General features: G+C 48.9%; 1 protein-coding gene and 1 long non-coding RNA gene across 4 annotated transcripts in view; both read right to left on the reverse strand.

The window, feature by feature from the left end:
- Positions 1–8,657: 8,657 nt before the first annotated feature.
- EPHB3 (EPH receptor B3) lies at positions 8,658–94,907 on the reverse strand. 3 transcript variants are annotated; one of them, XM_081007823.1, is made up of 16 exons: positions 93,962–94,907; positions 58,722–58,786; positions 53,441–54,113; positions 24,304–24,459; positions 23,099–23,434; positions 20,690–20,814; positions 19,186–19,354; positions 18,962–19,067; positions 17,405–17,457; positions 16,593–16,715; positions 16,228–16,475; positions 14,636–14,851; positions 14,028–14,192; positions 13,739–13,932; positions 13,255–13,410; positions 8,658–9,993 (listed from the first exon to the last, which is right to left on the reverse strand). In XM_081007823.1, the coding sequence occupies exons 1-16, from the start codon at positions 94,047–94,049 to the stop codon at positions 9,885–9,887; spliced, it is 2,982 nt and encodes a 993-aa protein (XP_080863949.1). In that variant the 5' UTR covers positions 94,050–94,907; the 3' UTR covers positions 8,658–9,884. The 3 variants fall into 3 exon arrangements, with proteins under 3 accessions (XP_080863949.1, XP_080863948.1, XP_080863950.1); XM_081007822.1 differs by having other exon boundaries at positions 14,028–14,177; positions 93,962–94,896; XM_081007824.1 differs by lacking the exon at positions 93,962–94,907 and adding an exon at positions 93,044–93,074.
- A 42,900-nt stretch (positions 94,908–137,807) lies between these two features.
- The window catches only part of LOC308478553, a 9,121-nt gene continuing 3,302 nt past the window's right edge, over positions 137,808–143,626 (reverse strand). The window contains exon 3 of the long non-coding RNA XR_013987146.1: positions 137,808–138,109. This is a non-coding gene — a long non-coding RNA (uncharacterized lncRNA). The remainder of the gene's footprint in view (positions 138,110–143,626) is intronic.

Raw genomic sequence — 143,626 nt, forward strand, 5'->3', positions numbered from 1 at the left:
ATTTCAAGGGCTGTCACATGGAAGAGGGAGCAAGATTGTTTTCTCCTGCTCTGGAGGGTAGGACTCAAGAAAGGAGATTCGTTGGGAAGAACTTTGTGACAGTCAGAGATGTTTGACAGTAGAAAGGACTGCAGGGGGTTAGACTAGATGACCCTCAGGGTCCCTTCCATCTCTATAATTCTACGATTCTATGTGCAAAGTGAATTTCCTTAGCCACCAAGCACCCATGCTCCAATCAGCCAACTGCCAGGACAACTGACATTTTGACAGGTCAGAGGCACAAACCTCCAGGATGCAGTTCACCCCAAGTTTCCCTGGAGAAATCTTTCCCCTGTACATCTATCAGATTCAAGTCCTCTCCCGCCCCTCCGTTTCAATAAACACACACTTGCTCCAGAGCTCCACAAATTTCTTAAATAATTTAATTGAAAAAAGCATTTCTTTAAAAAATATTTCTACAAATGCAACTGCACCTTTTCTTTTGTTTCCCCCCCCTTCTTCAACATTAAATACATCTCAATATATATACTTAGATATATATATGTGTATATGTACCTATATATAAAAGTTGCAGATACAGTACACGAGAACCAGCAAGGGTGCGACAGCTCTGCACAGACAACTTCCAATAGTCACTGAAGCCAAACTCGGTGCAAGCCAAGCTATTGCAGCTGGTGGGGGCAGCGGGAGGGCAGAACCATCTTGGGATGGGGAGAGGGGAGGTGGGGAGGGCAGTGAGCAGGTGGCCTGCAAAAAGCGTGTGAGAGCCCTCATAATGCAACAGGAGCAGGGTACGAGTAGACGGCACAGGCCAGCTCACCTGCTGACCTCCATCCCTGTCCACTGCACCTTGGAGGGCTGCAGGTAAGCCTCTGATAGTCTCAGTCAGGGATCCACGGGTACTACAAGTATCCTGGTTGGATGCCTATCCTGAGAAGTAACAGGAAGCGGAAATAGGTGCTGGCAAGACAAATGGAAGGATCAGGTATTAACAAGGCACACCCCTTGCCCGCTGTAATAAAAACCTGATTTTAGCACCAATCTGCAAAATGGATGGAGACCTTGTGTTGCATTGCCTCTATGTTTTTTTTACTATTAAGAAATAACGTACACGAGAGCGAAAGGAAAAATTTGGCCTTGGAGAATTACCAAAGATGGAAATGAGGCACGATAAAATGATAGTGGCAAAACGTTGCGGGAGGTGCATGGAACTGCTGGAAAGTTGTGACTCCCGGCCGCTAAGTATTAAAGTAGCTCCTTTTGCTCCCATCCCTCCCCCCAAGTTTCCAAGACTCTTAGCAAAAAATTAAAAATGAAGCCCTTGCATGTCTCTGCAGTCCAGGAGGGTCTGACACTTGCTTTCCTTTTCTTTTTAAAGCAAAGCAACCAAACCACTTTCCGTGACTCACAGCGTTGTTGCTTGATTGTCACAATGTGGAGTTTCCCCATCTTTTTTCCATGTCTCAGGTTACCAAAAACGAAAGCCAGGCTGCCCCCAGAGACCCATGCCACATAGATTCCTGCCTTGGATGTTCTCAGAAGCCCTTACAGAGAGAACTACTTAAGGGAGAACCAGCACAAGAGTAGCTGCCTGTGGAAGAGGCGTCTGAAAGACAGGCAAGAGGAGATTGAGGAGGGAAAGCCGACAGGCAACTTGGGATGCCTCAGAGGCAGCGGAAGAAGGGACACCAGAACATATATACTGAGTCACGACTGGTCCATCAAACTCATTATTGTCAACACTGGCTGGCAGCAGCTTTCTCCAGGATTTCAGGAAGGGCTTCTCTCCCAGTCCGATCCAGAGGTATTGCCAGCGCTTGAACCCTGGACATTCTGCATGCAGGGCAGCTGCTCTAGCTCTGAGCTAAGGCCCTTTCCCAAGGCCAAAGGGGAAACTCAGTTTACTCTGCCATGTAGCAGTTGCCAGACAGGATGAGGTTCCGAGGTTTATTATCGCTTTTATATATTATTTATACCCCACCTTTTCCCCGACAGGGACTCAAGGCGGCTTACAGATAAAATAAGAACAGCTAAGCAGGTTTGGGACTGAAGATCTGGGATCTAGCCTGTGCCACAGTCAATGTGGAAGGATGCACCGGCAGGCTCACGCGAGCAGCCCTTTGACTCAGGAGCAATTGATGGGCAGGCTTAGACAGCAGTGCTTCCTTAAGGGAGGAAATGAGGTTATCGGTGCTCTATCTCACCCTGAAACCAAACCAAGGCTGTGCTCCAGCACTGGAGTGGGAAACCCATTTTTTGTCAGGGTGGGGTGGGTGGCCTACAGCAGAATCAGAACAGGCGGGAACTGTCCCCCCTGCTCCTTTGTTTCCTGCCAGCTTCTCTCTCTCTGCCACCCGCTTCTCTGCCTTCCTTGCTGCTCGCATGAAATTAGACTGAGGGCTGACCATCCCTGCTCCAGAAGCTGAGGCACACCACAAACTGAGATGCCCAGCGGCTTGGCAAAGCACCAAATAAAGGCACCATGTGGAGGAAAGAGGTGGGGACAGGAAGCCCAGAAGAACCTGCAGAGGTTCAGGTGTTTAATATCCATGGGGAAAACTCCCACTGGCCTTAGCCAGGACCTTTAAAGCCCTATGATTGAAATCAGCTTAGCACATGGATGGAGACCCTGTAGTCCTCCAGACTTAACCAAATGACAACCCCCAGCATCCCTGACCATTGGCTCTTCTGGCTGGCATGGATGCCAACCAGAGTCCAACAACATCTTAAGGACTACGAGTTCCTATCCCTGGCCTAGAGCTTGCTGAACTCCCACTCTGGGGCCTGCAAGTTATATTTGGTTTATGCAACCAGAGTACCCATGTGAAGCCCTCAACTTCCTGCGTTGAGACAAAGCCACATTCTCAGGGGGCTTCAGTGTTTCCCCATCACACTCACTTCTTCTCTGCCCTTTCTCAAACTTTCCTTTGCAAGCACAAGGACTAGGGGGTTATTATTCCTGAGCTGTGGTTTGTTCGAGGGACACGCAAAGGAACATGACGCATGCAAGCTTCTGTATTAATGGAAGATGCTGTTGATGGGTCGTTGCAAGATGGGCAAGCATGAGGGAGAACGGAAGGGGTAAAATGTGTTTTGCACGCCTGCCTCTTCTATCTCAGGTAGAGCTGAAAGTTGTCTGCTTCAGGTAGTCAAGTTTGCAAATTCCTGACCTCAGAAACGGGGGTGGAGGGCTGGCTCAGGAAGTGTTGATGCCTGAGGTGGAATGGTGGAATTGCTGGTGCACACGAATCTCTTTGTTGTGACAGAGTTCAAGCCAAAGGTTCAGGTTGCAATCCCCATACATCATCTTAACACACAAGAAACCAGCATTATAACCTAAAATCGGCACACTTTATGGAACAGAGAGTGAAGGCACAGCTACAAGACCATTTCAAGAACTTTGTGCTTCAGTGTTAAGATGGGCTCCACCTTTTTCATGCAAGCAGAAGACAGGGTCCAATATTCCGGGAAGAGGAAATCATTAGTTGTTTAAAAAGTTCATATTCTACATCTAGGTAACCCACATTCCTGCACCCTTCTGTGACCTGATGCACACATTTGCTTTCATTCTACAGCACAGATAATGCTTCTCCTAATCATTCGTAGACAAGGACCTGCACTAAAAAAACTGACGAGTAGAAGCCCTTGCCCAACTTCTGAGGATTTTGAATGGCACAAACCTTCTGCTAGCAAGTCCACCTCCACAGCCTTGAGGATTAGAAACTAAACAACAACAAATGCAAAACAAAACAAACAGAAATCCAGGCTGTTGAATTCAACACGATTCCAAATTACAATGTTTGTGCAACGGCAGAAAATAAGAGTCTGGTCTATAGCTCCCTCTCCCTCTCTCTCCCTGGGAGCAAGAGAAAGAAGGTATCTTTAATAAAGAAAACATGTTCACTAAACCATACAATGAAAAACAGGTACGCAAGTTGTGTGCGAGTTTCACTCTTCTTGGTAACTATTTATGCCTGCATGCCAAGAGTGGAGACCTCCAGATGTTGTTGGACTCCAACTTCCATCAGCCCGTCCTGCACAGCACATGGTCAGGGATGATGGGAGTTGTAGTCCAACACCAATTGGAGGACCACAGGTTTCTCCATCCCGGCTGTATGCGGATGTCTTAGTTTCATTTTAAGGTCCCTGCCCTATATAGCAAACCATACTGTTAAGAATAGGGTAGAGAACATCTTTGTGATTCTTGTACCTTTCCTTGAAAGGGGACTCATTGTTGTGGCAGCAGGTCTTTGTCCAGTGGGCCATTTTGCAAGATGGAGGGACTGATGGGGAAACCATGTCACAGACCTAGGCAATGGCAGGACTTGCCGGGCAGTTCCCACTGGCTTGTCCAGACTTCTCCTTGTCGTGCTTGCCACCCGCGACCCTTCTGAATATGGCTGCATTTACACATGAAAAATCCTATGCACATGTGCCAAAAGGGAGCAGCCGCTTCTCAGATAAGCTCTGAGAACCGATCACACATTTCTGAACTATGTACATAGGACGAACTTCCTGCATGTAAGTATAATGTACAGTAATTTGGACAGGCTGTTCCCACACAGAGGCATGAAGAAGCATGATAGACCAGATTGGCATTGTCTACGCTGACCCTTGAAGGCAGAGGCCGATGTCTTGCGGTTGCATAGCAACAGCAAAGTGCTTCCTTCTAGGCCTTATGACTCACCAAGCTGAACAGGGCCTACCTACTATATATAGTTGCCAGGAATTTGATAACTCTTGCCTTCCATCTTTTTGCCTTATCAAGGGTCTAGTAGGTTGGTTGCAATATATGGCTGCTCAGCATTTATTTGGGGTGTGTGTCTCAAACTAATAGGGGCCTGCTTCCTTCTGTCCCTAGCAAAGTAAGAGGCTGAGCCTGAGGTGGGGACAAAGGAGTCCACGCTGGCAAGGTGGCAAAGATATTGTAGGAGAAAACCAAGACAAGCTTTTCCCAAACAAACCTCAAGGAAGTTTTGCCTCCATGTTGGATTTAAGGAAATGAGGAACTAGGCCCAAAGTGGAAGAAAGTGGGCAAGGAAGACCTGTTGCTAAGTAACCCTGAGCTCCCTAAGGGTGGGCCATGATGTTCCTCAAGCTATCTTCAAGCCACTTAACCATCCTTCTTCAGGCGAGTTTCCCAAACTTAAGTCACCAGCTGTTTGGGACTACATCTCCCATCATCCCTAGCTAGCAGGACCAGTGGTCAGGGATGAGAGTCCAAAAACAGCTGGAGATCCGTTTGGGAAAGCCTGTTCTTCAGGGAGGCCATACCCAGAAAGGAGGTTGTAAAGGGTGGGGGGGGGGGAGATATTGTTTCAAAGCTGGGCTGGGTCCCGGAAAACTGTGTGGTGATGGAAGGAATCCTAGAGACTCCAGCGAGGAGACAAGATTATGAGCAGGCTTAATTGGCTAATTAGTGGAAAATTAAAAACAGGGCTGCATCTGGAAACCACACAAAGCATACTCAAGCTCCACTGAAGCATGGTTAGGTCGGCAAGTATGCGCACTCGTGGTGCCAGAGGCACCTCAGCTTTCATTTTTCAAAAGGGCCACTAGTCCTCGTGGCTGCAGAAAAGTGTTTGCAAATGGGGCATCGTCTGCTGATGAAGGCTCAGATGCCAGCAGGAAGCCTTTCAGAGACCAGGAGGTGGCACTTTGATGATCTGTAGCTGGACCCCATGAATCTGCCTCCTAATCACCTAAGTGCTTCTTCTATGTGGTGCCCTGCAGGATTATGCATCGTTATATCAGAGCACAGCAAAGGGTATTTGCATATGAAGGGCGGGGAAATGCAAACCTGAAACTTCTGCCTTCTGATTTTGGTGGGGTCCTGGCCAGCTTTAAAGTGGAGGTTGTCTTCCTTCCCCACAGGGGGAAAAAAAATGGGTGGGGAGGGGTTGAGTGGAAAGTTCAGCAGCCCCTACAGGACCGTCTCTTTCTGCCTAATGGGTAGCCTCAGGCAGGTCGATCAGAACAAACCGAAACACAGCCAAGTAATGTGAACTAAACGCAGATTATTAGGGTAATGTTAGGGTTGCCATACGTCTGGAATTTCCCGGATATAGCCTGAAAACTGCAGTTGGAGGCAGTATCTGGGTGAAAATCACTAAAATAGCCAGGAAAATCTGGATGTATGGCAAGCCGTGTTGGCAGTGCTGTTTTGGGTGATTTTCCTTAAAAATAGCTCAATAACTTCTGGGTGTTGTTGTTGTTGTTGTTGTTGTTTTGCAACCCTAGGTAATGTGTGCAGTAAAAATGCATCTTGGTGGATATAGCAGACAAAAATACATATTAGGGAAAGCTGGTTGGCAAAAATGTGCCTGTTAAGGCAACATTGCACGGGGTGGGGGGGGATGTGCTTATTGGGAGAAATTTGCACTGAAATCCTGCTGATGAATTCTCATGAGGATTTTCATTTTTAAGAGAATGCAAAACCAATGCAAACCAATGAAGAAATGTGAAGATCTGTGAAACTGAAATGACCATCCCTTCTGCAGAGGCTGTGGATTGTTCTGGATGTGCTCTAGCTGTAAACTTCAGCCCTCTCTCACTGACACGCTCAAGTAGTGAGCTCCCTAGTCACACTGGCTGCCTTTTCCAGGAAAGAGAATAGCCACTCAGAGAACAGCTCTGGGCAACTGATGAGCCTGCTCTCTTTCCAGAAGGCCTGACGAAAAGGTTTTATCGTCTGCTCTGAGTTACTTGGGAGACAAACCTAAGGTTCCATCCTTGTTCCGAGTTACTTGGGGGGGGGGGAGGAAGGGGCAGAGCAAATTTCCCTGCTATAAATTTGCAATTTTGCCTGTTTCCCAAAGAAAAGAGAGTGGGAATTAAGCTTCCTTGTCCAAAGCAAAATGGTGCATTGATGGCCAAACTTGGCCCTCTAGCTGTTTTGGGACTACAATTCCCATCATCCTTGATCACTGGTCCTGTTAGCTAGGGATGATGGGAGTTGTAGTCCCAAAACAGCTGGAGGGCCAAGTTTGGCCATCACTGGGTTACAGCTTTGGAGAAGTATCCTGAAGATAGAGAGAGAGTGGAGTGGGGGAAAAGGAATTAGACTCATCACCTTTGAAAAACAAACAAGCTCTGGAAGCACACTTTGGGTGAGCTCTGGTGAATCTCTGCTTCCTACAGGATTAGGTGGGCAAACCGAAAGGAGTCACTCTCTTCATGTAGTTGGAACGGATTCTGGGGGACATCTGGTCAGTGGCGGAGCTTCACGCTCCAGCACCAGGGGGCGAAAAGCAGGCGGGGGCATGGCGCGCCACCCACAGGTGCATGGTGCACGTCTTGGGAGCGGGGCGCCCAGCGTGGGCGGTGGAGGCAGCCACGATGGCACCCTGGGGATCGCGCTGCCGGGGGCGGTGCACTCCCCCCGCACTCCTCCTCCTCCACCAGTGCATCTGGCCCAATGCCCTGCAATGCAGGAAGGGGAGAAGGAAAAGCCATTGGCAAGCCACCTGCCACTGGTCTCCTCTCAAGGCTACGTTTTGGTGGGAGAATGTTCAGAAACTGCAAGAGTGAAGTGTGTGCCTCTGCGTATGGGCGTGAGTGCGCATTTACCTGACAATGCATCTATGGGATGGCCTCCTCCAACTCATAGGGGTATGGGAATCGGGAGCACAGGCTTGTATCTGAAGGCTTCCAAGGGCAACCTCCCTCGCTCCTCAACTGTCGGGCCCCCTTCTCCACAGGAAGCCATAGGGGGGAATTGCAAAGGGACCCTCCCATCAGTTTTCCCCCCTAAGCCAAGAGGGCTGTTGCTGCATTGGAGGCCTCTGATGGAGGTGGGATATTAGATTCTGCTAAGCTGTGCTGTCAACCATCAGGCTCAAGGTCCTTTCTGTATCTTAAGGTTTTGCAGCAAACAGCCAGGAAATGAAGCAGCGAAGAAGCATTTTCGGCAGGGATTGGGGGGGGACACACACACACCCTATGAGAGCTCATGAGGATGCTGTGCTATGACTCCCATCATCCCTCGCCACTGGTAGGGCCAATTGTGGTATTCCAAAAACACGTGGAGGGCCACTCCAACGAGTTCAGGTCTGTGTTTAGCTTTCACAGTTTCTACCCAAGGTTATCCTTGTACAAGGGCCGAAAAAAGGAGAATGGGGCAGAGACAAGAGAGATTTGGGCCTCGCCTTGCGGCCACAACTGCTCCCATTCCTACCCAGAGCGCCCTCCTCTGTGTTTGCTCCTTGCAGTCCAGAGCAGATGAGGTTCATCCCTTTCCTCTGCCTGCCCTCTGCCCTCGCTACCTCCAGGTCCAAAACCAGGGACCACTGTGGCTGGGCAAAGCTGCGCAGGAAGAAGAGAGGCATTGTGGGTAAGGGAGACAGTGGTTAGCTGGACACACACACACAAAGCAACTCTGTGATACAAGCAGGGCAGGAGGAGGTGGGGCCGCATTCTGCAGTTGCCTCTGCCACCCCAATCGCAAGGTCCTCCCAACGTCTCGTTGCTTGTAGCCTGCGGCTGGAAGGAAAGCGTTGCCCGCTTCCTTCTGGAGGCAAAGGGAGGAAGAAAAACTCTGTAATAGAGGAAGGTAGGAAGGGCAGGTGCCTGGCATTTTGTGTGTGTTGCGGGTTCTGTACAGCGGAGAAAGGGAGAGGGGAGAGAGGGAGGGATCAATCGATCGAAGGAAACTCAAGTAAAATTGTTATTGCCTTTATTCGGCCCATGCCTTCTTGCACGGTCCAGACGGCCAGTACACGCACTCGTACACATGCAAGCTCGCCACCTCCGCGAGGGAGCCTCCTGCCCCCTCGGCTCAGGGCTGCAGAGGCTTTCGGAAGAAAGCAAAATGAAACGGGGGGTGGTGGGTGGGTGGGAAATAGAGGGAAGTGTTCCAGTCTTTTTGGCAGCGATCATAGCGTGTGCCAAGAAAAGGATCCGCAGAGATGGGCGTGCGGCTGACAGGGCCTGTTCCTTCCTGCATAAAACATGAGGTGGGGAGGAAGTCGTGGCGGGGGGGGGGGTCTGAGATTGCAAGGCTCCTCTGCTCAGCCTCCCTTTTCTCTCGAATCCTGCTGCCTATCAACGTCCGCCTGTCCGTGTGATGTCTGTGCAAACTCGAGCTGACGGGTCTCCGGAAACACCCAAGGCTGCGATTGCAAGACGCGGAGCCGGGTCGCCCAACTCCTTTGCGTAGAAAACTCGCCGGCGCCGCCACCGGCTTTGTAGTTCCAGCCTTCAGGGTCCCAAATGGACCGGCCGCCATCTCTCCCTGCAGACGCCCCCTGCCGGCTCCGGGGAGCAGAGCTGGCCCTGGCGCAATCGTCTCTGGGCGTGCGGGGAAAACGCCCGGCTGGATGCCCCTTTCCTGGGGAGGAGAGCGGCTCTGGCAGGTGCCTTTTCCATTTGCTTGTTGGCTGGGGGTTCCTGTTCCTCTTGGGCAGCGTGGAGTTGGAGGAATCTGCCGCAGCAAGGGCTGAGATGCCCAAAGGTCAACGATGGCACCATTGGAGGGCAGTGGGGGAGAGCCTCAGTGAGAGGGGAGAGCTGGTGCCTCCATCCCCGCCCCATCCATAATGCGCCTTCAATATGAAGACTCCGCGTTGCTGGCACGCCATTGCGAGCACGCAACAGCGAAATAAAAAAAAGGGGGAAAGGGGGGAAAGAAGAAAAAGGCAGGGTTTCCTTCAGGCCTCCTCCCCCCGCATGCCGTTAATCTAGCTAGGACCACCCTAGTCCGTCCTGCCAGAGGTCTGTTGACAAGCCAATAGGCTCCACGCAAAAAGATGGGGGTGGAGGGTTGTGGGGTGGAGAGAGAACGACCCCTCTCCCCGCCCCACACTCAGGAAGCTGGGCAGCACCACAAACTAGAATCCCAGGGAGGTTCCCCCGTCGGGTCCATTCCAAGCCAGAGTCCTCAGCCGTCAAACCTGAACTGGCAACGTCTGGTTCATTTGTAACCTCATGTCCTGTATGCTGCTCAGAATCTTCTTCTGGTGTCCTGCTAGCGTCACTCCTATCCTGAGCAAGTCCCTGGAAAGACACAGGGAGCAAAGGAGTTAGCAACGCGCGGAAAGGGGAACTCAGCTTTTGGGGGGTGTCGGTAAGCGCAGGAAAGGGAGTAAGTGCAGCTGACCCATGGAACTCCCTGCCACCAGATGCATCAATGGGAGGGCTGGTGGAGAGCAGTGTGTTTTTGCTCAGAGGCATGAGTTGCATTCAGATCTCTCCCTGGCCATGAACTCATTAGGTGCCCTCAAAAAAGCTGCAACATGAGGGGTAATAATAATGACCTATATTAAAACACTGTGGTCAGAATCACTAATGCACAAGGCAATCAGTGTTCTCAAGTGCAATACAATTTTTAAGGCAAAAGTTCCACTGTGTGTAAATCTTAGCACAACTAACTTAGCATTGTGCTGGATGGACACGACTCTATTTTTGGTGGTGTGAACTGACTTCCATTTTATGAATTGACTTTTTCAGCCACAGTCCTGCCCACCCCCTTCAGATGACCTTCCTCCTCTCCACTTGACACTTGGGTAGGACTGTGGTTAGTGTCCCTGGACCTTAAGAATACAGAGTCCGTGTTTAAGCAGCTGGGTATCTTTTAATTAATTTTACTGCTGGGCGGGGAGGCTCTGTGAACAGTCCACACATGGAGGACACCTCCCTGCCCCGGACAGGACCATTCTTGAGCATGGTGCCATCAGAGAAGGCCTCTGGGGCAGGCGTCCGGAGGCCCCCACCTAGCAGAACAGAAAGGAGAGCCCTCAGTGCAGCAGGGCTGGCTTGGCACATTCCGGAGAGAGTGACTCAATGTACATGGCCCTCTGCAGAACCCACCCCCACCCCTGCAATAAGACATTTAAATCCAGAGCACCACTGTTCTCAAGCGAAGGCACGGGGGGGTTCTGAGTCCCTGGCCTAACAAAGGGCCAATTCAAAGTCTTTCTTTGCTTTTTTTGGGCAGTGCTGAAGTCAGTACAAGAGGATTGACTTGATGGAATGCATGTCCCATGAAGGTCTCAGCAAATACTCAAGTGCCGGCTTGCCACATTTGGCAGCAGCAAGGATCTTTCGACTAGTGTCTGGCACCAGGAGATGGCGAGTTGTGACTCCAGACGATGAATCGTCTACAAAAGACTGTCATCTCCCCACCCACCCCTGCCCGGTAGGCTGGTGAGAATTTCATTCCACAGTCCAAATGCAAGGAATGAAGAGAAGCTCTCTGGACACAGAAGACAGCATGATGGAGATCAGGTGTGGATGATCAAAACCCAAAAATGTTGAAGGGAAATGTAGGGTTAGGCAAAAGCTCCACCTGGGGCAACACTCACATTTAAAGCAGTTGTGGCTTCCCCGAAAGAATCCTGGGAACTGTAGTTTGTTAAGGTCATTGAGGGTTGCTAGGAGGCCCCTGTTCCTCTCACAGGGTTACAATTCCCAGAGTTCCCTGCGCAGAAGGATTACCTGTTAAACCACTCTGGGAATTATGGTTCTGGGAGGTGAACGGGGTTTTTCTAACAGTTTCCCTTTAAAAACTCCTGGAATTCTTTTAGGGGAAGCCCTGGCTGTTTAAAGGGGTCTCACGGTGCTTTAAATTTATGGTGTGAATGTGGCCATAGTCCAGTGTCTGACAGTGGCCAGGCAGTTAAAGGTAAAAGGACCCCTGACCATTAGGTCCAGTCGTGGCCGACTCTGGGGTTGCGGTGCTCATCTCACTTTACTGGCTGAGGAAGCCGGCGTACAGCTTCTGGGTCATGTGGCCAGCATGACTAAGCTACTTCTGGCGAACCAGAGCAGCACATGGAAACGCTGTTTACCTTCCCGCCCGAGCGGTACCTATTTATCTACTTGCACTTTGAAGTGCTTCCGAACTGCTAGGTTGGCAGGAGCAGGAACCGAACAACGGGAGCTCACCCTGTTGCAGGGATTAGAACCGCCGACCTTCTGATCGGCAAGTCCTAGGCTCTGTGGTTTAACCCACAGCGCCACCCGCGTCCCTATGGCCAGGCAGTTACTGATGCTTAAAAGCTGCAAACACAGGGTACAAAATAAATTGGACAATTCCAGGAGTCTAATGTCAAAAGGGGATGGCGGAAGCCAGATTTTCACAGCACAAGGGAGTGGGCTTCGGTGCCCCCACACTGTCTCCGCCCTTCCATAGGATTGGAAGAGCAATGTGTAATAAACAGACATACAGTGGTGCCTCGCAAGACGAAATTAATTCGTTCTGCGAGCTTTTTCGTCTTGTGAATTTTTCGTCTTGCGAAGCATGGTTTCCCAAAGTCTTCAAAATCACCGAAGTCTTCAAAAACCTCAAAAAAGGCTACCACACCGCGTGCTATGAGTTGCTCCTCGAAGTCACCCTGGGTATTAATGGTTTTAAGAAAAAGGAAACAAACTTGCAAGACGTTTTCGTTTTTCGTCTTGCAAAGCAAGCCCATACGGAAATTCGTCTTGCGAAGCAACTCAAAAAACGAAAAACTCTTTCATCTTGCGAGTTTTTCGTCTTGCGAGGCATTCTTCTTGCGAGGTACCACTGTATTAAAATGGGCATGATTTCAAGAGGTCACAGAATCAAGGAGCTGGGAGGCCCTGGGTAGGCACTCTCTTGCTTAAAAGCATCAAGAAGTCTCGAAGAAATTCAAAGATTATCTACAGAAATATTGTAAAATTAATGAATGTTAGAATGATGTTGGATAGTAATTAAGTGGTTTCCAGCTGTAATGCTTTAAGGGAATATGAAAAAAGGGTTATAAATAGGTAAAAATTTAATATTATCATTTTTAAAGGATTTGCTGAACCAACAGATTGAAGTGGAATACAAAAAAGGGAGGTATGAGGAGGTCCGGGAAATAAGTCAAAGGAAAATAAGTAATGGAAAATCTGTGTGTTTTTAACTATTTTTATTTTGTATTTTTGTCATTTTTTTTTCATTTTTATTGTAATATTTTAAAAAATCTTAATAAATATCTTATAAAAAAAAGAAGAAGTCTCAACTGTATGCCATGTCCAGCACACTCTGAATGCATCCTAGCCAAAAGCAGGCATTAGGTTGCCCACCACAAATAGACCAGGGAACTACAAGCCCATCTCTGTTCCCCTGTGGCTTGTAGCATCCCTGGTGAGGATGCTCCAGTCATCACCTGGCCCTTGAGATCATACCCAGGTGACGTAAAGTGCCAATCTCGGCCTTCCCCTGCAATGTAGTCTGGCTTAACCGGAAACGGCCCGGTCTCCTGGGGCCGCTGCGTGCTTTGCCCCGCCGCCCCACCCCTTCATACTTACTCGGCTGTCATTTGGGCGACCAGGTCGAAGGAGGCGAATCCGGCGTTGACGAAGTTCTCCTTGTACCGCCCCATTTTGATGGCGTCGAGCCAGTCGCCCACAGTGGTGAAGGTGGTGTAATCCGGAACGGTGCGGTCCAGGAGGGGCTGGGAAACGCTGCGAAGGATGAGAGAGCCCAGAGGTCAGGCAAGGCTCAGGAGGGGGAGAGCGGGCTGCGTGTGGGGCTGAGCCGCAGGGGGGCAGTCCTGGCAGTCCTTTGGCGCGCGAGGAGGCTAAAGGCGGCTGTGCGCTTCCCTGTCCACCCTCTTTGCTCGTCGCTCCAGCCCCGGTTGCTGCCCGACTCCAGCCCCCAAGGCCATAGAGAGATATATCCGAGGTTTGCTTATTTATCTTTCCTCCATGAGAGCTAGAAACTTGGCACAGTTAGTCCAGACACAGCAGGTTGCCTGTGCTTGGAGAGGGTGAGGGGGCGAACGGCACTGACCCAGATTGCACGCTGGCGATGACCTTCAGGCTGGCCGCGTTGCGGATCAGCTTGTCAAGCGTGTTCACGATCTGCGAGAACTTGGGCCGGAGGTTGCGGTCGCGCACCCAGCAGTCCAGCATGAGCTGGTGCAGCGCCGTGGGGCAGTCCATGGGCGGTGGAAGGCGGTAGTCTTGCTCCACAGCGTTGATCACCTAAGGAGACCCGTGAGAAACAGGCAAGGGGTCACAGAGGGGCGCTTTTGCTCCTGCACCTCTCCTTCTCCTACACAGGAGGAGGCCGTACTTACATCCTGGTTGGACATATCCCAGTAAGGTCTTTCGCCGTAGGACATCACCTCCCACATGACGATCCCGTAGCTCCACACGTCGCTGGCAGACGTGAACTTGCGGTAGGCGATGGCTTCTGGGGCCGTCCACCGGATCGGGATCTTGCCGCCCTGTGGGAAGAGACACTTGATACCGTTAATTAGCGCCAACCCCTTCAGGAGGGAGATGGGGTCAGCCTGATTATGCTGGGCTAATGAGAGTTGCATTCCAATTTATTTATTTTTAAACTGTAATGGATCAGGCTCTCCCAAGTTTTCAGACAAAGGGTCTCTACCTGGAGACACCATTGGGATTGAACCTGGAAGCCAAGCAGTGGCTCTAACCACTAGGCTATGGTCTCTTCCCAAAGATGTGGACCTTCCACTAGTTCTTCCCTCAGCATATTTTTTCGTGCTCTTCTTAATTCTAGTTCTGGCCTCATCAGGGTAACTCTTCTTTCCCCGCAGGGTTTCCTTGTAGCAAGTGGCCCTAGATATCTCTGTGCGGAGAGACCAGTACTTATACAGGGCTTCTCTGCCAGGCCTCTGAGAGGGGAGGGACAGGGCATGGCGGCGAGGGTGTCACATACCAGCGAGCTGGTGTAGGTGGGGTCCGCGGGGTCATCCTCCAAGAAGCGCGAGAGCCCGAAGTCAGACACTTTGCACACCAGGTTGCTGTTGACCAAGATGTTGCGGGCCGCCAGGTCCCGGTGCACGTAGTTCATCTCGGACAGGTACTTCATGCCAGCGGCGATGCCGCGAAGCATGCCAACCAGCTGGATCACCGTGAACTGCCCGTCATTCAGCTGTTGGTGGAACAAGAAGAGGGGTCAGAAAGAATTGCTCAGGTTTGAAAAGATCAGCTCTCCATGTGCTGCTTCCCTGCCTATCCTTGCTGTGATGGCCTGGGACTCAGGCTCGGACTCAGAACCAGAGGAGACTCAGTCTGCACTGGATCCTTTGCCTCAGGCATCACCTGAACCAAGTCTGGGGCCTGATCCTGAAGAGTCCCAGTCTGCACAGGTTCCCCTGCAACAAGCACCAGCTGGGCCGAGTCAGGGGCCTGAGCCTTCCCTGGCTCCAGATGTGGGGATTACCTCTTTGCCTTCAGCTGGGCCATCACTTACAGCTGCTCCACTACTGGTTTGGTCAGGGGAGGCTGAGGCGGCCCCTGGGTCTAGTAACCCACCAACGTCTCCCAAGTTGCAGAGACTGAGGTCTGAGAGAAGGAGAGACCTGAGTACTCGCAGGAGGAGAGCTCGCCTTCAGGCAAAACAGGGAGGTGAGTTGCTGGGGGATCAGGACTGGCTGCTACCCCGACAAAGATAAAAGGCTGTCAGACCCCGCCCCAAGTTGCGGGAGCAACATTGCTGTGTGCTAGATCCTGTACCTGTCCTTGTCTGGTTTCCTGCCTCGTGTCCTGCCTTGGCCCTGTCGGACTGACTTCTAGCAGAACCTTTGGATTCTGGTCCGGTCCTGGACCGCGTTTCACGGGTTACCCCCGGGCCCAGCACACTTGCCATGGTGCGTGCATGTACACACACACAGGCACACACAGCTCGTGCAATATGTAAGCTGACAAGCAACCCCTGTCAAACACTGGAGCAACCCATCCACATTTGATGGGTTGAATATGGCTCAGATCATAGAATTGGAAGAGACCACAAGGATGAGTATATTTATAAAGCTCGAAGCGTTTCTGTTAGGGATGATCCCCTCCTCCCCCCCCCCAAAAAAAAAATGTTAAAGTTGTCTATGTATGTACCAACAGCAGCTTGGATTCTATATGTGCAGAAATGGAAGGAAGAAGAAGCTCCAACCAAAGAAGAATGGATAAGAAAGATAATGGAGTATGCTGCTGGCAGTTCCCACACTGCAAGAAGCCAAGTTACAGGGAACCAGGCAGAGGGCCTTCTCGGTAGTGGCGCCCGTCCTGTGGAACGCTAGTGACACCCTTCAGATGTCAAAGAGATAAACAACTACCAAACTTTAAGAAGACATCTGAAGGCAGCCCTGTTTAGGGAAGCTTTTAATGTTTGATGCATTACTGTATTTTAATATTTTGTTGAAAGCCGCCCAGAGTGGCTGGAGAAGGGGTATAAATAAATTGTTGTTGTTGTTGTTGTTATCTGCTTGAAAAGAGCCCAGGAAGCTCTTCGCAAGACCAGGGAGTCCTGCTCACCCGCAGGAAGGAGTCGAGGGCGCAGTTCTCCATGAACTCCGTGACGATCATGACGGGTCGGCTCTTGGTGACCACCCCCTCCAGGTGAATGATGTTGGGGTGGTCAAACTGCCCCATGATGCTGGCTTCGCTCAGGAAGTCTCGCCTCTGCCGGTCCGTGTAGCCCACTTTCAGTGTTTTGATGGCCACAAAGATCTCCCTCCTGCCTGGAAGCTTGAGGCGACCCCGGCAGACTTCTCCGAATTCACCTGCGGGAGGGCAAGACGGTCACATGACAGGAGTGGCCACACCCACTGAGAGCACAGCCAAACCCCGCCCCCTCCTCTTCCCTCGGTGGAAGGCTGGGCTGCCATCAGGTGACTTGCCTGCTCCAATCACCTCCTCGATTTTCACGCACGAAATGTCGATTTCCTTGGCAAACTCCCGGACGGCTTCGTTGGGGTCCTCGTAAGTGAAAGGGTCGATATAAACCTTCATCCCTGGAGTGACTGTAAGGACAGAGAGGCGATGGATAAGGACACATGCTTTTATCACAATAGACAGACATATCTGGGGCTCATTTAAGTTTGACTCGCCTAGGTTCTTCTTGATTATCCCCAAGATTAGAATAATATAATTCTAGAATTGTGGAGTTGGACGGGACCGTGAGGGTCATCGTCCAACCCCCTGCAATGCGGGATTCTTTTTACCCAATGTAGGTCTGGTGGCAAATGATGCAATTATTTTTCTTTTTAAACTAAAAAGGCGGTTTTTACATGCCTTCAATTCACTGACACCCGTAAAGGAAAATCCAGCTCTGAATACTATGGACAGTTTTTCCTTATTACAATGAGGGCTAGAAACTTGTAATCTCTTTTGTCAAAACGGAATGCAAAGGTTCTTGGGGTTGGAAGAATGCCGCCAGGAATTGCCATAAGGAAGCACAGTTGTGAGGATACATGATCCTCACCGCTATGTACCACCTTTCCATGGGAGAAAGAGCACGAAGAGGTTTACATGCAGCCTTTTGCAGCAGCTACAACAAGGGTGACTGCCTCCTTTGGGGCTGCTGAGCACACACAGGCATGCAGGCATCTCTGGGAAATAAATGCAGGCTTGAGAAAGCAGAACCCACAAAAACAACGTTCACATGCCTGTGTGACCCAGGTGCTCATGCCACCCCTGGCTTGATACTCACTGTATTGCTGCAGCTTCTCTGTATACTCCGAGTCTGTGTTGTTTTGTTGCTTCCTGCCCAAAGAGAAAAGAAGGCATCAAAGAGCCTGCAACGTTACGCGCCTCCTGGTCATCTTTCCACCAAAACCTGAGCACTGGAACACTGAACACCATTGCACACAGAGAGCCGAAATATACTCCACCCATCCTCTTGGTCTGTTATCTATGCAGTTATTATAATCCATGCACAAATAATAGCTGGAGAGTATTCAATTAGCCCTGGGGATACCATGAAGGCAGGGTGCTATAAACGGCTTCTGTGCTTAAGCTGCATTCATTGCACCTCTAACTGAAGGGCCACAGTCTGCACTTTCTGCATTCTGTTTCCCTCTGACCTCGTGGCTTAGAATTCCTTTCGCCTCCATGGATATACAGATATCTATACAGACATGGACAACTGAGAATTGCACACCATGCATCTGATGAAGTGGAATCAAGTCCACGAAAGTTGGTGAGATGGGGGAACCTGCGGTCCTTCTAGAAGCGGTCAAACTGCAACGACTATTGACCCTAACCAGCATGAGTTAGAAACTCATATACAGTGGAACCTCGACTTACATACGCCTCGTCTTGTGGACGTTCCAAGTTGCATTTGCAGCAAACCCGGAAGTAAACACTGGGTTTGCCACGATTCGCGCATACGGCTTCTGCCATCTGCGCGTGTGCAGAAGTGGCTGCCGCTGTCTGCGCATGCACAGAAACGCACTACCACCAAACGTGCACATGCACAAGACGCCTCTTCTAGCGTCCCATTTCGACCAGTGGATGGACCTCGGAATGGATGATGTCCGTAAGTAGAGGTTCCACTGTATATATATAAGCTGATCACCAAATGGCACCTTAAGCCACAGTTGAGGTCGCCACAATGGAATGTCTAGGCACCTCCCCTCACCCCCGATGAGATCTTTCTTGTTGTTGGTTTCATTTCTATACCACTTTATATTTTAAAGAACAAATCTCAAAGCGGCTTACAATACATCAAAGCATCAAATAAAACAATCCAGAATAAAGCAAATGCAAGCTTTGAGAAAAATACTTCAAATCCTTCTCTAAGTGACGTTTTGCTTTCCCCAGTTGCCAACCTGGTATTCAGAGATCTCCATGCGGTTGCAATGGGACTCACACCAGTTGCAAAATGCGCCTTGTGACTGGCTAATTTCCAGCACTGGCTCAGGGATGATGAGAATTGGGAGTCCAACAACTTCTAGAAAGGCGAAGTCTCCCCGTCCCTGACTTAAGTCATAATCAATCAGTCTTGGAGGTGCCGCAAGACTTTTGCTTGCTCATGCAAGCCGGGGATAGCCAACGTGGTGCCCTCCGGACCCTGTGGATTACCACCCCTGACCACTGGCCATGCTGGGAGTTGAGAGTCTAGCAACATCTGGAGGGATGGGAGCCGTAGTCCAAAACATCTGTCCAAAACATTGTCTATCGCTAATATAGGCAGATCCAATCCTTGACAGAATGAATAGTCATGCCCCTCCCTGGAGCTCAGGCTCTCCCTCGTCCCCGCCAGTACCTGAAGCAGACAATGGCTATCACCACGACCGCGATCACGAAGACGAGGCCTGCGGTAGCCGAGCCCACGATAAGAGGCAGTTCCTGGAAGCTCTTGCTACTGGAGCCTGTTAGGAGAGGAAGAAGAGGGAGGAAGAGTGTTGGAAGGTGGGAGTGGAGAAGGAAGGGAGATGCTTGGACGGCAGAAGCCTGTGGGGAAGGGAGGGGAAGGTGCAGAGCTCATACCATCCTCCACTGGTGTCCGAAACTCCATGGGGAGGCTGTACATCCCATAGCCAGCCACCGTGCGAGCCCGGACCTGCACCATGTAGGCAGAGTTGGACTTCAGCCCTTCCAAGCGCACGTTGTTCTTCTGGCTGGTGACGGTGTTGGCGATGCCGTCGCTCTGCTCCTGCTGCAGGGAAAGAGAAAAGGGGCATCACAGGGTCACATCCAGCCCTTCCCCGACTTGGATGGTTTTAAAAGAGAAGTAGACTAATTCATGGAGGAACAGCAGTCAAAGGCCACTAGCCCTGATGGCTGTCTTCTGCTTCCACAGTTGGAGGCAGTAATGCTTATGAAGACCAGTTGTTGGAAACCGCAGGAAGGTAGAGTTGCTCTTGTGCTCAAATCCTGCTTGCTGGTTTCCCACAGGCATCTGGTTGGCCACTGTGAGAACAGGATGCTGGACTAAATGGGCCATTGGCCTGATCCAACAAGTTCTTCTTATGTTCCTAACACCTAGAGGGCCAAAGGTTCCCCACACCTGCTTTAGGTGTCTCTACAAGAAGGGACGCAGGTGGCGCTGTGGGTTAAACCACAGAGCCTAGGACTTGCCGATCAGAAGGTCAGCGGTTCGAATCCCCGTGACGGGGTGAGCTCCCGTTGCTCGGTCCCTGCTCCTGCCAACCTAGCAGTTCAAAAGCACTTCAAAGTGCAAGTAGATAAATAGGTACCGCTTTGGCGGGAAGGTAAACGGCGTTTCCATGCACTGCTCTGGTTCACCAGAAGCGGCTTAGTCATGCTGGCCACATGACCCGGAAGCTGTACCTCAGCCAGTAAAGCGAGATGAGTGCTGCAACCCCAGAGTGGGTCATGACTGGACCTAATGGTCAGGGGTCCCTTTACCTTTTAAAGAAAGGGACATGCAGAGCAAAGGCATTCAAGGTCACCCCAGAATTCTCCTTTGCACAATTTTCCAGTGGTTTTCTCTAGAGTAAAGAAAGGCACCCTGGGAAGGGCGTGCATTGATAAGATACTTCCCCCCGTTAAATAACCTGCATTCTTTCCTCCTTATCACCGCTAACCGTCATTATTTGTTGCTGCTGTTATTAACCGTTGCTCTGTACTGCACCTCTCGTTGCGAAAGTGTTTCGTTAGATATGGAATATAATCTAGCACCCTCCAGATGATGATGTTCCCCAACTCCCACCGTCCATAGTGGCTGGGGCTGGTGGGACTTGAGAGTCCCACAACGCCTGAAAGATTCCCCCATCTCTGCAGCAATCACCACAACCACCCCTGTAAAGTATGCCAGCATCACGGCCCGCCCCCCACCTTGCAGAGAGGGCAGCAGCACAAGTGGCAAGATTTGAACGGAGGTCTTCCTGTTTGGCTGGCTCACCTGCTTGGCTACCGCAGTAGAATTCAGCACACTACCTAATTCCCCTCTCAGTGGGAAAAGAAGCGCGCAGAGTGTTTGTCAAGCTGAAGTGTGCCCGCCACGTCCCTGCCAGAGGATTAGCTTTACCTTCTCAAAGTACTTTATCTCGTAGTCCAGGATGATCCCATTGGGCTGTTTCGGAGGCTCCCAGGAAAGAGTCATGCTGCTTCCCGTGCTGCCGTGCAGGTGCATTGTGGGAACTGCTGAAGGAGCTGTGGAAAGGGGGCGGAGAAGAAGCGTCAGCCTCCCTCCTTATCAGCAGAAATAACACTGATTCGGCTCCCTTGACAGACAACTCGAGGGATGAACATGTGAGTCGCTGAGGTCCTCAATGCAACACGCAAAGACACCTTGGTGCCTCTGCCCCTACCCCATATTTCACCATCAGGGCTCCCCATCACTCCTGATTTTCAAAATGCTTTTCACAAAGATTGTTATTGTCTCTCTCTCTCTCTCTTTAAGAAGCCAGCAGCAGCTGGGCTGGCAGGAAAGAGAAGTCCAGTCTTCCAGCTTCCTTTCCTTTCTCTAGGACAGCGGTTCTCAACCTGTGGGTCCCCAGATGTTGTTGGACTACAACTCCCATCATCCCTGAGCTCTGGCCTTGCTAGCTCGGGGTGATGGGAGTTGTAGTCCAACAACATCTGGGCACCCACAGGTTGAGAAAGGCTGCTCTAGGATCTTCTGGGCCTGATTTGGGTGCTCAAAGGAAGGAAAGCAGCCTGGCCTTCCAGCTCCCATCCAAAACATTCAAGTAAGGGGGGGGGGAAGGCAAACCTGCAGGTGCTTTGTAAGTTTGAGGAATAGCCATTTCCTTGGATGCATTATTGTTTCTGAAGATGGGGGCCACCCTGGTGCTTTTGGGGTGCTTTTGGGGTGCCCTGGTGTATTTTGGGCAGTTGGGTTTTTTTGTAAGCCAGGGGTTCACCTGTAATTTTCTTGTTAGGTTATGTGTGTTTGCGCTGCCTGTTTTGGGGGTGAATGTTGCTTGTCTATTTCACCTGTGTTTTGCTTGTTTTGTGGGGTTACATGTCGGTGTTTTGCAAGTCTGAGAATCACCAGTATTTCTTATGTTAATAGTTTTCTCCAGCATGAATGTTAGATTTTCCAAATGTGTTACTTAGCCAGATTTCTACTGCCATTTTCTAAGATTTCCAGGACTCAAATAAAGCTAGAGGCACAACGAAACATTCGCAAGACCACTAAAAATGGCTCAAATCCACTGGAGAGCCAACTGGCGTTCCATTCACTGTGTCAAACAGGTCACTGTGAAAAGCATGATAGGCGCCAATGTGTCTGCTAAGCCACTGGAATGCAGGGCCTGAGCTGGAAGATCCAGTCCATCATCCGGAACGGAAACCCTTTTCGCTTCCTCTATTGCATATCCCAACAGTAGCAGCCTTCTGGAAAGGTCGGTAGCCCTTCACCAAGCTCCACCAGCAATTTCCTACTGGTCACATGGGAACAGCTGTCTTTGGGGCAACATGGAATGATCTCCAGTATCAGGGCCAGCTCAAGACATTTTGACACCTGAGGCAAACCACAAAATGGCGCCCCCTTGCCAGGGAAGAAGATGGGAGTGAATATCTACGCCATGAGCGGGGGGTGGTGGTGGTGAACATTGGTAACAGAGGGTGGGAGGAGACCAGCAGTGCCTCCTATTGACCGAGAGGCCGCTGTGGAGGCAGCATTTGGGGAGAGGGTTGCTGAGGAGACAGCAGGTCTGGCAGAAGCAGTGAGCAATGTGTTCTTGGATGCCATCCCCGGGGATCTTGCTGCCTGTGGCACTTGCTTCACCTTGTCTCATGGGCGAGCTGGCCCTGGCCATCCTGACTCCACAACAGGAGCCCCCAATCTTTGGAGGTCAGTGGACCCACATTTGTATTTCTGAATGAGTGTTGGAGCCACTCATCTAGTCGCTTCCCTTCCTCGTATCACTCTCCCCCCGTCCCAAGAGACAGGAGAGAAAGAGTGTGTGCACATGCTTTGCTCTCCCATGAGATCTGGGTAAAAGCCAGCTGCAGGAGAATCGATCTGAGCCTGGAAAAGGGCATAGAGATGGAAGAAGAAGTCGGAAAGAGCATCCCTCTTCCAAACTTCCTCCTTCAGCTCTAGAAAGGGGGATCAAAGGTCTGGGAAGTCTGGAAGGCCATCACACTGGCTCATTTCACCGAAGGAGGGGAAATGCGTACAAACTCATTAAAAACAAACAAACCTCGGGCAAGATTTTAGAAATAAAGGACGTAGTTACCATAAGGCTCCCTCCTGATTCTTTAAGCAAGAACCACCAACACCATTTACGTTCTCTAGAACAGCAACCTTAAATCCTTGGCTAGATGCACAATCAGACGCCCAACACACTTACAGGAATTCCAGTTCAAGGCCTGTTTGGCATGAAAGGGCCTCAATCCCAGAGGTTCCTGCTTCACCGCTGGCTCGGCAGCTGCTTGCTGGAGGGGTGGCTTACTGAGCTGCCCTCCTTTCCCATGAAGCACTCACCTGCCTGGTTGGTGGTGATGTTGACAGAGGCAAACTGGGGGTTCTGGAGGCTCTTGCTGGAGACCCCGTTGACGGCCTGGATCTCAAAGGTGTACTGCGTGTGAGCCATGAGGTTGCTGATGTAAATGTGCCTCTCGGTCAGGCCGAGTTGGCGGGGGACAAACTCCACGTTGTCGTCGCAGCGCATGCACAGCCGGCGCTCCACGCTGCACTTCTTGCAGATGACGTTGTAGAGCAGGTCGTCCCGGCCCCCGGAGTCGCGGGGCTCGCTCCACTCCAGCACCAGGGATGTCTCGTTCACATTGGATATGACGTTGCGCGGGGCCGATGGGACACCTGCCACGGGATCAAAAGAGGCTCAAGGCCCCGAAAGAACCCCCAAAACCTTACCCTCAAAGCTGGGCTTTCCCCACCCCAGAGCCTTTTGCCACCCCCTCTCCAAAAATAAAATAAAATGATGCTCGGCATTTACACAAAGGCATGTGAGTCTTTGACGAGTTTTGCATACAAGTTTCTCTAGTCATCTTTACAACCACCTTGTATTGGAGGAAGCAGAGGTAACGCTTTTAGGCGTGGCGGTTTGAGTGGGTACAATGCAAATGTACCCTTTTCTCTCCCGAACCAAGCTCTGAAAAAAGAAGACTGGTTCTGCAAGTCTGCAGCATGGTTTAGTCCGCACCAGGGAAAAGCTGGCTGCAGAGGGCACCGATTGGCTAGTACCTATGACCTCTGAAACCGCTGGCTGGGTAGAGCGGAGGTTCCTGGCAGGAAGGTTGCTATTGCTTACTGGGAGGGAGATGGGGAAGGAAATTGGTGTGGGGCATAAACACTGGCAGAAGCACAGGATTGGTTCTGCCGGTGCGTTTACACCATGCCAGCCTCCCGGCTACCTTTCCTTCCAGTAAACAACAGCATCCCAAAGCTAGCGTAGAGGCTCCACCCCACCCCAAAAGCCATTTCTGTCTGGCGTCACCAGCATACCTCTTCTCCCATCTTCCCAATTCCCGAAGCAGCTTTGCAAATCTTTTGTAAATTGTTAGTTTCGTCAACAAAGCAATGGGCGGAAGTATAAATGCATTCATGTGCTACCTTAGAGAATCATCTCACTGGCCTTGGTACCCTCAAGCTAGAGTGGAATAATAAGCCCAAAATAAACACATTTTGAAGTGAAACCGAAACGCCAAGCAGCAGAAGGGCAGACTTACTAGTGCAGGCACTGTCGGGTGGATCGGTGTCTGACCGGAAATAGTTGTTCTGGCACATGCAGAGAGTAGCTGCCCCGGAGCTTGTCCGACTGTTGGGAGGGCAAGGGGTGCACCGACTTTCCCCCTGCTTTGACTTGAAGGTGCCCGGTCCACAGGCTAGAGGGGGGGGGGGAGGAGAGAGAGGAGGTCTCAGTTACTGGCACACAACAAGAGATCCAATTTAGCCCCATTACACGCAAACGCAGAGCTGGTACACATATGCAAAAAACCAAATTGCTTCATATTTCAGCCTACTTTTTTGTTGCAAGACCTCACCCAAACGAATGCCCTCGCCAGGCCGGGCAATAACAAGCAAATCCTAAAATTAACAATCACTGTGGCATGTTGGCCACAGCATGGAGCGATGGCTTGCATATTATTAATCCTTATTATTGTCATCCCAGGACAGGCTGCAACAACATGAAAACACAAGGCTGGGATCAGTTAAAGCAATTTATATGCAGAAGAATATGGTGTTGTGAGACACAGACAAGCACACCCTGATCTTTATCTAGATAAATGAACCATCACAGAGCAAACACTGGTGGCGCAAATTCTGGGTTGCCTGCAGCACCTGAAGTCAGGTTCCTAATGGTGGCTGGAAAAGGGCCTTGGTGGTGAACATGAAGACCTTGCCCTCGTTCTGAACTAGCTTAGCTACGTGGCGTCATAATAAAGCCCAATCAGAGTGAGGGTTGTGCTTTCTGTCCACAGCATCACCCCAGCTAGGAGGACCAATGGTGAACAATATTGGGAGCTGCGGTCCAACAACATCTAGAGAGCCACAGTTTCCCCATCCCTGATTTAGGCTCTCCAGCCTGACATTCAAGGCTGCTCCATTCCTCTCACCCACAGATCTCCCAGAGTCCCCTTCCTTCTTCCTTTTATTTCCAATCACTTCCAATGTCCATGAATGCAGGAGGACGGCATTGACGTGGATGTGGATGAAGATGCCAGATCCGAGAGAGGTTCAATGAGGGGGGGCTGTGGCCCTGGGCAAAGTTTGCTTCTCTCTCTCTTTCTCTCACATCCAAGTCTTCTGCCCCTTAAATGGGAGCTAGGATACAGCCTACCTCACAGGCATGTGTGAACCCAAAACGAGGGGAAATTGCAAAGCACTTTCCAAATTTAAATCGTCAGCAGGCCAACCTAACCAAGCTCTTTCTCTTCCACAATGATTTGAACAGTACAGTGGTACCTCAGGTTAAGTACTTAATTCGTTCCGGAGGTCTGTTCTTAACCTGAAACGGTTCTTAACTTGAAGCACCAATTTAGCTAATGGGGCCTCCCGCTGCCGCTGCGCTGCCGGAGCACGATATCTGTTCTCATCCTGAAGCAAAGTTCTTAACCTGAAGCATTATTTCTGGATTAGCGGAGTCTGTAACCTGAAGCGTATGTAACCTGAGGTACCACTGTATTGCATTTTTTTTTATAAACCACCAACTTGGAGGGAGAAATCCATGACAGTGTACAATAAAAACATTAAAATGTCACAAAATAATAATTTAAAAGCCCATAAATTTACACCCCTCCGTCCAGCCATGGTCAGCTTCGACTTGGTGGGCGGCTTATGGTGGAATCTGCGCCCTGAGGGCTTTGGAACTCCCCCCAGGCCGTGTGGGAACATTTCCCCCCCCCATCTTTTCTTCCCAGAGACCCAGAGGCGGTGCTGCCAGGAGGCTCCTGCCTGCTGAGTCCCGTCCCCCCCCCCCCCACGTCTTCTCAAACTACCGCAGGAATCCCGGGAGAAGAGCGAGAAGCATCTCGCTCTGGGATTCCTGCTGACCTCAGAGCTGCCTCCATGGACCAGACTGACAGTTGCTGAGCAGTCGGGCTGCGAGAGCCAAGACATTTTTTCCTTTCCACCCTCCAATCCCCGGGGGCCTGGAACAACCGACCATGTCCCAGGCCGCGTTCGCCTGGAGGGCTGACTGAGCCGTTTTCCACACAGCTCCATTCTTTCCTCTCTCCTGCTCCTGGATTTGGTATTTATTATTGATTATGGTTATTATTACTACTTCAAATAAATACAGGGAAGAAAGAAAAATATGCACGAGTGGGAGAGAACAGGAAAAAAAGGAGAGGGACAGGCCGAAAACACGAACCTTTTGATCTAATAACTTCATGGCTGCCAGCTTAGATTGATTCCCAACCATACACACCAGCTTCTAGCAACTGAAGCAGTTTCAGCCCCCCCCCCATTTTTTAATATATATATACATATTTTTAGGGAGCCAGGCCCCCTCAATGTTCAGACGGTGTTCAGTTCTGTCCCCTGGCTTCTCACGTCACAGGTGACATCAGGAAGTCACACCGGGGCCCCTCAATCAACTTGATTGGGGAAACCCACTCAGATGGGCGGGGTACAAATAAATTATTATTATTATATCATAGAACTGTAGAGTTGGGAGGGACCCTGGGCACTATCTAGTCCAACCCCCTGCAATGCAGGAATACGCAGCTGCCCCATGCAGGAATCGAACCTGCGACCTTGGTGTTATCAGCATTGCGCTCTACCCAACCAAGCTATCCACATGGCTCCTCTGTTCTCAACAAAAAACGCTGAACGCAGGTTAAAAAATTGGTCCCAACGAATCAACAGGACTGAGACTGGAGAAAAAATGGTCATTGCAGAAAGAGGATCCCCGTGATATATGTACACACACACACACAGAGAGAGAGAGACCCCCAGATTTGAAATGCACAGAGCTGATCAGAAAACGAGTTGCCAGAATCCTGGACTGCACATCCAAGGGGAGAGGAGAGGGCTGGAGTCTTTATTTGACGCCACATCTAAAACAATTCCATTGATGGAGTGAACTAGCACACCTGGCTAGATCTGAGATAAAAACAGCCGAGATTGGGATTTTGGAAATGTTCCTGAGTGCATGAGAGTGAATTCACTGCCTTGTTTTACCTTTGGTAGCGAAGGCTGGTGGACACAGGAGTCTGCCTTGAACTGAACCAGACCACCAGTCCAACACACTCAGTATTGCCTTTTTAATATTAGTATTAGTATTAGCATTAGTATTAGTAGTATACCGCCCTTTACCCATAGATCTCAGGGCAGCTCACAACATAAAATTTCAATATAAAAAACACAAAATACGTAACAAAAATATGCCTTCCCTAACGGGCACCAGCTCCTAGTTTGGTTCACATCAAAATGGGAAATACATGGGTACTTTATTAAATACTGGGGACAGGGAAAGGAAAGTTATTGTTGACGGAAAGAGATGGCTGTGCAGGGTGGGAAGATAAGAGCTGCAAGGACTAAGCCTTCCCTCTCCCCAAGATGGGCTCATTCTCCCCTTGAGTCTATTTGTAGGCGCTCCCTCTCTGCCGCCCTGAGGACGAGATGCTTTCCCCTTGTTTTCCTAAACGTTTAAGCTTCTGCAAAGATGCAGCAGTTCCTGCGCTGCAAGTTCCGATTTCAAAACCTGTCGTGCTTTTAAGTGCAGGCTTCCCAGACTCCCATCCTGTGGCCAAAGCAAAAAATCCAACCCACCCAGGGCGGGACATGAGTACACAGCAGTAAACAGGAGGGGCGGAGGAATCCTCCCCACGCGTGGTCAGGCTCAGGGGCCCAGCCCTAGTGCGCCGACCCTGGCAATGACTGCCGAGGCAAAGCCCTCTTCATCCTGCCTAACCACAGAGAAGTGCCACAGGAATTTGGAGTGCGACAGGAAACTGCCAGGACTGCACCGAAACCGGAGTGGGTGGAATCCAGAGGCAGCAAACGCCATCCTTGCCCTCTTGCCAAGCACAAATCAGATGAATAATTTCCATATCCCCCTACTCTGCCAGATTTCTGGCAAATATTTAACAGAGCCTTTTGACTTTTCCATGTTCCCTTTCCAGTTGTTTGGTGAGGAAGGAAGGAAAGTGATTAGACACGCAATCCATCATCTCTTCCCAAGCTCCCCTAGACCTCAGCCCTGCTCTAGCTTCGAGGTGCATGAATCCTGTTTCATGAATAACATTGTAAGACCCCAGGCTCTATGTGCAACCTCCTCGCTTCAGAAATTTATGCCTGCAGCATCTCACCATCCTGTAGTGGCCTGTGCTGCTATCATGTATCTTGCCTTTTCATGCCTGGATAGCTCAGTTGGTTAGAGCGTGGCACTGATAATGCCAAGGTTGCAGGTTCAATCCCCGAATGGGACACCTGCATATTCCTGCATCGTGGGGGGTTGGACTAGATGTTCCTCAGGGTCCCTTCCAACTTTACAATTCTGTAATTTCATGATTCTGTAGATATGAGATCTACAAACAACGACAACAACCACCATCTTGGCTAGTCTGTGCTAGAGAGGTATCCCTTTCTAGAGTTGCACCTTATTTACCCTGGGCTGTGCCCAAATCCCGGAAACGTCTTAATGTGTCAACTTGTGTTTGTTTATTTCTTCTTGCTTCCTGGGCACGTGATGTCTGCTGAATGTGAGGAAAAGGATTCATGGCATTGACTCACCCTGGATGTGCAAATCGTGGCTTTTCGCCGCATGGTTATTACCCCATTGCAGCTACAACATCTCCCAAAGTGGGTTAGCCAATTACGGCACAGTAAATGTGGGACAACTTTCAATCCGGAGGAAACAGGGAATTCTGTGTCACAATGGCGTGGCTGTCAAGGTGCCTTCCTTCCAGATCTGGGCTCCACTGCCCCGAGAAGCCGTGGGCTGAGAGGGTCCCCAGAATATATGATGGCCTCATGGCATCCAGGGACTTCCAAACACCCCTTCCTGGAAGCCCATTGGTTTCTCTTGACCTTGAAAAAGGGCTGGCCCAGACCTTCTGGATCAGGTCTGGGATCTGCTTGGGCAACAACCAAAGCTGACCTTGTCTCCTCTGACCGTCTGCCTGACTTCCCTCAGGCTCTGTTCCCAGCCATTTGCGTTTCCTTCTTCCCACCTTGCTGGCATTCCAGACTATTTACAGCTCAGGCTGTCAGCAATAATTAACTTCTGGAATCCATTGCCACAAGATGCAGTCAAGGCCCTGATGGCTCAGCCAGCTTTTTTTTTTTTTAATTTAAAGGATTAGGCAAATTGATGGAGGGCCGTTATGAGTCACAACAATGGAAGAGCCAGCTGCGAGCCAATGGCCAACTGGAGTGGCCAACCAGAGGCTTGTGGGAAACCTGTAGGCAGGCTCGGAGCACAAGAGAGCTTTCCCGCCTGTGGTTTCCACCAACTGGTATTCCGTTGCTGTTTCCAACCATGGAGGCAGGACATAGTAATCATGGCTTGTAACCATCCATAGCCTTGCCCTTCGTGTTATCTTCTTTTGAAGTCATCCAAGAGGATGACAATCCCTGCCTCCTGTAGGATAAGGTTACCAGACATCCCCGTTTCCTGGGGACAGTCCACGGATTTACAAATCAATTCCCTGACAAAATCCATCTATTTAGTAGGAAGTTGAAAAGTGTCCCCAGATTCATTGAAAAAAATCTGGTAACTTTACTGTAGGAGCGAGATCCATGGTTTAAACTATGCGCTGAGTGAAGAAGGACTTTCTAGCTGGGAATGGAACTTCGATGCTCAAAGGCCTTTTGATCACCAGACCAGAAGCCAGAGGATGGGGAAGGCGCTCTCTCTCCACCATGTCCCAACTGGCCACTACTGGAGACTTTGTGCACTGGGAGACAACGGGTCTTTGACATGAAGCAGGAAGGCAATGCTTATGTTTTTAATGCCAGGGTGATTCAGCATTAAAAGACTAACTGAATTGGGCTTAAGAGTGCTGCCAATGTGTTCCTGAGGACAATATATAATAGAATAATAGAAGTTGGGAGGGTCATCTAGCCCAATCCCTTGCAATGCAGGAATATCAACTAAGGCATCTATGACAGATGGCCATCTAACCTCTGCTTAAAAAAACTCCAATGAAGGAGACTCCACAGCTCTTACTGTCAGACAGTACTTCCTGATGCTTCGTCAGAATCTCCTTTATTGTAACTTGAAGCAATTGGTTTGGGTCCTACCCTCTGGATCAGGAAGAAACCCCCAAGCTTGTTCCATCTTCCATGTGACAGCTCTTGAGATATCTGAAGATCGTATCATACCTCCTCTCGGTCTCCTCTTTTCCAGGCTAAACATACCCAGCTCCTTCAACCATTCATCATAAGGCTTGGTTTCCAGACCCTTGATCATCTTGGTTGCCTTCCGCTGCACACCTTCCAGCTTGTCAACATCCTTCTTTAACTCATGCTGCCCAGAACTGGACACAGTATTCCAGATGTGGTCTGACCAAGGCAGAATAGAGTGGTACTTCCCTTGATCTGGACACTAGACTTCTGTTGATGCAGCCTAGAATAGCATTGGCTTTCTTTGCTGCTGCTGCGTCACATTGTGGACTCATGTTCAGCTTTTGGTCCACTAGGACCCCTAGATCTTTTTCACATGTGCTACTGGTAAGCCAGGTGTCCCCCATCTTATATCTGTGTAGTTTTTCCCTACTGAAATTCATTTTGTTAATTTGGGCCCAGTTTTCAAATCTGTTGAAGTCATTCTGCATCCAGATTCCGCCTTCTGCAGCATTAGCCACCCCTTCCAGTTTGGTGTCACCTGAAAATTGGATGGACACCCCCTCAATTCCTCCTCCCAAGTCATTTATAAAGACATTGAACAACAATGGGCCCAGGACAGAACCCCACAGCACCCCACTTGTCACTTTTCCCCATAAGACTTGGCAAACCAAGTAAATCCTTGCCAGAGCCTTCATACCCAACACAATGTTCTCCAGATGTTGTATGAATCCAACTCCCTTTGGCTCCAGCCAGGGATTATGGGAGTTGTAGTACAACAACATCTGCAGGGCACCACACTGGCCACCCTGGAGCTAAAGGGCAATGAAAATAACTTGATGACAGCACATAAACTAACAAACCACACCCTTTCCTCATTTTCAGTTCATCTGCTTAATGGCTTTGGCCCGGTTTCATCTAAACACTTGCTCACGGGTAAAATGGATCCATCCTGGGGACCCAGAAGGTCCATGGATAATTATATTCTGCCCTCTCAGTTCCCAAATCATCACCAAGTACTTAACATTTTGGTACAGTTTGCATATTTTCTAATGAACCTGCAAGGGTTCGGTCCGGAATTCAGAATATTTTGATAAGCAGTGCTGGGTTTACTGGGAATTCAAAAGAAGAAGATGTGCCACAGGAGTCATCTATGAGGAGCTGACGTTGCTCCACGAAACCAATGGCTGCTGTAAACAGAGCAGGGGCGCAATCAGTCATGGGACGGTGGTGGTAGATGAGACCCTTTCGCTTCCACAATAAAACCAAGAGAAGGAAATGATATTACATTCCTGGGAGCAGCAGCGTTCCCACAGATTTTGTATGACAGGCTCAACACATGAATCTGTGTTTTCCCATTTTTGCATGTTAGAAATTTCAATAAATACGTTTTGACAGAAACCAGCTTCACTATCACCAGCCAAGGCTACAGGTGTCCTGCCTGATTCGTTTTGCTGAGCTGTTGCTTTTTGCTACAAATCTCTCCCTCTCTTTTGGGGTGTGTGTGTGTGTGTGTGTGTGTGTGTGTGTTCCTCAGTACCTTCTCTAAGCAAAACAATTTGCACATGCATTTTATTAAACTGCTTGCAGTTTTGGCAGAAACTGCCTCTGTGTTCTCTTCATATAAGGAGCTGCCTTGATCTTGAGCCAGACCCACCTAGCAAACCTGCAGCCTCCTCCAAGTGGCTACGACTCACCCCAGGTGGGGTCTTGGCTCCCCCAAATCCTAGCAAACTGGAAATGCTGAGAAATGGAACATCACGCCTGCATAGCTCAGTTGGTGGAGCATGAGAACTTTAATCTCAGGGTTGTGGGTTCGAATCCCACGTTGAGGAAAAAGCTTCACTGCACGGCGGGGGGTTGGACTAGATGACGCTCGTGGTCCCATCCAACTCTTCAGTTCTGTAATTCTGTCACTCACAAGTGTGCTCTTCCAGCTGCTGAGCTACGGCTTCTCCCCTGCACTCAGTTCACTTTTCGCATTTATGCAAGGCAAGAGAGGCATTTCACACGCAGTCTCAGTTATCCGTACAACACTCCTGCAAGGTAAGCTAGCATTTCCACTCCCTTACGAGAGACCAATGGCTTACTAGCAGCCCCCTGCCTTCGCCTCCCATTCCCCGGGAGACTAGGCACCCCCCCCCCCAGCCATCCCTCCTTGCTTCGCTCACCGGCAGATGACACCATACGCCCCTTCTGACTGCAGCCTGTCAGCCCTGTGGGCGAAACCCAGCACAAGCCCCCCCCCGCCGTGCGGGCAGCCCCCTAGCCCCCAACCCCTCAAAGCCGCTGCCTGCTCGGTTGGTTGGAACAAGGCGTCTTGTGTGACCCTCTTTTCTGGGGGGTTGATAAATGCCAGGAGGCCACAGCTGTGAGTAGCTCGATCCAAACCCTCAAACAGACTTCCATTCACATCATAATCAACCCCTTTGTTGCAGGCATGGCTGCAAGGATGGGGAGGGAGGGAAGGCTCTATATCTCCCCCCCCCCCAAAAAAAAAGATTCAAAGTAGATGAATTAAGCACAGGCTTTGGGGGCATAGGGCTGGTTCCATCACTTTTTTTTTTGTAAAAAGGATTCACAACAGCCGTTCCAAGCTGAGGTGGAATTGTTTTTCAGGCTCAATCGGTACAGAACGAGACTCTTGATACCAGGGTTGTGGGTTCGAGCACCATGTTGGTCAAAAGATTCCTGTATTGCAGCGGGTTGGACTAGATGACCCTCAGGGTCCCTTCCAACTCTACAAGTCTGTGATTCTAGGTGTGATATTATCTTGCAGCCCTGCTCACAGGGAAGAGGTCAGGAACAAGGGAGCGCTTTGGCTCCCCAGGTAAGCCTTACAGCAGTGATGCAGTTAACGACAGCTAGTGATAACCAGAGTTGCCCTGGGATCATTTCCAAGCCATGCTTAGAGCAGGAACGGGGGATCTTATACAGTTCAGGGGCCACATGGAAACGGTGGGTGGGGCAAGAGGAAAAAGCAGGCAGAGCAATGAGGCGGTTGGAGGACGGATGGTGGCTAATGGATTGAGGTTGAATCCTGACAAAACAGAAGTACTGTTCTCGGGGGACAGGGGGTGGGTAGAGGTGGGGGACTCCCTGGTCCTGAATGGGGTAACTGTGCCCCTGAAGGACCAGGTACGCAGCCTGGGAGTCATTTTGGACTCACAGCTGTCCATGGAGGCGCAGGTTAATTCTGTATCCAGGGCAGCTGTCTACCAGCTCCACCTGGTACACAGGATGAGACCCTACCTGCTCGCGGATTGTCTCGCCAGAGTGGTGCATGCTCTGATTATCTCCCACTTGGACTACTGCAATGTGCTCTATGTGGGGCTACCTTTGAAGGTGACCCAGAAACTACAACTAATCCAGAATGCAGCAGCTAGACTGGGGACTGGGGGCAGCCGCCAAGACCACATAACACTGATCCTGGAAGACCTACATTGGCTCCCAGTATATTTCCGAGCACAATTCGAAGTGTTGGTGTTGACTTTTAACGCCCTAAATGCCTCGGCCCAGTATACCTGAAAGAGTGTCTCCACCTCCATCATTCTGCCAGGACGCTGAGGTCCAGCACCGAGGGCCTTCTGGCGGTTCCTTCACTGCGAGAAGCCAAATTACAGGGAACCAGGCAGAGGGCCTTCTCGGTAGTGGCGCCCGCCCTGTGGAACGCCCACCAAATGTCAAAGAGATAAATAACTACCTGACATTCAAAAGACATCTGAAGGCAGCCCTGTTCAGGGAAGTTTTTAATGTGTGACATTTTAGTGTATTTTTGGTCTTTGTTGGAAGGCGCCTAGAGTGGCTGGGGAAACCCAGCCAGATGGGCAGGGTACAAATAAATTATTATTATTATTATTATTATTATTATTATTATTATTATTTGAGTTTCATCTCTGTGCAGTATGCTAGCTTCTATGTCTCCCTCTCTCCCCTGGGTATTTTTCAGCCAAGCAAGCAAGAGGCATTATCAGAGTTCAAGGAGCCAGACAAAAAACATTCAAGGAGGATACAAAGCAGGGCTGGTAGTTTATTATTATTATTAGTAGTAGTAGTAGTTGATTTTATTTATATTTTGATTTTTCTAAAAAGCTTATTTTAAATTCTACTTTTGTTATCTATCTATCTAATCTATCATCTATCTGTCTATCAAGTTGTAAACCGCTTAGAGCTTTTACTTACAATTAAGCAGTATACAACAACTTCTCTTAACAGAAATTAAAATTAACGAGGCAAAAGGGAAGAGTCCCAGGGGTGGGGGGCAAAAAAGAGAGGTCTGGAGGGGCTGCCTTTGCTACCTGGATGGAAGGTTCCCCAACCCTCCTGAAGGAAGGCTGGCCAGCCATAATTGAAGTTCGCCACTCAGGCATAAGCTCACCTTGGGCCAGTCACCATCCCTTAGCCTAACCTACCTCACAGGTTTGTTGCAAGGATGAAATGGGGAGGAGGAGAACCATAAACACCACCTTGAGCTCCCGGGAAGATAAAGCTGGTGTATAAATGTAATAAATAATAATAAGGGTCTGTAACCGGCAGAGAGAGTCAGCTATATTAACAAGCATGGCCAACCTTGCATCTGCACCATCCCTGGAGAGCGCCGTCCAAAGGAAGCCAAACCAAACCAAGCACATTACAGTGCCTTAGACATCCACATAGTGCACAGACAGGGAACTGTGGTCCTGCAGATGTTCCTGGGACGCCGGCTCCCAACAGCTCCAGCCAGCACATCTGGGAGGGCCACCATCCCTGATACAGCAGACACGGAGACAATATTCCGCGCACGGAGCGGCCGCGCCAGGAAAGAGGGAGCCAATCCATTAGGATGCTTTGCTAATGCTGCAATTCTCTGGAAAAATCCCACCGGATGACCTAAGCATTTTATTAGCAAATGTTCCTCGCTGATACGAACCCCTTTCCGCCCATCTCCCAAGTCCCCTGCTGAGTAAGAAATCTGGAACATGAAGCATCCAAACAGCAATGTGCGCTCAGCCGCGAACCGAAGGGACCTGGCCTCTGCAAAGGAAGAGGTCCATCTAAGCAGCGCATGAACCAAGCGCTGGGAGATGAAACCCACAGCTCAGGATATTTCACTCATTGCTGCAATTCTCTTAGGGCTGTCTCAGCACAGAGGCAGCTCTCTTAAGGCTGCCTTGCCCAACCAGTTACCCTGAGAAAGCCACTCCCTGGATTGCTTCAGCCTTCAGCTCGTTTTGATCAAAGAGCGATGGGATGAGCTGGCCTGATCTCAAGGCAGGGCCCTCGGAGGTTGGCTTCTGAGGCCCAGGCCTGGTTCTCTCTTAGGTGGAAAGTCTCCCTGCAGCTTCAGGCAGCCCATAGATGCTAAAAGGATGGAGAACTCATCCGCATGCAACACACACACAAATCCCAGAACGGAGAAAATGAATGTGCTGGGGACTCCCATTCCTCCTTGCTTCTTAAGGCACTTGGGTAAGAAGCAACGATCAACTTAGAGCTGAGGATGAAGAACCTGAGGACTACAGTTGGCCATGCTGCTAGATGGGAACTGAAGTCCCAACAACACCTCACTAGTAGGGCTGGGCGATAGCAGCTTTTCAACCTCATGATGTATCACCAGCTGAACATCATGATATAGTAAGGTAAAGGTAAAGGGACCCCTGACCATTAGGTCCAGTCGTGGCCGACTCTGGGGTTGCGGCGCTCATCTCGCTTTATTGGCCGAGGGAGCCGGCGTACAGCTTTCGGGTCATGTGACCAGCATGACTAAGCCGCTTCTGGCGAACCAGAGCAGCGCACGGAAACGCTGTTTACCTTCCCACCGGAGTGGTACCTATTTATCTACTTGCACTTTGACATGCTTTCAAACTGCTAGGTTGGCAGGAGCAGGGACAGAGCAACGGGAGCTCACCCCGTCGCAGGGATTTGAACCGCCGACTATACTATGATATAGTAGGGTTGCCTTATTTGAACAACTTTTGGGCCAAGATTGTTGAGCTATTTTTATGGAAATTTGACATCCAAGGATTTGCCAAAAAAAACTTCTGACGTGGGTTGCCATAAACCTGGGAGGAACCGGTTGCATCAGCCTAGGCCCCGTGAGACGCCACAGGACTCTAGCCCTCAAACCAGTCCAGGGTGACATATTGGTAAATCAGCCAGGCCTACTGACAAGCTACAGGTTCCCACATCCCTTGTTCACAGCATCAATGTGTATATATTGCCTGAGATGTGGCACTGCAATCCACAGTGGTAGTAACTGCTAATGGAGTGTTCTCAGTTGACTCTTCCCATGAGTCCATGCTGAGCTTTTGTTGATAAATCTGTTTGTTTACCAGAGGCCCAAAGATGGCGTTTGCCTTCCTGGGGTAATAAATTAACCCTTGTCCAGCTGTCAAGTACATTCATGGAAGTGCAGGTTCTCGTTGGCCTAGTTTTGACAAAGAGTGGTAAATCTGTATGTGGGCTCTAGTCCGCAGGTTCAGGGTCACCTGGTTGAATGCTCCCCCTCCCCCCTCCCAAAAAAAAAGATGTCAAGGAGATGACTGCCAGCTTTGCCTTTTCCCTCTTCTCCCTGACTGATTGGTTTTCTGCATGCGGGGGATTTGTGCGCACAGAGGAGCAGTCAACTGTATGTAATCTCTATCTGCCCTACTGCTGGCTGCTCAGCTGAACAGGGAGAATATTACTATGCATCAAAGCCCCCCCCCCCCCAGTAGAGTTGAGCTTGGACATGACTGCTGTTTGGGAAAAGCAAGTTCTGCATGTAACTGTAAGTGCAGGGTTGCAAACACCCACCTAGTCACCTGTGTTAAGACTTTCTCCAGGCAATGAGGGGTGCTTTGATAAAAGCTGGGTTCCTTCCCTTTATCCCAAAACAGATTAATAATAATAATAATAACAATAACAATAACAACAACAATAACAATAATTTGTACCCCGCGCATCTGGCTGGGTTTCCCCAGCCACTCTGGGCAGCTTCCATCAAAATGTCACACATTAAAAACTTCCCTGAACCGGCAGATATATAGGCAGGCAGGGAATGTTTGCTGCAGATTTGCTTGAAGGCTTTGGTTCCTATGTGCCTTGCAGCAGGGACAACCCTACTAGGATCCACGGAGAGCTGGCCACCTTAGGAGGGGTGTTGATGGGTGGAGATAAGGGGCATCAGAGTTGGAGATAGAGAGGTCCTATCTAAGGCACACACTCCAGCGGGAAGTTCTGATGCGCAAACTTCATTGAAACGAACGAGTGCTGCACTTTCTCCCTCGTACAGCTTCTGTTATTTCCCCAATGAGGTAGGAACAGGAGAATTTACTAGTGGGTTGTGCAGTGTATTTATCCACAGGGAAGTACCATTTGGGTCGAGTGCCAAAGTGTTTGGGGCTAGCTCTGCCTTGCAGAGGAGGGGGGGCGGGTGTAGAATCAAAGCCTCAACCCAGAGAGAAAAGATTGCTATCTTCCAGGGAGCTGGAAGCTGATGTGAAACAGCCTTATTTTCTTGGGCAGCCTCCCCGCCCCTGAAGCAGAGGCCAGGAAAACAAGATAAGTCTCACGCAGCTGAGTGCGGCTTGGGCTTCCCAAACGGCACTAACCAAGGATCTACTGGGGGAAAGGAATGTCTCCAGCTTCAGCACGTATTTTCCCAAACAGTTGTGTCAACGCTCTCCACCCAGAGAGGCGGGCTGGAGAGCATGGCCCGTCCATCTGGTGGCTAGAATGGGCTCCAAAACTTTTTGGCAGTCAAGACTTCCCTGCTGGGGTATGACACCTGCCCTGCGTCGCTTTGAACCGAAATAGACTGACCTTTGGGGCCTTCCCTCGAAACCCGCAAAACAGCCTTATACATATTTATGGGCTGAGCCCCGTCCAAGAAGCAGACACCCTTTCGCCACGAATGTTCCAAGCTGCACAGCCTGGTTTGTTTTCAGGCTGGAGAAGCACACACGCCAAAGTTTCGCCCGTGAACTGAACAGCAAAGTGTGAAGGTGACTAGATCTCTGCTAGATCACCGGGTTGAAGGTGACTAGATCTCTGCTGTGAGTGATTTATTTAAAATTTACTTATAATCGGTGTTTGAGACCTTGTACTTGGCTATTCATCTCCTGGGCACTTTCTCAAGTGAACAATGCAGGTGTGATTTTCCTGATTCTGCTAACCACCCATTGTAGATTTCCATGTTTCTGGGATCAATCAACTATTAAGAAGCTGCAGCAGAGCTAGGGAAGGCCTAGTTAGGAACAAGGAGAGCTGTTCTCATCCTGGGGGGAAACTGGGCAATTAGATGGATCAAGGACAGGTGGGTGGGGATGTGCCCCTGCAGATGTTTATATTTATTGCACAATATTTATAGACTGTTCCTCATATGAAATCCCAGGGCGGTGCACAACAGAGATAAAATGCCACTAAAAATACTATGGAATGATCATAAGATGAGCCTGTTGGCCAATTGCCCATCTAGTCTAGCTTCCTGTTCTCACAGTGGCTAACCATATGCTGGTAGAAAACAGGTCCTTAAAATGACTGGCTCATTTTAAAAGCTGAAACCGTGGAAGGGGCCTGTCGACACAAAGTGGAATTCCCCATCAGCCCCAACCAATGTGGCCAGTGGTGAGGGATGATGGGAGATGTAGTCCAGTAACATGTGGAGGGCCACAGGTTCCACCATTCCTGATTTACAGAATCTTTAGCTCAGCTGGTAGATCTCAGGGCCGTGGGTTCAAGCCCCATGGTGGGCAAAAGATCTTGTCATGGTCCGTTCCAACTCTACAATTATCTATGATTCTATGTTAAGTGCCTGTCACCAGCTGTTATAATGACTCTGGGCTCTAACAGCAGAGGAAGAGACCTCCTTGCCAACACCAACACATTGCCAGCCAGCTTGCCTGTGATTCCGCTAACTCGGCTGCGTTTGTTTTATTGTGACAGAATGTGTGGGTGAGCCAGGGCTGTCCCAGTTTGTGCTCAGCAGCGCCCAATTCCATCTGGATGACCTGCCCACGCAGTGATGCAACGTTGCCAGGCAGGCCTATTGGCAAGAGTGGACCTGGGCTGTGCGCAGCTGACGGAGGCCCCGCAACATCTGGCAGCATGGCCTGCCCCGAGGTGCAGGTGTTCAAAAGTAAAAATACAGCAACTTAATGTCGTACCTGCAGGCCGACAGCTACCTGTCTGCGTTTGGCTTTTCTCAGGATGTTTCCATGAAGATGTGATTGACAATGTACGACCCTAGAAGGCTGCCTTAGATGTTGCCTAACTTTGACATGAGAACACAAGAGAATCCTGCTGGATCAGGCCTGTGACCTATCTTGTCCGGCCTCCTGGTCTCGCAGGTGCCAACTCGATGCCCGTGGAAAACCTGCAATCAGGATTTGAGCAGAAAAACACACTCCTCTCCTGTGACTTCCAGAAACGGGTCTTCAGAAGGTCTACTGTCTCCAGCTATGGAGGCAGACCATAGCTCTGATGGCTAGTACCCATCGACAGTCCTCTCCTAGCTCAGCATTGCCCACACTGAGTGGCAGCAGCTCTCCACGAGTCTCTCTCAGCTCTGCTTGGACTGAAGCTGGGGCATTCAGAATGCAGAGCAGCTGTTCTACCACTGAGCTACAGCCCTTGAGACACCCATCCTCTGCCATCGTAATTGTACTGGGATCCAGTATGCTGAGATTTCAAAGAAAGTGGAAGGAGAATGGAACACCTTGAGAAAAAAGCACTTCCTCCATCTCTAGTTGTCTGCAAATTGCAGGTCCCTTGATTAAAGGCAAATATTTGTTCTCTGACCTTTTTGCATTGTGCAAGAGTTCTGTAACATACCATGTGCAAGGGGATAAAGAACTACACAACTTTTAAAAGACATTTGAAGGCTGTATCAGGAAGTTTATAATGCTTGATATTTTACTATGTTTTTATATTTTGCTGGAAACCGTCCAGAGTTGTTCTTGTTGTTGCTGCTATTTTTTATTATTAATTATCATCATGATTATTATTAACCAGAAATGAAAAAAACAGCTGTGTACAACTGCAAGAACTTCAGGAACAAGGCTCCTATTGAGTCCAGAACACCCACCGGCAGATGCAATTGCCACAGCTCCTCTGTACAACCCATTGCAGAATATATTAGCCTTCCTTGCTCTGAACACCGTCCCATGTAGAAAGCAGCAATCAGCTCGTACTCTTGCACATGTTCTAGAAGTCGGCTGGAAGTGTGAAGCGGGTCCCTCAACTATCAGAAAGCAACACAGGTTTGGTTTTTTATTTATTGGATTTCTATCTTGCCCTCGCTCCCAAAGGAGCCCTTGAGTCCAGATCATTCCAGTCTATTTAACGAGGTCGCAGCAGGCCAAGAGATAGCTGCTTTAACACCTCTGAATCAGAGCACCTACCGCGTGAAAGCCCACGGAAATGGTTATTCTTTGAGTGTCATCTCAGAAAGGGAGCACTGAAAACAGAAGAAATTGCCACATCTTGCGGTGAACTGAGCTCTCCTTGATCCCCACGTTGCATGCCTAGTGCTGACCCAACCCAACTTGCTCAGGCAACCTGACGGGACCCACAGCGCACGGTGGTCTGGCTTGGGGAAGAAGCCTCTCTTGCAAAATCTAGACCTCGCCCATGTGACTAAGGGCCAAGGGTGGGAGCTTGGCTTCTTTAAAAACACACACACACACAACCACCCTGAAATCGCACACAAAAGTGACTCACATATGGCTCGTCGTTACCGCACAGAACACTTGGCAGGGAGAGGCAGGAGTTATCCAAAGCCCTGAGCAATCCCTGAAGTGCAAGCTCGGCCAAAATGTTGGGGTCCCCTCCTTCCAGCTGGGAGGAGCATCCCTCAAGAGTTCAGGCTGTTTCATCTGCCACATCATTAGCAAAGCTCTTTGCCCCAGCCAGCCCAAACTTCTCTCCTGCACCCCCATCCAGAAGAAGAAGAAGAAGAAGAAGAAGAAGAAGACACCCACCCCCGTTTTAAATTTTTTTGGTTCCAGTTACCAATAAGACAAGAATAATATCTGGGATGCCATCCCGTTTTATGGGCCTGGCCAGCTTTCCAGCCTAAGCACCATCGTTTTGTATGCCTCAGCAGTGCCTTTTCCAAATCCTCCAGGACTTCTCTCCCAGCACGGAGGGGAGAGAGAGAGCGAGTCCTGGAGATAAATTGAAGCCATCACATCCCTTTGTCCAGAAACCATGCAATTTCGTTAAAGGCAGCAATCAGGTTCGACTGGCAAAAAGCTGTGCTTTATGAACCCTCCAATCCTTCTCCCCTTAAGTGCTTGCAGATGGTGTGGAGATGTGTGGCTGAGGTGGCACCTCTCATTCTAAGCTGCTGTTCTGGGTTTCCCCCCCTCTTCCAAGGTGCTTTTGATTTGTGGAGGCATTATCCTGTAGGTTGAAGAGTCTAATTCAGTTCCATAGTGGATTCCCCCTCCCCCTTTTTTTCCCCTCGAGAGAGCGAGAGAGATAGGAAGGACTTGAGGAGCGGAGCTGAGTGTTTGGAGGAACTGGAGAACTGAATTGAGGTCGAGAAGGCAGTCAATTGACACCGTCGTTTTGCCAGAACCAAATCCAAAGGAACCCCTCTCAAAAAATTCACTTAAAAGACAAGCCAGGCCCAATTTGCCCTCATTTTAAGCCCCACACGGGGTTTTCACTGCTGATGGTTATTTGCCTCTCGCTGCCTCAGAAACCCAAATACATTGCAAAGGGCTTAATTAGAAACGGGCTTTCGGCAGGGCCCAGCCCCAGAGCCTGGGTTCAACGCCAGGAGGCTCAGCCCAGGCTGAGGCAGAACTGACAACAGCACATCTTCTGAGCATGTAATTTCCAAACCTTGTGAAATCCCAGGAGGCCCTTGCTGGTGTTTTGTTTAGGGTAGGGCTGTTCCTACAAGATCCACAGATCTCCAAGAGCACAGCCCTGAATGCCAAAGACCCATGGGTGTGTAATAAACACGAGAAAGCCACACATAATAAATAATTATCTGGAGCAAGGATGAGGAGAATAACGTGAAACGGGGGTATATGGGGGTGGGTAGGGAGGGAGCTGAGTCACCGGAGATCAAACCCCTTCATCCTGGCAGAGGTCAGCTTAAAAGGTTTTGCACAGTTTCCGAAAAAGTCAACAAAGCAGGATTCAGATGGATGAGTGTAGATAAGGCAGTCCAAAAGACCATCAATCTTTCTCTCACACATGCATGCAAGGAATACAATTGGTTACGGGGTCTTTGCGCCTTGACCTGCGTCCAGTCAATATGGCCTTTGTTTTCTGAAATAACATTTTTACTCCAACGTTCCTCCAAGGAGCTGGGAGGGGGGCAATTGGCCTATTCCTCCCCCACCTTTTATCCTCCTGAAAAGACTGTGAGGTAGGTTAGGTGGGGGAAGAGAGAGAGAGAGAGAGAGAGAGAGAGAGAGAGAGAGAGAGAGAAGAGAGAGAGACCCCAATTCGAATCCATGGGGCTTCAGCCAAGCCCCACCACTTGTGGGTGTTAAGCTGGTGTTGTACCTCTTTACCACTGCCTTTAGCAGCTAATTTGATCTGAGTTGCACCACTCCCCTAGTTTTCACCCAATTTTGATTATTTTGCATTATGCCGGATTTGGGTTGGTCCTCTTGGCTTTCAGTAAATGTTTTGAGGCTTTTTTGGGTGGGTGTGATTAAACCATTCGTGTAGTCCGCCCTACCCACTGCCCCCATCATGCCCTCTTGGCTGCCCACTTTCTCCCCCCCTCTGCCACTTCGCCGGGCCCAGCTACCCCCATTAACAAACTGCCCCACTTTCCCCCACCAGCACTTCTTTCCCAGGCTTAGTAGAGAACACCAGAGTCTGGGCCAGGCACCAGTACCATACCACCAGGGAGCTCAGCCTGCTGTATGTGGAGAGCTCCCCTATGTTGCTCTCACAAGAACTCTCATAGAGGTCAGGTCCAAAATACAGAGACTGGCACACAGTCAGCCACTGAGCTGCCAATAATTACGATTATTAAAAGGCTGCACATGGGAACCTTCGGATTACAGCCAGAGCAAAATCTCACCAAAATTCCTCCTCTCGGTTACAGACAGCTGCAGTGCCAAGTTTTGCTTGCCCCGGGATTTTTTCCCTAGCTGGAAACATTGATACCTGCTGCTCTTTTTCTCCACCCACATCTCATCTCTTTCTCGGGGCGCAACAGAGGCTGCAACGCAGAACCTTGGCGAATGTTGGGAGTGAGGCTCCACCTGCCTCTGACTCTTCCTCCACCTTGCTCCAGGTGTCCCACATCATTCCTCCCAACCCAGGCCAGCATCCCAGGCTGACAGCCGAAGTCTCAAATGGCTAGTTTTGATTACAGATTCTTTTGCAGCTCTGCCATCTTTGCTTGTACCCCCCCCCCCCGGTTTTATTTTTATTTTATTTTTATTTTTATTTTTAATAGCATCTTGAAATATATGTTCTCGGTCCTGCTCTCACCAGTTAATTTTTGCATGCATCCTTGAACACGGATTAGTATTTTCCTTCTATCCTAATCCCTTCTGGCTCCCTCATCTTTTCTAGTTCTTAAGGACAAAACAAAAACCATCAAAACTTTTAAATCCTCCACTCTGAGTTCTGTAGTTTTGCATTCATTAAACTTAGGTTTTTAGATGGCAGGCCGGCAAGTGGGGAGCAGCCATTGTCTCCTGCCCATTGTACAACTCCTACACCTTTAAGGCGCACTGTCAGAGGGCTGCAACCTGCCGTTTGTTCTGATCACCTGTGGTGAGCCAGAATTATCTCCCAAGCGAACAAGTTCTTTTAAATTAACCAAATTGTATATAACCAATTTCTGTCTGCTAAGACAAACAGTAATCTCAGACCTATTTGGAAAAACTGGTGTGTTTGGGAAAGCATGGTAGTAAACCAAAATTTTCAGCGCTAGCGAGTTCTGAATGCTTACTTGCAAGGTTGCATTATTTTAGGCGCTGCTCCCCCACCACACCTAATATCAAGCACATGCCTCATTAGGCGTATTTTACTTTTGCATTCCAAAGTCATATTTGCATGAATTAGTCACGTTTGATACGCAGCATGCAATGCGCGTCAACCCGTCAACTAAATAAAACTTTGAGAGCACTTAGCTTAGTAATTTCCAAGCTGTGAGCCAAGCCACACCAACAGGCCACAAGGGAGAACTGCTTGCAGTCGGTGACAATTTTTCTAAAAAAATAAATGCTCCAGTGAGCGCAAGCACGCTCACCCAGCCAGCCAGCCGCAAAGAAGTAGGAGCCTAATGTGTCACTGCATGGGTCAATTCTTCAGCTTTAGTTCCTTCTCAATTACCCACCAGGAGGAGGGTAATTCTGGCCCATCTCTGCTTCTGGTGTGTTTGGTGTATCTGATCTATCCAGTAGGTAATTTTGCCCCATTTCTGCACCTGGTGAGTTTGGAGCAAACACAGAATTACCTGCTCAAGGAAAAGGCTACTTGTGGTCTTTCTGCACGCTGCAGGCCTGCTTCTTTTCAACCAGGCAAAAAGACTCATACAGAAACACAGAACGATTAATTCCTCCAAGGAACACATTTCAGTGGACTTTAGAAGCAAATCCTTTCACTTGCAGGAGTAAATGGTAATGCAACGAGCAGACGTTTTGGAATCTGGCTACTGCAGGTACACTTGCCTTGCTACCTGACAATCCCGCTTCCCCAATCGCCCCATAGTTGCCCACACCAGTAAAAAAAAAGGGGGGGGGGGAGAATTATACATCTTCAGACATCATCTGTCATGATACTGTGTTTGCCCGGTGATTAAAAAGGTTTGCACAAATGAACCCAGTGGAGAGAGCCTTACGTGGAGGCGAAGGGGAGCCTGGAAAAACCACTTCTGCTGCTTTTTACCTCGATAAAAGCCCCATTGACGGCCATGGGCAGGAAGCACAAACATAAACCGTGCACATTCGGTGCATTATCTTCCTTGGCACTGGTATGATTTATTTAACATTTATATGGCATCAAGGCATGCACACAACAGAGGCCCACACACTATGGAAACATCAACACTGAAGCCTTATCGCGGCGGTAATGAGACGGCAATGATTTCGGAAGGCACAGTGGCCAGGAAAGCTCTCTGGAAGTGCACATCCAGTTTAAACAGCTCTGTCATGTACCACGCTCACGCGGAACAAAGGCAAACGAGGGTTGGGGAAGGGTGGAAAACATCTGTAAACGCACACACAGGCCATTTAGCGATTAGCTTATATACCTGAGTTCCTAACATGGGTTGGGGGTGAGGGGAGTTGTATAATCTAACAGATATCCGAGAGGGCGCCAGGTTTTATGGATTGATGGATTCAAGCAACGCTAGGGAACTTCAGCTGAGAGACTGAGTGTGGCCCTCCAAGCCTTTAATTGGCCCTGGGGAGCCTGCACCCAGGCCAGGAGGGTAGAGAGGACCATGGAAGAGTGCACAGAAACTAGCCTACGTAAAATTCATGTCGCTGCACCCATTTATGCCTCAGATTCCACACATTTCTGGCATGTGGCCTCCTGAAACCTGTCCAGGACGGAATGCGGCCCCTGGTCTCAAAAGCGGTCCCCAACCCTGCAGGACATGTCAGACCACAGTTATCTGCAGGTGCTGACAGCCGCCTCCATCTCCCCTCTGAGGGTCTGTCTCTCTGGTTCCCCCACCTGAAGAACCAAGCCGGGTCCCAGAGGGAAAGCCGTGTGCTAATTAAATAAATGCAAACGAGGCTTGAATGGTGTCAGCACCAGCTCTCCATGCCCAGGTGGCTCCATTGGGCACCAGAGAGCAAAATCCTCTGTCCTCTTGGGAGTGGGATTTCCAGTTACATATTGTTAACAGCTCAGAATGCAGGATCAGGGAAGATGAAAGAGATGCGGGAGATCTTCAAAAGACCAGGAAGTTTAGAAAGGAGTGGAGAAGACCTTGCTGTAAATCCATCTGAGCTGCAATTCAGTTTTATTGTTATTTACTGTGAGGAAAGAGCAACCCCTCTCAGAACTGCCGGCTGAGAGAGAGGAGGGGAGAAGGGAGAATGGCCAAAACCATAAACCTCCCCTCAAGGATTGGGAACAAAGCCTGGGCCAGTCCATAGCCTTCATAATCCCTGCAAATCACAGGGGTCTAGGATGAAAATGCCATCTTCTTCAGCATCTTCCACAGCACACCTGGCTAGGCTGCAGCCTCAGCCTAAAGTTACTGGTCCAAGCATAAAAGTCCCTGATACAGCCGATTGGTTGCTGTTCGCTGTGGAGCGTGCACTTGGTGGCAAACCTGGGTTCTTGAGTGTCTGTGTAACGTGTAAAGTAATAACAGGCAATTCATTTCAACGCAGAAACGGAAGTTTGAAACTAGTATGTGTATGAGGCATGGGGAACCTCTGGCCGTCCAGATTTGCTGAATTGCAACTCCTCTCTGCCCTGGCCACGTTTGCTGGGCATGATGCAAGTTGCGCGTCAGCAACATTTGGAAAGCCATGGGTTTCCCAAGTCTCACACCTTGGAAGCTGCAGCAGATCAAACCCTCACAACCAGCTTAACTGCCACAGTTTAACAATAAGCGAAGTAAAAGTTGTCAGAATTCTCTATGGGAAGCAGCCAGGGTCGTGCCTCTCCAATGCAGAACATTGTGGGGCACAGAGTATCAGAGGTGGCTCCTTTCTTGCAAAGATAGCCTTCTGAACAAGGCCAGAGAGGCGTTCCATGGGTGGGGAGGAAAGGGGGTTGGACTAGATGGCGCTCGTGATCCCTTCCAACTCTACAATCTATGATTTTAACTGGTACTCATAAGCATTCTGCCTCCAACAGTGGTGGCAGAATACAGACACTATGGATCGTAGCCACCGATCGCCTGATCTGTCCCATGAGAATTTGTCTGATCCTCTTTCGAAGCCACCCAAAAGGGTTTGAACCCAGGACTCGACAGTTCCGGGTGCTATGCACACACATTACTCCCCCAGAGACTCCCCAGAAAGCTCAGCAGTCCTGGGACTCAGGATCAGCAACTGTCTGAAGAACCGGAAGCAGAGAATGGGAACAAATGGGCAGGACACTCCAAATCCCATTTCACCCACTTTCTGCTTCCCGAGCCTCTCCGTCTCCCAGGCTCAGCACCCAGTTTTAAAGACAGCCTGCCATTCTCCCTTCAGCCCCTCTGCTTCTGGGTGCCTTGCCCCTCAGGCCCCCTCTCCCTTCCAATGTGCTTCCCTGCCCACCCCGCTTTCTGCTAACAGATCAACAACCCCTCTTTTCCGAGAACCAGTCGGAAGGCTTTCCAAGCCAAGCTGGCGTTTTAACTTACTTGACAGAAGCTGCAGTGTTTATTAACGTTCTATCGCTGATAGCTTTTCTGTGGGCAGAAAAAAACCAAAGCTGCTGACTCCAGGAAGCATGCTATGCACACACCGTTTGCTCAGATGTGGCAACTGAAACCTGCGACTCCACAGTATCATAGCCTGGGGTATTTCATTCTTAACCACACAACGCTTCTGCATCTTCTCCTGTCCCCTGACTTCAGTGCTATTTAAGGAGAGGCTTGTCAGCGGCCAACTACCTGGCTGCATCTGGCTAGAGAGAACTGCCTCCCGATTGCCAGGCAAGACAGATTTTGTGCACAGGAATACAGTCATACCTCGGGTTACAGCGGCTTCAGGTTGCATTTTTTTTGGGTTATGGACTGCCGAAACCTGGAAGTACCAGAACGGGTTACTTCCGGGTTTCGGCGGTCGCGCATGGGCAGAAGCGCTAAATCACACTTTGCACATGCGCAGAAGCGCCGAATCACAACCCCCGCGTGCGCAATTGCAAACGTGTGAACGATGCGGGTTGCAAAAGTGCATCCCACACGGATCACGTTCGCAACCCGAGCATCCACGGTAATTTGCTCTCCCTGCATACTTGCAGAGGCAAACGAAGGGGTGGGGTTGGTGGCCCTCCCCATGCTATTGACCTCCAACTCACACCATCCCCAGCCAGACTGCAGGGGTCAGGGCTAATGGAAGTTGCAAGTCCACCACCTGGAGGACCACAGGGGTGGTCTATTTGGAGTTAAGGGTACTACACCGGACAATGCTCTCTCTCAGCCTACCTTACAGGGCTGTTGTAAAGAAGACAGGATTGCAATGTACAGTGAACTGATCCTGTTGGAGGAATCTCTTTTATAATAATGAATGGCAAAGTTAACTATCTGGGGTAGTACTCCTCTCCACCCCCACTCCCAGTAGGGCTGTGCGATTTATTCTTCGCAAGGCTGAATTAAAAACCACTGATATTTTACAGTGTGCGGCTAAGAAGACCTCTGGTATCCTCTCCCCCAGGAGTGAACATTAGGCTTGCGAATTATGATTTCACACGCAAGCCTTTTATGGGAGGATTTTTCGGGACTGCATATAAGCAGAAGATTCCCGAATCCCTCTCTTAAAAGAGAGTGGGAAGGAAGCGTGAGTGGAGAGTCAGGTCTATTTCATATTTGCCCAAGGAATATGTGAACATTTTCAAAGTCCCATCACAACTTACAGGAAATCTGGCAAACTTCAAGGCGCTGCAAATCCTTAAAATCTGTTTCCATTTACGGACATGAAACCTTCATATGGAAGATCTCCAGCTTTAAAGGCACAAGAAGACACACACATGTACACGCATCTCTCTCTTTTTTTCCTTTTCTGTTAAATTACCCAGCGCACAAAGTAGCAAATGAAGATTTGTACTGGATCTGCGCCAAGAACCTGCCTAGATGATGAACTGGATATCGTAGCAAAGTCTACACCTGTCAAAACTTTAGCAGGCGTCCAAAAGGGGCTGAGAGCTTGCTGCTGAATCATTTCTTGCCTTGTCCGACAAAATGGCTGAACACAGCAAGGCAAGATGGCAGAACGCATGGACCCGAACTTAGAAATACTGGTATGGTTGGTAATATCTGCCTGGGGCAGGGCCAGGAGACCCCTAAGATACAGGGAGGTAGAAAACAGGAGGAAAGGTCAGACAAACCATAGGGAAGATAGCTTGGCCTATTTTGATAAATCAGACAAAAACGTTAAGACCCAGTACAGAGCTGTGGGTGGTGCCACCAAACCAGCCAAATTTTTAGGTAAAGGTAAAGGGACCCCTGACCATTAGGTCCAATCGTGACCGACTCTGGTGTTGCGGCGCTCATTTCACTTTACTGGCCGAGGGAGCCGGCGTACAGCTTCCAGGTCATGTGGCCAGCATAAGCTGCTTCTGGTGAACCAGAGCAGTGCACGGAAACGCAGTTTACCTTCCCGCCAGAGCGGTACCTATTTATCTACTTGCACTTTGATGTGCTTTCGAACTGCTAGGTTGGCAGGAGCAGGGACCAAGCAATGGGAGCTCACCCCGTCGTGGGGATTCGAACCGCCGACCTTCTGATCGGCAAGTCCTAGGCTTCTGTGGTTTAACCCACAGCGCCACCTGCGTCCCTAGCCAGATTTTTACTCACCAGTAAAAAAATAACATCACAGCAATTAGTATTATGGTGCTTTTACCCATCTCATGACCAGCAACTTACTTTGTAGTTTCAAATATTCACACATTTTACACCAAGGGTGGGTAACCCTTTCCCTGCCAAAGGTCCACATTACCTTGGGATTAATAATATATGTTAGGAGTCCCATACCAGCAGCAAGCAGGGATGGAGTCTGAAGTGGGTGAGGACACCCTTACCCCACCATCCCCTTGCCTCGCACCCCATTTCCCACCTTACTTGCCACCTGCATGACATTATGGCTGCAAGATACATGGGCCACAGATTGCCCATCTGTGTTTTGTACGAACAGTATCAAATCTAACGGGAGGTGGGGGTGGAATCACTTAGGAGGATGAACACATGGTCCGCTTATGGAATTCATTCCCAAAAGAGGGAGAACAAACAACAGCATCTGCATGGGGAATTCGTCTATCGGCCATGACAGCTAAACTGAACCTCCATACACAGATGCAGCAAACCTATGTATACCAGATTCTGGAGGGCAAACAGAAAAGAAAGCCATTACCTTCAAGTGGGCTGGTTTCCACACACACAAATCACACGCCCAACATCAGGCAAACGAGTCACTATTAGAGTCCAAAGACACATTCCAGCCAGGCAAGAACACCCAAGGAGGTTGTGAATCTTAGAATCAAAGAATTGTAGAGTTGAAAGGGACCGCAAGGATCATCTAGTCCAACCCCCTGAAATGCGGGTCTCTTTCAGCCAACATGGGGCTCGAACCCACAACCCTGAGATTAAGCTACGGAGCAAAGGCTGGTAAGGAGAGTGGCCTGGAGAAAGAGGATGTGGCTGGGGCGGGTATGTGGCCTAAGCAGAGTTCCAAGGGCCTAACAGAGAGGTCTGGCCCCTGAGCTTGAGGTTCTCCTCCTCCTCTACACGTGACATGACCCTGCGGGATCACACCCCACTAAGCTCAGGTTTTGCAGAAGCTCTCTCCCTGAGAATAACCCTCCAGAGGTAAATCTTGGCAGCCACCAGTGCCAAATATTCAACAGTTCTTGTTGTCGCTGCAGTCTCCCCTGCAGGCACCCTGATTCTCCTCCCCTTGCCTACGCAGGTTCTCTTGACTGATTGATTTAGGAGTCCCAGTTTGCTCACTCCTGAAGGCTTGGAGGAGTCACAGCAAGTTAAGAACAGACATAAAATACCTGGTTGGGTTTTCTTGTTTGGTTTTGTTTTTGCAGGGGGAAGGAGAACAATTAAGAGTGCAATCTGATGCCTGTCTACTCAGAAGAAAGTCCAATTGACTTGAATGGAGCTTACTCTCTGGCACGTGAGTGTGGGATCGCAGCCTAAACTCTACTGCTCTTTCAGGGGCCTTTCAGGATCAATTCATTTGTTGCATTTTTTTATCCCACCCTTTTCTCCGAATAGCTCAAGGCAGCAGACACGATTCTCCCTGTTCAGCTCCTCATTTGATTCCCAACAACAGCCCTCTGAGGTTGTGAGTGGCTTAAGCCTAATTCTCACGTCAACGACAAGTCCCCTTGGCTGCCTTGGACACTACACAGAACCAGCCTCCGTTTCCCATTCGCGGAAGCAAAATAGTAATCATCTACTGTTCCAAAAATTACCCTAAAGGTGATTAAGTGGGAGTGGAGAGTTAATGGACTGAAACAAAACATAGCGCACAGGAGAATTAGTTCTCCTTCCCAACCACCAAAAGAATCAGAAAGAGACTGGCTGTGGCTTAAAAGTTTGCTACTGCCAAAGGGCATGCTATGCTCTACAAATCCAGGGGCAATTGCTCCTGGCCCATTGCTGACCTTTCCTGGGCATGACAGCCTTCTCCCTCCCTTTGAGAAGGTCAGGGAGTTTTTGGTTTGTCTGCAGGAGGTCCCAGGATCACTTCCCAGCATCTCTGGGAACCTGCTGGGAAAGTCATACGCCTGAAATCCTGAACAGCTGCTGCCAGTCAGTGTCTGCAGTCAGGAGCTAGCCAGTATAAGGCAGATTCCTACTGATCTTCCCTTTTGCGGTGGTCACCTGAGCTCTAGAGCAGGTACATACAGCTCAGGCGGCTTGTTCAAAAATTCAGAGCAATTTGAGGCAAACGCTCAGATGGACTCAGGGACTTCTCAAAGAAAGGTGTCTTCATTGTTGGCTGGGCTCCAGAGCAGGCAGAATTCACACTCTGGCAGCCTGAGCCAAGGAGCAGCACAATAGGAGAGACCTCTCTCTCTCTCTCTCTCTCTCTCTCTCTCTCTCTCTCTCCCCCCCCCCTTTCCCCCATTTTCCCTGCCCTCCAAGTTCCCAGATCTTTTGCAGCTGTGATTAAGTGTTAACGTGATGATATACTTTGCATTCCCTACAAAAGCACTAAAACACACACACACACATCAGAGCATGAGTCAATGTCCTAGTGCGGGTGCCATGTTTTACAGACATGTTTTTCAAAAGAACAGGTTTTACAAGAAAGGAGATTCCGACTAAACGCGAGGAAGAACTTCCTGAGAGCGAGTCTACCTGAGAAACTGGTGGGCTCTCCTTCCTTGGAGATTTCTAAACAGAGGTCGGGTGGCCATCTGTCAGGGATTCTTTAGCTGTGACTCCTTCAATGCAGTGGGCTGGACTAGATGACCCCTGGGGTCCCTTTTCAAACTCTACGGTTCTACGATTCCAGGTTCGCAGCCTCGAAGCTGGGAGCAGGCAGTGCTCACTCTTTTGCTTCTCTGGCTACCCCTCCAAGCCACGGATGGCTGCTCCTCAATATCCCAGCACCGCCTCGCAGTGACAATACCACAAGGCTTTGTTTGATTCAGAGTCAATTGGATTTACACTTCGGGAGATAACCCCCAGACACTGAAATAAGCACTCTATGACCAGAGGAATTGGGGGAAAGAGTGCTAAGGAAGAAAGCAGAGATAAGCTGCTTCCTATAGCATCTCTGGCTACCTGCTAGACTTTCAAACACCCACCAGACATTCGCCATGGCAGAAGGTATTAGCGAGACGAGGCCAGTATAAACCTCAGAGGCTTTAATGTGCCCAGGCTCTGACCCAGAAACAGAGACCTTTTAATTTTAAAGCTAAGATGTCGGGAGGTCAGGCTCAAAGGAGAGTGGTGTGTGTGCACACTTCTGGCATTTGTGAGCTGTCAGTTGCATAAAGAGAGAGCAGGAACCTGGGATGGTGGCATCGTTCCAGAGCGGAGGACAAGGTGCTGCTTTTGATCATATAAAGCCCTGAAAAACAGTACGGACTCTAGAGACCTTAAAAGGTTCTTGCCTCTGCTGCCTTCCAACCAGTCCATGACATGCTGCCTTTGCCCCACTCTTGACCATTGTTGGCGGCTGCCAGTTCTGCAGCCTCAAGTTCCTTGCACAGTGTTGTATACAAAGACAAAAGCTAAGACTGACTTGATGGTGTACACCATTATCAATGAGCCGGCCCTACCATGAGTCAGGTGAGACATCTGGTTTAGCTGGCGGAAATCATAATCTAATTAATTTTTTGACCCTTGGGGATGGAGGCGGCGGGAAAGAGAGAGTTAAGAGTAGTGCCAAAATGTCTACACCAGCAGCATACATTGGGCAAACCGGCCAGGAACTAAAGCAACAGTCTCAACACACGCAACCAAGGAACGCCAGGAGGGAGGCCACCACTTACCTAGGCACTGAGTCTCCTTCATAGCCGGTTCATACCCAGCAGCACAGGTGCAAGCTCCCACGGGTACCATCCACTCCCCGTCGCCATTACAGTAGAGTTTCAAGGGCACGGACACTTCCACCGCATTGGGGATGCAGGTGCCCGGAGCAATGACCAAGGAGGTCGGCTCCGCTCCAGTCAAGGTCTCGGGGAAAACGGCAAAGCCAGCAATGGTGCTGGAGCACTTTTTGTAGAAGGCACGGACGGAGATGAGCGACATGCAAGCTCCCAGGTCCTGGAAAGCCAAGTAGAAGCCATTCTTGGAAAGGGGCCCGAAGCTGCGGACTTTGGTGTTCATCCGGCCGGATTCCAGCTTCGAGAAACTCTCATCGGGGGCAATTGTATCCACTTTGACGTAAGGGTTTTCCATCCAGAAGGGGCTGGAGGCAGAGGCAGAGTCTGTGTCCGACTCGTAGTAGAAAAGGTTGAAGGTCTCTTTGCAAGAGCCGGGGATGTTGGGGATGCTGTTGCAGTCGCGCACCGTGAATTTCAGCTCCACGTAGACGCGCTGGACGTCGTGGCGCTCAATGAACTGGGTGCGCAGCCAGTTATTCTGGTTCATTTCTTGCACGTTGCACACCTGATACGTCCGGATGGGGTTCATGGCCTCATCGTAGCCACTGACTTCTTCCCACTGCACAAAATTAAATGACACCGGTCCATTATTATTTCTTTATTTTTAATGAGAGAAAGGGGAGGCATGGCTAAGTAGGGCGTGTCGTTTGGGGGGGGAGGAGAAACTTACTTTTTTGCAATTTTTTTCTCCTAGAAAAAGTGTTTTTTGGATGTGAGGAATTCAAATCTGCCGTTATTTTTGTGATTGGATAACTTTTGGCTTGGCAAGTCTACATCTGATTAAGAAGTTTAACCGCTTTTGGAAAACCAGAGCATTTTTATTTTTTTATTCAAAGTTATAACAAAACATATTTTCCAAAAACATATCCTATTCCCCCCCCCCATTTTTCCTCCCCCCTCCCCCCACAAAACCCATCCCCCCACCCCACCCCCCGACTTCCCTCAGTTCCAGTCTTTGGTTTCTCCAATAATGCTATTTTCTGTATGTTACAGAGTTGTATAAATCCTCCAACTGTTTAGCTAATTATTATCAGTAAAAAAAATAAATGTGGATGTTTATTCAAAACCTGCCAAGGAGTCCAGTTTGCTTTGTTGCGTCTTCAAATACTTTGTGAAAGGTTCCCATTCATCCTTAAAGTCACAGTTATCCTTGTCCCGTAGCTTAAAGCCGGAGCATTTTAATTTGACCTTATGAAACTGTCAGGTAATGCTAAATAATAGTAATTATAAATACTAATAATAGTAATATATAATATAACTGCAAGTATTGGCAGTTTTAATGACTTCTGTCCAATTTCACACACATTCTAACTATCAAGCAAAGCGAAATCATAATAATTTAGCCAAAAATGCTATTTGATTTCCTGAGTCATGCTTCAACTTTTTAGTACCCCTCATTTTTGAAAATAAAAATTGAAAAATTCAAGCCACTCTAAGAAGGGCAAAGCAAACCAGGACACCCAGGCATATCACTGAGACTCTTCCAAACGTAAGCTGTTTGCTACTGAAAAGTTTGGATGCAAGGACATAAAGGCTGCTGCCATAAATCATGGGGAAGGACTGTAGCTCAGTGGTAGGGTATTTGATTTGAATGTGGGAGGTCCCCTGCTCAGTCCCTGGCATCTCCAGGTATGGCAAGGAAAGACCTCCACCCAAAATTCCTGGAGAGCCACTGCTGATCAGAATAGACTGAGCTAGACCAATGATCTGACTCAATGAAAGGCAGCCCCCCCTGTGTTCCTAAATCCCACTGTGGCCAACCAGTTGCCTCTGGGAAGCCCACAAGCCCACTTGACAACAGGGCACAGAGCCCTTTGCCCCCACTGGCAGCTGGTTTCAGTCCTGGGTTGCCTTCTTTGGCAGAGACACACCCCAAAGTCTCCCAAGCTTAAGCCTTTTCCCAGCCCGTCAAGTGCAACATCCTCAGAGCGCAGATGCCAGGAGTGAACCTGGGATGTGCTACTTGCAAAATTCTGCTCCCCACTGCAGAGCTAAGGCCCCTCTCTCCTGTTAAATTGGCACTAATACCCTTTGCACGTGGGATTAGCTGCAGAGGCAGGAGCACACAAGCCTTGGAGAGAAGGCAGGTGAAATTAAAAAAACAAATCTGCATGGGCATCATCCGTTAGCAATCTTAGCTCCATCTCAAAGCCCGAACTGGAAGAAGAAGAAGAGTTTGGATTTGATATCCTGCTTTATCACTACCCGAAGGAGTCTCAAAGTGGCTAACATTCTCCTTTCCATTCCTCCCCCACAACAAACACTCTGTGAGGTGAGTGGGGCTGAGAGATTTCAGAGAAGTGTGACTGGCCCAAGCTCACCCAGCAGCTGCATGTGGAGGAGCAGAGACGCGAACCCAGTTCACCAGATTATGAGTCTACCACTCTTAACCACTACACCACACTGGCTCTCACACTGGAAGTTATGTGAAGGCAGTTAACTCTAGGCAGTTGATCTGTGCCGTTTTCGTACTAGAATATAAAAATCTGGTTTTGCACGGCTGGAATGTAGCTGACCGTAGAGAGTCCCAATTCACTGATTCACCCAGTTTTGCCTCTGGCCACACCCAACACTGACATGCAGCCCACGGAAAATGTTCCAGGAGGAAATGCAAACCTTGGCCTGGAATAGCTCTCATCCCTGGCTCCCAAACCCCGGCCCCATAATGCAATTGGCGGGGAAGCTGGAGGGTGAGGAAGATTTGCTGAAAACTTGCCTGGAGAGAAGAACATTCCTCACCCTCTCACCCCCGAATGCACAGCTTTCATTGCTTGGGGGAGTGGGGGGATGATATATTGGGGGGAGGGATCAAGTTTCTAGTTCTCATGGGTCGTAGCGAAAACCCCACGAAAGCGCAGAAACAAAAGGGAAAGCCGTGGGAAGAGATGAAGTCACGCAACGTCTGCCTGCAACAACTTGCAACAGGCTTTTGTTGTGGTCATGAAGTCAATGATGCTATTAATGAGCAGCACCATTCAGCAATATTGGTTGGTGAACAAACAGGAGGTCAGAGGCCCCAGGACACGTTTGGATGTTATGAGGAAAGGAGCAAACCAAGGTCGCCCATTTTTGTTGCCGTTCTATTATTTGCTAGCAAATTTCCGGTTATGGCAAGTGTTCTGTGTGTGCTCGTATCTGCATCTACTACAGATGTATATACTCTGATGGTGGCGCAGTGCATCTCTGCATATACTGCATTGCACACAGGCATGCGTGTACACACTTATGTGCAAATACACGAGAGGGGAATCCCTGGAAGAGGGGACTAGGCCAGCCTGTGCAACGGGGGAGGCTGCAGTTTAATTTGCCCCATATAACTGAATGGAGAGACCATCCAACCAGTGATACATCGGTTTACGAACAGTCCTGTTAACAAACTATTCGGTTTATGAACTCCGCAAAACCGGAAGTAGTGTTCCGGTTTGTGAACTTTACCTCGGTCTATGAACAGAAGCCGAATGGTGGAAGGGCACTGGCAGCGGGAGGCCTCATTAGGGAAAGCGCGCCTCGGTTTAAGAATGGATTTGGTATAAGAACGGACTTCAGGAATGGATTAAGTTCGTAAACCGAGGTACCACTGTATATAGGATAAAATAAAAGAGTGTACCGAGGTGGCTAAACTCTCTCTTTGGCTCTGGTGACCGCAGTCATTAAGTCTGCTCCTTATGAACATTCCTATTCTGGGTCCTGCTCTTTGGTCACGCTAGAGTTTGACAGAATGATGACAGCTGACATATATCAGTCTCTGAAACTCCCCCAAGGCTTCTTATAATTCTACGCACCCAATATTTTCTGCAGAAGCAGGACAAGGCTAATGGCACAAAACCGACTCCCTTTAAAAATCGAATCATTAGAGGGCTTTTTTTTTTTTACTGCTTGGTTTAATGTAACTATAGTTTAATCTGAACCAACAGCATGCCGGAGTGCCGGAGAACGCTACTCAAATGTCCCCGGTTCACTCTTACCACACTCCTGGCTGCATCAGGAACAACAAGCCTCACGACTCGACTTGCTGTGCTGGTTTGAACCTGGGCTAATGGTTTGTTTCTTTCCAAACAAACCATGAGCTATAGCAAAGGTTTGTTCTTCGGCTTGTTGCTTGTGGCATCTTTGGGGAAAACAAACCATGAGCTCAGGTTCAGACGACACAACGAGCAAAGACCTGTGGTTTGTTGTGGTTTGCTGTTCCAGAAGCAAGCAGGGGAAGATCAAAGCAGAGCTTTTTTTAAGCAGAATGCACTATGGCACAGCTCATTCACGTTACACCATAGTTAAACAATAACTATGGTTTTTAACATGACGCGGGAGCACAAACTTTAAGAAATCACCTATGATTATTCTACACATGACTACAGTTCCCCAAAGAATCAATCTTTTGGTTCCCTGCTATGGTGACCTCTGTCTTTTCCCTTCACAGGCTCTAGACACAGCTCATCCCCACACACAACCTACTCCCCCTTACTTATCCCACTTCCTCCTTTACCAGTCACTGCTACACAAACCTCTGCCTGCAAATTCTGGCATTGCAGGGGGTTGGACTAGATGACCCCCCGGGGCCCCTTCCAACTCTAAAATTATATGATTCTAGGAAATGTTTTTTTTTAATAACTTTGCTTTAAAAAAATCATCTGAGTTATAGTAAGACTGAAGCAGAAGTTCTTATGACATTTTATGGTTTTTTTAAAAAAGAAGTATGCGCTCACATGTCAAGTTAAGCCATAGTTATTGTTTAACTATGGTTTGATGTGAATGAGCACTGCCCTGGTGCATAATGCTCAAAAGGCAAATTCTGCAAATGATTGATTTCCATGGTTTTTATAGGTCTAAGTGGCCTTCTTGGGCTAACCTCATTGCAACTGCTAGGAATTCACATGGGTGGCTGAAGCAATATTTGGGAGTAGCAGGTGAATCCACGAATCACAGAATTGTAGAGTAGGAAGGGACTACGAGGGTCATTTAGTCCAATCCCCTGCAATGCAGGGATATTTTGCCCAGTGCGGGATTCGAACCCACGACCATGAGATCAAGAGTCTCACGCTCTATTGATTAAGCTAAACCTAAGTTGCGGAGACGCACAGGAAAGCAAAGGCAGACAAAAGCAGTGTGGCTCTTAATTTTGCCCACGTCTGGTTCCAACCCAGCCCCTTTGGAGAATGGAACATCTTACCCCAGTCTCGGGATGAGCCGTCCACGCCAGCTCAGACGTCACCCACTTCGTATCCATCAGAGTTTCTAGAGGGTGGGAGAGAGAGAGAGAAACACACAACTTGGAGGTCACTGTTGCACAAAGTTATTAGTTTTATTTCTATACTGCTTGATTGTAAAAGTAAAAAAATAAAAACCACAAGCAGGTTTTACCCAAGGAGTTACACAATTAAATTATGGGCAAAAAACAGTTTAAAAGAACCATTCAAAAGATTAAGATCAGCAATAGACCGAAAACTCTCATTAACATCATTGGGTTATTGGTTTGTTTTCGTTCTTGCACTTATTATGTATTTTGTGTTTTTATGCAGTAAACAGCCCCGAGATCTATGGAGGCAGGGCAAATAAAAAACAAATACAAATAAAATAAAACGTGTTACAGCAACACATGTGTCAAATTACACCAAAAGAGACCATTCCACTTCTGGAAAACAGCAAAGAGGACCTTCAGCTTGGCACACCCCCTAGCCTGGCACAGAAAAACGAGGCAGCAGATAGATTACCGCGAACTGGGTCTCCCACAGAATGACTTTTCACCTGCAGCCCAGTTACGGGGATGCTGCCTGTGTTGGCCCAGCGGATAGCACTTTGTGCATGCTCTGGGACATGGCATTGCTGCCTTTGACCGGTTCCAGAGCTAAGCCCTGTCACTTGAAGGAGGAGAGGAAGAAACAAGAGCACCAGAAACCTACACATAACACAAGCCCCTAGAGATCATTTCTTATTTTTTTAAAAAGAGAAAACTTAACCCTGGGATGGAATGGGATGTGGGAAGATTGCAGGACAAGAAGGGTCCTTGTTACGGTTGAACTTTAGGGCTGTTTTGCCTTCAGGAAGGAGATTTCCCTGGTGTTACACGCTTGGTCTACCCTAATGACTGCCCTTCCTCCACCCTTTTGACCTCTCCCATTCCTCACTTCTGCGCAGACCTGGCAGTAGAGGCAGGAAAAGCTCTCTCTCTCTCTCCCCCCCCCCCACACCTCTATCAGACTTTGGCAGTGCTGGCATGTATTAACCACAGCGCTGGTAGAAGGAGTGCTTTCCCCGTGACTAGGGCGGCGAAGGCTGAAGCAGGTTTATCCAGCAAGAGAAGAGCAGGGAGGCAGCTTCTCATGCGCCGCTCACTCGTGCCGTTTCAAAAAATAGGGGGGGGGGAAGAATTTGACCGTCTGGCCAACATTCCAGCAGCAGATTAACAGCCAAAACCTCCCTGTCAGCATTCCCCAAAGAGCCTCCCAAGTCCCAGCCTCAGCCTTGGGGGTGAACAGAGAGACAGAGAGAGAGAGAGAATGAACAACAGCGCATTTGGGATATTTGTCGGGGCCGTAACCAAAGATGGTTGACCCTGAGTAGCCGTTCTGCAGCTTGCTGGCATCCACGACAAGAGAAAGATGGGCATTTGACATGTGGGACCAAACACTAGCAGGTTGATAACATCAGCTGAGAGAGAGAGAGAGAGAGAGGAAGGATCTGGGGCAAAATCAGATGCGTGGCAAAAACAGTTGTGCGGCCGCAAGAGTTTATAACACAGCTGAGTTCCAGCAGCATAGCAAGCACACATCACAAAAATAGACCCCAGTTCACGACTGGTTGTTTTATTAAAAAGGTTTTGAGTACCTGTCCTTATAAAGAGGTCTCATGAGAGACCGGGCAATGACTCGAGAAAACCAGCCACAAGGGATTACCCTGTAGGGCACAGTTAGTTCGGTTCGGTTCACATTTTGACTCAAATCTCCCTAGTTTGGACTTCCTGAAACAATGTGCAAACTGAGACACAGCTGCCCTTCAAAACCTGCCATTTCTCTGAATTTTGCAAGGCAGTTCTTCAGCCCTGAAAACGTATACAAAATGCGTACACGCATTAGGGGAACATGCACGTATAAAAGCGCACATGGTTGTTGTTGTTTTTTGTCAACCTACAGAAAAGTGTTATAGTAGGGGAAATTGCTTGCAAAAAAAAATGTGTGTACGAGGCAAAACTGCCTTGGAAATGAGTAGATGAGCAGTAAAGTGTGCTAAACTACCGTTGAGTTTTCTCAAGGACTTTTCGCTTAAAAAATGAAATCGCAACCTGATGCAGAAACGGGGCAAACTTGAGGCTGGAAATAATGAGAACTAGATGGGAAGTGAAATGGACAAATTTGTTTGTCGTCGCTGCACCCTTGGCACCCTTCTGTGGAACAAAACTTCTCCATCGCAGTCACCCAAAGTGGCTGGGACCTTCCTGCTCACAATGCAAGAGTCAAAGCTAGACATTATGACTTTATGCAGCTCCTATCCTAATTACCTTCTCCCCAAGGCCCACAGAGTAGCAGTTAGCATTATTTTATTACTTTTGCACATTTGAGAAAGAGAAAGAGAGAAAGAGATACAGTCAGAAAACACCATCTAACTGGTGGCTGTTTTCGGGAATACTCATAGTACTACCAGCCCAGTTTTTTTCTGAATCACACCCAAAACACAGAATCACATCTCCCATCATCCCTGACCCCTGTGGCTAGCTGCAGATGATGGGAATTGTAGTCCAACAACATCTGGAGAACCGCCGGTTTCCCGCCCTTGCTACAAGCAAAGGCTTGCACAAATTTTTCACTTGTCGAGATTTAAAGTAACTCCTGCCTTACAAAACAAACAAGCCACGATAAACAAAGGAGGACATGGTGGCGGGTGTTTTGTTCCTGGTCCTTACAGAACAGGTTGGACACGTGCAGTCCCAACGAAGAGTGGGCGGGAGCAAACCCCAAAAAGCACATGCGCTCCGCCACCGAGATACCATCTCTGCCTTGTGGAGGGGAGGCCAGATATGCGCCGTGCCAGGAAACCGTCACGCCGCTCTCAAAAGTGAGGAATTTATGGCCTGTCAACCGAGTGATCTATCTCCCATCAAAAGGCATGATTGATGGGCTTCCGCGTTTATTGAAAGGAAACTTGCGCGTGCTGGAAGTGGTTTGCATACCACCCATGCTTTGCCCTGAAAACAAGTGCCGTGGAATGCAGCACATGGACGTCCAAAACACTCCCCACAGTGCGCCAGAATGCTGAATCTTGTCTTGAATCTAGAAATGGTTCCCGTCTCTCCCTCTCTCTCTCTTGCCTGGGACTCCCTTCCAGATCACCTAAGCCAGGGGTGGGAAACTAAAAGTTTTTGGACACCCAACAGCACCAGCAAACATGGTCAGAGACAATGGGAGTTGCAGTCTGCAGAGGTTACACACACACACACACACACACACACACACACACACTTAAGGGATGCCAACTTTCTTCAGAGTCCTCCTCAAAGCCCACCTCTTCCACGGTCTTGGTTTTAGCCTCCATCCCAACCCCTCGCCCCAAACTACGGCACACTTTGGATTACATTTTAGTGTCTTAGCCTACATCTGCCACACGTCACTGTCCGCTGCTGGGAGGCAGTGTGCTTGCGCTAAATACCCCTTGCTGGAAACGGCAGGAGGGGAGAGGGTTGTGCCTCCAAGGTCCTCCTTGTACGCTCCCCACAATCATCTGGCTGGCCAATGTGAGAACAGGATGCCGGACCAGATAAAACCGCTGGCCTGATCCAGCAGGGCTCTTTTGTGCCATCAGCTGGATAGCTCAGCTGGTTAGAGTATTCTGATTATAACGCCAAAGTTGCAGGTTTGGTCCCCCGTAAGGGAATATTTCTGCAGTGTAGAGGGTTGGACGAGATGATTATTGGGGTCTCTTCCAACTATGATTCTATGTCGTCCTTCCTTTCCTCCATTGCCTGTTCTTGTGCAAAAGTTTTGTTTGCAGGCTTTTCTTTCTTTGTTTTTAGCCGGTGATTATTGACCATGTTTCCAAGTAAACCATAAACCTCTTCCAGAGGCTCGGAACTGAATCAATGAATTCAAGAAAGGAGATTCCGACTCAACATCAGGAAGAACCTTCTGACAGTAATAGCGGTTCAACAGTGGGAAAGACTCCCGAAGGAGGTTGTGGACACTCCTTCCTTGGAGGTTTTTAAGCAGAGGTTGGGTGGCCATCTGTCATGGATGCTGTAGCTGACGTTCCTGCATTGCAGGGGGTTGGACTGGATGACCCCCGGGGTCCCATAGAATTGGATTCTATGATTCTATGAAAACCCAAAGGGAAAACATTTTGGGAACCTTAATGAACAAAAAGGAAAGGCGCTGGTTATGTGCAGTTTCACATTTTAAACTCACTTCTCATTGTTTTTGCTCACTTCTCAGCCTGACCTGCCTTGTGAAGATATAGAAGGTGACATAAAACAGATGGAAAGCAGGACTTGGTGACTATATTGGAGGCATCTGTCAGAGGTTCTGTCAGGGGTGCTTTAGCTGAGATTCCTGCATCGCAGGGGGTTGAACTAGATGGCTCTACAATTCTTTAGTTCTATGGGCATTTCTAGGCCGCGGGTGGCGCTGTGGGTTAAACCACAGAGCATAGGACTTGCCGATCAGAAGGTCGGTGGTTCAAATCCCCACGACGGGGTGAGCTCCTGTTGTTCGGTCCCTGCTCCTGCCAACCTAGCAGTTCAAAAGCACGTCAAAGTGCAAGTAGATAAATAGGTACCACTCTGGTGGGAAGGTAAACGGTGTTTCCGTGCACTGCTCTGGTTTGCCAGAAGCGGCTTAGTCATGCTGGCCACAGGACCCGGAAGCTGTACACCGGCTCCCTCGGCCAATAAAGCGAGATGAGTGCCGCAACCCCAGAGTTGTCCGCGGCTGGACCTAACGGTCAGGGGTCCCTTTACCTTTTCCTTTTATGGGCATTCTCTAAACTAAAAAGTCCTGTGTACACTGATGGTGCTGCATAAACAAAATGAGAATACTGGATTAGCCGAAACTGTTTTTGTACAGGTCCGTGGCAATATGGAACTATCAAATCTAAGTAAGGATACCAAAGTAGAAGTGGAATTTTGGAGCAACAAAAAAGAAAATAAAAAACCATGTGCTGCCAACGCAGGTGGCAATGCTATATGGGCCGCCTTTTTGCCATCTCCCACTCCCACCCCATCGCCCTTCAGCACCCTCTTGGTGAGACAGCAATTAGTTTTCCAGTTTGGTCTTGCAAGGAGGTTACGCCGCATCCCGGGATTTTAGGAATCCAAGTGCTACCCCCCTGGAACAGAGATGGGGCTGTGATGGAACAGCTGCTCCAGAAGGGTGGGAAGCAGACTGGAGCCTGATCAAAGCTCAAGGATCGCACTGGAAGATGGATGGTTTCCATCTCATGCCAAGGCACCACTCAGACCTGTTTTGTGCAGAAAGCAGATCTTGCCGTAAAACTGTTCCTGGACTATATCAGTTCAGACTGCAAAGTGGGGGACTGCAAGGCTAAATGTTCCCCCAGATGAGGGGGGAAATCCCCCAAGAAAACCAAATGTCAGGAACAAAGTGTCTTCTAGCTTAAGCTAGCTTGCCTTTTGGCAGGCATTATTTTTGCAAGGAAGCATTCGAACACAAAATGCTCAGAAACGACACGGTCCCCAAGAACAGTTGTGCAAATCAGCTGTTCGCACAGTCCATGATTCAGAGCCAATTCAGGCCCTCAGAAAGCGCCAAGCACCAATGACAAACTACACATGTGACACGGTAAATGGTGGGCTTTTAAAGGACTGGCTTCCCTGCGTTAAAACAAAGAAGGAGTATCACAAAATGACCAGGTTCCCAATTCTGTATTTATGCAAAGAACCCTGGGCACCCAGAAATCCATGTAACACCCTTTGCTATGGAGGAACTTGTACGTGTATTTTAAAAATCAATTTAAACAAGGGTGATTTTACACCTTGGTTCAAACTGTAATGCCTAAATTACAGGTGTGTTAGAAGCGTATCAGCTCCTGGTGTGTTCCTGAAGCCAGCACCCCCAAAATGGTACTGAGACCAATGCTGGGGGTGCTCCTTCCCCTTTGAAAAAGCTCAGCAGCAGCAGCAGCAAGAACCCACGGAGGACAAAAGAATTGGGAGAACCCCTGGGGAACCAATTTAGCCAAGGCAAACAAAAAGCTGGACATTTGTAATGGAGGCTTGTAAATAGCTAATCATCTGGTCTCCTATGGCGAATCAGAACCGTTTCCAGGCAACCACGCAGGGTAGCTTCTATTAAGTGGGAAATATCCCCCCCCCCGCAGTGTCAGAAACCGCTAGCGCAGAGGCAGGGAAGGCTAGCAAAAGTTTTCCTGGGCTAATAACGCCGGTGAACTTATTTGCAAAGCTGAAGTAATGCGCGCACCACCGCAAACAGTGGTATTTGCAGGCCTGTGCCTGCCCATCTTCATCCTGCCTGAAGTGTTAAGCGACTACGGCTAGATTTGTGGCTGCAGTTTTGGGGGTTATTTGCTTCATCTGCTCTCGGGGGACCGGAGCAAGGAGTGTCTTGCGCTGGGACAGCCCAAGAAAGAGCCGGAAGAAAGCAGCGGAAAGTTCTAGACCTGCTATCAACCTTGCCTCCCTGTTCAGCGCATGTCCAAAAGGTAAAGCCAACACACACACACACCCCCCTCATGAAATGCCCTTCTCGGAGGTATGTTCCGCCAGAGTGTGCTGATCCATGACAGATGCTGCGTTCTGACAGGAGACGTGCCATTTGCATCCTGATTTTGTCAGGATCCACGAGCTCACCTGAAAGACGGGCGCCGAACAAGGAGGCACAAGAAGAGGCTAAAAATAATTTAAAAAAGAACTATCGCTGCAGTAATTAGAAATCTCGGTAAGCAGTCAACCAAAAAAAAAAAAGCGGGGAAGTGGGGGGGGTGGGGAGCTCAAGAAGACAAAGAAGGAAAAGCCAGAAAGCATCTTTTCAGCAGCTGAAAGAAAAGGGAAGGGACTGTGAGAGACATCAAGGCAAATGGACATAAGGCTGCCCCTTTGCCCCTTCCCAGAATTCCTCTGTTGATGACACTGCAGGCTAAAATTCAACGGATACAGACTTTTCCTAATGCAGAGATACCTGAGCCAAACAAGGTGCTACTTACAGTTTTAATGAATCTTGCTTAAAGGTGCCTACTTTTACTTCGAAGGAGGTGCAGACACATGGAACGCCCCCCCCCCCCCAATTCAGGACATTTGGTTTCCTGCCCAAAATTGTACAAAGGTGCCACTCTGCAGTAAACAGAACTCCATTCAAAGCAGCAACAATATCACCCCCGTTACACCTTGCAGAGGCAAACACTTTTGACCCTGTTCTCAGCGCCCACCCCAAAACAGTGCGGAAAGGAGGGGTGCTTTTTTTTTTTTGGGGGGGGGGGGGAGGGCAACTTCGTTTCCCAAATCCTCCTCTGATTCACTGTCAGCTTAGGCCTACTGAAACTAATATACTGTCGAGCCCCGAGGGCAGAGTACAACTTGCTTCTCCCAACAGTGATTTAACTGCTTTGCAGAGCAGTATATGCTTGTTATATGTGAACGATGGCACAAGTGTCTGTTTTGCTGTGACTAATTATTACATTAGACAGTTTACTTTGTATACACACACACCTCAGCCAGGAAGCCTACGTAATTTGCACCCCCTAGCAGACTCCGGCTAAGTTTTAGGCAGACACTGATGAATTTTTCGAGTTTCATGTTCCCGTTGCATCTTTTGTGCGCCACGTGAAGCATTTTTTAATTGGAAGGCAGTTGCATTTTACAAAGCAATTAGCAAAACGCATCCTTCGCAATGGTCTCAAAAAACAGTGGAGAAAACACACATGCACAAAGGAAGCAGACGTCGGTGTGTGTGTGTGTGTGTGTGTGTGTGTACACACATGCATTTGGACCAATATATTGGGGGGGAAATAGATGCAGGAATTCCTAGACTTTTTGAGCCTGTGGGCACATTTCAGAATTTGAGAAGCTGCCATGGCTATACCACAAAATGTCTGCCGTGGCAAGAGGTGGCAAGTCATAAAACGGCTGCTGCAAGAAGCCTGGCTTCCCAAAGAAAATGAGTGCAAGGGAGAGGTTGCGTCTGAGATCCAAACGTCAAATGACGTTATCTGATCCCTCCCCAGAACAAAATACCGGTTTCACAGGAGGAAAACGGGCGGTGCTTGAAGACACCCCCTCCCTCGACACCAAGGAAAAGCAACACGATACAGACAAAACAGACTGTACCCTCAACATTAAGAGGGGTTTTTGGCCTTCCAGTCAGAACAATATTATAGAAACGATACAACTTTATCTGTATCATAAACTCTGCCATCTCTAGCCTGTCTAATAACACAATACGAGGACATGAGGCCACCATCTTGCTGCAACTAAGCAGCTCTGGGTCTGGTCAATCAATGCCTGAGTGGAACCATGTTGGACAGAAGGAAGACAGGATATAAATGAAAGATTTTGATATATCACAATGTCTGAAACAAGGACGGAGCTATTTGGGGCATTGGCTGGCTTCATGGTTTTTCCCCGCCTTGTGATTTCTGCATAGCACATCATTATCATTTGCTATATATTGCCAGGTCAACAATTACGAAACTGATACCACGTCAAAATGGTTTTGGATGATATATCGCTATAACGCCCAGCTCTACTGAAGACACCATGGGGAAGGGTCATAGGTCAGTGGTAGAGGATTTGCTTTCCATGCAGAAGGTCCAGGCTCAATCCTGAACATCTCAAGGTGGGGCTGGAAGAAGAACCTGCCTGCAATCCTGGAGATTCACAATAGTGAGTTGGATGGGCCAATGGAGCTTCCAAGGTTCCTATCATCTCCATCTGAACCACAAAGCTTGGAAGCTCTGAACCGGCATGCCCAAAGCTCCAGGTCAGGGATGTCTGGAAGCATCCTTTGCCAGCTGCAGAATATCCTTAAGACAGGCAGAAAAGGAGTACCGCGGAATGAAAGATTAACCACAGCAAAGGGAGAAAGTAGAAAGCGGGAGGGGGGGGAGGAGGCAGATGATATCGTAGAACAAAGGGTGCGGCTGAGCCAACCGATTCTCCCGGGATACGTGCCGAGTCATAAGGGGCAAAATGCAATCTGCAGCTTGTTTCAGGTGCTCTGCTCCTCATTGAGACTCCTGGTTCCAAGTTTTACTGCGGGCAAGTCAGAACCTCATTAAGAGATACTAACTGTTTGGACCGACATCACAGGCCATTGCAACGTTCTTGGCTGCTGAAAGAGCAGGCTGGGGCATGGTACCGCAGGGAAATGCCTTTTATGGGGGGCAGGGGGGGGGAGAAGCTCCAGCCTGCCACCTCTGCCAGCAGGTCGGCACTCCTCCTTCCAAGAAACTATCCGATTGCGAGGATAGATTTCAGCCAGCGACTAGGACTGAAGTAGACTGGCAAGCATATTCAAGAGCAATGGCGCGGAGGCTACAGGAACTCAATGGCAGAAGCAAGTACCAGGACAGGGAAGGAATTATTTGCTTGTTCTCTCGCAGAGACGTTTTCCTCACATCTCTTTCCTACGTGGGGCTTCCCGGGACAAGCAGCAGTGTATTAAGTTGTCACATAAAACGACTCAATGGTGGCACAATGGGTTAATGCGCCTGGCTGTTAACCAGAAGGTTGGTGGTTCGAGCCCAGCCAGGGATAGATGTGGGCAGGACCATTCTTAGAAACTCATAGATATATAAGCTATTGCCCAAATGGCACCTTCTCTCCCCCCCCCCCAATGTGGTTTATTATTAAAATTATAATTACTATTAAGGGGGGGGATCTCAAAGCAGCTTGCAAGACATTAAAACATCAAATAAAACAATCCAGAATAAAACAAATTCAGGCTTCAAGGAATTTTTTTCAGATACTTCTCTCAGTGATAGTTTGCTCTCCCCAATATTTACCTAGTCAATTTATATAGCTGCCCCATAGTGAAGTACTGTAGGAAGCCAGGGTGGGGTAGTGCTTAAGAGTGTCAGACTAGGACCTGGGAAATTAGGGTTCAAATCCCCACTCAGTCCTGAAGCTCACTGGGTGATCTTGGAATCAGTCACAGCCCCCTAACCTACCTTACAGGGTCGTTGTAGAGATTAACTGAGGAAGTGGGTGAAGCATGGACTCCGTGGAGAAAATGGTGGGATATAAATTGCAATAAATAAGCTATTCTGCTTAGCTGCTGGAGAGAGATGGAGCGGCCAGCCAGATGGAGATCTCCATTTGGCCACAATCGGTCCTGCTCCAGTTGCAAAACACGCCTGGCTAATTTTGACCACTGTTCCTGCATTGCCTGGGGTTGGAGTAGATGGCCCTCGGGATTCCTTCCAACTCTATAATGCTAGCATTTTAGCATCATTTCACAAGGTATGGTTGTGAATTTCTGTACTCATGCCTCCTGCTAGAAAGGTAACCAAAACAGCAGTTATGACCCCTGAAACTGTGTCGCGCTTCTACCCCCATACAAGAAAGTAAGCCTGAGAGTCGTTTCATCACCCCTGCAGCGGGAGCCCCAAGGCCGGCAGTCCAACTGGTAGTGCTGACCCCAGAGAGGGGGAACCTCCCCTGCCCAAGCTTTGGCTCCCTGTCCAGCTCAGGAGGTAATTGTGGCCGCAGCAAGCAACCTTGTGCTCCCTGCATTCAGCCACCTATTGGCACAATTAATCCCAGCGACATTCTGAACAGCATCACAAAGGCCTCTGGAGAGAGCGCCTTTGTCCGGGACAAAAAACCGCCTGTGGCAGAGAACATGAGGTCGCACTTTTCCCGCTGACATGTAGGTTTTTTTGCAAATGCAAAAGCATCAGCCACACAGAGTGACAGCATAGTTGGGGGGTCAGCCCCTGTGTGCTTCCCTGCCCTGCAAAACTTCCAAATTCTCGCCAATCTTCTTGCCTTTTGGAAAGAACCTTCATTGTCCCCAGTCTCCAAAAAAGTTGCACACTCTGGGGTAGGGAAGGCAGCTGCCCTGGTAAGATGTTATCGCTGTTTGTTGACGACGGGGCCCGTCACCGATCCCTACACTGCCAGGATGTTTCATGCACTAAACTGCAAGCTGTTGCGCTTTTTTGCGGGGGATCTAGATGATTTATCCTGAGATAACTCTCCTGTTGCAGAGCAGGGGCCGGGAGTGTCATTTGCCTCTGCAGTCGGAACCACAAAAATGTCGTAGTGAAAATGAGATTCCTCGCTCACTGCTAGTTACTGACAGCGCTATGCAGAAAAACTTGCTGTGTAAGCGTCGCAGGAACCAATTGGACAGTGCCCATGACAGCACCAGTATTACCGTATTTTTTGCTGTATAAGACTCACTTTTTCCCTCCTAAAAAGTTAGGGGAAATGTGTGTGCGTCTTATGGAGTGAATGCAGGCTGTGCAGCTATCCCAGAAGCCAGAACAGCAAGAGGGATTTCTGCTTTCGCTGCGCAGAGATCCCTCTTGCTGTTCTGGCTTCTGAGATTCAGAATATTTTTTTCCTTGTTTTCCTCCTCCAAAAACTAGATGTGTCTTATGGTCTGGTGCGTCTTATAGAGCGAAAAATACGTCTCCTCCAACCAGCCTTCACCAGTTATGTTCTAATAGCTCTTTTAAGAAGGTTTTGAAAAGAGTAAGAGAGATCATTCTCCAGAGCTGGAGTGCTCATCTAGCTCCACTTTATTTTTCAGAAAAGGGAAGGGACATTTACCCTCTCACGAAGTTACACAGAGGCTGGCACAGCCTCTGCCAACCTGGTGCATTACAGCCGATTTGGATTACAATTTCCACATCCTCCACTGATGGGAGATACAATCCAGAAGAGCTGGAGAGCAAAATTTTGGCCAAGACTGCCTGGACACGGCCCCCGCTGCCTTTGAAACCAGCCTTTCTCCCTCCGTTTTCCTACTTTTGTAAAAGAAAAAGAAAAGCTGAACAAAGATGGCATTTGCGCTGATGGGTGCAACCAGCTTTTGGCTGCAAACACAGCTCAGGTGTGTGTCTCCCCCTCACCTGGCTAAGGCGAGTTTGTGCCTTAAATCTACAAGGCCGCCAAAGAAACATCACAGAGTCTCCCTAATTAAAGAGAGAGAGAGACAGAGACCAAAGTTTGGGAGTGTATACTTCATTATCACCATTTCAGTTCTGCCAAAAGGAAAACTCATGGCCAGGTCAACCCCACCTTTGTGCACTTCAAAGCCCAAACACGCTTGCTTGATAATGGCCTCAAAAAGCAGCTTTGAAACGAAGCAGCAGAGAAAATGGACTTTTTATCTCTCCCGCCCCCTCACCTCCAGCTGGCCACCTGCCCCACCTCAACTGCTGGCAAGAGGAATGAGCCCCTGCGCCTCTCAGCTTAATAGGAGAACCCCTTGCCTCTGACAAAGCACATCTCATGAAAGATTCAGAAGGGCTGTGCGCTGCGGAAGCGGCCATGACAGGTTTGAGAGGAGGTGGGGTGGGAAGAAAGGCAGCGAAAGAGAAGGTCTGAGCCCCAAGCCGTAGGACCCGTTGCAAGATGCAAGCAAAGCCCTGCATGTCGGGGTGGAAAAGGAAGGGGACAAGAGAAAGCGCGGAGAGCTCAGGATGTGCACACTTCATGCGCTCCCGCCTGGCACTCCCCAGAGGACCTGAGCTGTCAGGGCAAAGCTATTCCAGGCCCACGAAAGGCCGTGACCCATGAACGCCGCCTCTCTGCAACGTTTCGGGAAAGAGGGGTCCTGGGAAACCCATGCGCTTGCCACTTTTAATGCGTCGGCAGAAGCTATGTGCCAGCTCCCCCTGCAGGAGATCAGAGGCGGCTGCAAGTCAGGCTGCAAAGTGGGCAGTTTCGTTCCATGCTTCTTCTTTTTGGCTTCCTCCCTTCGCTCCCCGCTCCCCTCACCCTCCAAAAAGAATTGGCCTTCAATTTCGTAACTCACTTAGGATAATTTTCTTTAAAAAAACAACAACACAGCAGCAGCAGCAGCTAGCATTTCATACCCTCCCGTTACACACCTTGAAAAAGAAAAAGAAAAGAAAGAAGATTATTGGTTTCTTCGCCATATAAAATATACTTCTGCAGAAAGAAGCAGCGCTGAAGGTCGTAAGTGAGCTGTCGGAGGGAGACAGGTAGCTTGTCAAAGCAATGCGTTTGTCAATACAGAAAACCTGTCTGCTAATACGCCTCACTTAATATTGTGGTGTGGAGCTAACACACACCCTTCTCCTAAGCCAGACTTTAAAAAGAGGGCTTGGCAATTCCTAACTAAAGCAGCTGATAAAATTTTGATTCCCCCCCCCCCACCATTTGTAATTGTCATTTCTCTCTTTTTTAAAACAACAACAACAACAACAGTTTGGTTAACATTAAATCTGAATGCCCTGTTAACGCTACACAATCTCTTAACACTGGACTAATTACTTTCTATTAAAAACATTGCAACGGAACTCTTTTAATGTAAACAAGGGTTTTTTGGGGGGGGGGGGGATCAGGGAAATCATCTTTTTTGAGACCAGCCACTTAGATTTGTACAGCGCTGAATGAGCATTGCCGTGAACGAAAATAAAAAACAGAAACACAACAACTCTTGCTTATGTGCTATGACACATAAGCTTCTGTGACACAATAAGCAGGCGGCTGTATTATTATGATGGGCTGGAGATTTTGGGCTAAGGACAGACAAGTCATCACAGGCACTGGAAGCCAGGGAGTAGGAGCCAGCAGCTGCCTTCAGGAGATGAGGAGGAAAAGGATGTCCACTAGGCCACACCTGGGTGGTCCTGTATATTCAGGTTTGCATCCTCTCTGCTTGAGCTCTGCAATTATCTCCTCCTTAATTTGTATGCGCTCAGCTGGGACCGAGTCAATGGGACTTAGAATCATAGAAATCTCAACCAAGTGCAATGCAGGAACCTTTTTTTGCCCTATGGGCAGCTCAAACCCACAGCCCTGGAACTGAGAGCTTCATGCTCTACCAAGCGAATTTTCGTTCTTTCTTTTCCTTTAAAAAGAATAATAATTACTGAAATCTTTCAACATAAAATACAATCTGGATCAAAGTAGCCTACAATGCAGGAATATTTAAAAGAACCAAAATATATAAAAGTAAGAGAGAGAAAAGCAAAAAGTGGGAAAATGTACCCATAAGGCCCTTCACCATATTTATATTGTATGCATCCTGTCATCTATCTACATACATTTTTGCCAAATATGGGGCTCGAACCCACAACCCCAAAACCGAGAGTCTCATGCTCTACCAACTGAGCTATCTTTCTTTCTTTTGCAAGCAGACATGCATGGTACTGCACTCCTACAGAGTTCAGAAGTCTTCCCCAACCTGGTGCCCTCCAGACATTTTGGACTACAATTCCCAACCTCCCTAAGAACTGCAGATGAAGGACGGTATACAAATTTAGCTAATAATAATAATAATCTATAAACACAAGATCATTTCTTTTTCTTTTTTTCACCTGTCGTGGCGCCCTGTATCCCTAGTACCATCCCTTCTGGAAGGTTTTAGGCTTTTTGAGTTGCCTCTAAAAGCACAGATAGTAGTCTTCAACCTTTTTAGACCCAGGAACCCAGTTTATCTGCATTAGGTGCCCATTTCTTAATCTCTCAGCCTGCATTTGCTCCTGTGCCGCAACCCACCTTTAAGGCAGGTCCAACCCACCAGTGGATGAGAAGAAGGAAAACCTTTGGACTATTAGCCGATTTGTGTGGCTGGGGTGGCGAGAGCCACAGAGAGTTATGTAATACGAGAGAAACAACCCGGCACACAGCCACCCAGAAATAACATTGTGAAAGGTTTGGGTTGATCAATAAAGGGTGATTTGCTGCATTGTGTGTGTGGAGTCACTTCCAGTTAGCATCCTTATAAGGCTCAGCAGCTTAAAAGGGTGAGCAGTTCTCCAATAAATAAGTACTGTGTTTTTGGATGCATCCTAAAAGTAGGTAAAAAAACAACAACTTCCAGATTCTATACGCAAAATTATACAGAGCAATACTCTCCTACATGGAACAAAATGCTCTGTTAGGTTTTGACATAACATGCTCTCTTCTGGTCAGATTAACCAATTACTCTGCCCCACTGTGTAGGAAACACACGTGGGAAAAGGAACAAGCATTTAAAACAGGCTTTTTTCCCCTCTTGAGAATTAAACCCATCCACACCAAGTCTGAGCTAGTCTCCTGTCCGCTTATCCCTAACATAGAATGCTAGAGGATGCACAGAGCCCAGGTAGGGCACAGATCTGACCCATAAGGAAGACTCTGGGGTAAAAATTGCAGCCAGGAGACAAGGGACCTTTTATAGGCAGAACACAAGCTCTGCCGCTGACTTATGGCCCCAAACGTTATTGATAGCTGGCCTCCCCTAAGTTATTTTTTATTCTTTTATTCTTTATTAAATTTGTATACCGCCCTATATGTAGATGTCAGGGCGGTTCACAACATAAAATTGCAATCCCAAAAACACAAAATGCATGATAAAATTAAGAACAGAAACAAACCAATAATCCACAACACATTTCAAAAGGGCATTGGATGTCAATCACATACCCTCCAACATTTATCCGATGAAAATAGCAACGCCCTATTCCATAATGATAATTTTACTATTTATACCCCACACATCTGACTGGGTTGCCCAGCCACTCTGGGCAGCTTCCAACATATATAAAAACATTTTAAAATATATTCCCTAAACAAGATTGCCTTCAGAAGGCTCGGGGGTCAGATAACTCCATACCCTCCAACATTTCTCCAATGAACATAGGGACATCCTAAGGAAAAGTGGAACATTCTGGGATCAAATCAGAAACCGGGATGGCTTCTCTAAATCAGGGACGTCCCTGGAAAATAGGGACACTTGGAGGGTCTGCAATCAGCCAACGGCCTGGTGGAAGAAGAACGTTTTTGCCTGGCGCCTAAAGGTATGTAATGAAACCGCCAGTTGAACGTTCCACAAAGGAGGAGCCACTGCAGAAAAGGCACATTCGTCTCGTGGAGGAGGCACACAAAGAAGGACCTCAGAGGATGACCCCTGGGTCCAGGTTGGTTCATATGGAGAGAGGTGGTCCTTGAGGTATTGTCCACTCTCTCCATATTCTCCTCTTCTGGTAATATAAAGCCCAGTTTCCAAAATAAAACTGAGCAATTCCTATCACAGCCTCATTGCTGAGTGAGTTCCTCCCTCCCTCCGCATTTCAGGTATCCCTCCGTGCAGGACCGCCAGGGGAAAGTTGCAGAGTCCCAGGCTGCATCCTCACAACCGACTTGGCTCACGTCCCGAGCCAAGCACATGCAAAATAGGCCCCAACTTGCACTCACAGCCTCAGCGCATGGGTAGGTGGTGTTTATCCAGACTGCAGAGCAGCATCACTCAGCAAGGAAGGCGTGAGGCCTCCCTCCCTTCTCGACAACACATACGGTCAGACCGGTACTTGTTATACGGCAGAGCAACTTTTGCAAAAACAACCGGAGTGGGGGGGCAGGGGGAGAATCCATGCTGCTTGGGAGTCCTGAGCCACTCCTTGGAGAGGGAGGAGGCGCAGGAAGGACAACTCTCTCAGAGCATTTGCTTGCAACCTTGTTAACTGTGGCAGACAATCTGAGCCAGGGCTGGTTGGGAGAGCCTAGAGAGAAAATACCTCCTCCTGCATTTCTTAAGAGAAGCCCCCGTTTGGGGGAAAGAGTGGCAGAGATTGATAAGCATGGCTCCTCCAGCAGGGCTAGGGAAGACCCCTCTCTGAAACCCTGGGGCCTGAAGCAGAAGTCAGAGCTGGCACTACCGAGCTAGACGACTAACCTATTGCCACTCCCAGAAGGTGACTAGCTAGCCTGAGCAACAACTGCAGGCGGGGGGGGGGGGAAGAAAGCGCCCGAGTAGGGCTATCTGTCATCTTCTTCAAGTCCATGGGGTTTCACAATGGATTATCTCCCCACTCGCCCAAGCCTCTTTAAAAGGACAAGCTGCTAGCCCTCAGTAGTAAGGCAGGTCTTGAGGACCAGCAAGGAGCCTCTATGAAAGCCTGCACTGGTTTGTAAGGAAACAGGTGTACCTTCCTCTACCCACTCCTACCTACCCTTGTGTCGTTAAGGGTCCACAGCTATCCTTTAGTCTCCTTTCTGTCCTTTGTTACTGTCTGCATTTTTTCTCAAAATCAGGATTCTGCAGAAACCCAAACTTTGCAGAGTGTGTGCATGCAGAAAACAAGCCAAGCCTGCACAACATTCCTCGTTTACTTGCACCATCTCGCTTTCAAACCAGAACACACACACACCCTGTTCGTCGCATGCCCATCCTGCTCTTCCACCAGAGAGCTCGGGGCAGTTTATGTGGGGTTGTCCCTGTTCTATCCACACAGCTGCTCTGTGGGGCAGGTTGGGTTGAGTGTGAGCAACTGTCCCAAGGCCACCCAGTACGCAACACATCTGAATGCAGATCAGAACCCAAGTTTCTCTGGTTGATGGTTCCAACGCTCTAGGACAAGGATGGGGAATCTGGAAAGGCCACAACTCTCTTCCACCACAGCTAGCTCTGGGATGATGGGTGCCACAGATTAGATGAAATCCTTAAAATTAAGCCCTTGCTAGCTCCCAGCAGCATTGCTGCCCAGTGGTTTATGTTCAGTTACATACACTGTGCTATTTGTCTGCACGAAACTGGTGGATTCTCAGGGACGCAGTGCACAGACCATCGTTTCACTTGCATGTCCCACCTGGCTGGAGACATGTGCATGTTTAAGCATGTTTCTCCTAATCATGTACCACAGTGGAGATGAGGCAGGCAGAAGGCATTCAGTCAGCGCACACTGCAAAATGCAAATGGATCGACATTTGCTGAGTAGGCAAATGGCACAACTCTGTGTTGCTTCAATACCTCTGACCCGGATGATTTCGCACACGGGTAAGCAAGTCTCAACTGTTCGCACAACCCTATGCATACAAAGAATCCCAGAATTTTAGAGTTGGAAGCGTAATCTAGTCCAACTCCTTGCAATGCAGGAATCTCAGCTAAAGCATCCATTAACAGATGACCATCCAACCTCTGCTTAAAAGTCTCCAAGGAAGGAGAGTCCACAACCTCCTGAGGGAGTTTGTTCCACTTTCTAACAACTCTTACTGTCAGAAGGTTCTTCCTGATGTTGAGCCGGAATCTCCTTTCTTGTAACCTGAAGCCATTGGTTCGAGTCCTGCCCTCCAGAGCAGGAGAAAGCAAGCTTGTTCCATCTTCCATGTGGCAGCCCTCAAGATATTTGAAGATAGATGGCTGTCAGATCTCCTCTCAGTCTCAAGCAGATGTGCCTTCTCAACCCCAGATTTACTCAGGTTCTCTCATGTGCGCATACATACGCAGGTGCCTTCACTCTCAAAGCAACATGTGTGCCCAGATGGCATGAAGACTCCAACATCTGTGCAGGGCTGGTGCCGAACCTGCAAGCAAGCCAGGGGTGAGGAACCTGCAGCTCTTCAGGTGTTGCTGAACTAGACATTTCCACAGCATCTTCAGGTAAAATAGGGAATGTCCCTTGTCTGAAATCCTGAATAGCCACTGCAGTCAGCTAGCTGTGCCAATGGTCTGATTCAGCTCAAGGCAGCTTCCTACAGTGATGAGGCAGCTCAGTCGGTAGAGTGCAAGACTCTTAATCTCAGGGTTGTGGGTTCAAGCTCCACGTTGGGCAAAAGATTCCTGAACTGCAGGGGGTTGGACTAGATGACCCTCGGGGTCCCTTCCAACTCTACCATCTCTACTATGTAGAGTCGTACCTTGGAGGTTGAATGCCTTGGCTCCCAAACAAATCGGCTCCTGGATGATCGAAACCCGGAAGTGAGTGTTCCGGTTTTCGAACATTCTTTTGGAAGCCGAACGTCCAACGGGGCTGCCGCGGCTTCTGATCGGCTGCAGGAGCTTCCTGCAGCCAATCAGAAGCCACACTTTGGTTTCCAAACATTTTGGGAGTCAAACCAACTTCCAGAACGGATTCCGTTCAACTTCCAAGGTACGACTGTATGTCCCATCAGCTCTAGCCAGCAGGGCTGATGGGACTTGAGAATCCAGCAACACCTGGAGCACCACAGATCAGCTACCCCCTGACCTAAGCAGAGCAGGCACGTGTCCCTGACACAAGTTGCATCCTTGTCCCATTTTCAGATTTTTGCTGACCCGCATCCGACTCAAATGCTCCACCTGCAGCATGGGAAGACTGCGGCTTCATTTAGAGTCCCAAACAAAGCCAGCGTTTCAAAGCAGCCTCTCTCTCTCTCTCTCTCTCTCTCTCATCATTGCTTCTCATATTACAGCAGCGCCTAAAGGCCCCAGCTCAGGCAGAGCCCCATTATAGGCAGACAATGAGCGCTGGTCCTTGCATCCAACTCTTTTAATTACAGGACAATAGGCAGAGGGAAGAAAGGGAAGGTGGATTAGTAGCTGCTTTGTGAGAGGGACAGGGAAAAAAAAGAACTATGCTTCTTGTCCCAGGCCATGCTAGGAGCAAAATGGGAAGAGCTGGCTGCTAGAGCAAGCATAATGAAAGGATGAACAGATGAACCACCTCTTCGCTTGGATCCTCAGCATCAGGACCAGAGGCTTTTTAAGCCAGAGACACTCACACTTCCCCAGGCATTTTCCAGATGTTTTAGACTACAACTCCCATCAGCCCCCAGCCAACATTTGGTGGGAACTGTGGTCCAATATCTGGAAGGCAACAGGCTGGAGAACGTTGATCTGATTTTGGTCAGTTCTTATGCTGAAGTTCAACCAACCAGCCAGCCAATACACCTTTTGCTTAGACAGGCTTACACAGGCAAGTAAAGTCTACCTGCTGTTCAATATCTCATGCACATACACATACATTTGCACTAACTTGTTTTTCAACTCTTTTACCGAGAATTCTAATGCATATTTTCATTTCACGTAAACTGCTTTTATGATCCGACAAATTCCATCACATAAATAAATAAAACAGAGGGCAAAATGACACGTTACGCCTGGGATCATGTGACTGACTTCTTTCTCCATGTAACACTTCTTTCTCCAAAAAGCAGCCAGTAGAACAACTCAATTTGGATGCAAGCTGCAACACCAGTCTGGAGTTTAACACTTTACCAACATCAGGTATGGGGGAACCTTTGGCTCCCAGCTGTTGCTGAACTAAAACTCAAATCAGTCATAGAATTGTAGAGTTGGAAGGCACCCCAAGGGACATCTAGTCCAACCCCTGCCTGCACTGCAGGAATCTCAACAAGCGGTCCCCCATCCAAACTGAGACCATACTGGACACTGCTTTGCTTTGAAAATGTGCCGGCAGATTTATTGCTGCACCGCTTCTTCCTCCAAGGCCAATGATGATAGGAGCTGCAGTTCCAACAATGCCTGCAGGTCCACAGGTCCCCCAAAGCTGGCCTACCTGCTGACTTCCCCAAACTGACCACCCAAATATATGGGCAGAAATATATAATGGCATCAGGACAGGAGAGGTACATTTGCTTGAGGAAGCAATGGTTGCCTCCCTCTCCTTTGCAAGGAAGCCTTGCTCCAGTTCACCCACACTCACGATTGCAGCTGCTTTTGGGAGAAGAAAATTACATCAGAAGTTCCTATCGCAAAACTCCAGCATAACATGTAACTTTGCCCTTTACTCTGGTTGTAGGGATGCAGCACGGCTGTTAGGTAGAATGAATGAGCTATGAGTCGGGACACATCCTGATCCAAATTCATGGTAGACACAAACTCACTCGCTCATGGGAAGGGAGGGAGAGGCAGAGAGAGAGAGAGAGAGAGAGAGAGAGGAGCTGCTTGCCTGTCAGTAACACAGGGATAATTGTGGGTTGCCTTTCAGGGTTGCTGCATTGATTTCCGAGATAAAACCAAGCACACATACATAAGAGCCTTGCTATATCCTACCGAAGGCCCAATGGTCCAGCATCTGCTTTCTACAAGGGCTGGCCTGATGATGCGCAGCAGAAGCTTGCAAACAGGACCTGAGCACAACAGCCGTCTCCTTCATTTGCTCCCCAGCAGCTGGTTTCCAGAGGCATGCTGCCTTTGGATCCTGGAGGTAAGAGTACAGCCATCATGGGACTAGTAGCCGCTGCCTGTCGGAAGCGAGCCAGCAATAAATCACACAAAGTACATGAAGTTAACTCTGTATTGGAAGAAACAAGGTCTGCTTGGGAGGGCCAGGCCTAACAAAACCAGCAACTCTTCTTCTTCGGTGGGTCTTGCCCACAGCTGCCAAAGTCTCCTCCTCTCCTGGGTCTTTCCCAAGCAATCTGAGACTGCGTTGGTGTGCCTGCCTTTGCTCCTCCCGCTTCATGCCTCTCCTGGTCCTGGGAGACCAGGGGGAAGGGGAGCTGGTTGCAGGAGATGAGGAGACACCCTGGGTTCTTCACCAGACTGACTCATCTCTGTCTCTTGACCTCCCTCCCCTTCTGCTTCTGGACTGCTCTCTGCCACTGTGTCCCCCTGCTCACTAAACCCTGTTACCTCTTCAGCTTCCAACACCTCCTCCTCCCAGGCTTCTCCCTCTGACCACTCATCAACATCCCACCACCAATTCCCGGTCTCTGAGCCTTGTTCCCTTGGGAGTTCCCCAGCTGGTTACTCCGACCATTCCTCTGTGTCCAGCCAACGCGTGACATCACTGATAGCTTTAGCCTCCATAAATTTGCCTAACTCTCTTTTAAAGTCACCTACATTGGTGGCCTTCTTCACGTCTTGTGACAGGGAATTCCAGGATCTAACAGTGCCCTATGAAAGCAGTATTTCCTTGTTCATCAATACCCCTTACTGGCTTGCAACCCACTACACCTTCTGAAAGCCAGTACCTATTTAGAAAAGTTTAGGATGTGCCACAAAAGACTGCAATATAGTAGGAGGGCAAATTGATGAGCCACCTTCCGCAGACCTAAGCACTTTCACAAACACAAAGCCACCAGCGGATACAACACCACAACGTTGACATGGCTCAAATCGACTGGATGCAACCCCATTCTTTGTGCTACTAATGAATTTTGTGACATTGCATTTTTTAATGAAATGGGATGCTTTCTGCAAGAAAACGAAGGTACAAGAGAGGTGCAAGGGAAAAGGGCTATGGGAGAAAATTGCAGTATCATAGGAAGTATTATTGTTGCTGTCAGTGTCAAGGTAAAAACAATTGCTGCTGTAAAGAAGCAATTTCTGCCACATAAGCACAGGGTCTCTAGTGTGCATCACCTTGAAAGTTTGAGAGGGGCACGGTTCATATATTTTGTATCAGCTAAAAGCTGGCCCCAACACGGCTCCCATCAGCTCCAGCTGCGTCGTGTCATGGAACATCCACAAACAGTCTAACTTCAGAGTGGGAAGGGCTGTTCAAAAATGCTGCAAAAATAGTGGACGCATGTGGGGAGACTCGTACATAGGGCATGGCAACAGAGTGTGCACACACTGCTGGTAGCCAGAAGGTGGGAAAAGCAGAGCGCAACCCAAGCGACAAGGGGTCTAGGGCAATGAAATGTGAGGGGCATCACAGCTCAGAGATGGGGGATATAAAGTAGGCAAAGTGATAGCAGCAGGGATTTGAGGGAAGAGTAGATGGCTGCAGATGTCAGAGGGGTGTGGGTACTTGAAAGAAATACCAATGAAGAAAGTTCCACATAGGTCTTATCTTAGGACAGAGGAGGGAAAGGAACATTTATTTGAGTTAGCCAGCCTGCTCCCTGGGAACAGGCCTGTCATGCTGTGACTTTTAGGGTAGTTTTCCGTTAAAAATGACCCTGAGAAGAAATCCAACATGGGAACACTACCAGCTCCAGAAAGCCAGCGTGAAACCAGAAGGTCTCGCAGGCTTTGAAGCCCAAAATATTGTGCCGCCCTCCTGGGAAGTGACCCAGGATGGATGCTGTGCCAATGGCAGAACCAGTAGAGAGAAAGGGGGCCCAACTCACTTTCTCATGTCAGGATTTTCTTGGGGTTGGGGTGAAAAATAACTTCTAGCAGAGAACTGTGCGTTAATAATGCCAGAAAGCTTCAAGCACAGCAGGCTCCCGGAAAATCAACGTCTGTTTGGAGGGCCCCAATTGGTACCTTGGAAACCACAAATTAGCAGGATGCCGGGTCCAGTATTTGGTTCTCGGCACATCCAAGACCCCAGCATGCGTCAACTCAAAGCCGTCCAACTCCTCTCCCCACAGCAGCGAGCCACGCCTGCGCAGACGTGGTGCGGCACTCTCTGGCTGCCATTATCCATTTTGCTCAAAGAGCGCCGCGGCCGCCATTTTAGGCTCCTTCAACAGCTCTGGCAAGAATTCAAGGAAAGCGAGAGGACCCAAAACGCACAGCTCTGCGGTGGCTTCCTTAAGGCAGATAACTTTCAGGTGGCTTAGCTCGAGAATCTGCACCGAGAAAGTCTTACGAAGAATGTTTTATGCGCACACAAAATGTCCAGGAGCAGGCACACCTGCCTCGTGGCCACTCGCTTCCCCACAAGCTCCTCCTCAGTGCTGAGGGAAACATGAAGCCCGGTTCTCGCTTGCCTGCCAGGGCCTGCACACTTGAGAGAGAGTCGGGTTCCAGGGGACGCTGTCTCCCCTGCCATTCCCTTCTTACTGACCCGTGGCTCTCCCTGCTTGACCTCCCCACCACCTCCGGCTCATCAATCACAGACTTCCCTCCGCTCGGTGGGGAAGGAGGGAGGAGAGATGTACATTCGCCTCGGTTTCTGGTGTTCCCCCTCCTCGCCAAGCAGCAGAGGGCCTCCCCGGCTCCAGCAGGCAAGCCGAGGGAACAGAGCGGCTTGCAGTTCTCCTCATATCAGGAATATCTGTCCAGCCCTGCCACCTCCTCTCCTGCCCCATCTGCTGAAACCGTCCGGCAAAATGTCTGCGGCGAGGGACAAAAAGCCGCCGTTCGGCTTCTACTTTGTCGCAAAGCGAACAAAAACACAGCCCTCAGCAGCTCCAAGCCACGGGTCTTCCTCGCCAATTTAAATCAGTGCAGGGTTTTTTGCGGCCCACCCTCAGTTTCTTGGCCTCCCCGCCTGCCGCGTGGATCCCGGACGCGCCGTACCCAAACTCCCACACTGTTCTTGCCAACAACACTCGGCTCTCTGCTGCCTTTGGGCTGGCGCATGGATTTTGTCCCAGCCAAACTAAACTTTCAGTTTCAATCACAGCAACGGCACCAGCAGCCTGCATTCCGCCACTCTCTGAATGGCAAGGGCAGCAAACATGCTGTGACACCACAGCAATTCAGCCAATGGCTTTGGAGAGGGGGGTCGTGAGACTGTGTCTGTTTCTCGAGAGAAGGGGGTAGCTGATGTCTCCCAGACAACTCCCGTCATCAACCATCGCCCAGGAGGACTGAACCTGTTGGGAACTGTAGTCCCAAACCCCTGAAAGGCACTCAGTTGAGGAAGGTTGTTCCAGAGGCAGTGAGAAACCACCCCTGTTCCTCACATACAACAAGCACATTTTTCTTCCCTCTGCAAAACAGTGGCAAGAGCTCAGCAAGGAATGGGGAGAAGGGCCTCATTCTGATCTGGTAGGCAACACACAGGTCATTGGACTGGGATTTGTCGCTCTCTCTCATTTTAGAAGAAATGTGTGGCTTCCTCTTTTCAAAGCTTCGAAAAAGAATATCGGAAGGTATTTAAGTGAGCTGCTTGCAGTATTTATAGCTATTTTTAGCTTTTTATAATCTTTGCCGGCAGTCGTGTCTTTGTACGGAGTAGTTATCCTCATTAATGGTTTTCATTGTTAAATCTAGATTTGTTTCTGTTACCTTTGTTCCCAATTCTTGTAAAATATTTATTTCTTTTGCTTTCTTTTGAGTTACCTTGAGAACCCATTTTGGCGGGGGTGGAAGGATTTGCAAAAAATAAAAATAAAAATCCTATAGGAGGGTTTGTGTTTTAGCAGGGAGGGAGCCCAGGCTGAAGATTCGTCACCACTGATCTATGAGCATTACCCAAGAAGGAGCTAGATAACGGCAACCAAGTGACCTAAAGGTGGAGGATTTGTGGGGATTTTCCTCTCCCAAGCTAAGGAGGTTGGGGGGAAGTCATGGCAGAGGGTCATAAAAAGTTATTGATTGATTGATTGATTGATTGATTGATTAAATTTGTATGCCGCCCTATATCCGTAAATCTCAGGGCGGCTCACAACATTTAAATAACAATATAAAAAACCCACAAAACACATTGCCATAATAAAAACAGAAACAAACCAATAACTCCCACCTCCACAGCAACATTTAAAAGGGTGATGCAGAGAATACGAGAAGAACTGCCCTCTCATATCACCCCGACCTCAAGGAAGCTTTGTCCAAAGATAACATCTGGCAGTGCAACCAGGACGGGCGAAAGGAAACTCTGCAAAATAACCGAGAGCTGGCACAGTCCGTAAGCCGCACCAAGTCTTCCTCAACCTGGCATCTTCCAGATGTTTTGGGCTACGATTCCCATCAGCCCCAGCCCAAAACATCTGGAGAGCACCGGGTTTAAGAAGGCCGAGCTATGTTAAGAGTGAGGTGCACAGATTTTTAATGCATAAGCAAGTCTTGCAAAGTGCTGCCCCAAGTTCACAAATATGTCTATCGGAGGTTTATTTGGCCATGGTAGCTAACATGGAGTCTTCAGATACAAAGTGGGAATATTTCTAAATACTGGCAAGCATGTACGGAGAATGCATTGTCTTTGTGCCCTTTTTATGGCATTCCCGGCGATATCTGGTCAGTCAGTGTCAGAATCAGGATCCCAGACTAAGTGGACCTTTGGCTTGACCCAGCAGAGCTCTTCGCGAGTGGCATCGTTCAAATCATTCGCACATAGTCCTCATTCACACCAAACACTTAAAGCACTTTTATGCCAATTTAAACCATCATGGCTGCCCCCCTCCCCCCAAAGAATTCTGGGAGCTGTAGTTTGCTACGGGTGCTGAGAGTTGCTAGACCACCCCTATTCCCCTCACTGAGCTACAGGTTGCAGAGTTCCCTGTGAAGAGGAATTGACTGTGAAACCACTCTGGGAATCGCAGTTCTATGAGGGGATTAGGGGCCTAATAGCAGTAGGAGTCTCAAAAAGAGATGGAAAAATTCTGGAAATTTTGAAGCACATCCCCCTAGCCTTTCCAAGGAGGAAAACCAGAAAATTTGATGTAAAGTTGAAACATGCAATACTTTCCTTCTTCACCAAACCTGAATTTATAATGCATAAATATCTTCATAAGATGAATTTTGAGCGAGTAGAACTACATTTTTAAAAGACACGTCACTCCTTACAAAGCCACATTCAAAACTCCTGGCTTCCCCCAAAGAAGCCCAGGAACTGTAATTTTCCAGGAGTTCTGGGAGCTGTAGCTCTATGATGGGAAACTACAGTTCCCACAGTTATTTTTGTGGGGCAGGGGGCAGCGAGGATGTGCTTCAAATGTACACGCACCCAGGGTCCTGATGAACACCGAAATTGCCAGCAGCTTCACAAACTAATTTAGGCTGTGTTCACACACAAAACAGCCGGGCAAAATGAAGTTCTCTCCCGCCCTGCCAACCTCACAGCAGCGCCCGAAGTTGCGGGCAGGAGAACCACCTTTTCCAGTTCCTTTTGCAGGTTCTTCTCCTGGGAGGGGAGGAAGAAAACAAGCGGGGGGTGGGAAGGTAAGCGAGAGAGATGTGCCGGGAGAAGACGACGATTTTTATCGGAAAGACTTAGCCCCACAGACGGAGCGGCTCTGAAAGTCAACAAATTTAGCTGGCAAGCACATGGCCCCCCAAAACGGCCCTTTGCCAAAATTTCCCTCCCCGTCCCGTGCCTGGGGCAGTTACCTGAATCTCTGAACGGCCCTCCGCTCACTTCCTCCCGACATGCGAACGCTAAACCCATCTGGAACTGTTTAAACCTAAATATTCTCCTCCTCACCCCCCCAATAAACTCCCCAGTCCAAACTCTAGATTCCTCCGAAGTTAAAACAAGCAGAGAGAGAGAGAGGCAGAGGGAGAAGGGGCAACGAGAGAAAAGTGCCAGGGCCTGGCGCTTTCTCTCTCCCTCTCTCCCCCACTTTTCATTTTCAGTTTAATTTCTGCAGGACTAGGATAAATCTGTCCCTGGCAATTGGTCAAAGCCGACACGTTTTTCTCGTTAATAAGTAAAGAGGGGGCCTCGGGTTCCTCGCCGTCGGTACGTGCGGAAGACACACGGCGCTGCCACCCCTTCGACACCTCCTCTGCCTGCGCTGCCAAGCAACTCCAGAACCAGAGTCCCTTCCTTTCGCTCATTCTCCGGGGGTCCGAGAGGCAATGAAGCCCCTTCCCCTCTTGCCGGAGGAGGCAAGGGCTTCCCCCAGAAGGCCAGAGCAAATGCTGTAGAAAGAGGTGGCTTTGGGACGGGACTTCAGCAGCGACCGGAGGGCCTCTGTCCAGCCCTTTTTGAAGCTGCGAAGGAGAGTAAAAGCTGCTCAGGATCATAAAGATAACCCTCTGAGTCCTCGGGCGAATCCATGCAACTTCAGTGTCAAATGCAGCCTTCCCACACACAAACACGCGCAAAAAAACCACCAAAACCCCAGAGCTGGCATGCATCCTGTCGATTATAAACCCGGCCGAAGTTCCTACATGTTTCCTACATTTCACATTCCAAGGTGGGGGCTTGGGGGAGGGGAACAGGTGCAGGGGAAAGCTGCAGGCTCCTAGAGACACAAGAGGAGGAAAAACACAAACACACACAAAAACAAAAAGCCCATCACACACACCAGAGCAACAAGAGGGTTCCTATGTGCTGGGGAAACGGGCGACACAACGGCCTTAAGGGAGCCATGGGGCCTGGGCTGACTTTCACAGCAACGGGGAAAGGGTCCAAATATTACGCTGCTGCTGATATTTCCCTTGCACGGAATCACACTTCCAGTTCCTTGCAAACCTATCCATCTTTTCTTTCCCCTGAGCATTTGAAATGTCCTATGCATCTTTGATAGACATTTACATTTTTCTGTTGTGAACCGTTCTGGGATCTTTTAATGAAGGATAGCATACATGTTTAAATTATTATTATTATTATTATTATTATTAATAATAATAATAATAATTGCTCATTCTTTCTTGTATCTCCACTGCATGCCTGAAATGCAGCTCTTTTTTTAACAAAGGAGAAGATAAACCCTACTAGACGGCAGCGCTCGCTGCTAAGAGGTATCCAACACAATCCCTCGAGTTACAAAATTTCAGCGGCATGTCTGTGCAGGGAGCTCATATCACTCCAAAAACATTGCTCAAAGGGGCCTTGCTCAGCCAGGCCCAGATTTAAGACCCATTTTCATCTTACACACCACCCAAACAATGCCATGGCATCAAATACGCACACACAAATTCCAGCTGAATTTAGCAGAGGGGTTTGAGAAGGATCTACTTAGGCCAAGCTCCATGGCTGGCAGATCTCACATGCTGAAATGGAGGATAGTTCACAGAAGCTGTGGAGCTATGGAACTAGCTCCACCTTCTCAAACTTGGTGCCCCCTCCAGGTGTTCTGGACTACAATTCCCATCATCCCCTGCCATCATGGCACAGGTGATGGGAGGGTGGCAGGCTGAGGAAGGAAGCTCTAGCGTTCTTCCATGGTGCCAATGTGCTGCCCACAAAAGAACAGACCCAGATTCCATCTGAAATGTGCACATGCAGCTGCCATGGCCAACACTTCTTCTCAAACCCGCCAGAGACATGCAACTTCCCTCAGATGGCAGCCAGGCACAAGGCTACAAGAAACTACTCCTTTCGCCCAAAGTTGCTGTCTGTCTCTCCTATTCCACAACCGTGCAGCAGGCCCCCTTCTGCTGCAAGACATGCCCCACCCCAGAGGATGCAGGAGAGCAGGACCTTGAGGACGGCGAACAGATTCTGCTTTCCAGCCACACGCTGTGCAGTATTAATTATGGCAGTCAATCTAGCCGCCATTTTGACTCCTCCACCTGCCAATAGCCTCTAATGAGAGGCCCAATCGTTACACTATCTTTTGTTCCCCAGATGCGATCTTTGTGGAGTCACAACAACCTGCTCCCTCATTAACGCTGCATCTCCACATAGTGGCTTTGTGGAAACAAGAAAGCTTAAGTGAGGGAGGGCCGCCATATTTGCAAGTGGAGATGCATGTAAACACACAAACGAAAATGCCCACACGAGATGATGCCCCGTAACACGGGGCAATATGGTTTGGGGATTCCGGTTTTACGGATGGGAATCCCTCAAGTTCTGGAAATCCTGTCCGATGGGACAGCTTGGTCTTAAGTGGAAAAAACTGGACATCTGACCAGCCAGTCTATTTGGCAAAGAGGGAAGAATCCCAAAATGGGAGTCCAGGGGGTGGGTGGGCAAAGCAACACAAGCGCCTATGTGACGTGGCTCCAGAACCCTCTACTCCATGCTCCCAGAGAACATGGTTCCCCGCACATGCGCACTGATGCCTGCCTGCCCCCTTCGCTCATGCTTGGCACCACAAGGAGAAGCTGAACCTGGAAAAACCAGTTTGAGTCGGCACCGCAGGTAAGTAAAAGCGGGCCTGGAAGAAAAACACAACACAGAAAACAACACGTGAGCCCATGATTCAGGTTCCTTGGGATGTTTAATTAAAACCTGCCGAGTACCCAGTCGCCAGCAACCGCCAAAACCAGCCTGCGGGAAGAAAGGGGGAAACGCAACCGAATATTTAATGCACGATGCCAGCCTTGACAAGAACTTTAAAAAGGAGGAGGAGGAGGAGGGAAAAGCCCCAAATGCCACCACAAAGGGTGCTTGGGCACGAATCGTCCGGCACTAGGGATTCCCCACCATTAAGGGAAATGGAGGGAACAGAGATCATTTTAGCCCAAGAGAGTCAGCATCATGATCAGCCTAGCGCTTGCCCATGTAGCTCGAGGTGAAGCTCAGTTAGGCGGGGAGAAAATAAGAAGATGAGAGCAAGGAAAGTATAGAAAGTACAGAGAACACCGTCCCGGGAGGGGGGACCCTCAGAAGTCCACGCAGCTCGTCTTGTAAGCTTGCCCTCGTCGCCAATTAGCCGGCTGCTCTTCTGGGCACAAAGGAACAGCCTCTCTCTCCCCCCAGACGGATGAGCCAGCTTGCAAGGAATGGGAGATTTAATGAGCTCGGCCAGAGCTTCCCGAGTTCTGTGACCAGATTCCCCTCAGCCTTATCCTAAAGCATCAACAAAACAGCAGGCCCAGCGTCCCCGCCGAGAGAGGAGGCAGTTCAGTGAACTGTAATTAAAAGAAAGCAAATCTCGCTCCGTCAGGGAAATACCTGGCAGCGCATCTATAGAATCGGGAGGGGAGAAAATGCGTCGTTGCAAGCGGACGCACCACGCACATCGTGCTACGTCAAAACATGCACCTAAATACGTGCATTGTGCTACACTAGACTGGGAGCCCACTGCCACAGAAACAAATGCACTATAGAATTCAGCCAGGCTTTATAGAGCTAAAATGCCCCTCCCAAACCAGCCTCCATCTTCGCTCAACTCAAGCAAAACTTGGGAAAGGATGAACACGCTTCCCTCCTGACCTACTTAATGCCACAAGCACCCCCGTGCTCCACATTAAACTAACGTGAAACAATCTCTCCCACCACCCAGTTCTGTATTTACATTCACCTGCATGGGCTTCACCCACAAAGAGGTGGTGATGGTGGGAAAATCCACTTTTTAAACCGCACCTTTAATCGCTAGGGTAGTGGTTAAAGGGTCTTATGAGATAACTTTTGGGCATTTAGTGGCCTTATGGAGCTGCTCTGCAGCACAGGGAGTTGAGCGTAAACCGAAATGTGGCCCCCTCCGCTTTCCATTTGTCCCCAATATCCTCCTCCTCCCAATGTCTCAGCAAAGAGTTATTCATTTACCCAGTCATGGGAATACAGGGGGCGGAGGAGCCCTTTGCAAAAGTGGAGAGGTTAATTGTGCCCCGAATCCCTCGGTGCAGTGTCCGGGTGCAAGCTGGCCAGGACAAAGGAAAAGGAAACCCTCGAGGTTTTGCAGGGACAGGAGCTGCTCTTGCCCCTACAGAGTTTGTGCCTCTTTGTGCGCAGGTGAGCAGGCAGGAAGAAGAAAAGGAACCTGTCCTTTGCCATTGTTCCCAAACCAGTATTATTAATTCCTTCCCTTGCGCTCAGCCCTGGGGGGGAGGGGGAGAAGCACAGGGCATCAGAAGCACTAACAGGTATAGAAAATGTGATTTAATGCAGTTTAAATTAACGGCGTATCGTTTTTCTCTCTCTTTCCAGCAGAACAGGAGTGGGATGGTCCCAAGCAAGGGAAGCAGCAAAAACTGAGCAAAAGGGAAAGAAGAGAAAGCTTGCATTTTCCAAAAGCGCTCCTCCTTCCCCTCCTGCGCTCTTCGGCCGAGCAAGGGAAACCTATTCCCGTGGGGCCTCGGCTCCCCAGCCCAGCTCGCCTCTCTTCGCGTTCAAGTGCCTTTGCCAGAGAAAGCCGCCGCCGTTGCTTCTGGGCCAGAGCATTCCTGCTCCGGCAGGCTGAGGCGCTGCTGAACCAGAGAAGAAAAACACACTGTAACTTCAAACAGACCCAGCACGCTTGCACAGAAATCTGGGGGAAGGAACCATTTTCTTCCCAGCCCTTACAAAGCCCTCTGTGACTCGCTGCTGAAAAGCAGGCTTCTCCACACACACACACACACACCCTTCCACCGCTCTCCTCCTCGGCCCCTCGACGTCTCCCCTTCTGCGCTCCCTTGCAAAGAAACTGGACTCTCCACCAGGCTCCCGATAGGTCAAGCCAAGTGGAGCAGCGGGGAGGAGAGGGGAGAAGGAGCACAATTGAACAGAGTCGTGTTGCATTTTTTTTAAAAAAGCCCAGACACAAGTCTAAAAATGTGCACGCTCACACCCCAGCCGACCGCAAAATCCCAACTCTCACGGGTCAGGACGCAGAGGTAACAAAACTAGCTGGGAGTTACACATTTCTGGCACCGAAACCTGACAGGGCAGCGCGAGGTGGCAGAATCCCCGGTTACTAGCAGCTGCGGTTTATATAGAGTGTGCGCATATGGATTTATTGCTGCTATGGATTTATTATTAGCACTAAAGTAATGCATACACTAGATTTACAGTAACTGCTCAAAAACGGCACAGTCTGGATCAGGAAGCAGCTTTTTTAAACAGCATGGGGGTGGGGACCAGCAACACAATGTGCGTATTATTTTTATTTTTAAGTGCGAGCCCCCGCCCCACAAAAAGGGAATGTAAGAGCGCATTCCTGGTGATCTTAAGGGTCAAGCGACCCTGATTCGCAGAGTTAAGTCACAACATATGCCGCACACGCCACTGCTCGGTTTACACGCAGCCCAGCTGGAACAAAAGGCAGAGCAGGAAAAGTGCAGGTTGAGAAGCCAACTCTCGAACCCACCCAAGAACACGCCCCGCGGACCCCAAGCAAGCGCCTCGCGGAGAGAGCCTGGCTCGAAGCTGAGGCGCAAACTCCTCCGTCTGCGAGGTGGTGCTCTTTTTAAATACACACACATAAGGGAAACAGTTAAAAAAGGAAAAGGGAAAAAGTGTTGCTATTCCTGAGCAAGCCTTTCTATAGCCTCCGATTTGCTCTTCGTTTAGGAGGTTAACGGGGACCTGATCGATGACAAGCTGCCACCCCATTTTCTCAAAGCAGGACAGGACAAAGACGCATTGATCTACATGGGCCTGACAATCACAGCGGCAGAGAACAGAAGAAACTTAAGGGAAACACCTGAAGTGTGGAGCGTGGCAGACACTGTACCCATGAAGCACGCCAGGCCAGAGAAATCAGAACACCAAGACGACAAAGAGAAGGTAGGCAGACTTGCAGAACGCACAACACTGGTTTTAAGTCTTGTGATGTGTCCCCTTCACAAAGCCAAGAGATCTTTGTGGGTTTGGCGTGGTTTCTGATACAATTTGGTGACATGCCTGGGCTGTCCCCATCTGGACAAATGGAGCTGCATACATGGAACAGGGGAAAAATCTATCCCTCTGCAGGAATTTCTAATTCAGTGTAAAAGGCCCTTGTTCTCCAGGAGTTAAATTATCTTGGAGAAAGGGAGATATTCCACGAAGTGGCTGCCTGCCTGTGTTGATGCCTCGCCTTCCAGCTGAGGCAGTTCCCAAAAAGGCGGAAAAGCTCCAACCTTGTTCTGCACAAAAGGAGCCAAGGTAATTTGGAAGGAGGCATGTTTCTTGAAAATCTCAGAAGGAGCCAAAAAGGGTTCCTTACACACACACACCCTCCCTCCCACCCCTTCTCTTTCTCTCTCACTCTCATTTCACCACAAACCCAGCGCCTTTGCCATCCCAGCAAAAGAATGTGCCTGTGAAGGAAAACTCGAAGCCAGCGTCAAACAGGGGAGAAGAAGAAAGGAAGTCAAAAGCATGTTTTTGAATGTATCCGAGGGCAGCGATGCTGAAGCTGGCAGGTTTTAAGATCTGATGTATTTGGGGAAATTCACAGGAGCTACTTTAAAGACACAACTTCCATATTTTGTGTGGAGGGGAGGCTGGGAGGTAGCTGGAGAAATGAGGCTGCCTATTAAGAAAATTCCCCAGCACTGATTTTTGAGAATGTGTCACATATGTCTGCATTCCAGCTTCTGTGCTGTTCTTCTTGTGCATGCTGAAAACATCCCCCCCCCCCACTCTCATTTTGACAAGATTCAGAACACAAAGGGCAAGATGAACCAATTTTTTCCCCGAGCTTGCTCAAAGGCCCAACACCTTTTCTCTGATGGGACAAAAGCTCATGATTCCCAAGCATTTGGCAAAATGACTAAAGTTAAAACTTCTACCAGAACTGGAAAACAACCAGTTTTCTCTCCTCTGGTCTTGCAATTCAACTGAGTTGCAAGCCTTTCATCCTGGTTCTTGAATGCTCAACCTTTTGGTGAGGCTAAAGAGACCATTTCTGGCCTTCAGGACTGAGGGGTTGTGGAAAAGCAAACTTGAAATCTGCCTACACCCAAAAGGAACATTAATGTCTACTGTTCTTTTGCTAAAGATAAGAAGCATATGGAGGGAGATTCCACTAGAATACAAACCTCTCCATTTCTGCTAAAATTGTGCTTTATACTAAACAGAAGTATCATTTGGGCTTAAAGCAGGAATAGGATACTCAGGCTATCTTCAGGTGGCTCCAACAATTTCTGCAGAATCGGAACTTTTCAGTGAGACATATATGCTGTGAAATGCAACAATTAAGTAAGCCACTGCTCTTACATGTTAGGCTCTCTTACAGAGCGAACTCATTTTAAAACAAACTCTGAACTTGGCTTTTTTGTTTTCAAAGTCTACCATGAACTGCTTCATTTCACAGCTTTGCTTTTCTGTTTAATGCAGGCCAAGTGACAGAAGTGCCCTCTCTGCCTCCGCGGTTCCCAATCTGAAGAAAACAACATCCTGCTCCCACAGCCAGAAGAAAGCAGTCCAAAGAGCTGAGAAAAGAATGCAAACCCAAATTTTGAGCTGCAGAGGTCTAAAACTCACCCGCAGTCAAAAGCATGGCGAACTTAGCAACTTTATGGATAGCACTTGACAGCTCTGAGGATCTCTTCTCTCTCATCTGCCACTTACAACACAATCGCCCTCCAAAATCTAGCTGAGCCAACTCTCAGCAACCCACACAAGGGGCAGCAAGGGCCAGTTGGCCACCAGCTTCCTTCGCTTGCCCCCCAATTTTGAAGCTGCCGGTGTCATAGCACAGGACCTTGCCATTAAGCAAGGGTGGTGGCCCTATCTAACGCCACGGTTCAGAAAGTGGGGGGCGGAGGATCTAAGCTAGAAGACCCTGGAAAGACCAGATAATAATAATAAATTTTATTTATATCCCGCCCTCCCCAGCCGAAGCCGGGCTCAGGGCGGCTAACAACACTAAATGGTGAGACTGGAGCTCAGGCCAAGAGGGCATGCTTCAGACTTGATTATTTTCATGGAGGCTGCCACAGATTTGTGGAACAGAGGCTGGAGGGCAGAAGAAGGGGCCAAGTGTTTGAATGGAGGGTGGGCAGGGCGGAGGTGGAACAACTGCCCATCCCAAACAGACAGGGACAATGGCTTCTCTCCAGGCACCCATCCAAGGCAATGGACGTGTGTTCTTGGGCTTGTATGTGGACTCAGGACAACAGACACCTCTGGAGGCTGCCTCTCCATCTGATGTCCGATATAAAGGTTGAAAGGGTTCGTGACTCTGGAAAAGGGTGGGGTTCTTAAGCACCCCCGGTACCCCAAAAACGCAAATATTTAGTGTGTGTGCATCCGCAGAATTCAATGTGCACATACAAAGGTGAGTGCCAAGCTGAGGTTTTCACCATTTCGCTCCCTCGGAATGGGGATCCCCCGACGGAGAGGCCGATCCCCGCGGGAAATCTCCCCCCACTGCCCCCCAAGGGATCCGCGGGGCCTCACCTTCCAATGCGCGGCAGCCGCCCGGCAGCAGAAGCAGCAGCACCACCGGGAGCAGCGGCTGGGGCGCCCCCGGGCGGGCCGCGGCCATCGCGGGGCCGGAGCCCGGCGGGGCGGCTATACAATCCCGAGCCCCCGGGGCGGGCGCGGACCTCCGGCGCGTCGCTGCCGCTGCTCCTCGGCGGGGAGCGCACGGTCCGCCCCCGGCGTCGGTTCGGCGTCCGGCGGGCTGATCTTTGCACCCAAAAAACCTCCCGAAATTAAACTCCTCCAGGCTCCAGCGGGTCGATCCAGTAGTCCCGGGCGGTCCCGAAAGGCGCTGTCCGCCCAAGGCGCCTCGTACTCCGCCAAAGAGAGACAACAGTCCTGCCCTCCCTTCCTCGCCCGACCCCGCAGCCCGAGCGGAGGTGGCTTTGGACGGGCGCCCTCCGGAACCTCTCGCCGGAGCGGGTCTTCCGACGGCACCAACAGCTCCCCGGAGTTCCGCGCGCCTCTCCAGGGACGCCGCTCTCCCCAGCAGCTCCGGGGGGCTCCCTTGCTCGGTCCGGGGGACTTGGAGCGGATCAGAACCGGCCGGGGCTTCTCCAGACGACCGCTCCGGTCCGCGATGCGGACAGCGGATCCCCGCTTGGCTTGCTAAGCTCCGCTTTCTCTTGCGCTGCTGCTGGGTCGGAACCGAAGCGGGCTCGTCCAGGCCCTTGCGGACGGTCCGGTGCTGAAGCGCGGCAGGGCTGGAGTGCCAGAATCTCTCCCGCCCCACACTCGGTTTTCTCTTGGGTCCGCGCTGGACTGGGGATTCCCCGGCGTCGGGGATCCGCAGAGGGTCCTCCTTCCCGGCTGGAGAGACCCGAGAGGCTCGGTGCGCGGCAGGCTGCAAGCGACTCGCGGGCTCCGCACGCAGCCAGCGCCGCCCCTCGCTCGGGGATCCTCTCTCGGCCGCTCACGCTCTCGCTCTGGGCGCTCCTGCAAAGCCGCCGCGGCTCAGACCCAGGGGGAGGAGCCCGGCTGCCAATCGCGCCCAGGGCCGCGCCCCCGGCAACCGGGCGCCCGCTCAGCGCGGGCCAGGCGCGGCGGGAACGCCCCTAGCAACGCCAAGCCTCGCGCTGATTGGGCGGCTGGCGTCCTCTGGGTTGCCGCCTCCCGAAGTGGGGAGGCGGGGCTCCGAGGGAAAGATGAATTGGAAAGGGCGGACGCTCCGAGACCAGCTCTCAAGGCTCACTGGCCGGGCGGGAGGCACGCGAGGAGGGTGCTCCACCTAGTGGGCGAGTGGGGGATTGCCAGCTATTAAAGCGCTGCGGTGGGAGGTGGGGGGCTCCCATTCATGAATGGGCAGGATGACATGGGAGGCGGGGGGAGGGGAAGCCTGAGAGTTAACAAAAGATAGGAATAAAGAACTCCGCAGCCGCAGCAGCATGGAGATAGCGGCAGATTTCGCAGATATGGCATGGTCAGGATTTCCCCAGATACTCCTGCGAGCAGGTAAAGGAACCATGTGCTGACATAAAGCCTTCTGCTAAGTATAGACCCTATACTTTTGATGTTGCAAAATGTGTCCTGCAACAAGCCAGTGAGATACTAGAACTGCCTTAGTGGGGGAAGCACACTGCATTGCCCACGCGTCATTTCACTTCATTAGTTGTTCTGTGACGCTTCTCCCAATGTCACCACAATATTGCCATCTGGAGAGCCCCTCTTGAGCTACAGCTCTTAACATGCGACAACAGCAACAATGTCCGTTTGCGGTTTAAAAAGTTACGGTTTTTCAGCAGGACGTTATGGATCCTGCACCAATTGAAAAGGAGGCAGTGTGCTTGGCACTTATAACCAACTCATGGGCACATGGCATTGTTGTTGTTGGCCTCCGTCTGTCTCGAGAGACAATGGAGTGCGCCTCCGGGGGGTGAAGTCAAACTGCTGCACTAGCAGCACTGAAGTGACCTCCCCCGGGTTGCAAGCCTGGGCAGTGTGTGTGGAGCTCCTGGGCTGCCCAGACGACAAGACCCTCTTCTCGGCCTCACTGATGGGGTCCACAGGAGCCAGCTGGGTTGGAGGAGTTGCCAGAAGGAGGTGCACAAGGTGCCACTGAACCATCTTAGGAACTCCTCTCCAGATTTGTGTAAGGTTTACTCCATTGTCATTTCTTCTCCTGAAGACATCCCACAAGGCAGTGGAAGTTTAGGACCAGCGTTTTCCTTCCCCTAGATGGGCTCCCTTCCCATGTGGACGCAGAGGCGGAGCAACCTGTTCCGGTACCTGGAGCGGTGTTTGTCCCAGGCGGTGTGATGCGCTCCTGAGGGGGTGTAACACACCGCTCGCGGGGGCATGGCATGCATCCCGAGGGCGTGGTGTGCATCCCAGGGGCGTGGCACGCATACCGGGGGTGCACAACGAGCAGCGCATGCCCCGGGAGGTGCCACAGATAGGGAGTACGCATTTTGTCTCACCCCCTTTGGAATGGCACCCAGGGCAGACCACCCCCCTGCCCCCACTTCAGAACGCCCCTGTGTGGACGAGCCCTATCTACCCCTCACTTCCCTCTAGAGTGGTACCTCTGGTTGCGAACGGGATCCATTCCGGAGGCCCGTTCGCAACATGAAAAGAGCGTAACCCGCAGCGGCGTGTTTGCGCACGCACGGGTTGCGATTTGGTACTTCTGCGCATGATGTCATTTTGCGCTTCTGTGCATGCTCGAGTGGTGAAACCCAGAAGTAACCCTTTCCAGTACTTCCGGGTCACCGCAGGACGTAACCTGAAAGAACGTAACATGAAGCGAACGTAACATGAGGCACTGTACAGTGCAGAAACTGCCTTCTTCACCATTGGACCCCCTATTGGTCTGGTCTGCTCAATCCACCTAAGGCTTTCTTCACATGCAGGGGAACTCTCTAACTCCCCGAGGGTTTGAAACCCATTGGCTACTCTCACGTGGTTTAGCTGGCCAGTCGAAGCCGTTTCCTAGGGTGTGGCCAATGTCTCATTCTGGCAGCTTCTAGGAGTCCCAGGTGAGAGCTGAGTGCAGGGTGGGGTCCAAAGGTCCAGAAGGAGCATGACATGTCTCCACCAGAGGTATTTCCCCTCCCCTAACACCCCACGCCCCCCGAAATGCAGGTGCTCTAACAATAGCTGGATGGAGAATTTGAGACCCAGGGCTCCTCTATTAGTCAAGAATCTGCTGAGGTGAAGGGAAGAAGGTGACAAAACACCGCCATTTTCACACAGGGTGTGGGGAGACTCACAATTCCACACGAAACTGGGCTGCTGAGCCTGTGCTTTCCCCCTGACCTCACTAAATCAGAATGCACAGGTTTCTAAAGGTGAGCCTCTTCAAGCACACCCCAGCCTACCCAGATTCCAAGCTAGTGACCACAAAGCAATGCTCTGGATTTGTGTACATCTCAGAGGAGTCGTTGAGCAATCACCATGACAAATAAGATACTGAAACAGCTGAGAAAGTCACCCGCAGTGTGGTACGGAGAGGGGGAAGGAGGGGCATCATGCATCAGTGTTCCAAATATGAGGAAGTACATGGGAACTGCTTCCTCAAGACCTCAACCTCAACCTGCGCTTGCGGTGGGAGGAGTCACCAATGGTGAAAGCTGCAGCTGCTTAATTTGGCCTTCTCCCTATGCCACCATGAATGGGACTTCTCTGTGGTTACGCTGTACGGAACTACTCACCATCCAAATCTCTTTCCAGAATGCCTAATCCAGTGGTGGGGAAAGCCAGAGCAGGAGCGACCCTCAAATCCTTTCCATCTGGCCTCTCATGAGACAACACTCAGCCCCAGTACATTCTCCCTCTCTGATCCTGCTCCTCAAGGGCTTTCCCCTAGCTAGAAAGGATTCCCCTTGAGCCGTAAAGATGCGTCTCACTTGCCTGAATAAAGGGTGTGTACAAACCCCTGACGTGTGCGTGCCTGAAATATACACAGATAAGGGTAACATCTGGAAACCCAGACAGATGGGTGGGGTATAAAATCATCATCATCATCATCATCATCATCTGCCACACACCCAACTTTGACCCAGCTACTTCTTGCCTCTGGCCCTGCCCACTGCAGGCTTGCGCCCCCCCCCCCAATGTTGCTTGTGAGGGAAAGTGGCCCTGAAAAGGTTTCCCCACCCCTGGCCTAACAGAAGCATGATGTGGCGTCATCTCAATTGATGTCCCTCCACCAGCTGAATTCAGCAGTCACCAGAGAGGTCCATGAAAGGGAAATGTTAGGCTGATGTAAGAAGGTTACCAAGCATTTTCAGGTAGATGCCACCAGGTAATGCAGAGAAGGGGTGCAGTAACCACAGCGATGTTGCCTTTAAGACAGGCCTTCCTCTACCTGGTGCCCTTCCAATGATCTGGCCTCCAGCTCCCATCAGCCCCTGCTGATGGAGAGTAGGGTTATAGTCCAGCAAGACACCAGGGTGGGAAAAGCTGGCTCAAGGTAACCTCTAACCTGGCCCTTATTTGCGAGCGAAATATACTCTGTGCCTGCTCAGAGGCACTGTTGCTTACTTTCATAGGTCCCAAGGACCGAAGGCATTAAAAACCTTGCTTGGAAGGCAAGCATTCTGCCACTACATCCTGGCCCCTTATAATGTATAGTTGCCTATTATTTACACAGAGCCACAATTGTGCACGGTGCTTCGCAGGGTGACATAAGCAAAAGATAGATCTCTGCCCTGAGCAGCATACAGTATAAATGCGCAGACAGTGGAAGGGTGGAGAGGAATGTAACAGAGGGGATGTCAGGAGGCCCCTCCAGACCGATACCCTTTGTGGGTGTATTTTGCAAGACGTCACAGACATAACAATACTGCATAGGCAATAAAGAACTACACAACTTTGGGAAGACATTTGAAGGCAGCCTTGTGTCGGGAAGTTTGTAATGTTTGATGTTTTATTAAATTTTTATATGTACTAGAAGCCACTGGGGAGAAACCCAGCCAGATGGGCCAAGCATAAATAAAAAAGAAGTTGTTGTTGTTGTTGTTGTTGTCGTTGTTTCTGCTCCCAAACTTTTGCAGGTTCAAATAGCTTCAAAAGTGGAATCACATATAACTGCCCCAATACCACCATGAGCACAAATAGTCATGAATGCACAATAAACAGGACGTTGGGGGGGGGGCAGGCTTTAGGAGGGTTCAATTTAGTCCTCAACTAGGGATAGAGAGGCCCATTGGCTTAATTCTGAGTTCAGGTGGGCTGCAGTTCTGCAATAGTGGGGGGAAAACAGCCTGGGTATGCTCAGAGGCACTGGTTGTTTCTTCACCCACAGCTGACGATGCTCTTTCAGCGCAACCAAGCAGAGGTGCAGGTTTCAAAGCAAGCCCAGGAAACACCCGGGTTGCAAGTTGCCGCTCAGCCAGGGTGATAAGGAGGCTGCGGGTGGAGGAAACGAAACTCCATCCGAAGATGTGATCTGCTTCTCTTCTGGCCCAGCTCCACCTGCCAGCTCGGCAGATACTGGCAGGGTCCGCTCCTCTCTTCCTTCTTTGGCAACACCTGTCGGACTCGCCCTGCCGGTGTGAGCTGGCATGATCTGAGTGCTGGATTTTGCCATGTGCATCAGCAAGATAAACAGGGCTGTCGCTCTGATTCAGCCAGGGCAGCCTGACAGCTGATGATCAGGTGGATAAGATCTCCCTCTCTTCTGATCTCAGACACCAAAGGTGTCTGTAGGTCCCGAGCGAATCACTGCCGATGACTCTACCTCCAGAAACTCCTTAATAATAACAACAATAACATTGCAAGGAACCTGCCCTCGTCTATTGCTTCACTGGCCAGGTAGGGATAGCAGTAGTGGATCTTTTGCAACATAGAGTTGTAGCGTTGGAAGGGACCTAGAGAATCATCTGGTCCACAAACCATCCCTGATGCAGCCTATTGCCAACTGTCAGAGGAAATGCTCTGCTATCGCTCTAAACTAAATGAGCCAACTTCCAGTCACACCCAGGATGGTGGCGAGTCCAGACGCCAAGTCCTATGAAAGCTCTGCGGGGTTTTGTAGCCCAAAGAAGAGATGGTCAGGGCAAAATGGATAGAGGCCTTCTTCTTTTCTTTTCTTTAATATTTTTATTAACAATTTCAACAAACATTCATACCTCGAGTTGAATGTGCTTCGGGTTGAACGCATTCGAGTTGCGCTCCGCGGCAACCCGGAAGTAACAGAGTGCATTATTTCCGGGTTTTGCCACTCGCGCATGCGCAGACACTCAAAATGACATCACGCGCATGCGCGGAAACAGCCAAACGCGACGCGCAGACGCGCCGTTGCATCTTGCGTTCTGTTCGGGTTGCGAACGGGGCTCTGGAACGGATCCCGTTCGCATCCCGAGGTACCACTGTACAAACTATCAAAACATATCATATTCATTATTATTTTCCCCCTTTTTCCCCACCCCCCTTCAAACCCTCCCTCCCCCCTGAGACTTCCCTCAGCTCCTCTCTCTGATTTCTCAGCACATATTGTTCTCTGCATGTTATAAAATTATACATTTCCTTACGTTATCTATCTATCATGTTGTCAACCAATAAATCTGTGTATGTTTATTCAAAACCTGCCAAGGAGTCCAGTTAATTGTGTTGTCTTTTTAGATAATTTGTAAAAAGTTCCCATTCTTCCTTAAAGTCACAGTTGTCCTTGTCCCACAATTTGTATGTCAATTCAGCCAGTTCTGCATAACTCATCAATTTTTCTTTCCACTGTTCTTTTGTTGGGATTTCCTCATTCTTCCATCCTTGTGCTATCAAGACTCTTGCCGCTGTGGTAGCATACATAAATAAGTTATTTATTTTTCTTTGCAGGTCTTGTCCTAGAATCACTAATAGAAATGCTTCTGGGGTTTTTTTACAAATGTCATTTTAAACATTTTTTTCAGTTCATTGTATATCATTTCCCCAAAAAAATTCACTTCTCTTCATTCCCACCACATATGATAAAAAATTCCTTCTTTTTCTTTTTCTTTACATTTCCAACATGTGTTTGACCCGGTTTTGTACATTTTTGCTATCTGTACTGGTGTAATATACCATCTATACATCATTTTCATGTAATTTTCTTTCAAAAGAGAACAATCTGTACATTTCAAATTTACTTTCCACAATTCTTCCCAATCCTCAAATTGTATATTATGTCCTATATCTTGTGCCCATTTAATCATAACCGATTTGACCTCCTCCTCTTTTGTATCCCATTCTAGCAAGATACTATATGCTTTCTTTAGCAGCTTTACTTCTTCTATAACTTCCTTTTGAAATCTAGAAGTTGTATAACTAAACCCTTTCTTGTTGTTTTCCTTGTACATCTCATGTTGTTGTCTGTAATGTAACCAAGATAGCGGCCTTCAAATATCTGAAGAGCTGTTGTGCAGAAGAGACAGAGGAGACTTGCTCTCTGCTACCGCAGAGGGCAGGACTTGGAACCAAAGGGGTGGAAATTGCAGGGAAGCGGATTTTGGCCAAACGTTAGGAGATGCTTCCTAGTGGCAAGAGTTGTTTGACTGTGGAACTCTCTGCCTCAGGAGGCGGCAGTCTCTCCTTCGCTGGAGGTATTTCAACAGAATGGCCGCACTGTCAGGGGTGCTGCAATAGTTGAATTGTCCATTGCAGATGCCACCTTAAGCAAACGGGTTGAGCTAGATGCCTTTCAAGGTCCCATCCGATGTCCTCCAAGCTCAGTGATTCTATGATCCTTCTGAGGCTTTGATGGGGCTGATGAAGTTTGCGCTATTCACGCTGTGTTCCATTTACAGGGTTTTGCCTTTGTGACAGTCCTTCTCCCCTTGTTCTGCACAGGTGAAATCAGCCAAAAGTCCCTCCTGAAGGTACGATCGACCACAAGTCTGGCTGCTTTTCCCCGGCAAATGTCAAATCATGGTGCATTTCTTTGGGGAATTGTGCACGGATCCCACGCGGCAATCTGCTTCGCTGCTTACTCGTGGTGAGGAGGCCCCTCTGGCTTCTCCCAGACTGACGGAAGAGAAGGAGAGTGGTCTGGCTGTGACCTCGGGCCGAAGAGAAATGACCCCCAGGCCGCTGATGTTCCTGGAAAGCTTGCCCTTTGCAGGCTCCAGCCCGTGAATCTGGAGAGAGAGAGGCCGGAAGGCTTTCTGTATTTGAGGGCAGAAGGAAACCTGACCTGCTGCCGCTCCCTCATCATCCATCTGCCAAGTGCCCAAGACGAGGCTTGCCGCTCTCGGAGCCCAGGAAGAAGGAAGTTATTGACACTTCCTTCCCCTCCAGCCCACAGGTGTCAAGCACGTTCCAAAGGGGAGAGGCCTGGCTGAAGGTTTTGTGTTCCTGAGCAGGCAGGAGGGAGAGAGAGAGAGGCTTGCAGGCTCCTTAGATGGCAGCTTTTCTCTACAGGCAGCACTTGGACTGTTTAGGGAAGCTTTTAACGTTTGATGCATTACTGTATTTTAATGTTTTGTTTGTCGAAAGCCACCCAGAGTGGCTGGGGAAGCCAAGCCGGATGGGCAAAGTATAAATAATAAATTATTATTATTATTGGACTGGCCTCATATGCATAGCCAAACACTGGTATTTTGAAAGCCAGGGTGGTGTGGTTGTAAGGATACCTTCCTGGGATTGGAAAAACCCCAGGTGGTTACGAGAGGAACATAGGAAACTGTCTTCTACTGAGTCAGACCACTGGCACACCTACCTGACTTAAAAGAAATATTGCTTAACAGAAAGTGGAAAATATATATGTTATCGTGGACTGAATGTCTTGATTTCTTTCTCTTTTTTTATGTAATCAGCAGGTGAAAAATCGGATGTCCTTTCTTTCTTTCTTTCTTTCTTTCTTTCTTTCTTTCTTTCTGGTCTCCTTCATTTTCTCCTATTATTTCTTTGGCTTCCTCTGCTCTGGGCCTTTAGTAAGGTCCAGGGATTATATGCCCATGGCGGTGGTAGATGGTTGATGGAGGATCCTGGGTGAGAGACAGGGAAACGGTGGTCTCCCAGGACGAGAGGGTGGGAGGAAAGTTTTTAATACAGTGGTACCTCGGGTTACAGACGCTTCAGGTTACAGATGCTTCAGGTTACAGACTCCGCTAACCCAGAAATAGTACCTCGGGTTAATAACTTTGCTTCAGGATGAGAACAGAAATCTCATGGCGGTGGCAGCGGGAGGCCCCATTAGCTAAAGTGGTACCTCAGGTTAAGAACAGTTTCAGGTTAAGAACGGACCTCCGGAATGAATTACTGTATTTTTTGCTCTATAAGACTCACTTTTTCCCTCCTAAAAAGTAAGGGGAAATGTGTGTGCGTCTTATGGAGCGAATGCAGGCTGCGCAGCTATCCCAGAAGCCAGAACAGCAAAATGGATCGCTGCTTTCGCTGTGCAGCGATCCCTCTTGCTGTTCTGGCTTCTGGGATTCAGAATATTTTTTTTCTTGTTTTCCTCCTCCAAAAACTAGGTGCGTCTTGTGGTCTGGTGCGTCTTATAGAGCGAAAAATACGTTAAGTTCTTAACCCGAGGTACCACTGTATTCTGTTGGGAGCCACTCAGAGTGGCTGCAGAAACCCAGCCAGATGGGCAAGGTATAATTAAGTTGTTGTTGTTAAAGATCCCAGGTGAGAGCTGGGAGGGGCTACTGCTTTCTGTGGGCAGTAAGAGTTAAGACCTACCTTTAAGAGAGGACTCTGTATTCTGCTTATTCTATTTGTATTTCTTGCAGCTCCTTTTAAATTTAGATTAGTTCTCTATGTCTCATTCTTTTAATAAAAATCTTACATTCCTGAGATCACTGATACACTTACCTCAATCTGCTCTCTATGGCAGGGGTCAGCAAACTATTTCAGCAGGGGGCCGGTCAGCTGTCCCTCAGACTTTGTGGGGTGCCGGGCTATATTTTGAAGGGAAAAAATGAACGAATTCCTATGCCCCACAAATAACCCAGAGATGCATTTTAAATAAAAGGACACTTTCTACTCATGTAAAAACACGCTGATTCCCGGATCGTCCGTGGGCCAGATTGAGAAGGCGATTGGGCTGGATCTGGCCCCCGGGCCTTAGTTTGCCTACTCATGCTCTAGGGTTTCAGACTGGACAGTCCTAGTCCTGCCTGTAGATGCCCAGGATTTGAACCTGGTATTTTCTGTCTAAATAGCAGATGCACTGGAAACATAGGGAACTGCTTTTAACGGAGGGGTGGAATGCCTTCTCCAAAGATGCTGACCTGGTGCCTTTTTACAGCTCTGTCACATAGCTACGGTCCTTTCCCCAGGGCTTCTGCAAGGATCTTAAACAGCCTCCCCACCCCCCACCCCCAGCCTTGAGGCCCCAAATGTTGTTGGACTACAATTCCCATAATCCGCCGCCAAGAGTTATGGATGATGGGAGTCGTAGTCCAGCAAGATCCAGGGACCCAAGGTTGGGAAAGGCTGGATTGCAGTATCCTCATGAACTTGTGAATGCTGCAAAGTGCTATAAATATGCCAGGTATAGATGTCCTCATTTGCAGCCGTTTCCCGTATTCTGATGTAAATACAATAAGCACTAGATCTCACCAAATAGAAAAAAAGAGGTTGGGGGGGGGGGAGGTAAACCGCAGAGAAATGAAGGCAATTTCGGTGAGGCACAAACCCATCTCACGGCAGCAAGAATGTAAAACTGACAAAACCGGGTATCATTAGGAAGAGGAGGATGCTGAACAGGCACAGCTTTGCTTGCAATCTGCAATTAGCCAGAGATAAAAGAGCCCCTCCCAGGCTATTCAGATGCAAAAATCTCTTGACTGCAGGAGAAATCCAATACAATTTGAGAAGTGGCAAAATAATCAAGGAAGCCTTATAGCAAAAACAAATTCCTGTGGTTCATACAATTCTCCCTTTAATTAATTTAAAAAAAAAGAATGGGAAAGAAATAGGAAAGCATTTGGCCGTCCCATCAGAAGAAAAAAAAGTTATTGAAGTCTTCCAGGATGTGGCCCTCGAAGGTTTTGCAACTGGGCTGCTTGGTGATGCTCCTTTCTGCATAAATGCCTTCCTGGAAGTGACCTTTAATGTATCGTAAGGAATAATTGCTGCTGGAGAAGGATTTTTTTTTCTTCTGATGGGGGGGAGACACACCACGTGTGTATCCGTGTGCAAGAGACTCTTTGGGAAAGGGGGCTCTTGGATCAGAGAATCTCTTGGTGTCTCAGCCCGTTGTCAGGATCCAACCAAGTGCCAATATTAAACTTCCACTGCAGCAACTAACAGCCACTAATGACACTTACTTCCAGTTGTTGTTGGCATCCGTCTGTCTGAGGAGACAATGGAAGAGTACGTCTTTGGGAGTAAAGTGAATCCATCACAGAGTTGCAGTGCCTGCTGTGGCTGTAGAGACCGATACAGGAGAGACATGTTTTGTTGCAGCTGGGGCAAATGGAGGCGTCCACCTGTGCTGCTGCAGATGCACCAGGGTGTTTCTTCTGTCTGCATTCCTCCCAGCGGTTATTTCTCCTCTGATCACTGCTGTGGATACACAACTTGACTGCCTGTCTCCAGGCACTGCAGTCCTCTGCAAGGGTTTCCCACACAACGGGGTTGTTGTTGCTGTTGAGATTTCCGTTCCACCTTAAGGAACAGACATGGGATTCTAACGTGTCACATGCCTATTTACATTCCAGCACAGTTTGCTGGGAACTTCCGTTGTGTATAGCTTTTGCTTTTCCCTGTTTTCTCTCTGAGACGACATGAGAGAGAGACGACAAGTTTCTTTGTCCTGATTTATGATTAATAAATCCGTAGTTGTAGTATGCTTCCACAAGCCTCACGCCTATTCTCTGTGTGCAGTTTGCTCTGCTGACATAGTGTGCCCTGGTTTTGAAGCCCGGGTCGCTGATTTACGTCGGAGCACAGGCCAATGGAAGGAGACGTCTGAGCTGGGGCTTGCTAGCTCGGACTCCCAGCCCTCTGCATGTCAACAGTTGCCAGCCTTCATGTCATGTTTGAAGACATCTTTGTAACACAGGGCTGGTCTACCAATAGGCTCAGTGCCTGAATCCAACACCCTGTAGAGCACTTCCAGAATGTGACTCTTTTGCAGGCGGACTTCTTTCACACACTGAGAAAATTCAGGGTGCTTCCATGCAGAGCTTCCATGGCCAACCCAATGCCCTTGGTCACCTGCAAAATAGGGCTGGGCAATACATCAATATATTGTCCAAAACCGGTGTGAAGTCCGTATCGTGATATCGGTTTCATAATTTTTGACCTGCAATATATCAGGAATCATGCTATGTGTGTGTCTGCACGCTATGCAAAAATCATGATGTGGGGAAAACCGTGAAACCAGCCAATGCCTCCACATAGCTCCATCCTTATTTCAGATATTGTGATATATCAATATATTGGGGTGTTTAGCTGGTGATATATCACAAACCAGATATCGCCCAGCCCTACTGTAAACGGGACCTGAGCACAGCAACACTTTCCATGCCTTTGATTCCCTGCAAAGGGCATTCAGAGGCATGTTACATCCTCTGCTGAAGGCAACTTTCCAGCTGCTGCAGATGTTCTCACCTTTGCAGCTCTATGGGGTCACGAGCCAAACCGGCCCAAATGCCATGGGAAGGCACAGGGGCACCCCAATGAAGTCTCCTTGAGCCCTGCAAACCTCTCGCCAGAAACTGTCGCATTCCGAGAGGTTATAGCAGGGGTCAGCAAACTTTTTCAGCAGGGGGCCGATCCACTGTCCCTCAGTCCTTGTGGGGGGCCGGACTATATTTTTTTTTTGGGGGGGGTGAACAAATTCCTATGCCCCACAAATAACCCAGAGATGCATTTTAAATAAAAGGACACATTCTACTCATGTAAAAACACGCTGATTCCCAGACCATCCGCAGGCCAGATTTAAAGGTGATTGGGCTGGATCCGGCCCCCGGGACTTATGTTGCCTACCCATGGGTTATGGTGTCTGAAAAGAACTGCCTGTGGCAACCTGCCCCAAACAACAGAACAGACCTAAGCAGAGGTTGTTTTTTCTCCCCAGTGATTTGTTACATTTAATTTGAAGAGCTTTTAAAATGTACGGTCTTCTTATTTATGCCGTCTCAATTCTTTTTAATGGGTTGCTTCAATTAAATTGTCGCATGAATCTAATTTCGTAAACAAAGAAAGAAATGTGAAGTTTGACGACAATATTGCGTTTGGGTGTGGGGCTGAGGGTGCGTGTGTGCTCACATACTTGTGTGCACCAGACAATTTGCCTCCAGGAGGAGGAGGAGCAGCACCAAGTGGCCTCCTTTGCTTCTTTCTCATGAGTAGATCCTTTGGCAGATAAGACTCCCTAACTTCCCACTTGAAATCGAGTCCTTCCCAGTCCAAAGATGCAATTGCCTGCAAGAGATCTGTCAGCTGGAAAGGGCCCTCCCTAAACAAGGAGATCTGATCTGGTGTCTGTTCAAAATGACATTAGTGGGAACATTGCAAGAAAGTGAAGATCTTTCCCTCTTGGAAGAGCAGCTCACTTCCTCTCCAACAGATCTGCAAGAGGAGCGCTAACTCCACTGGGGCTGGACCAGCTTTTCCTGGGACATAGCCCAGCGGGAAAAGTTGGTGCAAAATGAATTCTAGGCTGAGTACAAACGAAACATGATCCAAGCAGCAGAGCCGCTCTGGAAGCACACTCTGTTCGAACAAGCCCTTTCCCCTCCGGGGGCAACTTGTTCTGCACAGCTTCCATGCATAGCTCTGACTGGCTGGTGCCTGTGCAATTGCCAACCCACCTTCCCCATTCTCTTCCAGAGCAAAGTTGTGCGAGGAACTTTTAATCATTAGGGCTTTTTAAATCAAATAAACAGCAAGGTGGCAAATGAACAGTTCAATTGTTAAACATCCATGAATGCATTAAACGGTTACGGAGCAAGTGCTGTGGGTTAAACCAGAGAGCCTAGGGCTTGCCGATCAGAAGGTCGGCGGTTTGAATCCCCGCGACGGAGTGAGTCCCTGTTGTTCGGTCCCAGCTCCTGCCAACCTAGCAGTTTGAAAGCACATCAAAGTGCAAGTAGATAAATAGGTACCACTCTGGCAGGAAGGTAAACGGCGTTTCCGTGCGCTGCTCTGGTTCGCCAGAAGTGGCTTAGTCATGCTGGCCACATGACCTGGAAGCTGTACGCCGGCTCCCTCGGCCAATAAAGCGAGATGAGCGCCGCAACCCCAGAGTCGTTGATGACTGGACCTAATGGTCAGGGGTCCCTTTACCTTCTAGCCCACTCGATGCACAAACGAAGAGGGAAGCCTGGTGATCAGCATTTGAAACCACTGCAATTCACAACAGCAGGAGGGAACCAGACTCCAGTCCAAATGCTGGGTTACTTCTCGGCCCTGATCTGCAAAGAACTTTCCTCCCTGCATGACTCAACTCCAGTCTTACTCCGCGTCGGTTTGCTCTGCACAGTGCCTTGTGTATGATGTGCATTTATAAAGCTAACAAGCCCCCCCCCCTCTATTTCTTAAGGGTTTGTTTGCCCTTTGATTGAGCTGCCTCTATTGAATTTCGCCTGCTTATTACAATCACGCCAGCAGCGGAGCTAAATAGGTTAAATTGACTTGGCCAAGTCATGGGAAAGGACAGGTAGGTTTGAGAAGAGCAGGGATCCATCCTGGGATTTGGGCGTCTGGCTGCTTTGCTTTGAGTACTCTGGGAAATGGTGCCCTTACCATCTACAGGAATCCGTGTGTGCACCCCGCATTGGGATGTTTGGACCTGGCCCAGAGCTGTTTGGGTGCCTGATAGATTGGATATATGAATCTGCCTTCTTGCAACTGTTTGTCCACTGGGTCTAGGGGTGGGGAAGCTCAGGCCTCTCTATCTGGCCTGTGGGACACTCCCCAGGCCACGCCCCCTCCCAGGCCACACCCTCTTTCCCCAAGCCACACCTCCTCACACCTTCAGGTGCTTTTGCCTGGCTGGCATGCGTCCTCAAACTTGGATAACAATTCATTCGCATGTGGCCCTTAGGAGGTTGGTTGGAAGGGGATGCGGCCCTTTTTGAATGGAGAAAGCTTCCCCACCCCTGGATTTGGGATTTAAAGGTCAAAGCTGGCACTTCTATTCTATAGGAGCCAATTCCTAGGGGATGAAGTCCCTTCGCCTCCCCCTGTAAAATAATGGCGGGGCCATCACTACCCCCACCCAACTTGATGGGCATTGCCATTCAAATGGTGTGCATGCACCACATCGTCTGATCGATTACAGTTGCAATCGAAATTATTCAACCCCTCCATTGAAAATCAGGTTTATTATCAAAATTTTCAGTGAGCAAACCAAACAAAAGCAATCGAAATAGCTCAACACAACGGAGCTATTTCCCTGTATGCAGCTGAAAATTGTTTGATTTGCTCGCTGCAAACAGCTGAAAGTCTGTAAATTTTGATAATGAACCCGATTTGCAATGGGGGTTGAATAATTTCGATTGCAACTGTGGGTGGCACAGGGCTTACCTGCCCCCTCTGTATTTTATTCAAGTTGGGCCCCCTGCTTCAATTTGTGCCCCAAAATGCACCAGTAGCCCATGCAACTGGTGTCAACGTGTTCTCAGCATCCTGCCCCCCTGAGCACACAAGCAGCTCCACCCCACCCCATCTGAGGCTTCCAGGTCATCATAAAAGGCAGCTCCATGCAGATCTCATTTCAGTAGTCTAGTCCTGGTGCAAGGGAGAGCCAGTGAAATAGGCGGTGGACATGGAGGCTCACCCCGGGCCCAATCCCAGCCACCAGAAACCCACGGAGACAGAGAACCCTACACTCCAGGGTGAGATCCCCAAAGGCTGCAACCCTCCCAGACTCCACCAAGGGGGCAGCATCCTCACACATGGCCTCAGGCTCCACTTGCCAAGGCAGGACACATCCCTAGAGAGAAACAGCGGACTGATGAATGGGTAGTTCTCAGACCCGAAGCCTGGGGTTCTCCACCCCTCAGCAAGCAGGTGGAGCCTGGCAAAGGCAGCTGAGGTCTAGGAAGTACATAAGGACTCGGCGGAAAGTGCTTTCGAAAATGTTTTCAGCAGCCCTGAAAAGCACCTCTATTTTCAGCAATTGTTAGGGGACTACGAATGTCTGTCTGTTCACTCAAGAGTAAGGGCGATTGGTGAGCCCATGCGTGCCGGTGCTTCCAACCATCCGTCCGCAGAGCACTGTCAGCCCTCTCCGTCGTCTTTGTTTGTGCTCAGCACTGTGACAGCGCCGCTGATTATTTGGGATTGTGGTGGGATGAGGCGGTACTGGCATCATTGCTGCCATCTCCCTCACCACACATTTAAAGCACATGGCATCCCACAAAGAACCCTGGCAACTGTTGTTGTTCAGGGTGCTGTGAACTGTAGCTCTGCGTGCAGAAAAACTACAGCTCCCAGTGGTCTTTGGAGCGAGGAGTGTGCTTTGAATGCCAAGTGGGCACGTAGGCTCGGTCACCTTTCTTGGCTATCGCTGATTGTCTATCCAGCCCTGTGATGGCATTATTCTGGGATCCCTGATTGTTGTTGTTTATTGTTTAGTCGTGTCCGACTCTTCGTGACCCCCTGGACCAGAGCACGCCAGGCACTCCTGTCTTCCACTGCCTCCCGCAGTTTGGTCAGACTCATGCTGGTAGCTTCGAGAACACTGTCCAACCATCTCGTCCTCTGTCATCCCCTTCTCCTTGTGCCCTCCATCTTTCCCAACATCAGGGTCTTTTCCATTCTCTTCTCATGATGTGGCCAAAGTATTGGAGCCTCAGCTTCAGGATCTGTCCTTCCGGTGAGCACTCAGGGCTGATTTCCTTTAGAATGGATAGGTTTGATCTTCTTGCAGTCCATGGGACTCTCAAGAGTCTCCTCCAACACCATAATTCAAAAGCATCAACTATTCGGTGATCAGCCTTCTGGGATCCCTGATTTGTTGGGACTATTAACATGAATAAAACATGTTTGATGTTTGTTCAGGGTGCTGGGAACTACAGTCCCCAGTAGTCTTTGGAGTGAGGAGTGTGCTTTGAATGCGCAGTGGGCATGTAGGCTCGGTCATCTTTCTTGGCTATCACTGATTGTCTATCCAGCCCTGTGACAACATTATTCTGGGATCCCTGATTAGTTGGGACTATTCATGTTGTGAAGGGGACAGAATTCCTTATTATAGGTAGTGGGCACTGAATCAGCAGCCAATGAGCAAAACAGTGGTGTATCCCCCATTCTCACTGATTTCAGGGCGCCCACTACTTTCACCCTGAAATGGGCAAATGTTTGGCAAAGCTGTAACAACATTTCGTATGTATATGATACTTCAGAGCAGGCGCAGGTGCTGCATATCGTTGCATGCCGCCCCAATCTATGAGCAGTGCAAGATTCCAGGGTTTTCAGGCATTTACACAGGGTTCATGTTTCCATTTGGGCATGAGACACAGCGGAGACTGTGGTGTCTTTATGGTATATGGCTTATTTTCACCTGTATACGGCCTGAGCCTACACTTGAGGGGCTCCTCCCATTGCTACAGCCTTGGATTCAAACAGATCCCAGCCATGGCTCTGACTCTCTGCTCACTTTTACAGACTGCAACCTTTCTCCCCCAGGTCACCTCACAGCCAACTCTGAAACTCTGCTTTTAAACTCTGCTTTGTCTTCCAAACTAAACTCTGAGTTGAGGGAGCGGCCTGTCCTCCCATTTGCTCTCTTTGGCTTTCCCAATGGCTCATTACCCTCCCTTTGTCTTTTTTAATGGCTCATCTCCAAGACGATTTCCTGTCATGGAAAGCTGGACTGGCTTATATTTTAATTTGTGCTAAATCCAGTGTCTGACATCCAGTTTCAGCATTCTAAGCAGCAACTGAATTCTAACACTTACGGAATCCAGAAATTTAGGGTGCCCAGCACCCACAAACTCATAGCACTGTATTAAAGAAGGCAGAATGGGGTAGATAACCAGGCTGCGCTTTTCAGGCAGGGAGACATAGTGAGAACAATTACTTCATATGTTGAATTTCTACCTAGCAGAGGCAAAGTCCTGCCACAACAAAGTACAGTATGTGTCGGATCATGCAGTTCCAGCCTGCCATGATTTCATATCCCTTTTCCCCTTCCCAAAAGGGCCATGATCCTAGAACACACCAAGGCTGGAAAGGTGATAAATAACATTGCATTTACAGTAGAAGTGGGAGCCTAGTGTGAAGCACTGCTTCTTTCCCTTAGAGCTGGGTTGTTCTTTGCACATCAAGAACTGCTGGAATAGCTCGACTCCTACTTTTCCATCTGGGAAATGGGTCCAACAGCAGTACCCTGTTTTATCTACCATACTGTGATTTTGTGAAGATTAATGATGCCAGGATTAGAGAGTGCTGGGGGGTGGGGAATGGCAAGCATCCTTATACTTAAGCTATCATCATCAACAACAACATCATCATCATATAAGTAATAATAATAGCAATCCAAGTTTCATACCTCTAGTCCATATGATTTTTTATGACCGACAAAATATTCAAAATTAAAGGGAGAAAACCAGTTCCTTAGTGCTACTTTTTCCTTGATTTTTTAAAATAAAATAAAAAATGTACTTTTCCAAAGCCGTTCCTTTGACCTCCCCCTCCCAAGGCGCAGTCTGCTTTCCAAAGGTTTCAGAATGCCCTGCCAGTGAGGGTGCACTTGCGATCTGAGGCAATGCTGTTTGATTTCGAGGGATGTCAATACATGCGGATCAAATGCCAGCCAATTTTCTTTGTGTGCATTTCTCTCTTGTCACAACCTCCCCAACCTTCTCTCTGGCCCCGTTGTTGTGACATATTTTTTTCCTTTTGCCGTGTCGATTTCCAAAGAGGGAAATCAAAAGCCCGAAGGGAGTGCGAGGGGCGGGGGGTGAGGGGAGAACACACTTGGGAGCTGTCAGGCCAGCAAATTCAGCTCAGTTCAGCGATACTTTGTTGTCCTGACAAGCCGCACAGGTTTTTAATCCATGCATTGGGGGGGATAAAGGGAGAATTTTACAGGGCTTGCCAATCTTTTAGGCCTACGGGCACATCTGGATTTATCCCTGCATCTTGTGGATACCACCCCCTTCCATCATTTCCCTCCTCCGTCCTCCTGCACAGAGATGCAAGATCACGTTATGTTCCTGGGAATCGGGTACGTTCGCCTTTAAATGCGAATCAAATCAAATCTCCCCACCGTCCTTACTTACATCACATTCAGTTTGACCCCAAGACCCTATTAGCAGGAGATGCCAGGATTGAACCTGGAACCTCGCAGAGATGCAAAGCACCGCTCTCCTGCTGAGTTGTAATAAGGCCTCACGGGCATCTCTTTCATGCTGTTTAGAGGCAACTTGGATATCTGGGAGAAAAAGCTCCAGACAGATTTCAGAGCCAAGATGTCAAGCTTCCGTCTATCAGATGCGATTGTCCCATTTCCAGCCCGTCTCTGTTAGCACCTGCCATTTCCTATATTCTGTGCTGGCCTGAAGAGATAGCTGTGGCATCTTGGCTCAGTTGCATTCGCAGAGGGGACGATGCCACAGAGAGCGCAAGAACCAGCAAGCCGTGAGTGGAAGGAGAGGGAGATGGCTCCTCATTCCATAAAGCAGCAGTAGCCAATGTGGCTCCCTCCTGGTGTTGTGAACTACAACTCCCATCAGCCTCAGCTGCCATGGCCAAGGGTGAGAGATGATGTCCACAGCATCTGGAGGTCACCACATTGCCTATCCCTGTTGTAAAGCAAGAGGGAAACCCAAGAGGGAAACCACAGAAGTGTGGGATGTTTCATCCCTGAAGCAGTCAAACACAACATTTCCTGTTGCCTAGAGTGGACACACAGGGGAATGTTGCTCTAGACAAGGAAGACTTCCTGTCATACCTGCTCTGGAGCCTCCTTCCCCTGTGTGTGTCCAGGTAGATGGGCGTGACCCTAGCAGACCCTAAAAAAGGGCTAGCCAAGCAGCCATCTTCCTCTTTTGGACTCTTTTGCTCTCTCTCTTTTTTGCGTTTTAATCTTTATTGGTTTTCGGAATACATCACAGTTAAACTTCTCCATCAAAAACAAAAGAATGTACCGAAATGTTGGAACTAAAGTAAAGATATATCATGAAGTACTGAGACTTCCCTCAACACCAACATGGGTCCTCTACTTTTCTAAGTTAACTGCATATTAAATAGTATCTAGTTGATATTGATCCATTATTACCTTTTTTAAAATACATTTTTATTGATTTTTTAACATCTCATTTCCAACAATCATTTACCATAAATTCTTATCTTATAGAATATTTTAGACTTCCATCAACCACCTCTGAAGATTTTCCGTTCTTTATCACTTATTCTGCATTTCTTAATTTCTATATTACTTTTAATTATCATTAACTAATAGTTCTTTTCATAGTCTTCCTTGCAATATTTCACATAATCCTCCTTACAGAACTTCTTGCAGTCCTACTAGCGTAATCTGTTTATTACAGTTGCTTTTTAAAGAATTCAAATATTTACTCCAGTCTTCTAAGAATCTCTGGTCCCGCAGGTTTCGAATCCTTCCTGTTAATTTGTCTAATTCTGCATAGTCCATTAATTTCATTTGCCACTCTTCTTTCGTCGGTAATTCTTCTTGCTTCCATTTTCGTGCCAGTAGTATTCTTGCTGCTGTTGTTGCATATAAAACCAATTTACAATCCTGTCTGTTAATGTCCTCCCCTACAATGCCCAGTAAAAATGCTTCTGGTCATTATTTCCATAGGTTATGTCACATCACAGGTGTCATTCAAGGCCTGCCAAAGATTCCAGGTGTTTACAGTGATCTTTTAGGTATTGTCTATATTTGTCCCACTCTCTGTTAAGTTTTTGGTTGTCATGATTCTTTTGCTCTTTTACCTAGAAAGCAAGGGACAAGGGGGAAACCCTGCTAAAACCCTGCTGGACAACCCACCTGCTGAAATTAAGCAACCTTTTACGCCACAGATGTTTGGTTTATTTTGCAGTCCTGCTTTTATTGCTCTATAGCGTGAAAGAGCCCCTCAAGACAGCAATAATGTCACAAGGTTGGGGGAAGCATCAGAGAACAACCCATAAAGAGGAACGATGTGTGGACGGCACAAAATAAATCCACCACTGATGTGCTATTACTGTATCAACAACGTGTCGCAAAACACACCTGCAAAACAAGCACACACACACACATCGGTCTGGAGGGACCAAATTGCTCTTGCAGGACAGGGTTTAGGAATGGCTGAAATAACTCCACAAACCAGACAACGTTCCTGCAAGGAAGGCCTGGGGCAGAGGCTGGAAGAAAGGAGGCTGCAGTACCGCTGCTTACAGGCATTCATAATTTTTATGGATTGCTCGTATTTCAAGAGCTCTCGCCATAATATGAATGCTCTTCCCAGTATTACTCTAATAGCGCTGCGCACATTGTCTTGTCTGCTCAAATAAACATGACTCACGGCCTCCCCTTGGAAAAATGCAGGGTTGTGCAGGATAATAAGGGGTTTGCATTTAGGAGTTAGTGATCTATTCTCCAGCTTCTTATTTAATAATTCAAATAAAATGATGCCAGTGGATATTCTTGATTTTTTTTTTTTTTTATTAGAAAGGATATCGACGAATGAATTTGGTTTCTGTTAGTTGGCGGAGTCTGTCAAATCAAGGTAATGAGGCAATGGTGTTGGGGGAAAGGTTACCCACAACACCCACCTCAAAATGCTTGGCTTACAATGCCATCCTATAACAAATCCTCTGGATACTTCACATTTACAGTACAATCCTCACCATATTTATTCAGAAGCAGTTCTGGACTACAGCTCCAGCTCTGGTCATTAGTCATGCTGGCTTGGGGCTGATGAAAATCATCAATTTACCATATTTTTCGCTCTATAAGACGCACCAGTCCATAAGACGCACCTAGTTTTTGGAGGAGGAAAACAAGAAAGAAAATATTCTGAATCCCAGAAGCCAGAACAGCAAGAGGGATCGCTGCACAGCGATCCCGCTTGCTGTTCTGGCTTCTGGGATAGCCGCACGAAGCCTCTTCAGGGCAGGGGGAGCATTCTTCCTGCTGCCCTGAAGAGGCTTTGTGTTGCTGTCCCAGAAGCCAGAACAGCAAGAGGGATCGCTGCTTTCGCTGCACAGCGATCCCTCTTGCTGTTCTGGCTTCTGGGATAGCTGCTCAGCCTGCATTCGCTCCATAAAACGCACACACATTTCCCCTTACTTTTTAGGAGGAGAAAAAGTATGTCTTATAGAGCAAAAAATACGGTACTTATTAAATCTGTTAGTCACTTTATCTTGCCCAAGGCAGCCCAAAGGGACTTGGAACCAACCAGCCAAATAAACAAACTGCATCTGGAAGGCCAAGGATGTCCCTCAGCCCTGCCTCAGTGCCATCTTGGATGTGTCCTTGTTTTGAGTTGGCATATCTAGATATTTATTTGCTGCATTTCATAGAATTATAGAGTTGGAAGGGACCCCCAAGGGTCATCTAGTCCAACCCAACATTTTTATCCCAACCTTTTCTCCAAGGAGCGCAAGGTGGCGTACATGGTTCTCCTCCCTCCCTATTTTATCCTCACAACAGCCCTGTGAGGTAGGTTAGGCTGAGAGGCAGGAACTGGCCCGGGGTCATCCAGTGAGTTTCATGGCCACGTGGCGGATTTGAACCCCAGTCTCCCATCTCTTAGTCTGATGCTCTAACCACTACACTACACTGTCTCCTCTCCCTGACTCGGAGGAAGCCCGCAACACTGAACCCCAGGAGGGTTAGGGTTGCCATATTTTGAAGAGCAAAAAAGAGGAGGCTATGATGACTCTCGTTTTAAATACCTCTACTATATGCAGGCAACAGAAGCTGTGATATAATGCTGAGGGGGCAGCAGAAGAGAAGAGGAAAGCAAATCTCCAACCACCAGTTATATCTATGGCTCATCCAGAAAGTATAGTGTTATGTACTGAGTTGAGCAGGATCCAAAATGCAGCAGTCTGATTGGTCCTAGAACAATAGGATCCAAAATGCAGCAGTTTGATTGGTCCTAGAACAATGCAGCAGCATGATTGGTCTGCAGGAGCCACCCAATCCAGCTCCAGATGGAAGTGAATCCACAACCTGATTGGCCTACAGGAGAATTCCGGAATTAGCCAATCACATGGGGCCCATTGTGTAAATAATGTATATAAAGCAGATACTTTGGGGGAACTTTCATTCCTCCTCCCACTATGAGCTGAATAAAGAGCATGAAATCCACTCTCAACTCCGAGTATATTTCATATAGTCAGAGGCATTTTGGCAAATTTAAAAAATCCACCCGGACAGAAATTTTACCTCTGGAAAAGAGGACGTGTCCTGGAAAAAGAGGACACATGGCAACCCTGCTTTCGGACATCTTCCAACCTTTCCAAGTGAAACACTGGCATTTCTTAACAATATCTAGCTTCAGTGCTGCAGTTGTTTGGTTGACATCATTTCCCATCCGCACCACCGTGCCACTTCTAGAATAACCATTGGCAACATGCACACACGAACACAGAGAAATAAAATCAATAAGAGAACTGAGAGATGAATCAGCCGGGAAAAAGCAGAATCCCAATGAATTAGATGGTGGGAAGAGAAACAAAGCCAGGAAGTGTCACGGAAAGGGTTAATTCCCAGACTAGCCCCTGCCAAACCGGGTCACGACCTTGCTCTGCAGGAAGGGCTTGCCATAAACACATCCCATCCACACCATTCGGAAGGCGAAGATGCCAAAGGCTAATTTATTCCCGTCCTGCCTGGTGAAATACAAGCTCAAATCCATTAGTGGCTGAGGATCATGACCGTGGCAGGAATTTTTGCACAGTTGGTGGGGGGGAGGCAGGGAGGCCTTTCGTGCTTAGCACTGGCACAGGTCAGTTGAAACTCACTGACAAAGCGCCATCCATGCAGCCGGCACTTTGGAAAAGTGACATAAGCAAAAGGGCAGGTCTCTGCCCCAAGGAGCTTCCAATCTAAATTTCAGAAAAGGAAGCAAGGGAAGAAAAAGGGAGGAGGCAGGGGTGGATATATGCAAATGTTGTTCTGGGAGAGGCACATCATCCATGACTAGTGGTTAATAAAAGGCAAAGGATGGTATGCCCCTGGTATACCCCACGGAAGACCTGAAGGTCCACAAATTACAACACTTTGGAGGTCCCAGGTCGCAAGGTGGTTAGATTGGTCTCAACTAGGGCCAGGGCCTTTTCAGTACTGGCCCCGACTTGGTGGAATGCTTTGTCACAAGACACTAGGTCAAACGAAGTGGATGTTGAAGATCATTGCTTCAACACTGGGGATCTTTGCTTCTTTTAGTACACTGGTATTAGTTTGCCTGTCTTCCCAAGTGATATGTTACATTTTTTCGGAGACACCGTAGATGGAATCTTTTGAGGAGCTGCCAATGGCCAAGATACAGCGCCAGGCTGACTTTGGAATTCGTATCAATTCTGAGTCAGCATTTTAGTTTTTCCAGACCAGTTGGATTGGAAGTGGTTGGGAGGAAGTTCTAAAGGGTGGGCCTCACTACCAAGAAGACCCTGTGCCTGGTTCCTTGTAACTTTACTACTCTCAGTGAGGGAACCACCAGAAGGCCCGCAGAGCCAGACCCCAGTGTCCAGGCTACACGATCGGGGTGGCATGGAAGAGGCATGCTGGGTACCAGGGCATTGGGGCCCTGGCAGTTGCCCAGGGATGCCACAGGCTGCTGCCAGGTTTGAACCAAGCAGGGCTGAAACAAGGAGCTCTGGATCTGCTTGACTTATTGCATACCCGCCAACATTTCTCCGATGAAAAAAGGGATGTCCTATTCCATTATTATCTGACGTTTGTATAGTTACTTATCTCCCTGGCTGAGCGGTCACAAAACTCCATACCCTCCAACATTTCTCTGATGATATTAGGGACATCCCAAGGGAAATTCTGGGATCAAATCAGAAACCGGGGCTTTCCCTGAAAAATAAAGACACTTGGAGGGTCTGGTATTTCAAAGAAGGAGTAGAAGAGCCTTAAGGAAGTCCAGTTAAGTAAATCAGCTTGATTGGTCTGAAAAAACGGAGAGCTGCTGCCAGCCAGTGTAGGCAGTAGTGAGCTAAATGGACCAACGACCTGCCTTCATATAGGATAGAGCAAACAAGAGAAGCTTTGACCATCAAACTGATGCCTGAGCAGGTGCATTTATATCGGGTCTCTCCCAAAATGTCCTGGGACCTGGCTCGGTGCAGACTGGTTTATTTTTTTAAAAAAAGAAATATTATTATTATTATTCCGAGATGAAGAATTTAATTTTAGTTTTTACAGCTCCTCCTAGATGGATAAATCCCTTCTTGGTGAGCCCCAACCCTGGAAAAATCTTGCGAGCCGAGCCTTGGCCCCACTCTGGCATCTGCGCCAGCGATGGCTGTTTCTCTCCAGCCGCACTCTGTAAAGTTTTATAGTTTCCTGGTTCGAGCTGGAAAGGCCCGGCAGAGCTGGAGTTGAGGTGGGGAGGGTGGTGGTGGGGCGGGGGGAGCAGCGTGAGCAAGCAGGAAACCTGAGACCAGCAGAGGCAAAGCACAGAAAGGGAGCCAGGTGGGGAGAACCGCTGGTTCAGCATCAGCCACCGCCCCTCTTCCTAGAACAACTGGGAGAGAGGGCAATTTCTGCAGCCCAAACAGGAACCCCCTGGGCATTCCCTGGATGCAAATAAATTTCTTAGGCTCAAGCCCAACCTAAATTAAAAGGCATTCCCCTTGGTCAGTTGTTCTCTTGCAGGTCTCAGAAGGAGGAATGTTGTGCCAGAAAATATGTTGCATTCCCATTCTTGGCTCATTTTCAGAGGAAGGCTTTAAGATGAACCCTCTACCCAATCTGGTGAAATGCACAAGCGCACAAAACACACACACACACCTCATTGAGCTTTCTCCAGGCCCTTGGCTGAGATGCTGCAGCGGCTTGGAATGTTCACAAACAGTTCAACTTCTCAGGACTCGTGCGGCAAACAGTGCAGATCCCGAATGCGAGAAACAAATGCAGACTTGAATTCCAAATGTGGCATTTCCCCCTTAAATGTGAAGGATATGTGAGCACACAAAAAAGGAACGCGTGCATGATTTCGTTCTCAAAGTTGTAAACACACCATCGACGCAAAGGCCGACTCACAAATATTATATCCATTCCGCCAGCGAACACTTACAGCAAAGGTTAATCTTAAACCACGAAGGTGTAGACACCGGCGGTGCCCCAGATGCACAAAGTGGGGGGCTGGGTGGGGTGGGGGACATCCACCTGCAACAACAGAGGAATGCATTAAAGCATATTCCAAACAAGAACAATGTTAACTCCCTCCCCAAGCACACAAATTCGCCACAGAGCTAAGCTGCATACATTAGAGGAACCAAAGTGCCTTTCAAATTGCGGCTCTTGTAAGCATTTGCATGGCTGCAGATAAAAGGTAAAGGGACCCCTGGCCGTTAGGTCCGGTCGTGACCGACTCTGGGGTTGCGGTGCTCATCTCGCTTTATTGGCCAAGGGAGCCGGCGTACAGCTTCCGCAAAGCCGCTTCTGGCGAACCAGAGCAGCGCATGGAAACGCTGTTTACCTTCCCGCCGGAGCGGTACCTATTTATCTACTTGCACTTTGTGCTTTCAAACTGCTAGGTTGGCAGGAGCAGGGACCAAGAAACGGGAGGTCACCCCATCGCGGGGATTCGAACCACCAACCTTCTGATTGGCAAGTCCTAGGCTCTGTGGTTTAACTCACAGCGCCACCCGCATCCCTGTGGCTGCAGATAGAGGGGGCAATTTAGTGTAGACATGGTGCAGCCATGGGATCTAGTCCTCTGCCAAGTGCCATCCCCTTTTGCCCCCACCCCATTTAACACAGACTTCCTCTTCCCATGCCTTTTTCTTCTTCTCAGGTTTTCCACCTAAAGTCCAGATTAAATGGGGGGGGGGGGGATATGGGACGGCATTTCGATGCGGGTGGCATTATTCTGTGCAAAACCTGGGCTGTGTACACACCATACATTTAAAGGACCTAATGCCATGAGCCCTACAGTGCTTGGTTGGCAGGATTGGGTTGGCAGGGTCTGATGCAGGAGAAGGAAGAAAGAGCTGGGATGGGGGGCAGCACAGTCATATCTCATGTTATGTTTCCTTCATGTTACGTTTTTTCAGGTTGTGTCCCACGGTGACCCAGAAGTACCGGAAAGGGTTACTTCCAGGTTTCGCCGCTCGCACATGCGCATAAGTGCTAAATTGCGCTTCGCGCATGTGCACAAGCGCCAAATCGCACCGCGCACCTGTGCAGATACGATGCTTTAGGTTGCGGGCTTTTCATGTTGCGAACGGGCCTCCGGAATGGATCCTGTTTGCAACCAAGGGTACCACTGTATATAAATTCAATAAATAATAATATTAATAATAATAATTCCGTTTTCAAAAGTTTACATACTTTACAATTAACAATACCTTTAATTTTTCCATTGATTCCCCACCCCCACAGTATTCTACATTTATCCTTTAATGCTGCATTTTGTAACTTATAATACTCTATATGCACATCCTACATGATTAGCCTTATAATTATCCGTCTGTCTTTCTACTGGTTGCTCATATTTCCAATCCCGCTTGTGTTTTCATGCAATTATAATAGTTCTTTAGCTATTCTACAAAAGGTTGTTTTAATCATCATCATCATCATCATGAGCATCATCATCACAGGAACAGTCATTTGTTAAGACTGCTAGGAATTGTAGCTCTGTGAACGGCAAAGTGCAATTTCCATGATTCTTTGGTGGGAGCTGCGCATTTGCAGCCTTGCATGCCACAAGAAACTGCCCCGGGGGAACTGCTCACAGACCATCGTGTGTGTATTCCTTGCCCACCCCCCAAGAGTTGGGAGCACTGCATGAAAGAGGGTCCCCCGCACCCCATCTCACTCTCTCCTTTGACAAACAGGTTCATTGGCAGCCCTTTGCATTGTTTCCAGAACCTCCCAAACCTGTCTGACAGCGAGACCACAAAGAGAGGTGTGCGCACACACACACAATGGAGAAGGGGGGCAGGCGGTGGTGGAATGACACTTTTGCACAACTTTCGGTGCTCTTCAACCATTGTCTCCAGCCCCACATGACGTCAACCCCCCGGGAGTGCTTCTGCCCCAACTGCAGCTCCACCCCAAAGCTCAGCCGTAGCCAGAGGGTGTCAGGGGTCATGGTGCAGGAGAGCCAGCCTCTCTGTGTGCTTTGCACTATTCCCAGAAAGCGGGTTTGGGGAGGGGAAGGAAGGCACGGGCTCCTAAACTCTGCATTAGCGCTAATTAAGGGCTTTGCTGTCACTGGGGCTTCCTCACACGCCTGTCTCCCTGACACTTTTACTGCTTGTGGAAACGGAGTCTCGGGGCCTTTGATGAACTCTGCTGCAAAGCTGAAAGGCATCTGCGTCTCTCCGCGCGAGAGGCCTCGGCGATGCTCTGCTGGCAATGGAAAGCAAAACGGCCCATTTGCAAGGGGTGGGGGAGGCAAGCAAAGCAATAAATCAGACTTAGGAAGTGCCAGTTGCTTGTGGGGCAGACGAAAGACAGGACGGGCACTTCCTCCTGATAGGAAACATAGCTCAGAGCTTTCCTGACCTACAGCTTCCCATGCAGAAGAGCCATTCATAAGAAGAGGAGATGGGTCTGGCTGCTGGAACAGGCTAGAGGGCCCGTCTGGACGAGCATCCTGCTCTCACTGTAGCCAGGCAGAAGCCCCTGGGAAGCTTGCAAGCAGGATCTGAGCATGACAACACTCCCCACACCTGTGATTCCCAGGAAATAGTATATAGAGGCATGTTGCCTCTTGACAGTGGAGGTAGCAGCTAGCCACCATGGGTCATAGCCAAGCCAGAGATAGCCTTGTGCTCCACAAACATGTCCGCTCCCCCTTTAGAGCCATCCAGTTTGATGACTGTCTCAGTAGCTTGTGGCAGCAGAATTCCATAAGAATGTAAGGAGAGCCAAAGCCCTGTCTCTCACCCAGCATCCTGTTCCCACAGTGGATGCCCCTGGAAAGTATACAAGCAGGACTTGACATCGGGAGCCGGAGTCAAAAGAAAAACAACAGAGCACCTGATGTCAGTGAAGTTAACTCAGAGCCAGCGTGGTGTAGTGGTTAAGAGAGGTGGACTTATAATCTGGTGAACCAGGTTTGCGTCTCCGCTCCTCCACATGCAGCTGCTGGGTGACCTTGGGCTAGTCACACTTCTCTGAAGTATCTCAGCCCCACTCACCTCACAGAGTGTTTGTTGTGGGGGAGGAAGGGAAAAGAGAATGTTAGCCGCTTTGAGACTCCTTAAAGGTAAAGGTAAAGGGACCCCTGACCATTAGGTCCAGTTGTGACCAACTCTGGGGTTGCAGCTCTCATCTCGCTTTATTGGCTGAGGGAGCCGGCGTACAGCTTCCGGGTCATGTGGCCAGCATGACTAAGCTGCTTCTGGTGAACTAGAGCAGCGCACGGAAACACCGTTTACCTTCCCGCCGGAACGGTACCTATTTATCTACTTGCACTTTGACGTGCTTTTGAACTGCTAGGTTGGCAGGAGCAGGGACCGAGCAACGGGAGCTAACCCCATCGCAGGGATTCGAACCGCCGACCTTCTGATCGGCAAGTCCTAGGCTCTGTGGTTTAACCCACAGCGCCATCCGCGTCCCTCTTGAGACTCCTTAGGGTAGTGATAAAGCGGGATATCAAATCCAAACTCCTCCTCCTCCTCCTCCTCCTCCTCCTCCTCCTCCTCTTCTTCTTCTTCTTCTTCTTCAGCTCGGTTCTAGTGGTCACAGCAACCCTTCCCAGCAGTTCTGGTCCGAATGAAGCAGTTGCAAGGACTGAAGCCCCCTGCCTTCCCACCGCTCTCTACGGTTCCTCCCTCATTTCCTTCACCGGCAGTCTAAGACTATGTTGTCTCATCTCTCATCCCTGCCCTCTTCATTTCTCTGCGTGTTCTGGGAGACCAGGGGAGAGGGGAGCCGGTGGCAGCAGGAGGGGGAGACTCCCTGGATTCTTCTCTCTCCTCCTCTCCTGCCACTGAGTCTCAACTGCCCTCTGCCACAGCCTCCTCTTGCTCACTAAACCCTGTCACCTTTTCAGCTTCCGACACCTCCAGCAACCAGTCTGCTCCCTCCCTTGCCTCCCTCTGACCGTGCATCATCATCCCACCATCAATCCCCTGGCTCTGAGTCTTCTTCCTCTGGGGTTTTCCTGTGGGGATTCCCCACCACTCCTTTGCACCCAGCCAGTCCATGACACTTGCTTTTGTTCCCCCGTGGCTGGTGGTCAGAGACTTACTGCGTCCGTTCCTGGAGGTTGTGATGGCCTGGGATTTGGACTCGGATGCTGAACCTGAGGGATCCCAGCCTGCACAGGATTCCCCGCCTCCAGAACCAGCTGAGCCGGGGCTGGGGCATGAGCCTGAAGGGTCCTCACCTGTGCTGGATCCTTAGGTGCAGGCATCAGCTGAGCCTGCTCTGGCTCCTGAGGTGATGGAGGACCCATTGCCTGCAGGTACTCCACTCTCAGCCCCGTCAGAGGAAGCTGAGGTTGCCTCCGGGTCCGATAACCCTCCAGCGCTCCTGAGCTGCAGAGGCTCAGGGCAGAGAGGCGGAGGGAACTAAGTTCCCGCAGGAGGAGTGCTCGCCTCCAGGCCAGGAGAGGCGAGTCACTAGAGGATCAGGGCTGCCCTATGCCTCGGGGCAGATAAAAGCTGGCCAGCCCCAGTCCCAAGTTGCGGGAGCAACATTGTTGGTTGCTAGTTCCTGACCTGCCCTGGCTCCCTGCTTGCATGCCTGTTCCTGACTTCACCCGACTCCCTGCCCTTGCACCCAGCTCCAGCTACTACGGACTGCCTCCATGCTGCACCTTTGACCATGGACCGGACTTGGACCTCGCCTCTCGGGTAACCCACGGGACCAGCACAGAGGTAATCCATCTCACTATCCTGAGATAGAAGGGGCCTCTTTCCAGGGAAAGGGTGCATGCATGTTCGTTCAGTGCCCCCTGGGTGCATGTGGGAGTCCAGAGATGACCAAAGAAATCCCAGAGAACAGGACTGGACAGTAATCTTGTTTTCTGCAGGTTCAACAGAAACAGCCAGCCCTGACACCTTCTCTCCATCCTCAACCTGCCTATCCCATATCTAGTGTCGCTTATGGTCCTCACTTTGAGCCCCGGTGGAAAAATATCACTTGAAGGAAAAGAGATTTTCATTATCGCTCGGCAAGCGAACGCAAGACCCTCCCGTCCCGGCCTCGGAGTCCATTCCAGTCAACACTTTGCGCAAACGCTGCGTGTGCCACCCTCCCCCTCCTTCCCGGTTCTCCTTTCCTCCGAGGTGGTTTAACATCTTCATGACATTTTCCCATCCAGCTAATCTGAAGGGATCTGGTTACCAGCCTTGTGTGTATAGCGAAATATATCACCGGCCTTGTTGTGGTGCGGCCTGGCGTGTTGCGTTTTGTGGTGCACGAGAGGATTAGAGGAGGCACTTTGCTGACTGCCCAAGCTTGAAATCTGTTACTTTCAGGAATTATGAGCAGTGATTTTATCGCTGCTGCTGCTGCTGCTGCTGCAGGCGGGTTACTTGCTACACGTTTTGACAATTGGAGAAGGAGCCGTTCTGTTTGCAGGCGAATTCCCGCCCCAGCCCTGCCGACTTCTGATGTTGTGGTTCGAGGACCCGATCCCCGCGTAGTGGAATGAAAACACGAGGACACGTGATATAAGGTTAATGGACAAGAAAAGGCCACAACTTTATCGATTACAGCAAGTGAAAAGGTATTGGCTTAGGCATTGGATTACGTCAGCTGACTCTACCCCCTCAGAGAGGGGTGAGTCTAAAACGGGGGGGGGGGGTTATTCACCAGTAGGTGGAGCCTGTTGATGCTAATCCAACTATAAGCTCTCCCCTGATGTCACCGAGGGTCGTGCCATGGCCTCCCGCCAAGCAGGCATCGGACAGAATACACGACCGCCAGATTCCTTTAACGGAATACCCAAAAATTGAAGGCGTAGGCGATGGCCACACCTAGCCCTTCGACACACCACAACACATTATTCCAATGCCTAACCTACCCACCAATACCACGAAAGTTGTGACGATTGCTACGAGGTAGGCGAAAAAACCAAAAAGCCTAATGCCAAATGGAAAAATTCCTACCAGGCCCCCCGGACAACCAGGGCGACCAACCTAAGGTCCATAGCAAGGCCAAAAGAAAACTGAGACCCTGAGCTCTAAGGGAGTGGAGGGTGGGTGACTCGCAACGGGACGACGAAGAGTGAGGCCGGGTGGCTGGCGCCGCCGCAATTTACGCTGCCGTTCATGCCCCCTTGGAGGCACCTGGTTGGGTGTCTGTCTGTGGGCGTGGGCGCCAGCCAGGTGAGTGGGAGGCAGGGGGCTAACACCCCCTGCTTGAGGCGGAGTCCGGCTCCCGACCACAACCACTCCCCTCTCTTGCAGGAGGAGAGTCTTTTCACCAAACATGCCTGGCCAGAAAATTTCCTTTCAGAATTATCCCCAGTTGTGTCTTCCCCCCCTTGTGCAAGTGTACACCCCCCCCCGAACAAAGCTACCTGCTGCTCTTTCAGGAGCTGAGTAATGGGAATTTCAGCAGGTGAAAATGCCTTTGGCTTCTTTCTTTCTTTCTTTCTTTCTTTCTTTCTTTCTTTCTTTCTTAGGTGGGAAAAGCTTTCCATATACGACCCACCTTTCCAGAGAAAGCTTCAACTTAATTAACACCCACAAGTTTTTCTTGTTAGCAGAGGCGGCTATTCCATACCCTCCAACATCCCTCATACGTGGCCTAGGACCCACGTACCTACAGGACCGCCTCTCCTGGTATGCCCCGCGGAGGACCTTAAGGTCCACAAATAACAACACTTTGGAGGTCCCAAGTCGCAAGGTGGTTAGATTGGTCTCAAGTAGGGCCAGGGCCTTTTCAGTATTGGCCCCGACTTGGTGGAATGCTCTGTCACAAGAGACTAGGGCCCTGCGGGACTTGACATCTTTCCGCAGGGCATGCAAGATGGAGCTGTTCCGCCTGGCCTTTGGTTTGGACTCAGTCTGACCCTTATGTTTCCCTCCCCTTATGCTTTTGATCTATGGGCTACTTTTAAAATGAGGCTGCATTTTAAATTGCATTTTAACCTGTATTTTAAACTGCCCCCCCCATTATGTTTTTACTGTAATTTTTACTGTTGTTAGCCACCCTGAGCCTGGCTCTGGCCGGGGAGGGTGGGGGTATAAATAAAATTTATTATTATTATTATTAGAAAAATAGGTACATTTCCTACTCCCCAATCCAGCTGACCCTTATCGACCCCTCCCCATTTTTTTCTCCCTCCCCCCGCAGAGCATTTCCTACTAGAAGACCTCCACTAGTATACCAACCGGACACAACACACACGTCCTCCACTGTCCTGAAAAACCCCACTTAATCCCAGTCTTGTTTTATTTTATGCTTTGGTTGATTTTATTTTATTATTTGGTAGATTTGGTAGAAAAACACAGAGAGAGGGACACCATGCAAAGGGCCTTACACCAGACCGTTGACCCATCTTGTTAAGTAGTGGGTGAACTTATCAGACGACACAGTGATTCTTCAAACAGCTCTTGTTTATTCACAGGCCAGAACAGAACTGAACTGAATGGTTCAGCCAGCCTGCTTATATAGAGCTCCACTAGAACGCAACAGTAACCATTTTCTGTAAGTATCCAATCACTGAACGTCACTTTCGATCCCTTATTTGCATATGTGGACCTGAACTATCTACAGTATCCCCCTGCTGGCCCAGGGTAAGAACTTCAGTACATAACACATCTATCTCAGTGTTGTCTGCCTTGACTGGCAGAATCTCTCCAGGTTTGGACCAGGTTTGGACACTTGCCTGGAGATGCTGGGGATTGATCCTGCCACCTTCTGCATGCCAAGCAGTTGGTCTGCCACTGAGTCACTGCCCTTCCCTTAGGATTGCGGTGTTGCCCGTTTACATTTTTTTTAACCGAAGAAAATCTACCCCGCCCTTCTGCTCCCAGAATGGAAGCCAAGAACAATAACGAAACAATAAAGGCAATTAAACTAACAATTCTGAAGTATCAATGGAAGACCAATAACTCAGCTGACACAAGTTTGTTTGTTTTTTCAGTTGGAGGGAGGTTTTTGCTCCACCCTTTAGGATCAAGGCAAGGCGGGGTTGGGTTTGTTCTGAGATTCTTTTTCCCCCAAAGAAGTTATAAAACATTTCTGTGCCACAAAGAGTCCCGAAAGGCAGTTGACAACAATAAAGCATCCATACTTTATTGCTGTCCAGAGTGGCTGGGGAAACGCAGTTAGATGGGCGGGGTACAAATAATAAAATTAGCATTATTGTTATTATCATGCCGCTGGAAAGAACTCAAGCCGCAATAACACAGATGCACGCAATTCAATCAGCAGAACTGGCACTTTTACAGGGGCCACATAATAACCTGTTCTTCATCTGTGAGAGCTTGATGGCTTAATGTGGATGGCTTTTATTTTGGTCCATTCTATTATGCTTTTAACTTTCTGTGCGTTTAAAATTAAGGTTGTAATTGATTTATTTTTACTAATAATTTTATCGGTTTGTTTTCTTTTATCAGCTGGTTTGGAAAGGTTACATATAAGGTTGTCTTACGTCTGGAATTTCCGGGACATATCCGAAATACTCCATTTGGGCAGAAATCACAAAAAAAACGGTCTGGGGAAATCCGGGCAACTCATGTTGGCAGTATTGATTTTCTTTTAAAAAATAGCTCAAAAACAGCTTTTGGGGAAACAAACACCTCAACAACTTTTTCTGCCAGTGGATTTACACTGTTTAAAACATGGCAACCTTAGTGACATAGATCGAGTGTGTGATGTGAGCCAGGGACACAGATTCAGCTAATATGGAACTAGAGCAATACTGTATATCAACAGTTAGTAAAAGAAGTCATTGCAAATTATGCATCCAGCCGCTGTGCTCAATGAAAACAGGGGCTGAGCACTTTCCCCAACTTGTCCCAGCATCTGAAAGCACATGGGGCTGAATGTTGGAAGATTCAGGGCACATAAAAGAAAGTCTTTCATGCACTTTTTATCATATGTGGTGGGAATGTAAGAAAGTGAAAAACTTCTGGGAAATGATATATAATGAGATGAAAAAGATGTTGAAATATACATTTAAAAAAAAAAAAACCAGAAGCATTTTTACTCGGTATTGTAAGAGAGGATATTAATAGGATAACAAACTGTTCTTATATGCAATAACAGCAGCAAGAGTATTATTGGCACAGAAATGGAAACAAGAAGAATTACTGATGAAAGAAGAATGGCAGATGAAATTAATGGACTATGCAGAATTAGATAAGATGACAGGAAGGATTCGAAAGAGATTCTCAGAGGACTGGAATAAATATGTGAACTATTTGAAAAGCAATTGTAATCAACAGATTACGCTGGTAGGATTACAATAAGTTTTGTAAGGAGGAATATATGAAATATTGCAAGGAAGATTATGAAGAGAGTTCTTAGTTAAGATAATTAAAAGTAATAGTGAAATTAAGAAATGTAAATTAAGTGAAAAAGATTGGAAAATTTTCAGATGTGATTGGTGGAAGTCAAAAAATTGTATAAGATATGAAATTGTGTTAAATGACTGCTAAAAATGATACGTTAAAAATTTATATATATATAAATCACGAAAGTCACAAAATTAAAAGACGCCTGCTTCTTGGGAGAAAAGCAATGACAAACCTAGACAGCATCTTAAAAAGCAGAAACATCACTTTGCCAACAAAGGCCTGTATAGTTAAAGCTGTGGTTTTCCCAGTAGTGATGTATGGAAGTGAGAGCTGGACCGTAAGGAAGTCTGATCGCCAAAGAATTGATGCTTTTGAATTATGGTGCTGGAGAGTCCCATGGACTGCAAGAAGATCAAACCTCTCCATTTTTAAGGAAATCAGCCCTGAGTGCTCACTGGAAGGACAGATCCTGAAGCTGAGGCTCCAAGACTTTGGCCACCTCGTGAGAAGAGAAGACTCCCTGGAAAAGACCCTGATGCTGGGAAAGATGGTGGGCACAAGGAGAAGGGGGCGACAGAGGACGAGATGGTTGGATGGTGTTCTCGAAGCTACCAGCATGGGTTTGACCAGACTGCGGGAGGCGATGGAGGACAGGAGTGCCTGGCGTGCTCTGGTCCATGGGTCACGAAGAGTCGGACACGACTAAACGACTAAACAACATATATATATATATATATATATATATATCCTTCATGCAGCGCATAGTTGAACTACGGAACTCGCTGCCACAGGAGGCAACCAAGGCCACCAACCTAGATGGCTTTAAAAGAGGATTAAACAAATTCATGGTGGAGATGGCTAACAATGGCTACTAGGCATGAAGGCTATGTTATGCTATGGAGGCAGTAATACTTCTGAATACTAGTTGTTAGAAACCGCAGGAGGGGAGAGCACTCTTACACTCAGGTCAAGCTTGCAGGCTTCCCATCAGCCTCTGTTCAGCCACTGCAAGACAGGATGCTAGACTAGATAGTAATAATGATTACTTTTTTACTTGTACCCCGCCCATCTGACTATGTTGTCCAAGCCACTCTGGGCAGCTTCCAACAGAATGTAAAAAACAAACAAACCACAATGCATTTTTAAAAAACCCTACGCAGGACTGCCTTCAGATGTCTTCTAAAAGTCAAATACAGGCAGCCCTCCGTTTATGCACATTTCAAGGCACAGTGCGTGTCAGTGAAATTGCAGGTGACTGAAACCCGTTGAAAAAGCCTGCAAACACTCTGTTCCGCCCCTGCTCTGCCCTTTTAGTGACATTTCAGTGACGTCTTTATGACGTTTTTGGGTCACTTCCGGGTTTGGCGCAATGCAAACACACACACACACACACACACACACACACACACATTGAAGGTATGTAAACAGGAGGCTGCCTGTAATTGTTTATTTCCTTGATGGAAGGGTGTTCCATAGGGCAGGTGCCACTACTGAGAAGGCCCTGCTTCTGGGTTCCCTGTAACTACTTCTCACAATGAGGGAAGTGCCAGAAGATCATCCGAGCTGGACCTCAGTGTCTGGGCTGAACAATGGAGGTGGAGAGGCCATTGGCCTGATTCAGCAGCCTCTTCTTATGTTCTTGCCACCTTGCTGAAGCTAAGCAGGTCTGGACCCAGTCAGTGCCTGGAAGGGAGACTGCCTGGGAACCACAGGTACATACTGTTGAGATTTCCATTCCACCTTAAGGAGGAGACGTGTGGAACTGTTGCATGTCACGTGTCTGTTTACATTCCAGCACAGTATGCTGGGAACTTCCAATGTGTATAGCTTTTGCTTTTTCCCCGTTATCTCTGAGAAGTTGAAGAGAGACAGAGAGAAGTTTCTTTGTCCTGATTTATGATTAATAAATCTGTAGTTATAGTATGCTTCCACAAGCCTCACCCCTATTCTGTGTGGGCAGTTCAATCTGCCGATAGTGTGCCCTGGCTTTGAAGCCCGGGTCGCTGATTTACGTTGGAGCAGAGGCGATGGGTCTTCGCAGCAGGACGGCTGGAAGGAGACAGCCCAGCCGGGGATAGCCAGCTGGACTTGCGGCCCTTCATGTCGACACATACCTTCCGACACGCCCCAAATCTAGGATGCCATCTTCTGGTTCTGCACTCCCGTGCAAGTCATGTGACCCACAGGAGATCCTACCCCCCCAAAAAACATGCTTTTTCATGCACAGTGCCCATAACTGCATGTTTTGAGGTGCCATGCCCCCCAAAAGTGCAGCCCAAAATTGTGTAAGATTGTGGCAGCCATTTTGGCTGCTCAGGAGAAAAAAACGGGATGGCCCATTTTCCCCCAGGGCAGTTGACAGGTATGCATGTATTCCACCTTGGGTTGAAGGGTGGAAGAAAGGTGTATGGATATAAATGTAAGAAAATGAATATAAATGAATTAACTGGAGCAATGAAGTATGTTCTAAAGAAGACTGGGGGGGGGGGAGAGGCAGTTTGATTGGAGGCTTGGTGAGGGCAGAAGGCCTGGGAGGACAGCAATGGCACCAACTCTTACTGGCTCTGCGCTTGCAGCTTAAACCAGCAGAGAGCATTGAGCCGTTGAGTTTAGCTGTTGTGGAAGAGGAGAGGCAGAGAGTTGTCCTGCATTAAACACCAGCAGCCAGCGGAGCCTTTATGTCTTTGAAGCCATTTTTATGCTGCCCTTCACTCCAAGAGAATTCCCAGGGCTGCTCATAAGAGCCATAAAAACCAATATCAAGAAAAAACAACACAACAGAAAATGAAGCCCGATATATATATATATAACGCAGTTTGCAAGCGCAGCCTAAATCAGGACAATTGGAAATGTCAACCAGCTGTACCCTGGAAAAGGCACACAGACAGCACAGCTCACTCCCAGGGAGGCAGGCATGTCCAGTCACTTGGATGGATGCTATTATTATTATTACTATTTATTATTATTAACATTTCTATACCATCCTTCATCCGAGGATTACAGGGGTCTGAGGATTCTTTTGCAATATAAAAACACAACCGGGCTCAGGGCGGCTAACACCAGGTATAAAAACAATTGATTAAAATACAACTTAAAAACAAGATTAAAATACAACATTAAAATGCAGCCTCATTTCAGTAGAAACTCAAATCAAAAACTTTTTGGGAATGAAAACGTTAAATCTTCACCAAGGCCAACTATCCAGACTGGTCCTACATGGGCCAGAAAAAAGCCAGGGAAGTCCCCAAATAGGAGTTCCATCACAGAAGGAGAAAGGAAAAAGGAAAGAGGGGGAGGGGGAGGGGATCAAGTTGAACAACTCTGTCTTACAGGCCCTGTGGAAAGAAATCAGATCCCGCAGAGCCCTGGTCTCATGAGAGAGAGCGTTCCACCAGGCTGGAGCCATCACTGAGAAGGCCCTGGCTCTGGTTCTGGCTAATCTGACTTCCTTAGGGCCTGGGACCTCTAAGGTGTTGCTATTTATGGACCTTGAGGCTCTCCGTGGGGCATACCAGGAGAGGCGGTCCTGTAGGTACAAGGGTCCTAGGCCGTGAAGGGCTTTAAAGGTCAAAAGCAGCACCTTAAATCTGACCCTGTACTGCACCGGGAGCCAGTGCAGAAGCACTGGGTGAATATGCTCCCATAGCAGGGACCCCGTGAGGAGCCTCGCTGCTGCATTCTGCACCCGCTGGAGTTTCTGGGACAGCTTCATAGTAACAAACAGAAACAATAGCCCACCACTAAAGAGGATTGGACAAATTCATGAAGGATAATGCTATCAGTGGCTTCTAGCCATGATAGATATGCTATGCTACAGATGCAGCAATGCTTCTGAATACCAGCTACTGGAAATCACAGGAGGGGAGAGTTGCTCTTGTGCTCGGATCCTGCTTGCGGGTTCCCCACAGGCATCTGGATGGCCACTGTGAGAACAGGATGCTGGATGCTGGCCTGACCCTGCAAGCTCTTCTTATGTTCTGACCTGACAGCAGTAGCTTGACTCCACATTGTATAACCTCCCCAAAAACAAATCGTAAAAGACATTCCGTAAATGTTCCTCTTGAAGCATCCCTAATGAGATAGCAGCTTGGTGATTTTGTCCAGTCACTATTGGCAGGCGTAAGGGAATCAAATCATGTTGTCTTCTACCATTGGTGGGTGGGTGTGAATCAGGGCAGGACTCAAATTATCAGGGGTTTCAGGCAGGAATATTTCTGCAGCCCTACCCAGAATCATAGAATCACAGAATTGTAGGGCCGGAAGGGATCCCGAGGGTTATCTAGTCCAACCCCCTGAAATGCAGGAATCTCAGCTAAAGCATCCATGATAGATGGCCATCCAACCTCTACTTCAAAACCTCCAAAGTAGGAGAATCCACCACCTCCTGAGGGAGACTGTTCCACTCAGTGGCGTAGCGTGGGGGGTGCAGGGGGGGCCGGGCGCAACATCTGGGGGGGGCGCTCGCACTCGCAGCTCTCTGCCCCTACCTGGCTCACTCACTCACTCTCACTGCAGTGCTGGCTGTGCGAATCCGATCCGAGCCGCTGGGTTGCCGCCCACTGTGGAGGGGGTGGGTGCCAGGCGTGCGGTGCGGAGAGAGAGCGAGGGACTATCTGGGGGAGGAACAGTGCAGCGGCCGCCCAGCGCAGCGCTGAGCGCGGGAGAGAACCACACCAGACCAGACCAGGCAGCAGCAAGAAGAAGCTGGCAGCGGTGGCAGGTTAGGGGTTAGGGGGCGCAAATTACTTGCCTTGCCCCGGGTTAGGGGGTGCAAATTACTTGCCTTGCCCCGGGTGCTGACAACCCACGCTACGCCGCTGGTTCCACTGTCAAACAGCTCTTACTGTCAGAAAGGTCTTCCTCCTTTCTTTCTTGTAACTTGAAACCATTGGTTCTGGTCCTACCCTCCAGAGCAGGAGAAAACAAGCTTGCTCCATCCTCCATGTGACAGCCCTTGAGATACTTGAAGATGGCTATCATGTCTCCTCTCAGTTTCCTCTTTTCCAGGATAAACATACCCAGCTCCTTCAGCCATTCCTCATATGGCTTGGTTTCCAGACCCTTGAATCATCTTGGTTGCCCTCCTCTGCTCACATTCCAGCTTGTCAACATCCTTTTAAAATTGTGGCACCCAGAACTGGACACAGTATTCCAGGTCTGGTATTCCTGCAGCTGTTCTGGCTGGGGGCTGATGGGAGCTGTAGTCCTAAATCCCCAGAAGGCACCAGCTTGGGAATGCTTGCTTTAGTGTGCCATTCTATACACATCCCCTCTACCCAGGGACAGTCAGAAGGGACCATGTGGAGGCCATTTGCCTGTGCAAGCCTCCCTTAATCCACCAGGATTTGCCTCGATTCTTTTAAGTTTTCTAACACCCTGCTATCTCCAAAGCCTCGGAGCAGATAACAACATGAAGAACAATACATTTGTAGTGCAGGCAGAGGGGGACTCCCATGTGGTTAAGTCTGCCTTTTGTTTGTGGAGTCCTCCTCCTTTTCTCCTGCCTCCCCCACCTCCGTCTTCTATCGGTATTGAGATATGAAGAAGGCAGCGAGCAGAAATGCAAATTGAATTACTGCCAAATCTGAAAGTGCAGGAGAGATGCTTATGCTTCTATTTAAGATGCAAGCCCAGGATAACACTCTTCAGGCTCAGGAATGCTCCAGAAGGCAAGAGCATTATTCGTGCCACAAAACTTCACAGAAGCAGGAGACCAAAGAAGGCCCTTGAGAGACCGCCTGATTCCTTGCGTAACTGATAGGTTACTGGGGTCTGTGAGGAGCCAAACCTGCAGGAACTCAGAACAGGGCTCCCAGTGGGATGGGTCCATTTCTCGGAAAAGCATTCAGGTGCCCACTGTCTGCACTTTCCAGCAACGACTAAAGCCATCTTTGTACCAATGGCCTTTCACAGCTGGATAAACAGGTTCCCAAACTTCTAACCACTCTGCCACGCTGGCTCTGATGTCTGCAAAAGTATGCTGAACCTTCCAGTTATTTTATTCAAACTGTAAAGGTAAAGGTAAAGGGACCCCTTACCATTAGGTCCAGTCGTGGCAGACTCTGGGGTTGCGGCGCTCATCTCACTTTATTGGCCGAGGGAGCCGGAGTACAGCTTCCGGGTCATGTGGCCAGCATGACTAAGCCGCTTCTGGCGAACCAGAGCAGCACACGGAAACACCGTTTACCTTCCCACTGGAGCGGTACCTATTTATCTACTTGCACTTTGATGTGCTTTTGAACTGCTAGGTTGGCAGGAGCCAGGGACAGAGCAACGGGAGCTCACCCTGTCACAGGGATTCGAACCGCCAACCTTCTGATCGGCAAGTCTTAGGCTCTGTGGTTTAACCCACAGCACCACCCACGTCCCTTATTCAAACTGTAATAATGTTTAAAAAATTGTCCAGTAGCACCTTAGAGACCAACTAAGTTTGTTTTGGGTATAAGCTTTTGTGTGCATAAGCTTATACCCAGAACAAACTTAGTTTTTCTCTAAGGTGCTATTGGACAATTTTTAAAATTTTATTTATTTATTTTGACTGCATCAGACCAACACGGCTACCTACCTGAATCTCTAATAATGTTTGTATAAGGTGTATGCATCTTAATAAGGTGTATGGAGTGTTAGGGGAGGGGCAATCCCCTCTGGTGGGGGACTCATTGTGAACCTTTTGCAGTAGCTTGTCCACCTTTGGTCCCCACCCTGCACTCAGCTCTCACCTGTGGCTCCTGGATGCTGCCAGCAATGGCTTTGACTGGCTGGCTAAACCGGGTGAGGGTAGCCGATGGGTCTCAAGTGCTCAGTGAATCAAGGACTTCCTCTGCACGTGAAGACAGGCTCTCGTGGACTGAAGGGACGAGACCAATAGTGGGTCCAAAAGTCAAGAAGGCGGTTTCTGCACACACTGTAGAAGGAAGTGAGGGGTGGATGAGGTTTGCCCACCTGGGAAGGTGGCCCATCTAGGACAAGCAATAATCTGACCCTAAACCTCCACTGCCTTGTGGGATATCTTCAAGAGAAGAAAAGGCTAAGACACAAACGCTACACAAATCTGGAGTGAAGTCCCTAAGTTGGTTGGATGGCGTCTTGTACACCTCCTACTGGCAACTCCTGCAGCCAAGCTGGTGCCAAACACATTTCTTCACTTTCCTTTGGACCACAGCAGTGAGGCAAAGGGAAGCATCTTGTCACCTGGGCAGCCCAGGACTCCAAAATACACTGCCCAGTTTTGCGCCCCAGGGATGTCACTTTGGTACTGCTGATGAAGCAGTTAAACTTGGCCCCGGAGGTGCACACTCCATTGTCTCTCGAGACAGAAGGAAGCCAGCCACAACAATGACATGCCCCACACAGCCATTGCTCTTTGCTGTTTGTACGTTGCTGTTTTTGAAAACTCAATAAACACATCTTTAAAAGGGGGAAAGAACAGTTGGCATGGCTGTTCTGAGAACTTGATACTTATATAAAAGAAACACTTATTATTTGACTGGCCAAAGGCTAAGCCTCTTTTCTCGCCCTCCCCAACGCCTCAAGGGCATCATCCTCAGCACAACTACGCAGGAGTAAGCCCTGTTCTGGATGGCATCAGGAGAAGGGCATGCAGACATGGCACCCCCCATTCTGAATCTCAGTGGGAAGGATTGTGCTGGAAATGGCTGCACATGAGTCCCATTCAGTTCTTTGGGGTTCACAGCTCAGTCCTAAGCAGGCCTCCCAGCAGGTTCTTCAAAACTTAATTGAGGTGGGGGAGAGAGAGCTATTCCGCTTTGCCTGTTCTCCGCAGACTGTCACGGGTTCTTCCAACATGACCTCAACATGGGAGGCAGCTTGAAAGGTTTCCGAATTAAAACTCAGCAGCTGTCTCTGCGTTTCCTGCTGCTACGCTGAAGACCATGTGGTGGGCGACAGCTCAGATGGAAATTGTATTTAAAATCCACACGTGACTGTGATTCATGAATCTATCGGTGAATCCAAATGACCCCTCCTCACTGTTTTTAAATTAAATGCAAATGCCTTGAAATGTACTAAAGCACAGCTCACAGCTCTCGCTGCAGCCCAGAACTTCTTGCACCCTGTAGTTTTGTGGGATTGCTGTGGAAACATAGAAATTGGGGACTGAGGGAGAGGGGGAGAGGGCTGGCTCATAAACCAGCATCTCTTCTTTCAGGGATTTGTTTTGTTTTTAAAAGCAAGTTTCTAGTCCTTATGTCAGGGGAGAAAAGCAGAGGTAGGGTGTATCCAATGTTAGGCATAGGTTAGACCCATTGAAATGAATGGACATGGCTTAATTAAACTGTGCAGTATACTGTGCAGTTTGGAGTGACTGGATGCATGAAAACTGACTCCTTTTTGGAAATAAAACATTGTCAGGGCCCATAAGTTTAATTAAAATTTACTTGCAGAACTTTCTTCACAACAGAATTAAAATATCAAATGATACATCCAAACAGCTCCATAAGACAGGCGCCAGTCCAAGACATAGGCTTAGCATCTTACAAAATATGAACTAATCCAAACAGACCTAGAAGCAAAGGTCACTCTCCTAACGGCATCCATTCTGCCTGAAGAAGTTTTCCTGGAGAGCTTCATTCATATCCTTACTCCATGGAGCCAGGGAACAAAAGACTCAAGGGCAACTCCCTTCAAAACGGTGATTTGCAATTCAATAGCCTCCCATGTGATCTAAGGTTAAACACTCACATGTTAGCTAGCAGAAAACAACAACAGTTAATCATCAACACAGTTAAAGCTCAAAGAGACCATTCTTGGCTTTAATATAGCCCCATGAAAAATCCCCATGTTGAAGCCTTTTCAGCAATACACAGGCATTCACCGTTTCATTGTCAATTAAACCAATTATACTTAACATGGCTAACTTAAGTACATTAATTTAACATTAATTTAATGGATCTATTCAATATAGAATGCAGTTGAATACAGCACATAGATACATTAATACAACTCATACAAAGGAGCCAAGCCATGTAGGTGAAGAGACAAAATATCCAAGGCTACCACCAACCGGAGAATCAGCAACTGTAGATTGTTGTTTCATACACACTGTGGCTAACTCAAATTTTTCAGTGGTTTGTCTGAACAACCCCATTACAAACCGTGGTTTATGATCCTCTGGAGAGAAACCAGAGTTAAAGCTAGCCATTCTCAATTCAGACAAGATGACAAATGGTGATGAATTGAAAATGAAAAAGGATGCTTTCAATCTCATCTTCACCAATTGAATTTCTGCCTGCCTGCTTGTTTTTAAATGTAAGAAGGATGCGCAAGGAGTAGGGGGAAGCTGGTGGCGGTCACCCCAGCTGCGTGGAGAGAACACAGGCTGTCGAAAGCAGAAAGAGCCCATAATAAAAGGATGGGGAAAACCCTCTGAAACCTAAAACTGAAACAAAGTGCCAAAAATGGATTCACAGCCCGCCAACCTCCCCACCTCCCTCCCCCCCACCTTGCCAGCTGCCTCTACCTGAGATGTTTGTTTGTATCAGAAGAGAAGATACCTCTCTGGTTCTCAGAGATTTGAAAGTCAAATGAGTCTTCACCTGCATGCTGCAACTCAGAGATTTGACTTGGAAACTGTTTTCCTTTGGCATAATAAGACTCAAGAGGAAGACAGGAGAGGGAGAGAGGGAGAGGGGACTAGGCGGGGAAGGGGAGAACTCAGCAACCAACTGAATGGCAAAGGAGTTGTGTTGGAGATTTCTAACACAAAACTAAGAGGGGAAACAGGCACCCCATCAAAATAATTAAAAAATATAAAATTTCCTCCAAAGGCGGGCAGCTGAAGGAAGCCATGGCTGGGGCAAGTCTCGGGCTGCGCCACCCTGGAAATAATCTTGCACCATCTCCCAAACAATCCTGGCAAGTCTTCATCAAAGCAGTACTCTTTTGTCTTTTGGCAAGCAGAGCCCTTTCCAGGCCCTCTGGGGAGCAGCGTTCTCCTGGGATGCTCAGGCTACCACAAGAACCAAGAGATGATGAGCTTAGCCAAAGCTCGTTTGCACTTCCCCTCTGGGGAAACCTGGGGTTTAGCGCTGAATTGGAGCAAACGGCAATTGCGCTATAGAGTGGTTTTTCTGGGGGGAAGCGGTAGGGGAGAGGTGAAATCTCTCGGGCTCTTGCCTCGAAAGCGTGGGACAAGTGGAAAACTTATCGGACGCGTGTTTTCTAAGCATGGGAGAAGCAGAAGTAAGGATGGGCCCAAGAACACCCTCTACACCACAGATCTTGGCACTGAGGAACAGAGGCATCTCCAAGGCGGGATGGGAATTTTAATGGAGAGATATTGAAGTTGTTGCTGCTGGAAAGAAAAGGCCTCTAGTTCCTGCAGGAGCTTTTCCTTCACTGGAACACAATGCTCCCTATCAAAATCCTAGAACCTGGGGCCATCCAATCATAGAATTCGAAAATTGTAGAGTTGGAAGGGGCCTCAAGGGTCAGCTGCAACCTCCTGCAAATGCAGGAATCTCAGCTAAAGAATCTATGGCAAATTGGCATCCACTTTTTGTTTAAAAAAGGGACGTGGGTGGCGCTGTGGGTTAAACCACAGAAGAAGAAGAAGAAGAAGAAGAAGAGTTTGGATTTGATATCCCGCCTTTCACTCCCTTTAAGGAGTCTCAAAGCGGCTAAGATTCTCCTTTCCCTTCCTCCCCTACAACAAACACTCTGTGAGGTGAGTGGGGCTGAGAGACTTCAGAGAAGTGTGACTGGCCCAAGGTCACCCAGCAGCTGCCTGTGGAGGAGTGGAGACGCGAACCCGGTTCACCAGATTACAAGACCACTGCTCTTAACCACTACACCACACTGGCTCACCACACAGAGCCTAGGACTTGCCGATCAGAAGGTCTGTGGTTTGAATCCCTGTGACGGGGTGAGCACCTGTTGTTCAGTCCCTGCTCCTGCCAACTTAGCAGTTCAAAAACACGTCAAAGTGCAAGTAGATAAATAGGTACCACTCCTGCGGGAAGGTAAACGGTGTTTCCGTGCACTGCTCTGGTTTGCCAGAAGCAGCTTAGTCATGCTGGCCACATGACCCGGAAGCTGTACGCCGGCTCCCTCAGCCAATAAAGCGAGATGAGCGCCGCAACCCCAGAGTCGGCCACGACTGGACCTAATGGTCAGGGGTCCCTTTACCTTTACCTTCTGTTTAAAAACCTCCAATGAAGGAGATTCCACCACCGCCCAAGAGAGTTTGTTCCACTGTCAAACAGCTCTTATCATCAGAAAGTCATTCCTGATACTTAGTCGGAATCTCCTTTCTTGCAACTTGAAGGCACTGGTTTGGGTCCTCCCCTCTGGAGCAGCAGAAAACAAGCTGCTTGCTCCATCTTCCATGTGACAACCCTTTAGATATCTGAAGATGGCTATCATGTCTCCTCTCTGTCCCCTATTTTCCAGGCAAAACATACCCAACTCCCTCAAACATTCTTCATCTTGGTCACCCTCCTCAAACTTCCCAGCATGAGATGCTATTTGCATCCAGGCCCTCTGTTAGAATGGTGAATCCATGATAAAATCCCTTCAGGACTCCCAGTCATAGATTCCCTTTATATAATCATAGAATTGTAGAGTTGGAAGGGACCATGAGGGTCATCTAACTTTCCCTTGTGGTCCTTTCCAACTCTACAACTCTATGATTCTATTATTATCCAGATGCATACACATAAATATATAACCTACTGTATTTTGCATATTTTGTATACTTGTCCATGCAAAGTCTACGTCTAGAAGCAATAAGACGTATTGCAATAAATTGCGAGTATAGTCATAAAGAGAAACAGATTAGAAACAAACAAACTTTGACTTGACTAAAAAAAAAAAAGGTGTGCCCTGTACTTAATTGGAATGCATATTTTATTTATTTATATATACGCACACATATTAAAAGTTAATTATGTTTTAATATAAAAGCTTCAGCTGACAACCACAGTCCTAGAAGAGGGATATCTTCTTCGTTCTTCTTAAGATTGTGATCTGCTGAAACAATGGACGTGTTCTTCAAAGCTGTTGTTTTATTCATACGCATTTTGATGCAGATTTAATTGATTAATTTAAGCTCGTGCAATTAATCAACTCAGATTTGTTTAATCAGCTGACTTTGGTGAATTCAGGCAGCTTAATCACCGGGGGGTGCTTCTTTCATCCCATCAAAAGACAGAGCTCTTTGGAGATCATAGAATCATAGAGTTGGAAGGGACCTTGAGGATCTAGTCCAGGGGTAGGCAACCTAAGGCCCGGGGGCCGGATGCGGCCCAATCACCTTCTCATTCCAGCCCACAGATGGTCCGGGAATCAGCGTGTTTTTACATGAGTAGAATGTGTGCTTTTATTTAAAATGCACCTCTGGGTTATTTGTGGGGCATAGGAATTCGTTCATTTGGGGGTTGGACTAGATGACCCTTGGGGTCCCTGCCAACTCTACAATTCTATGATTTTAAGATCCTCTGGCCTTTGCCCCATGACTTTCGTGGTCAGTCCGTGGTGTGGAACCAGAGAGGGCTTCCTCATCTTGGCACCCTCCGGTTGTTTTGGGCAGACCCTCCAAGTATCCCTATTTTCTGGGGACAGCCCCGGATTTACAGACCCCGTCCCAATTTCTGATTTGATCCTAGGATGTCCCGCTTTTTCTTGGGACATCCCTATTTTCATCGGAGAAATGTGGGAGGCTATGGAGTTATGTGTCCCCGTCCCCCCAGCCAAGGAGATAACTATACAACCTTTAGAAGACAACTGGAGACAGCCCTGTATAGGGAAGTTTTAAAATGTTTAATGTTTTATTATGTTTTTATATACAGTGGTACCTCGGGTTAAGTACTTAATTCGTTCCGGAGGTCTGTTCTTAACCTGAAACTGTTCTTAACCTGAAGCACCACTTTAGCTAATGGGGCCTCCTGCTGCCGCCGTGCCGCCAGAGCACGATTTCTGTTCTCATCCTGAAGCAAAGTTCTTAACCCAAAGTACAACTTCTGGGTTAGTGGAGTCTGTAACCTGAAGCGTATGTAACCCGACGTACCACTGTATGTTGGAAGCTGCCCAGAGTGGCTTGGGCAACCAAGTCAGGTGGGTGGGATATAAATAATAAAAATATTATTATGAAATAGGACGTCCCTATTTTCAATGGATAAATGTTGGAGGGCACAGTTTTGGGGGGAACTGCAACTCCTATCAGCCCCAGTTGTAAAGATAAAGGGACCCCTGACTGTTAGGTCCAGTCGCGGGCGACTCTGGAGTTCCGCGCTCATCTCGCTCTCGTCCCCCCAAAAGAGCTGGAGGGCGCCAGGTTGGGCAAAACTGGCGCCAGCTGCGCTAGAAACGCACACAAAGCGCGGTGTCCTCTTTGTTACCAGATCCTGCCCTCTCCCTCCCTACCCAAAAGACAACAGCAGCTACGGACCCTCTGGAGTGGAATCAGGTGCCAGACTGCAAGGAAAGAGGGAGGCTCGGGGGAGCCCGGGCGAGCGGGCAGCAGGAAGGCACTCGTTGCCCCCGGGGCCAAGGGCGGGCAGGGAAGGAAGGAAGGAAGGAAGGAGAGGAAGGGGCCGACGACAGGAGCCTCTCCAGCCCCCCAGCTTGTTTGGGACCGAGCGAGGAGGAGGAAGGGGGTGAAATGGCTCTTTTGAGCCACGCGCAAAGCAGCGGCGCTTCCCAGGCTCGGCTTGGATTTCAGCAGGACCAGATGTGAACTAGGGGGCTGGAGGTGGGATCCTGCCCCGGGCCCAGACTCCCGCTCGCCACCGCGGAGAGAGGCTCCGGTGACGCCGGCGCTTTTCGCCCCGAGAGACAAGGCGCTTCTCCAAGCAGCGCGCAGGGCCTGGAGCGCAGACGGGCGCCTCTTGGGGATCTTCTCTTCTTCCCAAACATTCCCAGGAGGGAGGCTTAAATATATATATATATATATATATATATATATATATATATATATATATATATATATAATCTGATGGCTGCTGGAAAGCTGGGCCTTTAGCAAGCCGGAACAGACTGGTTCTTCATCATGGAACAAAAGTGTTTTTGGGGGTGGTTTTTTAAAGGTTTCTTTCAACAGTGGAGCAGTCTCCCTCGGAAGCTGGTCGACTCTCTTTCCTTGAAGGTCTTTAAGCAGAGGGTGGCCGCCTGCTCTGAATGCTTTAGTTGAAATTCCTGCATTGCAGGGGATCGGACTAGATGACCCTCAGGGTTCCCTTCCAA

This window comes from Podarcis pityusensis (genome assembly GCF_964106645.2).
Source record: "Podarcis pityusensis genome assembly, chromosome: 5".
NCBI lineage: Eukaryota > Metazoa > Chordata > Lepidosauria > Squamata > Lacertidae > Podarcis > Podarcis pityusensis.

What these genes read in the sequence shown, in the direction of transcription:
- EPHB3 (XM_081007823.1), bottom strand. Translation starts at nt 94,049, where the DNA reads ATGGCCGCGGCCCGCCCGGGGGCGCCCCAGCCGCTGCTCCCGGTGGTG. An exon ending in CCACCTACACCAGCTCGCTG is followed by an intron (nt 14,193 to 14,635) that starts GTATGTGACACC and finishes AACGGTATCAAG; the next exon opens with TGTCTCTTCCCACAGGGCGG. An exon ending in GGGATATGTCCAACCAGGAT is followed by an intron (nt 13,933 to 14,027) that starts GTAAGTACGGCC and finishes GGGTCTCCTTAG; the next exon opens with GTGATCAACGCTGTGGAGCA.